Below are 138,232 nucleotides of genomic sequence, written 5' to 3' on the forward strand. Positions count from 1 at the left end.
GATGTGGGGAAGGGCTGGAGCAGAGGCAGGGGTGATGATCTGCCCTGACCTGGGCAAGAGGCAGCTCCGTGAATCCTCCATCATGGATGGACAGGACAAGGCAGAGCTGGAAGTTTTCCAGTGAGCATTTGGAGTTTTGGAGGCCGTGGCTGCTCCCGGTCACAGCCTTGGTGCTGCTTTTGGGCTGGATCAGGACGTTCCCAGCTGGAGCAGGTCCCCAAATCCTGGTGGCAGCGCAGGTGTTTGGCTGGGGGGGAGCAGAGGAACCATCTGTGTGCACAGGGATCATCCTCACGCTTCCATGGAGCTGTGAATCCAGAGGCAAAGCTGCTTCCCCTGCCTTTGCCACAGGATTTTGGCTCTTCCCTCAGCTCTGGCTGATAAACGAGCTGTGAGCTGCCCCTCACCCTCCCTGGGGCAGGGTTGCACTCCAGAGAGGAAAAGCTGGAGAACAGTGAGGCAAATCCACATTTCTTCCAATGTGGAATGAGGAAACTCAGGAAAACCTTCCAAAATCCCCGTTTTTGCCCCATTTTGCCATCCTCCCTTGGCAGCTCCTGGCAGAGGGATTGGCTCTGCCCTCCTGAGGGTGAGGGCAGGGCGGTGGTGGGAAGGAGGAAATGCCACATCACTGAGTGGTGGCCCCCAGGCAGGAGTGACACAATCCCACAAAACAGGAGGAGATCCCAGGGGTTCCTGGGGGGGATCCATCCCCTCCAACCTTTCCTCCCTGGATCTGGAGCTCCCCAGTATCTGCTCCTGGCCGGAGAGCTCCCAGCACAACGATTCCCCAGCCTGGCCAAAGGCAGGAGATTATGGAGCTTTGGAGCAGACACGTGGAATGGCTGTGTCCTACTTTTGGAGAGCAGAATCCAGTATTAAAAAAAAAAAAGAAAGAAAGAAAAAGCCACGGTTGTGGTGAGAGCAAATATAGCAACGGGCTCCTCTGGAGTGACAAAGCCCTGCCAGGGTGACATCCCCACAGCCTGGCATGTCCCCTGGGAATGTGGAAAAAGGTTTGTTTGTCCCCCAGAGGGTGTGTCCTTTTTTTGGGGAGGCGAATCCAGTTTTTAAAAAAAAAAAAAAAAAAAGAAAGAAAAAGCCACGGTTGTGGTGAGAGCAAATATAGCAACGGGCTCCTCTGGAGTGACAAAGCCCTGCCAGGGTGACACCCCCACAGCCTGGCATGTCCCCTGAGAATGTGGAAAAAGGTTTGTTTGTTCCCCAGTCTCCTCTCCCCACTGGGGAAGCATCTCCAGACACATTTCAGGCTGACACGAGCAGGGACTTCCCTGGGGATGAGCAGCCAAGGGGCTCCTTGGCAGTGTCCTCCTCTTTGTCCTTGTGATCCCATCCCTGTTCCTGCCCCTATTCCTATTTCTGGCCCTATTCCCATCCACGGCTCCTTGGCAGTGTCCTCCTCTTTGTCCTTGTGATCCCATCCCAGTTCCTGCCCCTATTCCTATTTATGGCCCCATCCCCACCCTATTCCCATCCTTCATTCCCCATTTAATTCCATCCCAGCCCCATTTCTCACCCTCATTCTCATCCTCTTTTATCCCATTCCTCATTCCCCATCCCATCCTAATCCCCATCCGATCCCCTCCAGGGAATTGGTGATTCCCCTCCCTGACTGGGAGCCCTCCCTCACCAATCAATGCCCAAACTGGAACCAATTAACCCCTTAATCACCGAGTGGAGGCAAAGGGAGCAGCAGGTGCTGCTGGGGGACATTCCCAACCTTCCCCCGGGAATTCTGAGGCTCGGCCATGGATTTACTGCCTGTGCTCCATTATCCCTGATCAATAGAACAGTTATTACTTAATGGGCTAAAATTGTCATTCTGAGGGCCCAGATCTGCCTGTTCTGGCACTGCTAATTGGGGAGGGGCTTAACGAAAATGTAAATCCAGGCCCATTAATCAAATAATTATTTGGGAACCACGAGACAGCCGGCGCTGAACCTAATTAAGAAATAAACAAAGTTAATCAGTGAGCAGAAAACATTTACTAATCAGACAGGTACGTTGTGAGCAAGAAATATCAGGCAATCATTTATTAAACATTCCCAAACCTCCTCCTCTCCTCAATAGCCCCACATTCCAGCTTCCAGGAAGGCTCATCCTGGGTTTATTAAAGCATTTGTTCTGCTTTAGGGTCCGCTGGGTACTGCAGAACAGAAACTTATTACTCTGCCAGAAGAATAATTGCATCAATTTCAAATAAGAGGGCCAGGGCCCCATTGGGGACAGGGGGTGGCACCTGATCCTGGGGCTGTTTGGGTTTAATTATTGGCATTTAGAGCTCACTCTGCTCCACAGTTAATTCTGATAAAAATAGAAGGATTGCAACGACACCTAAAGATGGAGCTGGTGACATTTCCTTTCCTGGAAAACCTGCTTGTCTGGGATAAATGGGAATATTCACTCTGAACTTGCCATCATCTCCAATATTTCCAAAAATAGGAACAGCTTCATGTCCCTGAGCTGTTTGCAGTCCCCCCTTTGACCGTGCAGCAGGGCTGGGATGTGCTCCTGGGGTTTTATCCATAAATCCATGGCTAGGCAGGATTCTGGTGCTCCCATCCTGTTCCTGCTCCTTTCCATCTCCGGGATTCAGAGGGGTGGGGCTGAAAGTTCCTGGAATTGGGGGGGGTGGGAGGAGGCCCAGCCTTGATACCTCCAAACCCCCAGCACTCATCCCAATCCCCTTTCCCTGTCTTTTTCCAGAGCCACAATTAAGCCCATTTTCCCCCCAGCCAGGCTCAGCGTCTGTTTATCCAAACCCTCCATCATTAGGTTAATGATTCTCAGCAAATTATTTTATCCACAGCCAGGCTCATCTCGAAAATGGAGCGGGAATGTCAGCAGCTCCATCGGGAGAGGTGGACACCAGAACCACGGGACAGTCAGTCCATTGTCCCCCCGGATATCCCACAATGGTTTTATCCTACCACCTTCCAGGTGCTGCTCAGGACTCCAATCCCAGCTCCACTGGTGCAGGAACAGATCCACCATGGAGCAGAGATGGTTTTGGTATCCATCCATCCATCTATCCATCCATCCATCATCCATCCATCCATCCATCCATCCATCCATCCCATCCATCCATCCATCCATCCATCCATCCATCCATCCATCCATCCATCCATCCCACCCATCCATGGGACAGACACACGGAGGGCACAAAGCTGCAGCCCCCAGTCCTGCCCCCCAGTTTAGTGACAAACCCTCCTGCTCTCCGTAGGGATGCGTGGGATGCTGACCAGGGTTTCAAGTAAATTAGGGGGAAAACAGACATGGAAAACAGCCCGGGATGGATGAACACTGTGCTGCCACCACCAGCAGCTGCCCCATGGATGGGTGGCCCTGCTGCCACCTCCTGCTGTCACACCCTGCCCTGGGGACATCAACCAGTGGCTTTCATGAGCGCAGGAGACTTCCCCGCACCTTCAGCCACGGCTGCGGGACAGCGAGATTCCAGGGACTGGGAAAGGGTGGGTGACCCACGCGGGTCCCTGCGTCACACCAGCAGGTTCCCAACCTGTGCACCAGGATGATTTCCAGGGCACCGACGCCATGCCCGTGTCGTTTTTCAAACAATTAAAGATAAAGAGCCCGAGCTCGGCTCGTGTTTCAGCCCTAACGCCGCTGCCAAAGATCATCGCGTCAGCGGCGCTTGTAAAACAAAGGAGATCGATAAGATTCCCACTCCGGGAAAGCAGCCCCGGCTCGGGGTTATCCCGGTGCACCGGGGCCTGCCAGCTCCTGTGGGCCCTTCCCAGGGACCTGCTGGGCTTTGTTTTTCCTTTTCCTGGGTTTTTGATTCAGCAGCTGCTTAATGGGCTTTGCTTCGTTCTTCTGCTTCCCCCGCGAATCCCAGAAAAATTGGGGGTGGAAAGGAATTTAAGATTCACCCCATTGCACCCCCTGTTGTTTTCCACTGTCCCAGGTTGCTCCAAGCCCCATCCAGCCTCACCCCGAGCCCTTCCAGGGATGGAAGGAGTGCGTTTTTCAGGGATATAACCAACCTTGATCCCACCTGGCAGAGCAGCTTTCCCTCAGGCAGGTTTCCATTCCCACTTTTCCTGCCGCTCTCCAAAGCCTTGTTTCCCTGAAAACTTTCCAGCTGCTCGATCACAGCCAATTTGCAAGGCCAAGACATTTAAAACACCCTGAGAGCAGCTGGGGATGAAAGGTGTGAGCTCCAGCAAGGTGAGAGCTCCTGGAAACTCATCCTCTGGGAGAGTTTTGGAGATAAGGCAGAGCCCGAATTCCCCCTCTGGAAGTGCCACCTGCCTTTACAAAGGAGCTGGAGTCGCACGGAGCTGAATAACTCGGGTTTTAAAAGGAAAATACTCTTTGTCAGAGGCTGAATAAAGCCCTGATTTGCCGAGGCTCTGGAGATCTTGGCTGCGGCACTCAGGGTTTCCATGACAGGGCTCTTATCAGGGCGATACCGATCAGCTCCTGGGCTCTGCCCAGCTGGCCCTTAATTAACGATGCTGACCCTCATCGGGGGACAAAGCGGAGTGACAGCGACACCCGCGAATTTCTCAGGCTCCTTCCCTCTCAAATTCGGCCCATCCCGTTACCAACACCCCCAAGGCTTCTCAGTGGCAATTCCCTTTGACCCGAACTAAATTAATTTTTTTCCTTCCTTTTTGTCTGCCACAGCTTTTATTCCCCGCTTTGCCCGGATCAAGGCGAGCCTTTTTGTTCAGACAGCTTCTGAAAGGAGTTTGTGGGGGTTTTTCCCAGCAAACCTGAGAAATCCGTTATCTCTGCGGCCCTAATGGATTCAGGGAGTTGCTCAGATCTCTGAAGGCAGAAAACTGCAGTTTTCCAGCCTCATTCCAGCTGCTCCATCCCGCTTGGAAGGCAGGTGCTGGCATCCCACTGCCTGATCTTCCCAATCCGCCCGTGACCTTTGGTGTAGGGCTCGCATTCATGGCCCAGCATTCCCAAAATGTCCCCAAAGGAGCCGTGGCCGTGTCCCCCACAGCGAGGGTGCAGCTGCTCCCCAGCTCCATCCCGCTCCTGCCAGGCTCACGTTCCACTCCCAGCTGATCAGAGCCCTCCTGGATCCCAGGAAAATGCAGTTTTCCAGCTCTTGGTGCTGCAGCAGGATGGAAACGGCTGGATCCACACGGCAGGGCCTGGGGGACTGAGTGATCCCCTTCCCACCCCCGTGGGATGTGGGAATAACATCCCAGCCAAACCCAGCCTCTCCCAGTTTAAACCCATTCCCACGTCCTGGACACTGCTGCTCTTTGGAATGCAGCCCCCAGGAACAGCTGAGGGGAGCTCAGCGCCACAGCCAGGCTGCTGCCATCCCCGTTGCTGCCATCCCCATTTCCCAGCCCCCTGGATCAAGAACAGTGCAGCCCCCAGGAACAGCTGAGGGGAGCTCAGCGCCACAGCCAGGCTGGGCTGGAGTGGTGGTGCCCGGAAAAGAGAAAAGCCATGGAAGCAGAGCCAGGGGATGATGGGAGCAGGGTGGGAGAGGTTGGAATTTTGTGCTCGTTTCTAATGAAATTCCACTTTCCACACTGGGCAGTGCGGGCAGGTGCACAAATTATCCCTGGCAGGGACCTGGCATTGAGATCTCCCATGTGCTGGAGAGCCCATCCCATCCCATCCCATCCCATCCCATCCCATCCCCACACAGGGTGAATTTCTCATTCCAGTTCCATCTCCTGGGCTCTCTCCCAGTACAAACCCGTCACCATTATGCTCAGTTAATATTTAAGCTGGGCTTAATCAAACTCCTTTTCTAATTCCCTTCCCATTTTCCCATCTACTTTTCTCGGAGTGTGGATTCTGTTGGAATCTGGGATTTATGGCAGCTGCTGACCACTCCTCTCCCCAGCTGCCATAACTCCCATTCTGCTGCCTGCAATAAAAAAATAAACAACAAACTGATATTTATTGTCTGGATTTTTCTTCCCCAAAAAAGTCAGGAAATTCTCTAAATCACAGCTCCATATTTACTGGCACAGGAGGAGCTCAGCATCCCCTGGGGCTCTCCACTGGCTTCTCCCACTCAAGATCCAACATTCCCCAGTGGAAAAAAAGCATCCCAAAACTCAGCTTCCCCCAGGAAAATCTTCATGGCCTCTCCAGGTGCCAGCAGGACCCTCACCACTGCGGTGGCCACACTGGGGTGGGAGAGAACCATTTATTTGGGGCTGAGGACTGATGAGATGAAAGCCATTGATCCCAGCTCGTAATTACATTGTTATCTCTGCCCTGGGAGATAAAGAGATCTCTCCCTGCTGGCTTTTGGGAAAGCTGGGCTCCAAAGCGGATAGAGGAGGGATTTATTTATTTGAGCTCCTCTGTTTTTTAAGTGAAATGTTAAAGAGGAAAAGCTTGGTTTATTTATTTTGGTTTTTTCCCCCAGGAGATGGGAAGCAGGGAAGGTTTCTCTCCTGCTCCTGATACCCCAGGATCAGGCAGGAGATGAGGAAATCTTCATAAAAAGGAATTTTTAATGAATTATCCCGCAGGAGGTAATCAGAAAACAGCACTGCAGGGCATGAGCTGGGTCACTGGGTGCTGCTGTGGGCTCCTGGAGCCTTGGAGAGGAGCACACTGCATTTCACAGCAGTGCAACAAGAGCCCAAGACTTTGCCAATGCCTCCATCCCGTGGCTTTTCTCCAGGGATGGTCCTGGCCCCTCTCCCAGATCAGGACCTGCCTCAGGTCCTGGCAGCTGCTAAAGGAGCTGCTGCCATCCTCATTTCCCAGCCCCCTGGATCAAGAACAAACTGGGATTGATTTCCCAACCCTGCTCCTGGCTGGCCTGGCCAGCACCAGGAGGAGAATCCAAATTTTGGTTGCTCCAAAGGTGCAAATCCCATTAGCAGACGAGGAAAGGGGCTGGGGGAACAGAGGGGTTCGGATGTGCTGAGGTGGAATTAAAGTGGGAAGGCACCTACAGAAGCAGGAGATTCAAAGGATGGTCCTGAACGAGCCCAGTTTGCAATCCAAGCACTTTCCTTCTGGAGAGACTGAGAAGAAAATGGGAGAAGAAATAGGAATTAGAGGGAATAAATATTCCTGTCTTATTCCTATGGATTTGAGCAGAATCCCTCTTTGGAATCATTTTCCATGCAGGAATTCACAACCAACCACGGCTGGCTCTGCTTCATCCACAAGCACCACAGCACCTTCATGCCAGAGAATCCTCATCCCAGCCTTCATCTGGAGCTGGGTGGTCTCTGCTGGGACCCCTTGGGTTGGATTTCTTGGCTGGGAGGTCTTGGATGGGACTGGAATTCCTCCACTGGGGTTTCTCTGCCGGGCAGGAAATGGAGAAGAGGAGGGAAGATCAATGAGAAGAACCCAACGCTGGAAAACAAAAACATCAAAAAAGAAGTTAAAGCTCAATTTTAAGCCTGCTGGGAAGGTTTTTCCAAGAGGAAGGACAAAGCCTCGACTCTTCCCTGCCGCTGAAGGTTTGAGCGGCAGGAGCGGCAGCAGCGGGGTGCGATTGCCCCAAAAATCCCCAAATTCATGGAAATACCGGGACCATCCTTCCGGCAGCTCCTCCCCGCTCCATGCCTGGAGCTCCAGTGACATCTGCTGCTGTCTCTGGGCATCGCCACCGGTCCGGCCACCGCCGCCCCCGGGCACACGAGGGGAGATGTCCCCAGGCAGGGCTGCCACCAGCCCTGCCTGGGAATCGAGCCCAGGAAAAGAAGGAAATAAAAGGAAATAAAGGGAAATAAAAGGAAATAAATGGATATAAAAGGAAATAAAAGGAAATCCTTTCTTGGTTGGAGCTGCCACCCCACGAGGGAGCGGCTCCTCCTCCCCAGACTGGGGGTGATGGAGGGAACTGGGAGGAAAAATATTCTCTCACCCCCACTCCTGCTTTTCCTCAGGGGTTCACCCCCAGGCACCAAGTGAGACGAGCCTGTGGATGGGAGGAAAAATATTCTCTCACCCCCACTCCTGCTTTTCCTCAGGGGTTTCACCCCCAGGCACCAAGTGAGGTGAGCCTGTGGACGATTTAAATCTGCATGATTTTACCCAGGATATTCCCAAACCCAGGAATCCCTGTTACCCACCCTGGGGGAACCAGGATCTCCCTTCCAGGATCTCTCTCCCAACCACCCCAAACTTCTCAACATCTCCAGCCCAACTCAATGCCAGCAGCCCAAACCCACCAGGAATTCCCAGAACCAGGCCCTTTGTCCACCCCATGAGGTTCCTGTTCCCACGGGGAATGAAAGAAGCAAAAAAATTGTAATTTTTTTTGTTCTTTTCCAATAGTCTCACTTTATTAGATACCACATCAAGAGAGGATGTTGTGCTGCATGCAGCGGAAGACTGGAGGATTTCTAATTCCTGTGTAAGGTTTTCTTTTTCTCTTTAACAGTTGTAAACTGATATTTGGCTGTAAAATCACTGCATGCGAGTCTGAATGCAAACAGCAGTAGAAGAGGCTTTTCATTTTCTTTTTTTTTTGCCTTTTTGTTTGTTTGTTTTTCACCATTCCCAATCCATAGTTGCATGCTTTATTTACAACAAAAAGAAGTCATTCAGGGCAGGAATTATAATCAGAAAAACTGAGAAGAGGGGGGGCAGAGACCAGGGCTGTGGTTTTGCACGATACTGAGGAGATTGGCAAGTTGCACTTGATTTTTGGAGGTGCAAAGAGATGATCTGAGTATCCTTTTCCCAAAGAGAGCAGGCTGAACAGAGATGGGAGTACAGGATGGGAGAAGGGTAACCTTAAGTGAGTTGTTCTGCACACAAAGGAGGCTGGGCTGCTGCAGGACTGGGAGAAATTAAGGAATTGCTTAAATAATTATTTTAAAGGTTTTTTTTACCCTCAGCCACACATTTCCACAGCACAGCTCCGTGCCCAGGTGCTGCCCTGGGTATGACCAGGAATGTTTGGGCCAGGTCCATCCCTCTGGAAGGGGTGGTGGCAGCTTGGAGTCATTAAGGTTGAGAAAGGGAGAGTCCAACCATTGCTCCTGGATCCCACAGCTCAGCACGGGATGGAGAGGGGAACAGTCCAAAAAACCAGGATTGTTTCAGTCTGCTCCTGGCCAGAGCGGCTCAGGGATGCCACACTGACCAGCACAGAGGCAAGAATTCCATGAAAAATGGGAAAATTTCCAGGTGTCCTCTTCCTTTCCACCCCAAGCCAAGCCACAAGCACCATCACATCACTTGGGGTGATGGAGGAGGATTCCCAGCCCTGGCTGGACCCTCTGGGGTGGCTTGGGTTGGCTTTTCCCACCTGGAGATCCAGGGAGGGGGGAGCCTGTGCCAGGCTGGGCCAGCCCAGCTCAGAGGGGTTTGTGTCACCCGGGGCTGGGGACACTCAGGGCACATCAGCAAGCTCTGCTGGGGGTGCGGGGAGATCAAGAAAATATCAGGAGAATGGAACTCAGCCAACTCCAAGAGGGCAGCAGCAGCAGGGGGGGCAGGGGGCCAGGGGGAGGTTTCACACCCCATGCTCAGTGTGACAAAAAAATTCCATACATTCCATAGTGCTTAGTGTGCTCCTATCCACAGGGCCTGGGGGGTTCCAGAGCCAGGGAATGGCTCCAGAGCCAGGGAATGGCTCCAGAGCCAGGGAATGGTTCCAGAGCCAGGAAATTGTTCCAGAGCCAGGGAATGGCTCCAGAGCCAGGGAATGGCTCCAGAGCCCAGCAGCAGCACCTGCAGAGTCTGTGCTCTCCTGCTGTCCAGACCAGATCCAACAGCTCCAGGCCACCCTTAAAGTGCAGGCTGAGAGTTCTTGTGCAGAAAACTGGGGAAAACGAAAGAAAACCAAACCAAAACAACCCAAGTTTGGAAGATCTCGGACTGTTCCAGCTAATTCCAGGAGCTGTGGTGGTTTGAAGCAATAATCCTTGCACACATCAGGGGGCTGGGGGGAAGCAGCAGCTCCCTCAGCTTCCCTCCCAAGGAACAGTAAATCCTCGGAAGCAGGAGGGGTCTGAGGGGACCTAGGACCCCTCCAGGGCTCGGCCAGTCACTACTACACAGCTCAGAGGTGAAGAGGAGGTAGTCACAACCCTAAAACACAGCTGGGCTCCTACAGCAGCGGAGCCCCCAAATTCCTTGGGCGGAGGAACCGCCTGCGGCGGCCGGGAACAGCACAAACCAACCCAAACCTGCTCCCCTGCGAGCACAGAGCTCCCCAAACCCTCCTTGTCGCTGTCGTGCTGTTGGTGGTGGATCTTCTCAGCAAAGGATGTGCCACAACATTGCTCAGCTGGGCCGAACCAGAGGTGAAGCTCAAGCAGGACTCGCAGGATGACGCCGGTGACACCGGATTCGGCCTGACCACGACGACACGGACACCAGGCGACGGTGACACCCACACCAAAGCCAAGGAGCTTTTTCGTTATTGCAACTGAGGTATTGAGATCACACAAGCAAGGACAGGCTGATGCTCCCAGGCCCAGCACTCCCATCTCCCTGGGGGAGACGCCGGAGCGGAGGCTGGAGGGACACGGAGCGTCAGAAACGCGACGGGAACGCTGCCACGGGGACGGGGAGAGAGAGAGGGGGAACAGTCAGGAGGGAACAGTCAGGAGGGAACTATTGCTTGCCAAAATTACACACCAGGGGAACCCGACAGCCTTCCTCCCCCAGCTGAAAATAAATAAAGGAGAATAGAAAAGATCTGGGGGAGTTTCCAGTGGAGGATGGAGGGGCTCGGAGGAGGACCCTGGGATCAGAGGCTGTAGCAAGGCATGGCTGTGCTGGAAGACGGGACACCAGGGACATCAGGGACCTACAGGGGCGTGGCAGAGGGCGGGGAGGGCCGGCCAGAGGCTCTCTTTAATCACTGGCTACGTGGTTCTCGTTCTGCAGGGTGTGCCAGCGCTCGATCTTCTTGTCCTTGTTCTTCAAACACTCGTACCAGTGTTTCAAGCGCTCGCCCTTGGCCGTGATTCCCAGCTGGCAGCCGCCTGGGAAAAGGGGAAAAGAGCAGACTTTGTATCCAGAGGTGGTGCTGATGTGCCAGGAAATCCCGCCACGGGCACACACCTCACACCCTGCAACGCTTTTTCCACCTCCTGGATCAAAAATCTAATGGAAGATTAGAAGCCTGGAGATGCTTTTCCTGCCCAAAAGACCTCCCAGGATGCTGAAATTTGGGCAGTGTGGGGGGTGCACCCTCCAGATTCCATCATCCCGCCTGGGCAGGTGACCCAGGCCCCCCTCCCATTGAGCAAACCCCAAACCAGGCAGCAAACCCCTGCCCTGAGGGCAGAATCCCCCAGCCCATCTCTCACCGATGTAGTCGTTGGATTTTCCGATGTCGTAATCCCAGACGGAAATGTCCAGGGATTTCTTGGCCAGGTCGCTGTGTTTGATGTCATAGAAGAACTCCTGCAGAAATGGGAGCGCCCACGTCACACCCCAAAGGAAAACACACCCTAAAAGCGGCAGTTAAAGGGTTGGACCTGATCTCTGCTCAGCCTGGGTTCAAAATCCAAGGAGAGGATGGTTAAATTATAATTAATGAAGGAAAAATGCTCCTCCTCTTTTCCAGGAGTCAAGCACCTACGTGAGCCCTTTCCAGCTGTCCCATCCAAGCAGCACCAGTGGAGAATTTCCAGTTTCCACCCCCAGGAATGCTCATCCCACCCACACCCCCAGCTGGGATGCAGGGAGCTTTCAGGGTGTGTGGTGCTGCCATGGCAAAGTCATTCCCAAAATATTCCCGGGCGCAGGAGTGGGAAAGGAGCTTGAGCAAAGAGCCAAACCTTGGGGAGTTTGTCTTCCACCTCCTCCACTCAACACAGTGCTCAGTGAATTGATTTAATAATATAAAAAATAGCCATCCATACCTCGTTAAACTCAGGATTCAATGTTTTCTTCTTAATCTGTGTCTTGTGCTTGGCCTTTTTGCCCATGTCAGGTTTCAGCCAACTGGGGGCAACAGAAAACAGCTCAAAATTCAAGTGCAAGAACAGTGGGAGTTTCTAAGCTTAAAAAAGTGAGCTTCTGGGCTGGAAGAGATTTATTTAAGGCCAGTCTCTCTTCCCACCTTCCAGAGGATGTGGGAAAAGTGTGGGGCTGGGGCTGTGCAGATCCAGAACTCAAATTAGAGCTGGGATTAATTAGATCTGTTAGAAGTTGATTTAAAAATATAAAGCCACCATCTTCTGTTTGTGGAAATGGAGAATACAACAAATAAAGAGAGACTGGGAAGGGAAAGTGCTCAGTTCCACTGAGCTACAAAAAGATGAACAGAATATGTTCGACATGAGAGTCACTGAATGAGCTTTAGGGAGAACAGAGGTTTTCTTCTGAAGGCAAAGGAAAAAACCAGGAGCAAAACCCCCACCAGGAGCGGCTGCAGGGATTTCTCTGTGGTGCAGCTCATGAAGTTGGAATAAAAACCTCATTCCCCCACGTTCCCAGGAGCCATGGGGGTTCATGGGGCAGCAAGCAGGGCATGGAGGGACATGGAGCCTCCTCTGTCCTGCAGCCAGGGCGGGTCAGGGGTGGAGAGAAGGACCCCCTGTCCTCCAGCTTCCACTGTCCCTGGACTCCCTTGACGAGTCACGGGTGGGAATCCCACTCCTGTGGATCCTGGGGGAGTCGGGCACCAGCCCCAAACCTGTCCCTGTGATGTTCTATGAAAATCCTTTGCTAGGATTTTTCTCCCATTCTAGCTGAGAAGCCTCAGAATAGAAATGTAAACAATAACTGATGGTGTGGAAGGTGGCCTGGAGGTTGTTTACCCACAGGTGCATCTGTCATTGGTCCATGTGAGTTGTTTCTACTTAATGACCAACCATGGTCCAGCTGTGTGGACTCTCTGAGGGTCACAGGTTTTTGTTATTCATTCCATTCCATTCCATTCCATTCCATTCCATTCCATTCCATTCCATTCCATTCCATTCCAGCTTTCTGATGGATCCTTTTTCTCTATTCTTTTAAGTATGGTTTTAGTATAGCATTTCAATATAATATCTTAATATGATAAATCAGCCTTCTGAAACATGGAGTCAAGCCTCTCATCTCTTCCCCCATCCTGGGGCCCTCGAACACAACCAACCCACCCCACACCCCCTCTTCTCTGCTTGCAGACATGAGGTGATCAGCCAAAGCTTGGACTCCTGGAGTCTTTTCCAGCCTTTAACAGCCCTGGGATTCACCACGAGGGATCTGGGCACTTGGGGAGCTCTGGGGAGCCACAGACCCAAGGGCTGGGTCAACACCACCCACAAGGAGCACACCACCACTGCTGGAGAGCTCCTGCCGTGCCAGGGCTCCAGAGGAAGGCCAGCAGGGAGCCATTCCAGCCCGGAGCCATTCCCGGAGCACTCACAGCTTGACGAAGGGATCCGAGTATCCGTTGGCGTCCATGGCCGCCAGGTGCACGCAGCGCACGATGCCCACGATGAGCCCGCCCTGCTGGGTGCTGTACATGAGGGACACCAGGATCTTCCCGCGCTCCTCCACGTCCCCGCCGCGATCCACCTGCGGGAGGAGCCGCCAGAGGTGGGCGGGGAGGAAAAACGGGAAAACTCCGCGTGTGGAGGAAAAACGGGAAAACTCCGCGTGGAGGAGGAGGGATGGGATGGATGGCAGGGAATGTTGGGGGGGATGATGGGGTTGTACACGAGGGAGGGATGGTGGAGAGGATGTGGGTGGAGCTTGTGCTGCTCTGAGGACTCACCTCCTCCTCGTACAGAGCCATCCCGCGGGATGCGCCCGTTGTTCCGGCGCGCTTCGTCTGGGATGGGAAAGGGACAAGGAGGCTGCCATGAATGACTGGGAGAGGCACCATCCCACAGCAAAACCAGCTGGGAATGCAGGCAGCCCAGCTCCGCACTCCAAAGTGGAGGGACCTCAGGAGTCTCCATCTGCTCCATCAACCCCGTCCCAGTGGATTCAACGAGGGACAGAGCAAGCTGTCCCCTCCTCCATGGTGACATCCATCCCCAGGGGCTGGCAAAGCCAACAGGAGCAGGCCCTGGAGTATCTTCCCATGGATTCCCACCATGCTCTTATCTCCTGGCCTTGGGATGTCACATCAGCCCAGGTGGGAATGTAACTCCTAAAGGTGCCAGGGAAGTCGGGCACCTCCAGCCCCTCCCTGCATCCCTCAGGTGCCATTTCCAAGGGGAACAGAAGGAATTTTCACAGACACTCACTGGTATTACTCTCTCCAGGCAGATGTTGAAGTTCTTTTTCTGGTTGGCTTTGAGTTTTTTCAAGGCAACTCTGGTTTCTCCAATAAATTCATTGTGGCCGAATTTGTCCTCGTCACACACGGAGATCCTGAAGGGGAGAGGGAAAAGGGAACATCAGCCAGGCTGGAGCAGTGCCCGACTCCAGAGCCAAACCCATCCCTGCAGGGGCACTGCTGAGGGGAGGGAAAAGCAAAACAAAACCCCCCAAACCCACTCTTGGTCTGGATTTCCTCTGAACAAAAGCCATCAAATGCCAAAGTGAAAAGGGAACATCAGTCAGGCTGGAGCAGTGCCCGACTCCAGAGCCAAACCCATCCCTGCAGGGAGGGAAAAGCAAAACAAAACCCCCACAAACCCACCCTTGATCTGGATTTCCTCTGAATAAAAGCCATCAACCCCCAAATTTCTATCTTAAAAAAAAAAAAAATTCAACATTTTTAATATTTGCTTTGTGATGGGGCAAGAAATGAAGAGGTGGAAGTTTTCTGAGGGGGGGAAGAGCCATAAACTTTAAGAGATATTTATATGGACTTTTTTTTGCTGGTTTATTGTCAAATCAGCAGAGATGCACATCTCTATGATGATAAAAATCACAGTATAATCAATAATCTACTATTAAATGACAAGGTCAAAATGCTGGTTCTCCTCTCTTCAAAGAACCATCCAAATGACCAAATTCGTGTTGATTTTAACCCAAAAGTGCATTTCTCACAGCCCTAACCCCCCTGCTGTCCTGGGGGAGGTGCTGTGAGTGAGGACCCCCACGGCCCCACCCCGTGGCACCCCTGGGCTGCTGCTGGCCTTGCCTGAGGGTTTTCCTCTGCATGTCCTCGTCGGTGATGCCGTGGTACACCAGGGTCTCGTTCCACACCGGGTTCCGTGTGTTGCGCAGCGTCTTCGTCCTCAGCTTGTTCGACTGTGGGGTCAGACAAACACGGGGGAATCGCACCCCAGGACTCCTCCCTGCCCAAATCCCAAATCCCAAATCCCTGCCCCATCACAGCTGGCACAGCTGGGTGATGGTGAGCTCCCAGGGAGCATCAAGGTGGAATTTTGCACAAGCGCCGAGTATTTGGTGGCCGGGAGAGCCTGGATTTTGTCACTCCCTGGGGTTTATTCCTTCAAGGAGAGGGGAAAAGGTGCCCAGGGCAGAATGTGGGATGTGGACGTGCTCAGGTCACACCTCTCGTGGTCAAAAAGAGGTGACAGTGGGGAATTGAGGAGCTGTCACTTGCTTGTGTGTCTTTCACAACCACACATTCAAAATTAAAAAAAAATTTAAAAAATTAGCAAATGAGAGCAGCAGAAATCTAAGCAATTCCCAACATCACACCTGGATTTCCTCCAAACAAGACCAGGTGTCCCTGTGCATAAAGCACAGCTGTAAAATCAATCCAATTACTTTATTGTCAGTTTTCCCCTGGTTTTACTCCTGGTTCCTCTGAGCAGAACTCTGCTGCACCCTCTGAGCAAAGAGCCAGCACTGCTGGTGCTCATTCCTTCCTCAAGGTTTGCCCACCCAGATCAGCTCAGCTGGGCTGGGGAGGGAGATTTCCAGCAATTTCCATGATGGAGCCAGAGTTTCCCCCACAGCTGCTCCAACAAGAACGTGCTGCAGCTCCCAAGCAAACGGATAATTCCAGCCCTGGGCATAATTAGATTTTTTGGGCAGATGTTTTGTGATGCATTAACAGCAATGCCTCCTCTGGAGCTTCCCTCCATCCCTGAGCAGATTCCTGCCTGCAGGATGAGCTGTTCCTGGGGTCTGGGAGAGCATCTGGGAGCATCAGAGACATCCCCAGGGAAAACAGAGCAAGCAGGGAAATCAACAGGGAAAATCTGATCTGAGGGAGGGACCTGAGGGGGATTTGAGAAACCTCTGCTCCATCCCCAGCACCAAACCTGGCAAAGCCTCACCTTGCTGGCTCCAGGCAGGAGGTGCAGCTTCACATAGGGATCAGCCAGCCCATTGGAATCCATTGGTTTTAAGCCCTAAAAAAGGATAAAGGAAGCACAGGATATGAATTCTCCTTCAGCAAAGACAAGGGAGAGAAAAATGTGCCCATGAAAAACGCAAAGAGAAAATGTGTTCAGTGACCCAAGAGCCTCTGCCCTGAGCAGCTGTGGGCGCCAGGATGTGCTGAACCAACCCATCCCAGGAAAAATCAGCATTGTGGAATCACAGGATGGTTTGGGTTGGAGGAAACCTCAAATATCACCAAGTTCCACTCCCTGCCACAAGCAGGGACATCTTCCACCATCCCAGGGTGCTCCAACCTGGCCTTGGGCACTTCCAGGGATGGAGCAGCCACAGTTTCTCTGGGAGGACTGTTCCAGGGCATCACCACTCCCACAGATCTCTTGGAGTCACACAAGGAAAAGCCCCACAACCCTCCCCAGCCAGGAGCAGCTGTGCCTGGAGTCTCCCAAGGGAGCAGCCTCTGCCAGCAGCCACATGGCTTCCTTCCCATTGTACCAGAGAAACTGGGAGCCAGATGGATTTAAATCAGGAAAAAGGGGGGGAAAAGAGGAGCCCTTGCCTTGGCCTTGATGAGGGTGCAGTGCAGGGAGCTGTTGTCCTGGTCGTAGAGCAGGCTGAACTCCAGAGCTCCCAGCGTGGCTGACAGAGAGGGAGGAGGAAACAACCTCGTTAAAACCCCAGCCAATAACTGCATTTAATCATCCCCGATTAGTAATAATTAGAAAGATTTGCGGGTCAAATGTAAAAGCTGTTTAATGCAGTGACACTGCGCTGGCAGCGGCCAAACCGCCGCAAATCCAGGCGGATTCGGGAGCTCTGCAGAGCTTTGCAGGGCAGGGACTGCCCAGGGAGAGCAGCCTGGGGCTCTGGAGCTGACTCCGGTATTCTCCAGGCAAAGGAGGAATAACCCTACCAACCCTTCCCATAGCAGTTCCACCCTGGACCCTGAGGAGATGCTCCAGCTCGGGGCAGCAGCTCCTGCCAAGGCTGGGATCAGCCCCTGGCTCCCGTCTTGGCTTTTTGGAAACAAGTCAGGCTCGTGCTCCTTCATCCCAGGGATGAAGAGCAGGCACAGAGGGCATCAGCTGCTCCAATCCAAGCACCGATCCCGACCCGGAGCAGCTCTTCCCACCCAGGGTGTTCTACCACAGATCCTCCCCCTCCAATCCCCGCAGGGAAGCACCATTCCCCAAGGACTTTCCCCGCTGGACACCCACCGCCTTCCAACGCGAGTCACGCCCACCCAGCAACCTCCTCCAAACCCCACATTTCCCAAAGAAACTCCCTCCCTTCCGAGGCTACATACTGCCTTCATCCGAGTCGTAGCTGTTGGCATCCTCCTCCTCCTCCTCGCGGGGCTGCTGCCGCTGCGGGGCCGCGGCTGCGGGCGGGGGCTGGGTGGCGGCGGGGGGCTGCCAGGCCGGCCTCTCCTCCCTGCCGGGGGGCACGGCAGAGCCCCCTGCCCGCTCCTCCCTGGCGGCGCCGCGGGCCGGCTCCGGGGGGCTCGCTGCGGGAGGGACCCCGTTATCCCCCGGCCCGCGCTGCCCCCGGCCCCCCGCAGCCCGCCCGGGGTTACCTTGTCTCTCCGGGAAGCGGGCGGGACCCCCGGCACCCGGCCTCGCCGCTGCGGCCGCCGGCGCTGGGGAGACAGAGGTGGGTGGCATCACCGCCTGCGACATGCCCCGGTGCCCGCTCCCACCCTGCTGAGCCGCAGCCGCTGCCCGCGGGGTGTGCCCGGGGCTCCCATCGCATCCTACCTGCGGATCCCGGGGCGCTGGCCGGCGGGGGCGGCCGCTGGCCCTGCACGGAGCTGGTTCTCTTCACACCTGCAAGGAGCGGGGGACAGTCACAGAGAGCACCCGGCTTTGTGTCCCCCCATCTGTCCGTGCCGGGATGCGGGAGCAGCGCCGCGCTCACCGGGGCTCCGGCTGGCCCCGCTCTCCGCAGCGTGGTCGCGGCTGTCGCTGTCCCCAGCGCTGTCCTCGCTGCCGCACGGACCCGGCCGGCCCTCGGCCGCTTTGCGGCTCCCCCGGGCGGCCGCTGTGCCGTCGGTGCCTGCAGGGAGAGGGAGAAAGGAGCAGTGAGGCTGGAGAGGCGAGCTGCCGTCCCCGGCCTGGGTGCCAGCAGCGGGGGGACAATGGCGCGGCCACTGCAGCAGCACCTGCGAGCTCCGGGCACTGCGGCAGGAGGGCTCTGCACCGTCAAACCTGCTCAGGAAATCCCCAAGGACACACGAGTCCTATGGGAAAACGAGGCCTGAGGTATCCATCTCCTGGTCCTCAGCACCCTTCAGACCCCTGATGGCACCACAGCTCCACATTCCTGGGGTTGGGAGGGGGGATCCTATTTTCCTTCTGCTGATCATCTCCCATTTATTAGGGAGACAGCCGTGGCAGCTGCCTCTGCCTCTCCTTCCATCACCCAGCGGATAAATCCCAGCCCAGCGCTCCGGGGTGATGAATTGCGACCCCACGGACGTGACGGGAAAGGTCTCGGCGCTCACCTGGCTGCTGCTGGAGACGCCAGGGATAAATCTTTGCCGTGACATAAATGGGCTGTTTCTCCTTGGCTGGGCTCTCAGGGTCACCGGGCGCGAGGACAAAGCGGAACTCAACAGATTGGGGGGGGGAAAGGAGGAGGGAGAGAGGGAAAAACACCGGGAATGCTGAAGAGCAGGGAGCAGGGAAATGAGCATCCAGGAGCAGGAGCCCCGTGGTGCAGAGAGAGCCGTGCAATAAATAATTTTCCAAGGGAGCTGTAGGAAAATCGTGGGCACGGCAGGAGCATGCTGAGCACCGGCAGGGACGTGCGGAGCTGGCAAAGCCTTCCCGACTCCAGGAGCCCTGGATTAATAAAAGCTGCCCGTGGGGCTGGGAGGTTTAACGGCACGGTGATTAAATTGCCTTAATTAAGTGCTTTCCCCGACTGCTGCTGCACGGGAAGAGGGAGATCATCAGCTGGGGGCATCAGAACCTGGGCTAAAGGAAGGGTGGGATGGAGGGGACCATTCCAGGCGGGATCTGTCTCCCCAGTCCCTCTTTGCCTCTTCCACGGAGCCAAGGAAGAGGAGGGTTTGCAGCCACTGCGCTGCTCCCAACTTAATGATCACCCAAATGAGGAGCAGACAGTGTTGGAGGAGGATCAGGGATCCTCATCCCCTTGGCATCCCATGTGGAAGTGTGAAACTGGGGGCTGTTACCCAAAATGAACTCCCAGGGAGACCCCCTCACTCTCCACATCTCCCTGGCAGGAGCCACGCGGGGGTCGGGCTCTTCTCCCAGGCAAGAAGCAACAGGACAAGAGGAAATGGCCTGAAGTAATGCCTGGGGAGGTTTAGGTTGGATATTAGGGAAAATTTCTTCACTGGAAGGATTGTCCAGCTCTGACACAGCAGCCCAGGAGTCCCCATCCCTGCGGGTGGATTTAACAGCAAGCGTGGATGTGACCCTTGGGGACCTGGGTCAGTGTGGCCTTGGCAGTGCTGGAGGAATGGTTGAACTCCATGGGCTTTGAGGGCTCTTCCAAACTGAATGATTCCACCACGGGAAGTGCCGGAGGGTGCAAGGAATAACCAGAACAAGCCACTGCTGCATCCTCACCCTGCTCTGCCTCCCGCGCACCGCGCAAGGCTGGGCTGCTCCATCCCCCACAGACCTGCACAAGCCCCCACAAGCCTCCTAAACTTTCCCCGGGAGGTTTTCCAAGGATTTCTGGTTAAATAACCAGGGAAAAAAAACCCCAAAAACACTTGCCCCTCCCAGCAGAGCCAGCACCCACGGAGGCGGCTCGGGAACGGCGTGTGCGGGAGGTGGGGAAGCCCTGGAATAACCCGGGCCCCCCGCAGGGTGGGCGGCAGCAGCAAGGAGAGATCCTGCCGCAGCATCCCGGGGGGGAACTGGGTGGGAAAACGCCTTGGGAAGAGGAGGAGGCAGCAGGGACAGGGCTCGGCACAGGGAGGGGACAGAGGCCGGTGCTTACCCTCGGTGTCCTCAGCATCCGCCTGGCCTTGGGGGCACAAACAGAGCGAGAGGGGGTGAAGCTGTGGCCCACGCACCCCCAACCCCATCCCGGGACGTGCTGCCACTGTTTCCCACAATTTCCCTATTTTATCCTTATTTTTTCAAGCCTTCCCCATCCCCACGTCCCAAACCCTCAGCCGGGCCCTGATCCCCTTTGTTCGAGGGTGTCCTGCAAGCCCACCCAGCCCCACCTGGAAATCCTGGATAAAACCTCCATTGCTACCCCCTCTAGCACACGGGCAGCAGCCCACGACTGCTCCGGATGCTTTTTCCCCAGAATTTTCCCTTGCTGAGGATGGGAAGGAGCCCAGAACCTCGATGGCAGTGCTGGGGGACAGCCCTCGCTGTCACCTACCTCGGGTGGGTGCCCTGGAGGGGATTTTGGGGTCCGGGGCGGGTGGCTCGGCCGGGCGGGGCTCGCTCGGGGTTTGGGGTCCCTTCTTGCTGACGGGCATCTGCTGTGGCAGCATCTGCTTGGGCAAACCCTTGAAGAACCAGGCACCGGAGCGTTTCCACACCTGTGGGAGCAGGGTGGGGCCTCTCAGGGCTTCACGCCACCCTGGGCTTCCTCCAGAGACCCCACATCCCCACCCTGCAGCCCATCCCGCTAATTAATTAATCAATTAACTCCCCAGCTCATGCCGCAGCAGCCAATCTCTGCCCACAGCAGCCCCTTGGAGCCCCAAACCTCTGTTTTCATGAAATAAAAGCTCATTTTGTGTAGAAAACAAAACCATCCTGTAAGAACCACGCTCAAACAACCGCTGGGCGAGGCTGGGTGGTGCTGGAGGCTCCTGGGAGGTTGAGTTGGTCAGTCTCAGAGGTCTGGGGTGGGGACAGAGGGGACAGAGGGGACAGGGGCCACACGCACCTCCCGCTGCTCGCTGCAGATCTTGCAGAGCCAGATGGCCTGGGGCCGGTTGTTGGTGGTCTGCACCCCACACTTGGTGCACACGTTCTGAGGGCAAAACAAAGATCTGAGTGACACCGGTGCCACCAAAATGTCCCCAACACCTCAACGAGAGCTTTTCCTGCACGACCACCAGTGACCCCGGGGGTGCCGGGCTATGGAAACAGGCAACCAAAATCCACAGTGCCCCCGGGCTGGGGGGTTTTTGGGGCTCGGGGGTGTTGTCTCACCTTCGGGGGGGTCTCACCTTCTTGCAGTCCTCGCAGACGACGCAGGCGGAGCCCCTGGTCCCCAGCTGCTCCCCGCAGAGGATGCAGCGGTTGACGCCGTCCCCCAGCACGCTGCGGCGCATGTCCTCCAGCCGGGTCATCAGGCGCCTGCCACAGGGCACAGGGACGTCAGCAAGGGCACAGGGAATGCCAGGAAAAGGGCAGGACACGGGGCAGGCCCCGCTCCCGGGGCAGCCAATGCCTTGGGTCTGGCTGTTCCTTTTCCAGGTGTCGCTCCCCACGGAGCCTCTCCCCTTCCAGCTACAGGACAAAAGCACATCCCAGCAGGAAATAAGATTCCAACAGGTTCATATGGCACAATATCGACTTCCAGGGATGCTGCCAGAGAGGTGGCACCAGCCCCAGCTCCGTGGACGTGGAAAATCCATCCAAGGCAGCAGCTTTGCATGGTGCAACTTGTCCCTAAATAGAAACATTTCCACCCAGTCCCGGCAGCTGATCATGAAGAGCTGAAGGAGGAGAGCCTGGAAGGCCTCTAATGAGGATTGGGTTAATTCATTAATTAATTTTGTTATTATTTGAGGAAAAATAATATACAAATGTGTATATTTGATGGAAATTCTTGCATTGGCATGAAAGCCCACTGGAGGTCAGGCTGTGAAAACACACCTGGTTCCTGCAAAGGTAAATAAAAAGTCAAAAACCAAAACCAGCTGAGGAAGTTTTGGAAAGGCAGCATGGGCTGAAGGAGTTTGGAAGGGAGGAAGGAGCTGCGAGCAGCCGGGAGCTGGCGTCGGCGTCGTGCGCTCAGCTAACCCAGAATCCTGGCCCTAAAAATAGCACAGCAAGGGAAAAAAACTGCATTATTTATGTCATTCAGTGAGGAAGGAATGAAGAAAGGGAGGAGGAGACCCGAGCCCACCGGAGGGAGCAGCCCCCTGTGGCAGCCTGACCCAAATCTGACGGAGCCGCGGCGGAAAAAAACGCCGGGTGTTGGAAAGGCTTTTCCCACGAGGGGTGACAGCTTCACATTCGTGGTGACTCGGCTGCCAGGGCCTCTGAAATGCTCATAAACCATCCACAGGTTCCCTGCACACACCCTGTGTGTTGGACAGCCAGAATTCCATGGGCTCCGTGGGGAAAAGTTGAATAAAAGAACGAACAGCAGCACGAGGAGGGGAAATTTTACGAGCATGGCATGGTTTTGGTTTGGAGGAACCTTAAAATCATCCAGTTCCACCCCTGCCATGGGCAGGGACACCTCCCACTAGACCAGGCTGGCCTTGGACTCTTCCAGGGATGGGCAACCTGTGCCAGGGCCTCGCCACCCTCCCAGGGAGGAATTTCTTCCCAAAATGAAGCATTTTAGGACATGACAGCCCAAAAAGGTTTCACTGCAGTCCACAGGGACATCTCAAAGCCACCAACCCCAGCCACGCTCAGGCATGTGGATCCATAACTCCAAAAATGATCCAAGCAAAGCCACGTTAACAGCTCAGCTGTGCCAAAACCCAGCCAGGAATCTCCCACTGCTCCCCACGCGGGGCCGATCCCGCTGGAGCCGCCTCCTGCCACTTCCAGATGAACCCGCAGCCTGCTCCCAGCTGGAAGCTGGGCTGGGTGGGCAGCAGCGGAGCCAGACAGAGCCAGCAGTGGGCACAAGGCTCTGTTTTCACAGCTCTGGTGTCACCAGACAGCAGATGGGAGAGATCACGAGTTCCCGCCAGCCCCGGGGGCTCGAAATGCAGCAATCCTGGTTCTCATCCTGGTGCTGACAAACAGCACCCTCAGAACACAGCCAGGGGATTTGTGCTTTCCCACCGCAGGGAGAAGCTCCCTGCTCCAGTGTGGGATGGGGCTTGGAGCAGCCTGGGCGGGTGGAAAGTGTCCCTGCCCGTGGAATGAGAGGAGATTTGAGATCCTTCCAACCCAAACCATGCTGGGGTTCACTTGAGAGGTGCCGTGGTCCATCCCTGCCCTTCCCATCCACAGGTGGTTCCTCCCTGGAGAATCACCCAGCTCTGGAGCCACCACCCACCCCCGGTGCCTTCCCAAGCTCCAGAGCCTGTGGCAAACACAGAAATCCCAGAGACCCCAGCAGAGCTGCACCACCCCACAAACACCCAGCCAGCAATTCCAATCAAAACCTGGATCCTGGCTGCTCCCCAAGCGCTGTTTAAAAGCAATTAACCCCAGCCCACATCCCATGGAATGCATGATCCCCACAACAGCCAGATTTTATCAACACCCACCTCACCAAGGGGGAACATTTTGGGGGAAAAAACCTCTCTTTTGTTCATGGACAAACCCCATATCCCCTGCAGTTCCTCCCTCTGAGCTGCAGGAGCTCCGAGCAAAGCAGCTTCCAGTTGGAAATCTGCAAGCCCAAACAAACTTATTATAGAAACTGGAACAAATGGCACAATCAAAGGGAGGGAGAAAAAAAAAAAAAGGCAAAAAAGAGGAAAAAGCCTTTGCATTTCAAGAGATTCATTATTTAGCTGCAAAAATCTCTGCCAGGCTCTCATTTACCACGAGCTGCTCCTTAAGTGGGATTTTTGAGCTGCTGGAGGAGCTCAGCAGCCAGGACACACCTGTGGCACCACTTGCAAGCCAAGTACATTTCCCTAATTAAAACATCCATTCAAGAGGGAGAAATTGGGCTCTTTTTTTATTTTTTTTTTTCTCCCCATGACTCAAACGCTGCTGGGAGAGAACTGTAGAAAAAAATTCAATTTAAAGTCCTGGTGTGAACCTGGCAGGAAGAAAGGGGGGGTTGTGCCCAGACCCCTGGGCTGAGAAGCTCCTGATAAAGGCAACAACTGGGAGGAAAAAAAAGCACCCAGGTTTGTTTCCAGCTCCATCCAGCATCTCCAGAGATCCAAATCCATCCCATTCTCCCATTAATAACCAAGGGAAGCCCTGCCCTCACCAGGAATGAGATTTCTGCCTTCCCAAAAGCTTTTCTCTCCACTGGAGATCATTTCCTCCTCACTTTCATTGCACACAACCTGCCTCCAGCTCATCCCTCTGCCTTCCACGGCTCCAGCAGCACCTTCCTCCCCATGATCTGCACTTCAACTCCCCAGGAAATATCCTCCCAATTGTTAAAAAAATCAGCCCAGCCCCAGGAATGGGGTTTGGGAGGGGGAAGTGGGCAGTGGGGACATCCCTGGAGCACATCCAAACATTCCCCGTGGTCCATGGCAGGAAAAGGATCCCACAGGGATGGGGGATCCCTCAGTCCTGGGTGGGACAGAGCCTGTGGTGGCTCTGGCAGAGCTGGGTTTAGGCTTGGATTCCGTGGCTTTGAAGCCTTTCCCAACCTAAATGAGGATTCCATGGAATTCTCAGCATTGCAGCAGGAGAAGAGGGGTGGGAAGAGGGACAGAGCGACCAGAATGAAGCGCTGATGATCCCAGGAAATGAGGCTTAACAACAGAGCAGGGGTTTGCTGTGTTTAAATATTCATCAGCACTGCAGAAATGAATGGCCAAGGTGTCCTTAATGAGCTTTAAATTGTGGCAGGGAGGATTTTTAATGCAGCAAAAAGGGTGGGAAAAGGACCTGATCCATGGGGAAGGACCTGATCCATGGGGAAGGATCTGATCCAGGCCACCATGATCCACGTGCTCCTCAGGGCCTTGCAGGAAGCAGCAGGGCTCAGCCACCACATCCATGGCGAAAAAATTCCAGTGCAACACAAAGGAGGTCACCAAGAGCCTCCAGAATGAAGCCCAGCCTCATCTCCATGGGGAAATCGTTTGCCTTAAAGGGATGAATATTAAATTAAAGCTCATTTTCCTGGTGGAAAAGGGACAAGAAAAGCAGCCAAGCTCCAGATTAAGGGAAACATAATAAAAATTGGGATGAGAAATGAGAAGCAATTTTCCTCCCCTCCAAGTGGGCAGGGAGCTAAAGGTAAAGCACCACTGGGGCTTTTCCAGGCTGAGCCCTCACCCACAGAAGGGAGACCCACAGAGTTTTTCCAAAAATCCCATCCCATGCTCATCCAGGGGCTTGCTGAATGTGCTACAGCAGGCTGGGAATTTTTGCAGTCTTGGAAATAAGAGAGGATGGGTTTTTTGGAGGGGAAAGCTCAACCAAACCCCCCCAAAATCTCCAGCAGCACAAGCTGTCCCCTGGTCACCACTGAACCTCATCTCCTCCAGAAATTGGCACCCCAGGAGAGGCTCCCAGTGTCTCCAGTAACCTCCCTGCCCTGCCCTGAGCCTGAGTTTTACCTCTGTGCTGTCTGCACACAGGGATGAAGATGGCAGGCTGTGGTCCCCAGACAGCTCCCCTGCCACTGAGGTTAATGATTTAATCCCCAGGGACTTCCATCTGCCCCTGCGTTATCCCTGTGCCATGAGCAGCCCGGTTAAATGAAAATCCAATCCTGCTGCTCCTCTTGGAGCCAAGGTGGGAGCCAGGGGGACACAGCCAGGCCACTGCACGTCCAGAGGGGACCACAGGGCCACGGCCAGAGCCAGCAGCCAGCTGTCACCTTCCCTCTGGGAGAGCCAGCTCCGTGCTCTCCAGAAATACCCACTGCCACCTCGGGATGGTTTCAGAGCTTCCCTCAGTGCCAGGAGCTGCTGGAGCTCATTAGGCAGTGAGCAGCCCGGCTGGGTTATTGATGGCCCCCAATTAGAGAGGCAGAATTAGTCAATTAGTGCCTGCAGGTGCTCCTGTGGCAGCTGGAGAACTGGATCCTCGTGGATTGCAGCTGGAGAGTGCCACCAAAGTGCCACCAGAGCCACCGCAGAGCCCCCCAAGCACAGACAAGAACGGATCCACCCCTGCCCACGTGGATGATCCCTTTTCCCCAAAACTTCCAGCCCCGTGTCCCTCACCCCACAGGAAGACCCCGATCACCCAGCAGCTCCTGCTGTGTCATGCTCAGGACGGTTCCAGCTCCTCCCGTCCTTCTCCGAGCCACGAGACACAAAAATCCCCCCCACGCCAAGCGTCCCTGTCCTCCAGGCCTCATCAGCACCCAGCTCACGCATCCCACGGGATCCATCCACCCTCAGAGCTAAAAATACTCCCTCACAGGATTAGTCTGAGCTGGGTTTGACACCAAGTCCAACTCCACAAACAACAGCTCGACAGGAGGCATCGATTTGTTCCCGAGACAAGGGGCTGGTGGGGTGGAGGGTACAGGAGATGGAGGGCAAAAAATTGGGGAGGGTTTGAGGCACGAGGAGGTTCATCCACAGCCCTGGTTGTGGGATTCAGGATTCCTCAAGGATTGGGTGTAAAGCTCAAATGAATCCCTCAAACACCTCCACTTATTGAGGCAAATCCAAGTATTCACCACATATTCCCCCTCTGGAATCTCACTCCGTGTGAGCTATTCCTTATATTAACCAAAACCAGTGTTTTCATGGAAAAATGGAATGGTTTGGGTTGGAAAGGACCCCTGCCACGTGCAGGGACACCTTCCACTATCCCAGGTTGCTGGACACTTCCAGGAATGGGGCTTCTCTGGGTGAGTTTTAATGGATTCATTTTTCCCTTTACAGGAATAGAAAAACCCCAGGAAATCCCAGAAAATCGGGCTTTCCATGAGCAGCTCCCTAAAGATCCCGGCCAGCCGAGGGCCAGCCACACCATCACAGCCTCCCTGCCAGAGCCAGCCTGGCAAACCCGGATTATTTCTGATAATATATTTATTATAACGGAGCGAGCTATCCCGGATAACACCCGAGCCTCTCCCGAACGGATGATTCCCGACTCCCTGCGAGGCTGATCCAGCCGCTGTCCCACATTCCCGGGGCTGAAAATCCTACAGCTCTTGTTGTGCAAGCCAACAAACACAAAGGGGCTGGCACGGCTCCCGCTACGCCTCCTCCTCCTCCTCCTCCTCGCAGGAGGGGAATCAGCTGCGGCTGCACATCCGCCAGAATTCCCGGCTCCCAGCCCCTCCGCCCGGCTTTTCATGAATGAGGATGAGCAAACCTCCCCCGGCTCGCCAAAGGGAAGGGCTGGAAAACAGCTGTACAAAAAAAACCTCTCCCCAGGATGATTTAGCGCTCATCCAAGGAATTCTTACCGGGCTGGGGAAGGGGAGCGCCGGGGAAAGCTGTTTGTGAGCTCTTCCTGGGCGTGAATCACCCGCTCAGAGAGAGCAGCTCCCACCTGGCTTCTGCCAAAGAGCCGAGAAGGGGTGCAAAGTGATGCCCAGCCCCAGGGGACAGCACATCCACGGGGAAGGAGCGAGCCCAGCCAGGGAGAACAGCCCCTGGAGAGGCAAAACCTTCCCAGGATGTTCAAATCCTAAGCAAGGATTGCTGGAAAATGAGGAAATAAATTTTCTCCACAGCCAGAGCAGCCTAATTTTTAAGGGACAGCAAATTGTCCATGAGCTGTGAGAGGGAATGTGGCACTTCCCAAAGCAGTGGAGAGTGTGGCTCCTGCCGGGGTCTGAGTGTTTTCCCTGCTGGGAAAAGAAAAAAGGAGCAGTGGATGCTTAAACTCAGTGAGAAGAAAGTGCTCCTCTGTCAGAAAAACAGGATTATGGAGATTCCAACGGGATCATGGAGATTCCCTCTGGAAAACCATTCCCAGCAGAGGAAGGGGATGGATACCTCGCCCTTAGCTCGTTTCACCTGGCAGGAAAGGAAACACGGGCACTGGGAATGCCCCTGGTGAAAAATGAGGCACCAGTGGTGCTGGGGACCCCAGGACCCAGAACAGAAAAATCCCAGAAAATCAGGATTTCCACGAGCAGCTCCCTGAAGCAGCCTGGCCAGCTGAGGGCCAGCCACACCATCACTGCCTCCCTGGCAGAGCCAGCCTGGCAAACCCGAGCATCACAGCCCTGGGGCAGCATCACTCAGCCCTCCTGAGCCTCACCCAGAGCAGGATTCACCCATCCCACAACAGCACCAAACCATGCCCTGGCTCAGCGCTGCCGATGTGACAAGTGCTGCCAATGATCCCTTTTCCACTGAAAAAAAAACCCCGGGATGAGAGCAGAAGGCTGCAGCCCCCCGAGGCTCCCGGAGCCGCTCCCTCCCAGGTTCCTCCTGGCCGGGGCCCAAAGATCCCCGCAGGCTCCTTCCAGGAGCAGCACCGCAGTGCAGAGGCTGCTGCCCAGGAAAGCAGCCAAGCAGAGCCTCCTGCGCGGCCCCGGGGTCCCTCTGTCCCCGCTGTGTCCCCGCTGTGTCCCTCGGTGTCACAGCCCGCCTTACCCGATGCGCTCCTGCTCCATCTCCTCCATCTTCTCGGCGCGGGCGATCACCCGGTTGATGATTTCCTTCTCCTCATCCGTCAGCTCCTCGCCCTTGCGCTGCCGCTCGGGCTGTGCCGCCCACCCCGCCACTGACCTGCGGGGACAGCGGGGACAGCAGGGACAGGGAGGTGGCCACGGGTCCATCCCCAGCCCGGCTGTGCCCAGGCACCGACCCAAACCCCAACCCAGCCCTCCTTCCCATTCTCCAGACCCCAAACCCAGCCCGCCTCCCCAGACCCCAAACCCAGCCCATCTCTCCATCCTCCAAACCCCAAACACAGCCCACTTCCCCATCTTCCAGACCCCAAACCCAGCCCATGTCCCCAGACCCCAAACTCAGCCCACCTTCCCAGACCCCAAACCCATCCCACTTCCCCATCCTCCAGACCCCAAATCCAGTCCACCTCCCCATCCTCCAAACCCAGCCTATCTCCTCATCCTCCAGACCCCATCCAGCCTGCAATGAGCCCCCACCCTTGGCTGGGAGCTCTGATCTCCCTTTTTAGGGGGTTTCATGTGGGAATATTGGTTTCATTCAGAGGGAGAACTCCTTTTCAGAACCATTCCCATTATTCACACGTTTCCTTTGGCACCCTGGAGCTCCAGGTCTGCCTGGCAGCCACGGGACCGGGGTGGTGGCGCAGGAGTGGGTGGCTTTTTTTTGGGAACATTTCTCCAGACATGGGAGTGTTTGTCCCTCTAACATCGTTCCCAAAGATCCTCTCTCCCAGCCTGGGTGTCAGGCAGTGCTAACCTGGTGACAGGGTAACGTCTGCCACTCAGGGGTGCAAAAGGCAAACATTCCTCACCTTCCTGCTCATCCAAAGACCTTTCCTGGCTCTTTTCCCCTCTGGATTAACAGACCCACATGGCTTTGAGCCTTAAGTTCGTTAAAACCCTGTGTGACACTTCCCAAACTTAATTTTTTTTGCATCAAAACCCAGTTTTTTTTCCTGTTCCCAGACCATCAAAGCAGCAGGAAAAGAGGACTAAGTGAAAAATAAAAGATACTCACTGCTCCTTCTCACTGCTGGGAAGCACAGGGAAAGAGGGAATGAGGATCAGGAGAGAGCAGGGATGAGGAGAGCCCAGCCAGTGACACCTCCCCCCTCAGGGTGACAGTCCCCAACTCCTGGTCCCTCCCCATGGAAAGAGCAACTCCAAACCTCCAGGCACCAAACCCAGCCCCAATCCAGGCTGGAGACGTGCTCCAGAGTGGCATCACAGTGACAGGACACAGGGACAGCCCCAGGTCCCTGCACACTCTGTCCCCACCACGTGGCTCAGGGCGTTGAGGAGCAAACCCAGCAAAACGTCCCCGTGCAACAGCACCGAAGCAACTCCCGGTGTCCCCGCGGGGAACAGCGGTGTCCCCAGCCACGCCGGGGCCGTGCCTGTGCCCTGCTGTCACCTGGCTCGGAGGGACATGGTCCTGTCACTGGGGCACATCCACGGGTCCGAGGAGCCGCCCAGCACCGCGTCGGTCATCGCCCGCCGAGGGGCACCAGGCTGGGGACACCAGAGCCCCTCGGGGTGTCACCAGCCTGGCACGGCAGGGACTTCAGCCGCTCTGCTCCCAGGTGCCCGTGAAGAAGTGGAGATTCCAGCCAGGCTGTAGGGGAAAAAAAAAAAAAAATCCCTAAAAGTCACGCTGGGAAAGGATTTGTTCGGGGGATTAAGAGGGTTTGGAGCAGGAATGTCACTTTGGTCTGGATCTTGAGACACAGGAGCCTCCAGTCACCTCCTTCCCAGGAGGGCAGCACAGCCTGGATGTAATTAATGAAGCCCCAACCTCACATTAATTATGAGGCTTCAGAGGCAGGAGGGAAGAGGGGGGTCCATTCCAGAGAAACAGCTGCGAACAAGGAAACTTTCTCCCCAAATTCCAGCACGCCTCACTGTCCTTTCCCACACCACATTCCCTCTGGGAAAAAAAACAAAACAAAACCAAAGACCTCCTCCTTTCCCATTTTGGTTTACTGAATTTTTACCAAGTGGATCCAGGAGGGAAAACAGAGCACCAGGACTAAACAGGGGGATCTGTCCCCTCCTCTCCAAAGGTTCATCCACAGAGGGTTCTTCAAACCCTTCTCCTTAAAATACCAATGGATGCCAAATCCACAGCCTGATTGTTGCTTTATTCCCATTTCTTGAGGGGTTTTGCCCCTCCACCCACTGCTCCTACTCAGTGCAGGGGGATGGGGATGATCCATCACCTCATCTGAGGGAAAAGCAGGGATTTGATAGATTTGCCTGCAGCAGAGCTAAAAAATTCACAAAAAATGCCTCTGCAGAGTCCAGCCATGGACAAGCAGGCTGCTCCCAGCCCATGGGTCATTCACCTCCCCATCCTGCTGCCCTGGGATGACGCTGCCTTGGATTTCCTCCCTGCCTGGAAGGGACCTCTCAGTTCCCCTCATCCCAGCAGGTCCCAAAATCAGCATCCCAGCAGGTCCAGAGCTCTTCCCACGCTGGTAAATGCACCTTTGTAGGGCACAAAGCAGCTCCAGCAAAACTCCAGCAGAGAAACTGGGGAGATTATAGCGAGGAAATGATGGAAAATGGGAGCTTGCACAACTGCCCCAGCTCCAAGCCAGGAAAAACACCCAACTTTCCCAAAAAAAAAAAAAAAAAAAAAAGGAAAAAACGTTCTGCAGGAGTTTCTCATCACTCCCTGAGGATTTGTGGGGGCTTGAGGCTCACCTTGGCTTCATGGAAAAGTTGGGGATGTAAAAAAGTATTTTTGGAAAAGCGGGAGAAGCGGAGCACGTGTGTAATTAGTGCTCTGCTGGTTCACACAGCGCTGTTCCCGTGCCAGAGCAGAAGGCTCTGATTAACAAGGTCACTTAACGAAGGAAATTGTTCATTTCAGTCCCCCCCACCACCTCCACAATCCGCAGTGCAGCACGGAATTCCCGCTGGGAATGAAACATCCCGGGGGTCCCGGGGTGGGCACAGACTGAGCAGGGAGCAAGGGCAGCACCACGATGCCACCACCCAGTTTTGGGGAGATGCAGGAGGGGAAGGGACTGTCCCAAGGTCACACGGGCAGGAATGTCCACCCCAACCCTTCAGCTGGGGAAAAGAGGGGAAAATCCCTGTTTTTTCCTAGCCAAGAGGGATTAGGAAGGAAAACTCTTGTCCAAATGGAACTTTGTGCTAATAAGAGCGAGGCCACGAGTGTTCTATTCTGCTTTTGCTGCTCCTGGAGGAATACACAATCCCTTTCTCCACCTATAAATAATAGATTTGGAAAATCTACTTTGCATTACTTCCAGCAACTACCCCCGCTTGCCCTAATGCTTCTTCCAGCATTTTTAGCACATGGGAGAGAACAAAATAACAGCTCAGGGTGGCTCTTCCCCTCCCCTCTGCCAGACCCTGGCTCCTGGGCACCAGGATGTGGCCATCCAAGTGGGGATCGATGGGATGCAGCAGCATTTCCTTAATGAAACGGAAATATCCCAACCTAGGAGGGTGCCAAGACCTTCCAGGGTTTGGCTGCCCCCGAAGGGTCCCGGATCTGCTGCCCTGGTGCCGGTGGGGATGGGAGGAGCTGCCTCATCCCGAGGTTTTCCCAGGGATGCTGGCAGCTCCCGCCGGCACCGAGGCGGCACGTCCCGGGCAGAGCCAGGAATAGCAGTGAGGTCTTAATTCCTGGCCTTGAGGAAGGGCCACATGACTCCAGTCACGCTGCTCCATTGCTGCTGTGACAGAGCCCGGGGACCTGGCCAGGCTTTAATGAAACGGGATTGGACACCTCCCGTGGGTCCCTCTCACTCCTGGGCCCACAGGATCATTCCCAGACAAAGTAAAAGATTGAGAAGTGCTCCTCTCCACGTGGGAAATGTTCTCCTTTATTCCAAGAGACACACCAGGTGGACAAACCCATGGGAGAAGGAGGGGATTCCCTGGTGGCAGGGAATTTTGTATTTGGGACAGAGGAACAGGCCCACAGCCAATGGGATACTGTGAGGAGAGGCGAGGGGAGGGGAGGGTCTCTTCACCCAGGCAGGGACCACCAGGGGGGACTGGGGTGGGTGAGGGAACCCCATGTGATGGGGAAAGGGATAACAACCCATGTTCTGGAACATAACCCATTCAGTACACCATAAAAACCACTCTGTGCAATTCCCAATCACCCAGCGCAAAAGAACAACCAAATAAACCAGTGCACCACGGCAAGGAGCAGCAGTGAGGTCTCAATTCCTGGCCCTGAGGAAGGGCCACATGACTCCAGCCACGCTGCTCCATTGCTGCTGTGACAGAGCCCGGGGACCTGGCCAGGCTTTAATGAAACGGGATTGGACACCTCCCGTGGGTCCCTCTCACTCCTGGGCTCACCTCCAGCACCCAAACCTGGCAGGGGCAGTGCCAGCAGCCAGCAGGGGCAGTGCCAGGAGCTGGCAGGTCCCTTCACCCTCCAGCAGCCGTGGGAGGGCTGGGAAGGCAGCGGGATGCCCATGGAATGAGCCCATCCCACCCCAGGGCGCTGCAGGGACCGGAGCCACCCCCGGCTGGACACCTGCAGGGAGCCGGGCACAAAGGGCACCCCTCGAGCCACCTGGGAATGCCAAACCCGGGGAGAAGAGAGAAAATCCCATCTTTCCCGAGCTCCCAGGGAAAGGGTGAGGTTTTTGCAGCGAGCTCCACGCTTGCCAGCCGATGCCTGCAGAGATTGTCTCCAGCAGCAGACACTGACACAGGCAACCTATTTCTCCCTCCAGCCTCCTGAGCTCTGCAATGCAGCTTTCTTAAATATTGAATAAGTCTGCTGCTCTCACCACCTGCCAGTGCCAATGATGAGGTAATTTTTCCATTGACAAAGCCCGATGTGATTAATCCGGGTGGAAAAATGCAGATTTTGGGCACCATTCACTCACCTGGGACACGGAGCAGCAGCCAGACCCCACCAAGCAGCCCAAGCTGCTGCCCTGGTGCCAAGTGGAGATTATTGGGTGTCATCAGCAAGCAGGAGGTTGGGAAGTGGAGTGGATCCAACCTGATTCTCTGCTGGGATGGTGGGGTTTGCATGTTGGCACCAGAGTGGGTTTGTTCTCCACAGCTGGCGCCAGGGATGGGAAATAGGGGATGAGGATGGAATTGCCTGATGGGGCTCATTTTGGGGTGGCAAGGACCCACAGAGACCCCCCAGATGAGCAGTGTGAGGAGCAAATGCCAAAGCTGGGATGAGCCAGGGTGGAATTGTCTCCTCACCACTCAGGGCACACATCCCAAACCACCAAATTTGGTTGGAAACCCCTCCTGGGGACGTTTCCAGCCATCTCCCAAGTCCACCAGCAGCAGATCCTGCCCTGCTCCTTGCCTGGCACCCAGGAAGGGCTGAAAAGCACAGGGAGTTCCAAATCCTGCCCAGACACCTGGCAGAGACACCACACCCCACATCCAGGCTGGTCCCTTCCCAGGAAAAGGACTCTGCCCACTGCACACCCCACACCACTCCCTGTGGAGCACTCTCATGGCTGCAGGGAGAGGCAGCAGGTCCTCAGTGTCCTCTGGCTCCAGGCAGGATTTGGTACTGCTGGATTTACCTGCAGAAGGGGGAAAAGGGAAAATATCCCCCAAAACACCGGCAGGAGCAGCGGCAGGAGCAGCGATGGAACACTGCAAGGTGATCAGCAGGCGACAGGGAGGGGCAGGAGGACAGCCCAGCCCCGGAGGGTCCCACACACCCAAACTCCCTCCAGGCCCAAAATTCCAGCATTTGTCTCATCCCACGTGGAATTCCTTTAGAAAGTTCGGGCAAAATTGGGCAAGCTGCCCGAGGGATGGTGCTGGGGGAGCAGCCCCAGGCTCTCCTGTCAAAGCAGGAGGGAGGGAGGCAGAGCTCAGCTGGGGCTGGAGCTCCTCCAGGACACCTGGGCAAGGGACAGGACAGCCCCAGAGGTGTCACCCCAGGTGACACAGCCACGGCTGTGTGCTCCCACATCCTCCAACAGCCACGGTGTGGGATCAGACCCTCGACTGCCCCACGGGAGCTGAGGGTCCCTGGGGATGCAGCTTTTGGGAAGGACCCAGAGTCACATCCCTGGGGTCACCTCCTCCTTCAGCTCCACACCAAACCCTCGCAGGGAGCAGCAGCCCCACAACTTCCCTGCTCAGTGTGGTGCTAATTAGTTAATTAAAGCTCAGTGTGACGGCCACAGCCCACAGATGACAGCGACAGGAAAAGCAAAGCGATGCCTCCAGTGCCCTCCAGTTGAATCCACACCACAGCCACTGGGAGTCTTTGGGAACACCAACTCCTTTTGGCTTGGTAATGGCACTTCTGCCTTTAAATTCCCACAAGGTGCTGAGAGCTGCCTTCATTCCACTCCCCCTGAATTCCCAGCCCCCCGTCATCCTCCAGACGAAGCTGCGTCCCAAGGCAGCTGAGCAGCACTCAGTCAATTTTATTTAAGCAGCACGTTGACATTTCCTCCAGCAGCTCCCTCTCAAGCCAAACACCGTTAGGGTGCTGTCACAAGGATTTACTCCCCTTGATTAATTACAGGAAAGACAACGGCCAAAAAAATTAAATAAACAACCACTCCTGGGTGTATCCAGCTGTGCCCCGGGGGCAGATCCAGGTGAGGTCTGAGCCCACCCCGGCGCTGCCATCGCTCCTCAGGAGCTGCTTAGCAACGGGAAGATCCCTGCACGGCTCGGGCACATGGCACCCTCGATGCCAGGGACAGAGAGCGTGGCCGGAGCCACCAGAATTCCAGCAGGGACCCTCGAACAGGGACAGCGGGAGGGGCGGCCCCGGGAAAGGCTGGGAAGCGCCGGCCGGGGGAGCTCGGTGGTGGCAGGTCCTGCTGGCTGCCAGGGGAGGGTGACAGTCCCCACGAGGTGCCCCAGGGGTGGCGGAGGGCTGTGGTGTCACCCACAGGACAGCGGGGGTGGCGTCCCCAGGCTGGGGCAGAGGAGCCAAGAGGGGCTGTGGGGACTGTCAGCATCCCCGAGGGCAGGAGGAGCAGGCAGCCACCAGCCCAGGGTCTGCACCAGCCTGGCACGCCCTGGGCTCCCGGTTTTCCCCGTTCTCTCCTCCCCGCATCCCCTCCGTACCTGGTTTCGCGGAGCCAGACCCGGAGCGCTGCATCCAAACCTGCCAGGGCTGGAGAAGGGAATCGCTGCCCCCACCGGGGAACCTTTTATCAACCAGCGCGGCCTCACCCGCAGCCACTCCCCGGCCTGAGGAAGGCGGGGGAATTCATCAGCCCGGCCTGGGGAAGCGGAGCCCCCTCCCTCCATCCCTCTATCCTTCTCTCCATCCCTCCCTCCATCCCTCTCTCCATCCCTCCATCCCTCCCCTCCCAGCCCTTGCGGGCTCGGCTGGGACCACCTGGAGCGGTTCATTACTCTCAGCGCTAATTAGCAGCGACTGCAGTGACAGCGTCACCGGGCTGCGGGCGGCAGCGGGGCACCGAGCCGGGGCCACCAGCGAGCTGGCCCAGGGGTCACCGCTGCTGCCACCACCGTTGGCACCCCCGCCACAAGTCCCTCCGAACTCGCAGCAGTTTTCCAGCAGCTGGGAATGCTCCACCCCGCGCAGAGCCCCGCAGTGGGCTCCGGGCTGTCACCCTCGCTGACAAAGGGGGATCCACACCAAAAAACGCCTTTGGCAGAGGCGGGCAGGGCGACGGGAATGAGAAGGAGCAGGGAGAGGAGCTGGAGCCGGCTCCGGGCAGGGGACGGGGTTTGTAGGCGAGCAGGAATAGCGGGGCTGGCATTCCTGGGTTCCCACCCTGCAGGTGACGGCCGGCAGCGCCCAGCGCATCGCCCGGCGGTGCCACAGCGCTGCCCGAGGCTGCTGAGGAGCTGCCCTGCCGCGGGATGCGACAGCGACACCGGGGCCGCCAGTGGGGCTGAGCCCGGGGCTCCGGGATGGGCTCCGGGGCTCTGGGATGGGCTCCAGGGCTCCGGGATGAGCCCGGGGCTCTGGGATGGGCACCGGGATGAATCCCGGGGCTCCGGGATGAGCCCCAGATCTCCAGGATGAGCCCCACGGCTACGGAATGAGCCCCACAGCTCTGGGATCAGCCCCACAGCTCTGGGATCAGCCCCAGGGCTCCGGGCTGAGCCCTCCCCACGGAACCCCCGAGGCAGGTCTGAGTCAGCCCTCCAGCAGCAGCAGCAGCTCGCAGCTCGCTCAATCGCTCCCGGATGAATGATGCATCATCAAATAGAGCCCAGTGTCACAACATTAACAATATTTATTTTCAGGCTAAGCTGCAGCCTGGGCTTTTGATACCAGTAATTAAAGCAAATGGTTCATCTGTTCTCATCTCTGCATCCCCGGAGCCAACTGGCCGTGTTTGGAGCCCTTATCTCGTTTTTTTTTGTTTTGGTTTTTTTTTTTTTTTTTTTTTGGTTTTTTTTCTTGCAGCCTCATGGGGAGGGGGGATCAGGCTGACCCACACACACCCCCAGGATCCCGGGAGCAGCGTGGCATGGCCCGAGCCCAGAGCAGAGGCACGGCCGGGGCAGCTGCCTGTGCTCAGAGCAGGGAAATGAAGGAGCGCTCATCACCACACAAAGACAAATCGCTGCTCCAGCTTATAACCAGAGTTATTAGAAAGACACCAGCAAGAACAGATTCAGGTGCCTTTTCTGGAAGAACCCAGCCCTGGGAGCGACAGCTTCCAGCAGCCTCATTGCCGAGGTGGTTTTGCCTCCTGGAGGCTCCAGGCTACTCCAGAAAGGTTTTGGAGCCGTTTCCATCGCTTTGGTCCCTGCTGGGAAAGGAGCAGCGCTGCCAGAGCCCGCGGGCCGCCCCGGCCGGGCAGCGATGCCCTTGCAGAGCCCCAGCAGGGAGCAGAGCACCCCAAAATGTCCCAGCAGCAGGGTCAGGGCTCTCCCCACATCCCCCCGCTGCCAGGATTCTGGGAAGAGGCTCAGCCTTGGTGCCACCGCAGCTCCCACCGGGGACGGGGTAAAAAGCCAATTTTGGGGGGTTCAACCCCCGCAAATGCCCAACACGCTTCAAAGTTGTCCCACACGGCCGGGACGAGCGGCAGCACCCAGAGCCCCGCAGCCACGGGCGCTGCCAGCCCCACGCCCCGCCGGGGACCCGCTGCCACCCACGGGCGACACCGCGGCGTGCGGGTGTCACCCTCCGGGTGCCGCAACTTTCCCCGGGGTGCGGGGGCGAGGAGCAGCCCCGGAGAGCATCCCGACCCCCAGAGCCGCATCCCCATCCCCATCCCGGTCCCTGCGGAGCCCGCGGCGCTCCTGATCCATCCCCGCTGCCGCGCCGGGGGACCCCTGGTCCCCCCTTACCTGGGCCGGGGTCCCGGGTTCGGGGGTCCCGGGCTCCGGGGCCGCTCCCCGCGCACGGCCGCGCTGCGCGGCTCCGGCGGCGGCACTGCGGACGGCGAGGGGAGGGGACACGGGAGGGGACACGGGAGGGGACACGGGAGGGGACACGGGAGGGGACACGCCCCGAGGAGCCGCCCCCCTCTGGCGCTGCCCCGGCCGGGGGGACAGCGGGACCCGGGCGCTCGTCCTCTCCTGCAGCCCGTCCCCTCTCCGTGTTTCTTCTGCTCCCCAGCCCTCTGCCACCCTCATCTTCCATCCCCCTTTCATCCCATCCCATCCCAGGTGAGACCCCCCCTGCAGAGCCGCCCCCAGCTCAGGGAGCCCCTGGAGCTGCTGGGGCGGATCCAGAGGGACACAAGGAGGCTCCCAAGGATGGAGCCAGGCTGGGAATGTTCACCTGGAGAAGGGAAGGCTCCAGGGACAGCTCAGAGCCTCTCCCAGGGCCTAAAGGGGATCCAGGAGAGCTGGAGAGGGACTGGGGACAAGGGATGGGGGGACAGGACACAGGGAATGGCTCCCACTGGCACAGGGTGGGGATGGATGGGGTATTGGGAAGGAATTCCTCCTGATGAGGGTGGTGGTGCCCAGAGCAGCTGTGGCTGCCCCTGGATCCCTGGCAGTGTCCAGGCCAGGTTGGATGGGGCTTGGAGCAGCCTGGGATGGTGAACAGTGTCCCTGCCCATGGAAAGGGTGGATTGGGATGGGCTTTAAGATCCCACACCCTCCTCACCTGCAGCATCCCCCAAAAGCCGTGGGAGCTGCTGCCCCCCCCAGATTCCTGCAGATCCCAGAGCCTGGCAGCCCTTCCCAAGCCAGGACCTCGCTGCCTCAGCCCTGGAGGAGCAAAGTTCCTCACTCCTCCAGCTGGATTTCACCACTTCCCCACAACATTTTCTTCCCCAGCTGCAGGTAAACCCCTCCATGAAAACCCTGCCCGGGGGGATGGAAACAGAAATCCCTGAAGGATGGAGCTCTTCCCTGCCTTCAGCCAGGCAAGAATTGCAGCACCGAGGGCTGGGTGTTGATTGGCACCAGCTGCAGCCTTGATGGACATTTTCTCCTCTTCCAGGCCCAACTCTGTGTTTTTATTTAGCAAAAGAATTGCCTCACTTATGCAAAATACTTGGGGAGAGCAGCGCAGGCACTTTCAAGCTGATCTGTCTTGACACCTTCCTTGGAGATTCACAAAAAGCAGCAGCAATTTGAAAATCAGATCTAAAAGTGGCTTTCCAGAAAGGAAACAAAGCAACACCTGCTTTTCTTGTCTGTTCTAAATCCCTGGCACTTCCACTCTCCTTTTTTTAGCCTCTCTTCAGAAATAAAAAGAGCCAGTTGGAATTTTTTTTGTGGAATTGGAAGTACAGTTTGGCAGTCTGGCAGATCCTCCAGTGGATCAAAGCAGGGAGGGCTATATATTTATTTATGTATTCATTTTTATACTCATTCATACATTCATTTATTTATTTATTCATACATTCATTTTTACATTTATGTATATACACATCTATATCTATTTATATATTTACATATATTTTATATATTTATTTTATATTCATTTTTATATTTTTTTAATTTATACATTAATTTATATTGTTCTTTTTATAGTAATTTATATATTTAATTGTATATTCATTGAAGGATGAAAAGAGTTCCAGTGGCAATGGATAAATTCTCAGAGTTTTGGCACACAAAAACTCTGGATAACTCTGCTGTCACCAATTGCAATACAGGAAAAATAAATCAGGAGCAGGTCAGGCCCTCCCTGAGCAGCTCCAGCGAGTTAAATTCAAAGGACTGGTGGCAGCTCAGGCACCCAGGGCAGCGTTTTTCACTGAGCTGCTTCCCCCCGAGCTGGCCTGGCCACAGATCCCCATGGATCTGCCTCCAGGACCTCCCTGGAATGTGACAGGGACTTCAACTCATCCTTGGCACGTGCTGCCCATCACTCCCACCGAGGGCTTAGGAGGCATTTCCTTCTTGGAAACACAAGAAAGGTGGGAAAGGATCCATAATCCAGCACCCCAAATCCACCCCCAGGCTCCCAGGGCAGCTCCTCGCTGGGAAAAGATGGGGAGGAGAAAAGAGCAGGAGGAGAATGGAGGAGGAGGGACGGGAGCTGAATCCAGAGAGGTTGTCCCAGAACTTTGGGAACCACAGAGTTTCCATCTCCTTTTTCCAGGAGAGAAAACCCCAAGCCAAGGTTTAGGCTGGAGCAGGAGAAAAACACCCCTGGGATTCTCCCTCGGGACCTCTGAGGGACACAGCTGGATCCCACTCCTTCCTCAGCACCTCCAACCCCTCCAGCCCAGCCTCAGAAAACACCAAACCCAAGCCAGAGGAGCCATCCTTGATTCATCCCCCCGGTGAAAGTGCTGGGATAAAAAAAACAAACCATGAAAAAAGAAGAAGAAAGGAATTTCCCCCCTTGTCCCTCGGTCCCAGCTGCTCCCAGGGCTGGGGAAGGGATTTTCCCCCCTGGAGAAGCCGAGGAGGAGCAGCCCCTGGGAGGGTTCCGGGATGGTTCTCAGCACCCCCCGTGCCTCCCCCCAGTCCTGGATTACAATCCAGAATAACGAGTGTTTGCATTTTTGATGTTTCTGAAATGTTCTGATGTTTCTGTTTGCATTTTTGATGTTTCTGAAATGTTCTGATGTTTCTGTTTGCATTTCTGATGTTTCTGAAATGAAATATTTAAGAACATGTAGTGTTTGGGAAGGAGGGATCCGAGATATATTTTTTGTTCCAGTTGAATTTCTTGTTGTGATATATATACTCTCTGTGTTATTTTCCAATAGAAAGATCTCTTCAATTTTTTTTAAAGTCTGTGCTTTGAACTATTCCAAATAAATTGGCACCCCAGGGGTGCCAGGGATCTCCACCATCCCACCCTGGTGCAAATTCCCCTTCCCAGGCACTTCCCACCTCACCCCAAAGCTGAGAAACCCCCAGGGACCCCAAACCCCTCGGCAGCACCCCCGTGTCCCCTCCCCGTGGGGGCACAGGCAGGATGTGGCAGAGCCCCGAGCTCGGCGGGCCCAGCTCGTTGTGTCTGCAGCTCATTACAGCCTTTTAATGAGATCTGGGCTGGTTTTACATCCATTTCCCACTCCTGATAAGGCCCTGTCCTACAAAACCGCGCTGCTCTCCCTGCCGAGGTGAGGGGAGGAATACATTCCCTGACAGCCTGCCTGCATTAATTTTGCAGTGAGCGCCATCAAAGATTGAATCTCCAGCTCCTCTTTTGTTAATGGGATTAGGAGAACTTATTTACTGATTTAATTAATTGGCCTGTCTTGCACTCAGCTGAAGGCAGCAGCCCAGAACCTTCCCGGGCTGGGGCTGAGGAGAGCTGGGCGTTGTTTCATTTCAGAGGCTGCCAGGAGCACGTACCTGTGAGCTTTAAATAATTGAAATTCCTCCTGACAGCGCACTAAAAGGAGGGGAGGAAGGAGCTTTCTCTTCAGCTCCATCTCCCCTCCCACCCCTCAACGAGGAGCATCAGCTTTGCCAAACCTCTGCTGAAATATCCCACGGATATATTCCATATATTCCAGAAGGAGGGACCCCCCGAGCTGCTCCTGCTGCATCCTTTCCAAACACGGGGATTTATCCATTTAAACGCCTCTTATCCCCCTGAAACCCGCAGGGATGGGGCTGGGAGGGTCCTGAGCTGCAAGCCTGGGGCTGGGGGAGCAGCACCCCAACACCTCTCCATGGTTTAATTTGGGGGAGCAGCACCCCTGACGCCTCTCCACAGTTTTATTTGGGGGAGCAGCACCCCAAACCCCTCTCCATGGTTTAATTTGGAGGAGCAGCACCCCAACACCTCTCTCGTGGCTTTATTTAGGGGAGCAGCACCCCTGACGCCTCTCCATGGTTTTACTTGGAGGAGCAGCACTCCAAACACCTCTCCACGATTTAATTTGGGGGAGCAGCAACCCGACACCTCTGCATGATTTAATTTGTGGGAACAGCACCCCCGATACCTCTGCATGATTTTATTTATGGGAGCAGCACCCCCGACATCTCTCCATGGTTTTACTTGGAGGAGCAGCACCCCAACACCTCTCCATGGTTTAATTTGGGGGAACAGCACCCCGACACCTCTCCATGATTTTATTTATGGGAGCAGCACCCCCGACATCTCTCCATGGTTTTACTTGGAGGAGCAGCACCCCAAACCCCTCTCCATGGTTTAATTTGGGGGAACAGCACCCCGACACCTCTCCATGATTTTATTTATGGGAGCAGCACCCCCGACATCTCTCCATGGTTTTACTTGGAGGAGCAGCACCCCAAACCCCTCTCCATGGTTTAATTTGGGGGAACAGCACCCCGACACCTCTCCATGATTTTATTTATGGGAGCAGCACCCCCGACATCTCTCCATGGTTTTACTTGGAGGAGCAGCACCCCAAACCCCTCTCCATGGTTTAATTTGGGGGAACAGCACCCCGACACCTCTCCATGATTTTATTTATGGGAGCAGCACCCCCGACATCTCTCCATGGTTTTACTTGGAGGAGCAGCACCCCAAACCCCTCTCCATGGTTTAATTTGGGGGAACAGCACCCCGACACCTCTCCATGATTTTATTTATGGGAGCAGCACCCCCGACATCTCTCCATGGTTTTACTTGGAGGAGCAGCACCCCAAACCCCTCTCCATGGTTTAATTTGGGGGAACAGCACCCCGACACCTCTCCATGATTTTATTTATGGGAGCAGCACCCCCGACATCTCTCCATGGTTTTACTTGGAGGAGCAGCACCCCAAACCCCTCTCCATGGTTTAATTTGGGGGAACAGCACCCCGACACCTCTCCATGATTTTATTTATGGGAGCAGCACCCCCGACATCTCTCCATGGTTTTACTTGGAGGAGCAGCACCCCAAACCCCTCTCCATGGTTTAATTTGGGGGAACAGCACCCCGACACCTCTCCATGATTTTATTTATGGGAGCAGCACCCCCGACATCTCTCCATGGTTTTACTTGGAGGAGCAGCACCCCAAACCCCTCTCCATGGTTTAATTTGGGGGAACAGCACCCCGACACCTCTCCATGATTTTATTTATGGGAGCAGCACCCCCGACATCTCTCCATGGTTTTACTTGGAGGAGCAGCACCCCAAACCCCTCTCCATGGTTTAATTTGGGGGAACAGCACCCCGACACCTCTCCATGATTTTATTTATGGGAGCAGCACCCCCGACATCTCTCCATGGTTTTACTTGGAGGAGCAGCACCCCAAACCCCTCTCCATGGTTTAATTTGGGGGAACAGCACCCCGACACCTCTCCATGATTTTATTTATGGGAGCAGCACCCCCGACATCTCTCCATGGTTTTACTTGGAGGAGCAGCACCCCAAACCCCTCTCCATGGTTTAATTTGGGGGAACAGCACCCCGACACCTCTCCATGATTTTATTTATGGGAGCAGCACCCCCGACATCTCTCCATGGTTTTACTTGGAGGAGCAGCACCCCAAACCCCTCTCCATGGTTTTATTTGGGGGAGCAGCACCCCGACACCTCTCCCGTGGCTTTATTTAGGTCACCCTGTGCTCGGCGGCCCCGCTGGCAGCGGGGGAGGTTGGACTTCACACTCCTGCTCCCGGAGCTGCTTTTCTAGGTCACCAACCCACAGCGGTGGTTTAAAATAGAGCCTCGCCACTTCCCATTCCCACGGCCGGGGCTGTGCCAGCCGCCGGGAAGGGACGGGCACAGGGCAATCCCGGGGTTGGGATGCCGGGGGGCCCCCAAAATCGCCAGCTCCAGGGTGGGCACAGCAGGGCTGGAGGTGCTGCTGTCCCCAAGCCCTCCCCTGTGGCACCTCGGTGCCACACTTGATGGAAGGAGATCCCAGATGCCAGCTCAGCCCGATTTTGGGTCCATCTGCATCGATTCCCGGCTCCAGCCGTGTCCTGCCGCATTCCCGGCCGGCGCAGGAAGCCGGGAGCGCTGTGCCCCGGGGAGGGGGAGCCTCGCCCCGCTCTTATCTCGCTCCCAAATGGAAATTTTGCACTGGGAAGGAAGAGCCCGGCACTGCAGGTGTCTGCCGGCTCCCCCAGGCCGGCTGCAGGAATCTCCTCCTGCTCTGGCAGCGCACGGGAGGGATTTCAGCTGCTGCTCCCCTGCCCTGCCCAGCCGGAGCATCGCGCGTGGAGAGGCACAGAGGTGCCAGCGCTGGGGGTGGCACTGCCAGCTCACCCTGCCACTGCCCACCAAGAGCTGCATCCATGGGGTTCGCCACCTCCTGGTTCTCCCGAGCCACCATCCCGTTGTTATCCCACCCAGACGCTCCCCAGCAGCACACGGTGGGATTTGGGGTCCCGAATTTGTTGTTGTTTCTCTTCTCTGTGATTTTTAGAGGGTTCCTTTCCCCACACCCCAGGCATTCTGCTCTGCCCCTGCTTTCCCAGAGAAGCTGGGGCTGCTCCATCCCTGGAAGTGTCCAAATCCAGGCTGGAGCACGCTGGGATTTTAAAAAAACAGAGGGTTCCTTTCCCCACACCCCGGGCATTCTGCTCTGCCCCTGCTTTCCCAGAGAAGCTGCTCCATTCCTGGAAGTGTCCAAATCCAGGCTAGAGCACACTGGGATTTAAAAAAAAACATGAAAAAAGAAGTGTATCCTGGGATAGTGGGAGGTGTCCCTGCCCATGGCGGGATGGGATGAGCTTTACAGTCCTTCCAACCCAAACTTTTCTGGAATTCCATGAAAATGTCCCTTCCCCATGGAGGGGGGGAAAAATCCCCATTGGATCAGGAGCTGGCAGCAGCACACGCTGTTCCCACAGGGAATGAGCCAGGAGAGCCCTGCCCAGCTCAGGAGGTGCTGGACAGGCTCAGGGTCGGTGCTGCCACCGGCTCCTGTCCAGCCCTGCCCCACTCGGGTTTGGCTCCGGAGGGTTCCCAGCACGGGATGATCCATCCCAGCCTGGCCAGGAAGGGCCAGGGCAGGGATAAGCTCCAGGAGCTGGATTTGGGACCCCCTCAGCGCCCCAGCAGCAACCATCTCACTGCAAGGGCTGTGCTCCAGCTTGTTTTGTCTCCCAGCAAATCCCGCAGGATATTGATCCCTGCTCAGGCCGCTGCTCCCAGGAATTAAAGCAGCAGCAGCTGAAATTCCCGCAGGAGAATGGAAAGGTTGCTGGGCCTGCAGCACAAGGATTTAATTTGGGAGCTGGGGAAGGGCTGGTCAGGATATTTACAGCTGCCAGAGCGCCCCGTTTTGGGAATAAACTCAGATATTGCTCATCCCAGGCAGCACATCCTGCTGGGATGCTCCAGCAAGGACAAGTGGCTCCTCACAGAGCAAACTGGAGCCTCTGCAATGCCCCAGCCCCAGAAGGGTTAATCCTGGAGGATCCCTCCGTGAATATTCTCCCCAACACCTGCATCTCCTCGGAGGGGAGGGAGAGGAGTTTGAGAGATGCCAGAGCTGGCTTTGATCTTCACTGGAGTCATCTCACTGCTGCTTAAAGGGAAAAACATAACCTGGGCTTTGATATTGCTGAACACAACACCGGGAGGAAATGGAAATATTCCTGAATGCACAAACACTGGGAGAAAACAGGAAAAAGGAAATATTCCTGAATGCACAAACACTGGGAGAAAACAGGAAAAAGGAAATATTCCTGAATGCACAAACAGTAGGAGAAAACAAGGGAAGGAAAAGGGAAGGAAAAGGGAAGGATGGAAGGAAGGAAGGAAGGAAGGAAGGAAGGAAGGAAGGAAGGAAGGAAGGAAGGAAGGAAGGAAGGAAGGAAGGAAGGAAGGAAGGAAGGAAGGAAGGAAGGAAGGAAGGAAGGAAGGAAGGAAGGAAGGAAGGAAGGAAGGAAGGAAGGAAGGAAGGAAGGAAGGAAGGAAGGAAGGAAGGAAGGAAGGAAGGAAGGAAGGAAGGAAGGAAGGAAGGAAGGAAGGAAGGAAGGAAGGAAGGAAGGAAGGAAGGAAGGAAGGAAGGAAGGAAGGAAGGAAGGAAGGAAGGAAGGAAGGAAGGAAGGAAGGAAGGAAGGAAGGAAGGAAGGAAGGAAGGAAGGAAGGAAGGAAGGAAGGAAGGAAGGAAGGAAGGAAGGAAGGAAGGAAGGAAGGAAGGAAGGCTCCAGACAGGTGATTCCAGGACAGGAATCACCAATCCTGCACCACAGCTGGAATTTTACACTCTTTTTACCCCTCCACTTTCCCAAATGTGCCTCTCCCTGAGCCTGCAGCATCCCAGAGACCCCAAATCCCTTCCCAGGAGCCTCTCCAGAGCTCCAGGCAGCCTGAAAACAGCTTTCCTCTCTCTTTTTCCCAAATCTCTGCCCCAGGAGGGAAGTCAGGAGTGGTGCCAGCCCCTTCCCAGCCACCCAAGCTGAGCCTGTTCTTTTCCAGGGCTGTAAATCCTGACACAGAGCATTTTTTTTCCCTGCTTTTTCCCATTTGGCAGCTGTTCAGGTTGTATTTGTGTTTTGGCTGCCAGCAATGCAGCATTCACAAACCTGCCCTGGATTTCTCCGCTGCAGAGCCGGGCACTGTGAATTAACTGGCACAAAAGTTTGGGGTGGCTTGGGAAATGCAATTTATAACAGCCAGGATGTGCTGCTGGGCCTCTCCCACCCACGCCATGCTTCTCCTGCCTCAGCTCATCCCCCAGGGTGCATTTTACACACATTTCCCTTTGCTTCCCACCCTCCCAGCTCAGTTTTCCCCCTGTGGCATCTCCAGCAGAGATTCCCTACAGGTCCTTTCCTAATTTTGGGGTTTTCCTGGGAGAATTTGTGACTTTGCTTCCCGTGGGGCCACTTCAGTGGGGTGCTGATGGATCCTCGGTGATTCCATGCTGGGAAGGGCCGGGAGGCGCTGCCCCATCCATCCCTGGTGCTCCCCACGCCTGGAATTCCCCTGGGGATACAGGGGGCCCTGGGTGACATCTGCCAGCAGCCAGGGTGTGATGACAGCCAGGGCAGGCGTGCTGGGAGCTGCCAGAGCTCTTCCCAAGGGATTCTCCCGTGACAGGAGCGCTCTGATCCACTCCTCAGAGTGGCAGAAATCCAGATTTGGATTGGTTTGGAGACATCCCACCTGCCCCAGAGAGCCTGGGCTGGGGTGGGCATCACTCCTGCAGCCATGGGAATATTCCAGAGGGATCCAGCACCCATGGAAGGATCCCAGAGGGATCCAGCACCCATGGGAATATCCCAGAGGGATCCAGCACCCATGGGAATATCCCAGAGGGATCCAGCACCCATGGGAATATCCCAGAGGGATCCAGCACCCATGGGAATATCCCAGAGGGATCCAGCACCCATGGGAATATCCCAGAGGGATCCAGCACCCATGGGAATATCCCAGAGGGATCCAGCACCCATGGGAATATCCCAGAGGGATCCAGCACCCATGGGAATATCCCAGAGGGATCCAGCACCCATGGGAATATCCCAGAGGGATCCAGCACCCATGGAAGGATCCCAGAGGGATCCAGCACCAGGAAGGACCAAGGAGCACAGCAGGACCAGGGATCCCCTGCTGCAGTAAGGCAGAAAAATCATGAAGGAAAATGCTAAAATCAGGCCTGCTCTGGCTGGCCTGGCATTTCTTCCAAGCCGGGCTGGCACTTTGCAAGTTCCCATGAAAAGCAGTCCTGGTGTGAGCAGCTCATTAACATAACAATCTATTCCTGGGTGAAAAAACAACTTGCACCTGTGTAAAGTGCTTAGATAGAAATGTTAGATAGAAAAATGAAAACTGTCTCTCACAAACAGCTTTTCCTGCATGCACACACGGAGGGTTTGAGTGACCAATCAATGCAGAATAACAACTTGTTATTAATAATTGTTATTAACAACAACTTGTTAATAATAACTAATAATTGGCAAGAAAGCTCCTGACCAATTGAGTCCCACACGAGGCGTGTAAAACCTTGTATAAGGTTTTATTTATATTGCATAAAAATTTGTTTATATTGTATAAAAATTAGTTCTGTGGATAAAAAAGGGGATTTTTCCACCATGGAGTCTGTGGGATTTATCCCCATAATGTCCCTGCACCACCCTGGCTGTCCCAGATCCTGATCCCACATCCTCCCTGCTGAGCTGAGCCTGGGGTTAAACTCACTCACTCTTGCAGTGATCCAGCCCCGTGCTGCCCAAAGTGGCTGAAAAAGAGATTTCCTACCCAGAGCTGTGGGCAATTCACCCTCACAGAGCCTGGTGACCCCAGGGCAGAGGATTTCCCAGAGCCAGGGCTGGATCCAACCGTGCCACGTGGAGTTTGTGGCCAAGTCCTGCCTGGCATTTTGATTAAAGATTAAACCCCTGCTTTGGCATTTTGGGGTTTAATTGCTCCAGGAGAGAAATTAGCAGCATAATTAAACTTAACAGATAGAAAATGTTGCTCAGATCAAAGAAAAACAACTGAAATTTTGGGGGTGAAGTGTTCCTGAGCTCCCAGACTCCCAGGACAAAGAGAACATCAATAACCCCAGAGGAGCTGGCACCGGGCAGGAGCCTCAGAAGGAAAATTGGCACCTCTTGCTCCCTAATCAGAGCTGATGGGGACTCTAGAGCAGGATTTTGGTGCATTCACCTGCAGGACAGAGACCCAGCCAGATCCTCTCTGAGTCACAGGCACGGGCTGAGGCGGCCAAAATGAGGCAGAGAGGGAATTTTGGGGGCAGGGTGATGCTCAGTGACATCCTTGGCTTCCCAAGGGACCCGAGGCCTCAGCATCTCCAGCAAATCCAGTTTTTAAATCCTCTCTGAACCTCCAGCTCCCTCTCTCCCCTCTAGGGTTTGACTGTTCCAGCTCCCCCTGCACATCCGTGACCCTGCTGGTGGGAAAATGAAGATTTGGATTTAATTCTGCCCCCGTCACTCAGCAGCAGCCCCAGCCCAACGCCACCGTTTCCTTCCCCTCATTTCCCTCGGCATAATTGACATTCTGGCTCGTTAGGTTTTAGTGCACATCTTCCAGAGCTTGTTTAAAATTCACCGACACTTCCCCGCTCCAAAGGATTTAAGAGCCGGAGGAAGAAAAAAAAATTAAAAATCCAAAGGGTTTGTGGAATTCTGCACAGCCCCGGAGGCAAAGGACGGAGCGGCTCCGCAGTGCAGGGATGGAGTAAATCAGGGGCTGACGCAGCGATCCCAGCGATCCCTCCCTTCCCAAGGCGGCTCCGCGGCTCCTCTGCTGCCGGGCACGTGGAGAAACCCCCTCCGGCAGCGGGGAAATTCCTGCCTCCATTCCCCAAAGTGGGAGAGTGGCAGCAGATCCCTGTCCTGGCTGGAGTGAGCATCCCTTCCCTTCCCTTCCCTTCCCTTCCCGATCCATCAAGGAAATCAATTCCCTTCCCAGGGGATTCTCTCCAGGATTTGGGATCAGCAGGGTTTGTCCCTGGCTCGCTGTGAATTTTCCTTTCTTTTTTCCCCAATTCCCACTGAACCCAAACCCACGTTCCAGGACAAGCTGTGAATACTCCAGAACCACGGAAGGGAAGACAAGGAGCAAGAGGGGAAAGCAAATCGAGTTTTTCTGCTGCCTGATACTTATTTTTCATCCTTTCTTCTTTTCTCCTTCCCTTTTTTATTTTACCTTCCCTTTCTTCTTCTACTTTCCCTTCTCTTTCCCTTTACACCCCCGCCTTTTTCTTCCCTTTGTTCTTTTCCATGGAACCGTTAAGGTTGGAAAAAGCCTCTGTAAGATCATAGGATTCAAATTTGCTTCTCCTTCTTCTTATTATTCCCTTTCTTCTCCCCCCCCCTTCTTCTTTTTTTCCCCTTCTTCCTTTTCCCCTTTTTTTTTTTTCTTTTTTTCTTTGCTGTCTTCTTTTTTTCCCATTTATTATCTCCTTTCCAGCCTGTCTTTCCCTTTTTTACTCCAGCTGCCTCCCAACAACCCAGGAACCTCTCACCCCACAGAGCCAAGCACCGGAGGCTTCAAGAGAGAGGGTGGAAAGGGAAATTTAAAGGATGCTGAAAGCCCCAAGGACAATCACGGATTGTGCATCCTCTCCCTCAAGGCTGAGGCATTTCTCCCTCCTCTTCCCGCTTTTTTCCACTCCAAAAGAAAAGAAAAATAAGCAGGGAACGAACGGAATGGAGAGCGGCCTCTCAAAGGGTTTGGGTTTTTTACTCCCGAAAAGGATCCGCTAATGGCATTGCGGAGGCACCGGGAGAATCTAAAGGCACAAAAACTCTGGCCAGAGGCAGGTTCGATGGGATGCGTTTGTCAGCAGCTCCCCCGCCGTGCCCACAGCCCACCCTGCGCTGGCATTGCTCCGGGAATCAGGGATCGGGATGCAGCTGCTCCCCCCGGAATCCTCTGCACACGAGGTTGGGTTTCTGTGCTGTTGCCCATCCCAAAATCCACACAGCCCTCGTGGGATTTCCAGAAAGTCCAAAAGGATGCCAAGGTCCAGCCCCTGGCCCAGCCTTTCCCAAACGCAGCCCCGGGGAACCAAACCAGCTCCAAAAACCAGACTGAATCCCAGGAAACCAAGAGGGGAAAAGGAATCCAAGAACCCCAGAACGATTTGGGTTGGAAAGGACCTCAAAGCTCATCCCACCCCACGGGCAGGAGCAGCTCTGGCTGTCCCAGGCTGCTCCAAGCCCTGAGCTCTATTTTAAGCTCAGCTCAGGATCCCTCCTCTCCCCCAAGAGAGAAGCAGACTGGGACCCAAAGCCTCCCCAGAGGGATCCCAAAGGATTCTGCCTCTGGAATTTCTTTGTTGGCTGTCGGACACAACAAAGGCAGATCTGCCCAAGCCTCTCCTCTCTGCTGTGGAAGAGCTGAGACACAAAACAGGGAGGAAGGATTGAATGGAAAACAGGGGGAGCTGGGCACTGCTCAGGGACAATTAATTATTGTAAAAGCTGCAGAGACAAGTTCATCAAAGCCCCGCTGAGGAGACAGCTGTAATCAGGCTTAAAAAGATTGATTTTAAAAAATAGAACACACAGGACAAAATAGTTGCTAATTCAAAAGGAGCAAAAGGAATGACAGCAAGATGTGCTCGGAAGAAATCTGTGGTTCCTGCCCAGCTCTGGAGCCAACGGGTGCTGGAAATGCTGCTGATAATGCAGAGAAATTTGGGTTATTTAATACAGGAGATAAAGACTGAGATGATGCCTTTGTGCCAAAAGCCTGATGAGATGTTTTGTATTGCAAAACAAACCAAAGCAAACCAATAAATGGAGATTATTAATGCTAAACTTGTCAAAAACCAGCAGGATCTGGAGCAATTGAATTGAAGAGGTTTGAAAGCGCTGGCCAAGGAGTTATTTCTAGATATTATTTACAAATTTTTTTTTCCTGCTTTTTAAGGTCTTTTTAAAAGCCCACTTTGAATTCCAGTGGGGTTATTTATTTCCTTGTGGATTCAAACAATCCAAGCTGTTGGGCTGACATGAAGCCAGGCAAAACCAAGGCAAGATCTGAAACAGGACTCCCTTAATGAATCTGTAGGATTTAATTAGTGCCAATCAGGACACATTTTGGAAAAGCCGATTTCATTATCCCAGCTTTCCCTGAGATTCCCAAATGGATTTGGTGTGACTGTGAGTGATATTTGGATGGAGAAGCTGGAACAGCCTAAAAACCAGCAGGAAAAGCTGGGAAAGCTCCAGGCAGCTGCTTCCCAAAGGCCAGGGAAGGGAACAGCACCCTGGAATTACAGCTCCTAGAATAATGAGAGCAGATTTTGGGTAGCACCAAAGCTCAGGGTGAAAAATTCCTGAACACAGAGGGCTTGGGAAGGGGGAAACACCTGGGGAATCAGAGCTGCAGGTTCCTTCTCCTTGCACCCCATCTGCATGGACACACACACCCAGGTTGGGATATTGATCACCCCCGTGGCTCCAGTCCCGGCTCCATCCCTGGCTCTGCCTGCTCGTGGTGATTTTCCAGGCTGGGTTTGTGCTCTGGCTCTTATTCCTCTCCTGGGAAATCAGCAGCGAGCTCTGCAACAGGCAGCCAGGAAAGACTCCTGCCCATCATCTCCATCGTCCATGGAACGTGGATTCCAGCACCCCAGGGACACATCTCCCTCCCAGCACGTTCCCAAAGCACAGCCAGCCTCTGGCAGAGCCCCCTGCTCCCATCCCACCTCCCTGGGGTGCTGCACTCAGGCCCTGCTGGCTCCTCTCCAGGCTGTGGCCTCCCGTGTCCTCCCCCAGGAAGAAGCAGGAGCACAAAGGATGGATCACAGCAGGTCTGGTGCTCAGGGACACGGAGCCAGGCTGTGACAAGGTTGGATGGAGCCTCCAGAGGTGACTCAGCCCTCGGGAGGACACCCAAGGATGCACATCCAGCTGCAGTGACCCGTGGGTCCCAGCTCTTCCCAAAAGCACGGATCAGTGGCAGCGGCTTTGCTGCTTCCAGAGCAGCACAGCCTGAGCTCTCCTGAGCTCCCCAAGCTGGATAAACGCGTGGAGGGGACACACAGCAGGGAATTCCCAGCCAGCAGCGGCCATGCAGAGGGCTCCCAGCAGGATTTCTCCTGGAGAATGCAGGGATGAGCTCTGATCCCCTCGGAGGAGGTTAATTCCTGTGATCAGAGCTGGCCAGGGGGGAGAACATTACACCAGATACCAGCAATTATCCCATACATCCAAACATCAGAATGGCTGCAATTAATAGGATCCCACACTGGCACTAATTATCAGTCTGTGGGAGGGGAGGAGGCAGCCTGGGACCCGCTGGAGCAGCAGATCCCAGCACCAGCTGGGAATATTACTGGAAACCCCAACATGCCAAAACAGAAGCATCAGGAGTGACTGGGAGTTCCAGGGGTTCTCCTGCCTCCCAGAGCCCCCAGCGTGTCCAGAGCCTTCCACAAAGCTCCTTAAAGCTCCAGGAACCCAAACCTTCTCCTGGCAGCCCTGTGGCACATTCCCAGCCCTTGGATGTGCTGCTCCATGGCCCTGCTGTCACCAAGGATTTCATCCAGGGGAGGAGCTGATCCCATCCCCATCCTCACCCTCCCTGCCTCAGGGGCTGCACATCCCCCAGGAGCACCCCAAGGGTGCCAGGAGGATCCCAGGGAATGCAGAGAGCACCGTGCCTGCTCCAGGCCTTGTTTTGGGAATGTGAAAGCACAGGGACACCAAGCACAGCCCAATAAACCCACCCAACGCCTTTGCCTTCGTGTCCCATCCCATCCCATGATCCCAGGGCCACCTCCCCTCATGCCAGCAGGTCTGAGCTGCTCCCTCCCAACTTTCAGCTCCTCCAAGAGGGATTTTTCCCTCTGCAGAGAGCTGACAGCCACTTCACTCCTCGAGTAACCTGTTGGTCCCTTCTCCCAGCACGCAGATCGGGCTGCAGAGGGGATGTCAGCAGGAATTAAATCAAGTGTCAGGAGAAAATTCCAGGGGGGAAGCCACTTTCCTGATTCATATTGCCAAGCAATTATCCCCGTGACAGCCTGGACAGCATTGCTTCATCACAGCTGGGAGCTGGGAGAGGGAATTGTGGGGATCAGCTCATCCCGAGCTCCTTTCCCAAAGCCACTGGGGTGATCAGCAGCACACCCTGCATCTGTCAGCCCCCAGGGACACCGGCTGTGTGCCAGAGCTGAAGGATTCCCAAGGAAAAGCAGCTCTGCCAGGGAAAAGATGGAGATTCCTGTTTTCTGCCTCCAGCAGGAGCCGGGCTCAGCCATCCCTCCTGGGATCCTGTCACTGGGAACAGCTGAGGTGCTCCGGGCAGGAGATGGACAGGCAAGGTCAGGATTCCATGGGAACACAAAGGGATTCCATGGGGAGCACAAAGGGACTCGGTGCCTCCGCGAGGTGCTGGGGACAGCCCCGGGTGACAGCTGCCCCCGCAGTGACACCGGCGGTGCCACCGAGCAGCACTAACGGGGCCAGCGAGGCTCAGTGGGTTTTGTTCAGGCACAGAATTCATCCCTGGTGTCTCATCAGCGATCCCGGGAGCCCAGGCAGCCTCCAGGGTGAGGTCACAGAATCCCAGAATCCCAGAGAATTCACAGAATCGCTGGGTTGGAAGAGACCTTCCAGATCATCGAGTCCAGCCCAGCCCCAGCAGCTCAGCTGAACCCTGGCCCCCAGTGCCACATCCAGGCTCTGTTAAACACCCCCAGGGATGGGGACTGCACCACCTCCCCGGGCAGCCATTCCAGAACGTTATCACTCTTTCTGTAAAAAACTTTTTCCTAATATCCAGCCTGTATTTCCAGCTTGAGACCTGGAGACAGAGCCCAGCCCCAGCTGGGCACAGCCACCTTTCAGGAGCTGTAGAGTGATAAGGTCACCCCTGATTTTGCCACCATTCCCCAAACTTTTGGCCATCCAGAGGAGCTCCCATCACCACCAACTGTTGCAGTAAGGTAGAAAAATCATAAAGGCTTCATAAAATCAAGCCTGCTCTCCTAAAATCAGTGGTTGGCCTTGTCAAGCTGGCACTTTGCAAGTTCCCATGTAAAGCAGTCCTGGTGTGAGAAGTTCATTAACATAACAATCTATTCCTGGGTAAAAAAAACCAACTTGCACCTGTATAAAGCGTTTAGATAGAAATGTTAGATAGAAAAATGAAAACTGTCTCTCACAAACAGCTTTTCCTGCATGCACACACTGAGGGTTTGAGGGACGAATCACTACAGGGTAACAACTTGTTATTAACCAATAAAGTAATTAGCAAGAAAGCTGCTAATTGGAGGTGTGTAAAACTGCATGAAAAGGAGTTCTGTGGATAAAGAAGGGGCTTTTCCACCGTGGGGAAAATGGAGCCCGTGTCAGTCATCCCCACAGAGGCAGCCCCGGGTGTGCTCCCCACACCCCAAACACTCCCACCCCTTCCAGGGGGTCGGATCCTCAGCAGGGCAGGATCCCCCGGGCAGGGCTGGTGATGCCACACGACACAGCATCCAAAGGGATGCAAATCAGCTCCCCTCCCTGCCCATGCCCGCCCAACTCCCCACGGGATACAGGGAGGCAGGGATACTGGGATGCAGGGAGGCAGGGATGCAGGGATGCAGAGTTGCAGGGATGCAGGGATTCAGGGATGCAGGGAAGCAGGAATGCACAGTTGCAGGGATGCAGGAGGGGCTTTTCCACCGTGGGGAAAATGGAGCCCGTGTCAGTCATCCCCACAGAGGCAGCCCCGGGTGTGCTCCCCACACCCCAAACACTCCCACCCCTTCCAGGGGGTCGGATCCTCAGCAGGGCAGGATCCCCCGGGCAGGGCTGGTGATGCCACACGACACAGCATCCAAAGGGATGAAAACCGATGAATTCCCCACGGGATGCAGGGAAAGAGGGAAGCAGGGATGCAGAAATGCAGGGTTGCAGGGATTCAGGGATGCAGGGAAGCAAGGATGCAGGGATGCAGATGCCACACGACACAGCATCCAAAGGGATGCAAATCAGCTCCCCTCCCTGCCCATGCCCGCCCAACTCCCCACGGGATACAGGGAGGCAGGGATACTGGGATGCAGGGAGGCAGGGATGCAGGGATGCAGAGTTGCAGGGTTGCAGGGATTCAGGGATGCAGGGAAGCAAGGATGCAGGGATGCAGGGATTCAGGGATGCAGGGATGCAGGGATTCAGGGAAGCAGGGATGCATGGAAGCAGAGTTGCAGGGATGCAGGGCTGGCACGTGTGCAGCCACACCCCCGCGTGTGCTCCCGGCAGCAGCGCACCCCTTCTGTTCCAAAAAAAAACCAAAAACCCAACCAAAAAAGCGTTTTTAAAACCTCTCAGAATTTAGCAACCATCGCCATGGAGACCAATCACCGAAATCCCTGCGTTGCCATGGCAACGCCTTTCCCCATCCTGCCTGTTTATCCTGGAGCTGCCACACCATTTATCAGCAGCGAGGGCGAGAGGATCTGAGAGCAACCTTCCCTAAGTGCACGGAAGCAGAAAAATCCTCCGCGAGGAAATCACTATTAATAGAGATAAAACAGCTCCAGCAGGGATCAGCCCCGGCCTGAAGAGCTCTGGGAGTGTGCAGAGCTGCTAAATCCCAGGAAAAGGCCGGGAGAACACAACCTCCAGCCACGGGAAGGCAGGCAGGGCACACAGAGATGGAGAGCACGAGCTCACTGCAGTTTTTGCACATTTAAAGCACAACTGTTTAACACCAAGGCCTGTAAGAGCGAGGTTTGGTTGCAAAGGAATGGGATCCTGGCTTTGGGATGGTTTGGGAAAGGCTGCCAGGAGCTCCCCTGGAGTCTGTGGGTGGTGCTTGGGGTTGGTAACACCAGAGCTCAAAATAATCTCCTTTGTTCCAAAATTGGAGCTTCCAGGGGGTGCATTTGTCAATCCAGCATCTGGATGTCTCACTCAGGTTCTTATGGTGCCCACTGGGGTAAAGAGAGAGGGTTGAGATGGATATTGGGAACATCCCACCCTGTGAGGATGGTGAGAAACCCCTGGGCTCAGGATCCCCAGGGAAGCTGTGGCTGCCCCTGGATCCCTGGAAGTGTCCAAGGCCAGGCTGGACAGGGCTTGGAGCCACCTGGGATGGTGGAAGTGGCAGGGTTGGAACAGGAGGAGCTGTAAGGTCCCTTCCCAAGCCAAACCAGCCTGGAATTCTCTCTGAAGTATCATCCCTGCCATGGAAGCCACCACTCAAGGCCCTTTGATGGACTCAGCTGAATTCCAGGAGTTCTCCAGCCTGACATTCCTGGGTGGATCCTGGCCTGGGAAATGGACCAAAGACAGCAGGGATTCCTGCAGCCACTGCTGATTTGGACAGTTATGAGCTGCTGGGGATCAATAAGGTTAACTTCCAGCAGATCCTCGTGGGAGAATCCTTAGGGATTGATTCCAGGCAGTGTGCAGTCCAAGCTCTTTACCAGGGGCAGCAGCAGAGCAGGGAAGGCTGAGGGCAGGACACTGGAATGGCAGAGATCCAGCAGGGATGCTCCAAGTGCTGCCTTCCCTCAGCTCAGCAGCCCTGAGGGATGGGAATCAAGGTGCAATATCCCAAATTTGTGATGGGCAGGAGCTTGAAGGATGGGAGCACATCCCACACCCAACCCCACCAGCCACTCCAGCAATACAAAATATCAAATGCACAAAAATCACTGGGATCAAGGAGTTTGGGAAAGCCACCACTCTTCTGTATTTCTCTCTCCTGGATTTTATGCAGCACTTTCTATCCCTCAGCAGTCATCCACAGCAGGAAATATCCATGGGACTGCCATCAAATTAAGAATTCCAGCCAGGAAAACAATTCTAAACTCCAGCTCAGACATAACACTGTCAATAAGGAGAGCAGAAGGAATCACAGCACAAGAGAGACGAGGGAGTTCCTCCCCCTCCCATTCCCAATGACACAGATAAGGAGACTCAGAAAAGCACCAAAAATCCAAAGATTGTTCCTCCATCAGGAGCAAACCTGCACAGAGGCAGGAAAAGCAGGGAGCTGTCAAGATGAGATGTGCTAAAAATGTCACAGCCCTGCCAACACTTGAGGCATTCCTTGGGAGAGCTGGGATGTTTCAAATCAAACGTTTTGATCTCGGAATTGTTCTGCTGCCTGGCTCCGTGGGGAAAACAGGAAGGGAGCAGCATATTAAGGATCCTTTGAAGGTATCCTTCCCAAGATTTACCAAAGAGAAAAAACAGAGACACAGCCGAGCCTCAGGGCCCTGTTCAAGGCAAAGGAAGACTTCCAGGAGTTGAGGCACAAGAGCCACGTGCTGGGTGAGCTCCAGGGTGATCCTGAGAAAAAGTGAGCATGGGAAGGCTCCAAAGGCACCATGAAACAGGAATTACCACTCTGCAAACAGAACTTGGTTTGCACCAGCTCTGCCAAGAGAGTTGGGCTGGAAAAAGAACTCCTTAGGTCACAGCAAAGATGTGGATTGAAGGACACCTTCCCTTTCCTGCCCCAACTGGGAGAGAAGCTGCATGACTCAGAACTCCCCCACCCCAAAGCGAGCAAGAATTCATCCTGGAGAAAAGTCAGCCGAAGTTTCAAGGGTTTAGGGAGATAAGAAACTCGTCCTTGAGCAGTATCTGATCACCTCAGTTTGTACAAACACCGAGAACGCCGGGAGAATAAATGGATTTATACTCACCTACATGGGAGACACAGAGAGCTGGGAGCAGCAGGAGGGGCTGGAAGTGTCACCACAAAGCAGGAAGGGCTGGAAGTGTCACCACAAAGCAGGAAGGGCTGGAAGTGTCACCACAAGCAGGAGTCAAAGCCAGGAGACACCAAGTGTCACCCCAGCACCATCACTTTCAATCTTCGTCAAAGTTCTCAGATTGGAACAGACCCTCCCTCCTCTCCTTCCCTTTTTCCCCTCCCCAGCCCTGGCAGGGATTATAAAAACTCCCAGAGATGGATGCAAACTGCTGGATGTGTTCATGAAAACAAATCAATCAATCTTCCCCTGTGGGATAATCTCCTTAGAGCCAAGCTGCTGCTCCCAGAGCTCCTGCCTCCTTTGGATCCCAGGGCTCTGCCTCCTTCCTGCCTTTCCACTGGATTATCCCTGGGATGTGCCTTTGCCACGAGATTAAAGCTTGTTTTACTCCAGATTCTGCTGCTGTTCAACCAGCACTGCTCAGGCTGAGCTGATTTATTCCCTGGAAAGTTTCAGCTCTGTTTTTAATGCGGGATCAGGGGAGAGGCAACACTCGGTGGGATCTCCCTGGAATTCAAACCCCTTCCTGCAGGCTGATTTCTGGGATCAACAACAGCAAGGACATCCCTAGTGGGAACATTCCCAATGGATTTGAGAAGTAAAAACCAGAAAAACCAGTCCTGATGGAGGTAAGATTTGGAAAACCTCAGGGCAGGCATTTGCTCCTCTGCTCTGGCCCTGGGGAAGGGACACTTGGGGAAGTGTCTGGCTCCAGGTGTGAGGGACCAGGAATGCTGAGAGCTCTGAAGTGTGGCAGGAGCAGGTGGCAGAGGAGCCTGGGACAGAATCCAGCTCCTGCTGCAAGCACTGACCCTCCTTGGGGTCCCTGCCTGGCACAAGAAGAGCTCAGAAACAGCAGAGCCCCAAAACAAACGGAGCAAGAGGTGGAAGGAAGGAGCAGCAGGAGAGGGAGCAACAGCTCCTCTCCCTCAGCCCAGGAGAGCTGGCTGTGCTGAGTGGGATGTGGAGAGAGAAAGAACAGGATCTCTCTCCTTCCTTCCTTCCTTCCTTCCTTCCTTCCTTCCTTCCTTCCTTCCTCCAACTGAGCCTGCACAAAGGGAAGAGGAGAGGCCAAGCCCCATCCAGCTCTGAGCACGGAACCCTGGAATGCTTAGGGTTGGAAGGGAGCCTAAGGATCACCCAGCTCCAGCCCCTGCCACCACCCCAGGGTGCTCCAGCCCTGCCCGCCTGGCCTTCCTTCCTTCCTTCCTTCCTTCCTTCCTTCCTTCCTTCCTTCCTTCCTTCCTTCCTCCAACTGAGCCTGCACAAAGGGAAGAGGAGAGGCCAAGCCCCATCCAGCTCTGAGCACGGAACCCTGGCATGCTTAGGGTTGGAAGGGAGCCTAAGCATCACCCAGCTCCAGCCCCTGCCACCATCCCAGGGTGCTCCAGCCCTGCCCAACCTGGCCTTGCACTCTTCCAGGGATGAGGCAGCCACGGCTTCTCTGGGAATTCTATCCCAGCCCCTCCCCACCTTCCCAGGAAAGAATTTCTTCCCAATGTCCCATCCTTGGTGCCTGCAGCTGGAGAACACAGGGACTGACAAATCATGGTAAGAAAATGATTTTTATTTATTTTCTTTTTTTTTTTTCTATTTTGAATTAATTTTTTTCCCTTTTTTTTAAATGGAATTTCTGCTGTTTACAGATACGGTTTATTCCTGATAACACAGCTTGGCAGCAATTAAAAAAAACCAAACCAAACCCACTGCAACTGAATTAAACCCCATAAATACCAGCCCAGAAAACAATGGACAACCACCACTATTTCTATACAGGAACTATTATTTAATGTCACATTTTGACAACTGCAAATGGGCTACAGACTGTGGGCAAAAGGCAAGAGGTGAAATCTTTTTGAAACACCAGATGTAGAATAAACAGCTCATTTCTCAACATTTACATGATTCACATCAAATTGATGACATCCTAAATGTATTCCTTCTAAAGGATAGAAATTTTGCAATAAAATATTACATTTCATTTAATACTCTGGTACAATACTTCATACATTGCAGGAAAAAAAATAAATGCAAGGCCTATTCCACCTAATAAGATCCTTTTTCATTAGTCTTTAGTACTGCAATAAAAAAAAATCACAGTAATGTCATAAATAAACAGGCTTGAAATTATTCATTACCTTTCGCTATTGAAAAGGGAGAAATGAACAATTAATTTGAAATAATGGAGTTATGGCTAGAAAATCTAACCCTGACAACACATCTTAGTCCCAGCTGCAAATTTCCTCAGCCCTACAACAAAAAAAAGGGAACAGGTTGGATACCTTTGTTAGCTGTGTCCTGGTTAATCGTGTCTCAAACACATCTTTTAGGAGGAAAGAAGGAAAGTTTGGTCAGGATTAATAGAACCAATCAGGCCTAACAGGAGTTAGCTGTAATTAAAGTGTTTCTCTAAAACATTCAGTAAATGAAGTCTGCAGCAAATTCACACTGGCATCAATCATTGTGCCTTGGGAGTTGGGGGGAATTTCCCTCGTGGGACAAAGGCTTCTCCAAGAGAAGCCTGGGATCCCTCTTCCATCCCTGCTCCAGAACAAGCTCAGCCAGCACTGCTTCCACCTGAATTCCCCAAAGCTGGGAATCCCTGAACCCCATTCACTGATCTCCCCTGAACCAAAGGATTTTCTCTTTGGTGCTTCATCTGCCAGAACCCCAAAGGTATTTGCTGGAATTAATGCAGGAGATGCTTTAATTTCAGAACCCTCCCTGTCTCTGGTGACAGATTTCAGGGTGCAGGGGCACCACCAGAGGTTCAGAAAGGAGAATTTATTCCTTTAGTCACAATCTTCCAGCTCCTGCTCCCCCCTCACTGCCATTCCCCCACCATGTGCTCCCCAGGATTCCCACACATTCTGCAGCAGGAGCTCCCTGCTCCCGAGGAGAACAATTCCAAATCAAACCCTGCAGAGGCTCTGAGCCAGGTCAGGAGGCCACGTTGTGCTGGTTGCTGCTTGCACCGGTCCAGCTTTTAAGACACTTCACATGAACTGAGTGCAGAGAGTTGAGATTCCCTCAGGATCCTTCCCCTTTCTCCTGACTTTTCCCCCCTGAACTTCCCAGTTTGGGGCAGAGCAGCTCCAAACCCCACCGGGGTGTGTCCCCACCTTGCTCCAACCTCTGAAGTGCAGAATTTGACTCTGCACTGAGTTTGAGGCAAAGATTTAATTACTCCATGCAAATGTCAACACTTCCAAGTGCTCCCTGCTCGGCAGGAGGGAGCTGGGAACAGGGACAGGCTGGCAGGGGATGCAGAACAGGAATCTCACTACCAAATCACCCCAATTCTCTCTCCCCATCATCTATTCCAATCCATGAAGGGCACAAGGATCCAGGGCCAGAGCATAAGGCTGTGACAGTCAAACACATTTATGGTGTGCTGGTGACAGGAGTTCCAAAAAATCAAGTCCCAAAAGACAAAAAGGACAAGAGGCCAAGGAACAAAATTCTGCTTAATATTAATGAAGCACCTTCATTCAGTCCAAACAAACTGATCAAATATTGGAATTTGCAAAGCACTGAGGAACAGGTGATGGCATCTCCCACTTCACCTCTCACAAAGCTGCAGGAATTACATTCCAGGCTCCAGCAGAATTCCACCAGGAAGGCAAACAACCCCATTCCAGAGACACAGGGAGCTCAGGCATCCTGTGTGAGGATGGGAATCACTCCTCAACACCCCTGAAGTCCCAGAATGTCCCCAAAAGCAGGGCCAAGGTGCTGGGGAGACCCCAGGCCCCACTCCTTGGGCCTGGTCCTGCCATCCACAGCTCCAAGGGGAGCTGCTGGTGCAGCACAGAGCAGGGGAAGGAGTTACATGGAAGCTCACCAGATCTTCCTCGGGGAGTCTCTGGAAGAGGCTTTGCCTCCCTGACAAAGGTTCCAGCTGGTTTTCCATGCATTGGGACAGGAAGGTCCAGGCAGCTCCCAAAGGCACTTGGGTGGGACAGTGCCCCCAGTGTGGCCTCGCTGCTCCTGTCCCACCAGGAATCCTGGGATCCCTCCTTCCCTAAAAATCCTGGGGTTCTCCACAGCTTCCACTCCCCCAGCACAAGGGCAGGAGGGTTCCCTGACAGCAGCACTGGGTTACTGGTTCTACTGGGTTTAACATCCTGCAATTTCTTAATTAACACCTGAATTCTAATGGTTCAGTCTCATTTAATTGAGCAAAAAATCACCACAGAGTGTCCTCACAAACCACCCCCAGGTCACTTGAGTCTCCTGAAGGACACAAGGAATTTCTATTCTGGGCACAGATCACGGAAAAGAAACTTGGTTTGATGTAAAAGCAACTTTGCATAAATTCCTCCAAAATAGCCCATCCAGCCACACAGCACAATTGGAATCAAAGCCACCAATTATCACAAAAAAAGCACCTTCATCTCAAGAACTGCTCACCCCAGGAAGCTCAGTCTGAGTTTGAAATGTATCAGGACTAATTTGATCATGCACTTGGTTCTATCCACGCTGGTGATCCACTGTTTTCCAACAATCCACATTGTTCCCATCAGTATTTTACATTTCATGTCACGGATTTATCCATGGCATTGCTCTCCCACCACCCACCCCCCACCCAGTGCCCAACTGCTCAAATAAGGAAAAAAAAAACCCCACTAACAGCCATACTGTGAAACCAAAATACTATTTAAAAAAACAAATGGATGACAGTCCAACAGTTTGCAGGATTCAAAACTGACTCTACAAAGTAATTGTCTACCTTGTAGAAAGGATTTCCTTTTATTTGGAAAACGAGCAATTGGAAATTGGAGAGAAGAGATAAAAACAATCTTTAGATGCTCTGAAGTTTTGCCTACTGAAGGATTAAAACCGTAAATAAAAAGGTACCAAGCCCTCAGAGTTCACTGCTCACGTGAAGCTTCTTCCATCTCTTTCTTGACCTTTTTAAAAACCATTTTCATGTCTGGGAAAGGAAAAAAAATGAAGAATTATTGAGGAAAAAACCCAGCAGCTGTTTCTTATTCAGGCATTATACAGAAGTGCTCAGTTTTGACTTAATAAAGCTTAAACTCAACCCGAAGTCTCAACCCTGGCTTAGAAACTGTGTGGGTGCTTTGGCAGTAAAAGGTGAGATTGTGTATAAAGGTCATTAAAATTAAATTAGCTTTTGGAACTCAGGCACCCTAAGGAGATAAATTCCAAGCATTTTGGGCATTCCTGGGTGCATTTTCTCCCAAGCCAGGCTGGACACAGCCCCTCCTCTGGCCATACACACCTGCCTTGGCCTGGAAGGCTCTGAACATCTTCTCATCTGAAACTCTTCTGCTGCTGCATCAGCCCCACATTTTCATATACTCTAGCACTATCTTCTCTCATTCTGAAATGAAATCAGGATTTAGAGTCCCACCAATCTTATTTGAGACAAAAAAAAAAAAATCCTATAATACACACCACGCACATAATTCAGGGACAATTAATTTTACTTGATTTATTTTCAGAGGAAAGCCCAGCACAGCAGGGCAGGTTCCGGGGTAACTCAGCCTCGTCTGAGGTCTCTGAAGATGAGACAGAACAGCTCAAAAACTGAGGGCAGGACTGGACTTACTCTGGACACGTTGGGGTTGGGGTGCAGGGGGGGAGAGGGCTCTGATCCCCGCTCGTCTGGTCCGATAACGAATATTTAATGTTTGTGTACTCGTGACCTTTCCTCTTGCTCTTCTGTGAAGCAAAACACACAACAAAAAGCCACGTTTGGGGTTAATCCCAGCAACCAATCATTGAGACAGTGCAGCAATTCCACCCGTGGGTGTTTTTTTGGGTTTGTCTGTGAGCAGAGAGCTCAGTCCTGCAGGGAGCACATCCCTGAGCACACCTGGCTCCAGCTCTTGGTGAGGCCAAACCTGAAAATCCCCATTTTCCCCCATGCCACCATCTCCAGCAGAACACACCAACCCTCTGAATGCACTCAATCCTCATCTCCTTGGCAGAAAACTCCCAATTCCATTCTTGAGCAGCCAGTGGGCTTCCCACTGACCTTATTTCCAGCTCGGAGCTGGGGCCAACGGAGCAACACCGTTGTTTGCAGGAGCTCTAATAAAATAATATCTGAGCCCATTAGGTTTGATATAAAAAGCAGCCAAGCTGTTATTTGGATTCTGCACATATGCTCCAGGCTGCAGCCAATTGTGCTGGCACCCAGCTCCAGATCCTGCCAGGGAACTACACCAGGAAAGAAACGGGAGATGGATTTTTCCTTTTCCCAGGCGCTCACAATGCCTGCAAACACTGAAACCTACAAGGTAGGAAATGAAGTTTTGCAGAGAATTTGGGGTTTGGGGAAGGGCTTGTGGGTTTATTTGGGGTTTTTTAATGCTGCAACAAGTCCTGAGGGATGACCCAATCTCACAGCAGAGGCTGGCGGAGCCTCCGGGGAGTTCTGGCTCCTGAATTCCCATTAAGAACATTCCTGGGATTGAAGCTTTTCCAGGATGGTCTCCTGAAACTCATTCTGGTGATTCTTAAATCACTCTTAGCCAGGATTTATGACAAAGCTGTCCTGAGCAGTTTGTGGGAACACAGCTTGGGAAAAGTTTTGTTGAGCAAACCTGGATTTGATTCATTGAACAAAGTCTGGGAGACAAAGATGGATTGGTGGGCACATGGAAGGCAGGATTTGTGGGATGGACCACAAGGACATTTTGTAGGAACCACTCAGTAAGGGTTGGAAAAGTCCCCAGCAGGGAAAAAGATATTAAAAAGAGTAAAAATATGGCCTAATTAGCATAGAAAGTAAAAGGTACAAATCCCAGCTGCTCTGAGGTCAGGGCAGGGAGCAGCAGGGACAGGGAGAAAACATCAGCTCTTTATCACAAAACCAGGAAACTGCTGTAAAACCCCCCAGAACTGGAGTGCAGGCAATTCCCTGAACAGGAAGGGGCAGGGGAAGGTCTTTGTGGCTGTCACCACTTATTCCCAAATATTTCTGATCCCACAACACTCCTGGAAGTGCTTTTTGTTGGACCACCAAGCTCACCCTTTCATTTTCCACTCCAATAAACTGATTTCCTACCAATAAACTCCCCAAATTGGAATTGGAGTGATCAGCATTTGATTTTCCCCTTTGAGGAATGCAGGGAACAAGCTCTGAAATCTCTTTCAAACACAAAGAACACGAGGTTCTGCTTTAATTAACAGACCCTTATCTTTTATTCTTCCTCCACAGGAAATTTGATAACAGGAAGGAAATTTGAGATCTGGGGACAGGGAGGGTAGGAGAGAATTCCACTTAAATTAAGGAGAGAATTCCACCTAATATTTTAAAGAGAAAATTCCACTCAGAAATTTAAGGACAGGATTGCACTGTAAGGAGAGGACTCCACCTGATAATTTAAGGAGGAGATTCCACTTAATTTAAGGAGGGGATTCCTTAAATTGACACTTGACACTTTAGGGAAAGGATTCCACATAATGTTTTAAGAATATTTCATCTGATTATTTAAGGAGAGGATTCCACCCGATAATGTAACGAGAGGATTCCACTTAATTTAAGCAGAGGATTCCACCTAATTTAAGCAGAGGATTCCACTTGACAATTTAGGGAGAGGATTCCACACAATGTTTTAAGATTTCACTTGATAATTTAAGGAGAGGATTCCACCTAATAATTTAAGGAGAGGATACCACCAAATTTAAGGAGAAGATTCCACCTGATATTTTAAGGAGAGGATTCCACCTGATATTTTAAGGAGAGGATTCCACCTAACAATTTAATTAATTCTTAAGCACAATGAACTGAAATGCAGGAGACAGTCCACACCTTCAGCCCCAGCCTTCCCACAACACAATCCCCTCACAAACCCCCAGCACTGCTGCTCCCTGCAGGAACCCTGCCACGTTCCTGCTGGATGCTTGGGCTGGACCCACCTGCTCCTCCTCGATCCTGCGCTGGAGGGTCTCGATGTAGTGCTGCACTGCCATGTAAATGAACCTGTACTGGGCCTCTGTCTGCACCATCCCTGAGCGCTGGGACCTCACCATCTGGATGGTCTTGGGGACGTCGATGTCACAGTCCACCCCTGGGGACATCCAGGGCATTGGGAAGAGCAGGGAAAGAGCCACGGTGAGGGTGGAGCTCGCCTGAATCCTCCAGCAGCACTGCTGGGGTGGATCCATGAGCAGGCAGGGAAATCAAAGGGTTAAAGGTACCTTTCTCTCGGATGATGTCGATGAGGATGTCAATGACAATGAAAGTTCCTGTTCGACCAATCCCAGCACTGGAAGAAGGGGGGAAAAAGGGAATTTCATTGTTTTGCTCTTTCGGAATGCACAGCAAAACCCCAGCCAAAGGAATTCTGGCATCAGGAGGCTTCCAAATTACAGCCAGGGGCTTCTAAAATACAGCCAGAGTCAAACCAGACCTCAGGGAAGGCACAGAAATCAGCACTTCTGTCCCTCAGTGTTTATAAACACCCCTGAATCAGAAAAAAAAACTGTAAGGTCAGATCTAACATTTCCTTGCCTAAAAAGAATCTCATTTACAAGGTGAGAACACCCAAAAAGGACAGAGCGCTCACAGGTGGGATTAGATGCCAGAATTTCCATGATCCTGCACTTGGAATGCTCCAGCCAGGTCCCATCTTCTCACCCAACAGCAAAAATTCTCATTTATCCAAAGGTTCCCACTCTGAAATCCCTTCTCTGTGCCACCCACCCAGAATGTGACATTGTACAGACAGAAAACAGGGAATTTGGAGCAACTTCCAGGGAAAGTTGTTCTTTTTAAAGGTCTCAGCCCCCTGGGCCAAAAGGAGGAGTGGCAGGAGCCTCACCTGCAGTGGACCACGACAGGTCCTGCATCAGGGATGCTCTCCTGCTTGTGGTGCACCTCCTCCAGGAAGTCCAGGACGCCGCCGGGGTCGCTGGGGACGCCGTGGTCGGGCCAGGTCCTGAAGTGGTACTGCCACACCGTCCTCTCCGTGTTCCCCTGCAGCACCAGGCACACAGAGCCTGCTGCTCAACACCCAGCTCCTCACGGGGCACAGCTCAGCCCCCAAACCCAACCTGAGCACAGCACCCACAGCTCCACAAATCCCAAAGGAGGGAACAAGTCAGGGCTCTCCCTGGCCTGGCACATCAGTCACTAAAATCCCCCAAAGTAAAACATCCCAGAGGCCAGGGAGCAAGACAAGATTCCTGTACTCCAAAGGTAAGGGGAGATTTTTGGGATACACCATTGAAGGGAAAATTCCTCTCTGAGAGCATTAAATCCTGCCAGGGCACTTCCCAGCTAAGAAGCAACACCTCTGTGTTCAGTTTTGTAATAATCAAATCCCATAATTCTGCTTTTTTAGGGAACTCCATCCAGGATTGATGAAGTAAAATAAATGCCAAGACTTCTGCTGCAGGAGCAGGGAATTTTTGCCTTCAAGCACCCAGAATTCTGCTTGGCCACATCTCCCATCCCAGTGCCTCCTTCCCTGAGTTTGAAATATTCCCATCCAGCAGCTAAAATTTCAGCAGGTAAACCTTAAGGAAAGGAGGCTTGATGTGACAGGAATCTATCCCCAATTCCCTTGGTTTGCTTCTCCTCCCTGACCCAAACTGTTCCTTAACAGGAAGTGCCATTTCCACACAGTTTTCTCACCTTTTTTATCCCTTCCCTTAAGTGAATTTTCCACACCCTAAACCCCCACACAACTTTTCCTTTCAATGCAACCATTTCCATGAGGGAGCAAACGCCTGGCTGGATTGAAGTGTCCTCAGTTAAAAGCATTACCCCTCCTCCTGATTCCCTGCAGGCTCTGCAGCAGCTCCTCTCCTGCCAAAAGCTGCTTAGGCAGGAGAATCTTCAATTATCCCAAGGGCAAAGAGAAAGATGGATGGAACTGAACGTGGAGCTTCAAAGAAAGGCAGGGCTCCATTTCCTCATCTCCGAGTGCTTTTATTGATTCCAGAGAAATGGGCTAATCCTAACATTTTTCCTTTGGTGATCCACGAGCTGAGCTAAAAGGACAGAGTTCCTCTTGTACTCACCTGGCCAACTTTGGAAAGTTTCAGCTCTCTCAGGGTGTAATCGTGTGCTGCACTCTCCTTCACGTTCCGGACACGCATCACCCCGTACTCCTTCAGGGAATATTCATCTGGCCAGTACTTGACACACTTACTCTGCAAGATTTCAAATTATATATTAAAAAAGAAAAAAAAAAAAAACAACAGAAAGAAAAGGAAAAATCAGGCAGGAAAAAAAGGCTGGTTTGCAAACTGGTTAATTAAACCCTGAAGCTTTTATTTCAGAGTCCACAGAGGACAATCAGCTGATGAGGTAAAGATAATTTGAATGGGAAGTTTCTTCTCTCCATAAAAACCACTGGATAATTTCAGACAGGTACAGGCCACCTCTCCTCTTAGCACATTTTGGGATATTTTGTGCCTGGATATTTTCAAAACCTGGAGATTAAAATCATGCTTTTTGTACCCCAGACACAGATCTCAAAATACAGAATTCCATCAGAATTCAGTCCCACAGCCCAAACCCTACAGGCTGCAAAAGAAGTAAAGGTCAAAGGTATAAATCATTGCCAGTGGAAATAAAACTTGGATATTTGCTTTTCCATGGCTTGCAGCAGGAAGGGCTGACACAGCTCTGGTTCCATCTCCTGTAAAGGGAGTAGTTCATGGTCTGCAGCTTCTAAAATGCAGAGTTTTTGGTGTGCTGCTGCTCCATCAGGATTATCTTTGTCCAGGGATAAATTCCATCACTGAGGAATGGATTCACCTATCAGCACTTGGATTTGGAGAGGTCAGGAACGAGCAACTCCTGGGATGCAGCATCAAAGCAGAAATTACTGCAGGAGCAGCTTCCAGCAAGAGCAAACACAGACCAAACACCAAGTCCTACAGAGCAAGAGGGTCTATTTGCAGTTATTCTGAATATCCAGGAAAAAACATGGCACAGGGAAGCTCCTCCTGCCAGCCCAAGGCAGAGGAAGATGGCTGAACACATGCCCACGTAGGCAACAAGATGCTTTTCTGCTATTTTTGCTCTTCTTTCCCTGTCACAAGGGGAGAAACTGAAGCAAATACTCTGAAATTGAAGCAAATACACTGATTTTGGGGGGTGCCAACAGAAATAACTTGCAGTTTTCAATGCAGAGGTCTGAGCAGTTGGTAGAGCAAGTCTGAACAGCAACGTGACATTAAAATAGGCTTTACTCTGCTGGAAGGGTTGCTGAACTGCCTCCAAAACCCCAAAACTCCCTTAATTTCTGAGGATTTGCTGCTTCTGCACTTTAAAGCATATCCAGGACTTGATGCAGGGCTGGGATGTTCCACAGTTCCTCCCTTCCTCAGGCTATGGAGGCAGCTCTGCTGCAAAGGGCTCTCTCTTCCTGCAAACAGCTTGGCCCGAGATAAAAAAGCTTTGATTTGCTATCAGGACTGGTATTTGCAATTCTGTAAGAAGTGAAATAGGCATCACAAAACAATCAAGGGTACAGAAAGAAGAAGCAATGCAGCACTGATGAATTAAAGTGTTTTTTGCAGCAAAAAGGCTGAGCAAACTTTGGGAAGAAAAATGGAGCAACTGCAGAGCAGCAGAGGCCGTTCAGGAGGTTCTTAAAAAAATCATAAATAACCTGAAGGAAGAAAGGTGTATTCAAGTCAACTCTGCCAAAACAATTCCATAATTTATTTCTCCTCTTCCAAAACAAAGATTATAACTGGGAAGGGGGAGCTTCTGCCTCCTTCAGTGAAGTCTTGGGAAGGAAACACAAATCCTGTCCCTTTATCAGGGTGATGAAGTGGCAGAACTTTGCAAAGACTAAAAAAAGATCCACAAGGCAAAGTCAAAGACTAAAAAAAATACACAAGACAAAGTCTAATGGCTCCAACAAACAGCACCACTGGCAGCTTTGTCACCTTAATTAGGGAGAGAATCCTGTAAAACTTTCTGTTATTTGTCTTCAGTCCACACACACAAAGTTTCTGGGGGTGAGGAACCCCTGCAGTCATCAGTCACCCACAGAAAAACCTCAGATCTTAATTTGATTTTTTTCCACAAGTGATGCTCCCCTAAAAAGGCAACAGCTTTCTATTCAGAAACAGACAATGAGGATATGGAAAAAAGGTAAAAACGTGGATAATAGTGTGTGGAAGAAACAGAGAAACTTTAAAAGAAAAGGAGAGGGAAGAGGCAGTGTGTATGAAACAGAAAAAAGATCAGAAACAACAAATCCCAAAGATAAATCCTTACAATCCCCAGGTGGCTGTGTGTGGCTGCTGCCAGGATATCAATGTTCAACTATTCCCATTCTTTCCTGCCTTGTATCATTAGAAACCAGAAACAAACTAAAATATCCCCAGGTTTGCCAGAGGCCAGGGAGCAAGACAAGATTCCTGTACTCCAAAGGTAAGGGGAGATTTTTGGGATACACCATTGAAGGGAAAATTCCTCTCTGAGAGCATTAAATCCTGCCAGGGCACTTCCCAGCTAAGAAGCAACACCTCTGTGTTCAGTTTTGTAATAATCAAATCCCATAATTCTGCTTTTTTAGGGAGGTCCATACAGGCTTGATGAGATAAAATAAATGCCAAGACTTCTGCTGCAGGAGCAGGGAATTTTTGCCTTCAAGCACCCAGAATTCTGCTTGGCCACATCTCCCATCCCAGTGCCTACTTCCCTAAGTTTGAAATACAGAGATTCACATTCAGCAGTTAAATTTCATCAGGTAAACCTTAAGAAAGGAAGGTTTGATGTGTCAGGAATCTATCCCCAATTCCCACAGGCACCAACAAGAAAGGACACTCAGCACCTTCCAGAGCTCCAGGGAATCCTGCCCCACACCAGATTCCAGCCATAAATCAATTTATCCCTGTCAGTTCAGCTCCTGCTTGTACTCAAATGTCAGGGCCTTTCCCAAAGCCAGCTGGAGCCTGGTTTTACCTTTCCTCTTTCCACTTCTTTCGTGGTCATGACAATAACTCGGGAATTCTCCTGGAACACCATCCTCCAGAAATCATTCACCGTGTTCTGCAGGCAGCCTTGGGTAGCAATGTAACTTTTTTTTGGCTTTGAGTTGTTGCACTTGGTTTCAAACTCAGGCTAGAGGCGGAAAAAATCAGCAATTCAACACATTGTGTGTGACAAGGGAATCCAAGGTTTCCTTGGATTTAGGGAAGAGGAGGTGGCAATACACTCACCATAATAATATTAGCATTGATATAGTCTGAAACAGGTTCATTGGGATCACCATCGTGGAGAACAACTCTGGTGTGATCAACTGCAAAAATACACATGGATGTCAAGCACTTGCATTCCACAGCTGTGACCACATAGCAGCTATTAATTAACTATCAAACTTAGTAAATGAGTGATCAGAATATTCCAAATTGTTTGTTTTGCTTCCTTTAAACAAGTGGCTGTGACCAGCTGGACCAAAACGTGTCCATGTCCTGGGAATTCAGGAACACAGGGACACTCAAACACCAAGTCAAGGCAAAGCCTTGGGATTTGCATGTTGCAGTTCTGTCCCCCAAATTAATCCTCTTAAATTTAGTATTCCAGACTGTAGAGTTGAGGGCTATGAGGCTTTTAAATGAAGATAAAAGCCAATATTACAAATATCTACAAAGTACAAATGTGTGAACCCAAATTGGAAATCATGGGATAATCCTGATAAGAGGGGAAATTATCATTAAAGAGAAGCCAAAGGCCAGTGGTATTTAATTAACCCTGTATTAATGAGGCAAATAAACCAGAGTAACATTAAATGGCAACGAAGGGTCGATACTTACAGGGTAAAATGTTTTTGTATCTATTTTTGTTCTTGTTTTCCTGGCGCTGCCCTTCCTTACGGCTGTAGAGGAGTTTGCATTCCTGCTGCTGCAAGGTCTGAGGGGAAAGCACAAACAGGGGGGCTCAAAAAAGCCAGGATGGACTGGCCCATGCTCACAGCAATCCCTTCTCCCAGAGAAATGGAGGAGAGGGGCTTTAGGTGACTACAAATGGGTTACCCATAAATTATCCCAGTGAAGGAGCAAGCTGGAGTGGGGATTTCTGGAACACAATGTCCCAGGGACAGCAGCAATTCAATACTTGCACAGCCAGGCTGTTCATGGCAAATCTCCCCACTCCCAAAGCTCCCTGGAGCTGGAGGCACCAGGATCCCCATGCTTTGCTCCAAGTTTTCACCTCCAAAGCACTTCTGGCCCCACTAAAAGGAACACTCAAGTTTTGGAAGCTGTTCCCCTCATCATTCCCACCCTCCACACCCTTGCTGTTATTTAACTGGCACATTTGCTCACTCCTATCTCAGTCTGATACTCCCTCACTTAATGACCTTGGATAATTAGGCTGATCCTAAAGCCAGGGAAAGAAAAGAAATGGAAGAGATGCAAAGTTTCAAGCTTGTGACAAAGGGCAGGAAACAGCCCCCAAAGCATTGCCTGTGGAATTCCAGGCAAAAGGACTGAGAGCTAAACTTTCCCAGCAAGTCAAAGAACTGGAGCAATTAAATGTGTGTGGAAACCACATCTTCCTTCCTAGAGTTAATTATCATTGCTGGAGCATCCCTGAGGAGAGATCCACGAGCAGCAGCGACTCCCAACAAGCCCATTCAGAGCTGGAACAACACAACCATAAATCTGAATATTCTCCACTTCACTGCAACATCCCAGCACTAAGCTCAGAAATAACCATTTTTCAGAAGGAAAAACACTACAAGGGCTGTCAGCATTCCTGTCTGGTGGTTCCTGGGACAAGAGGCTCATTCCTGCCTGGAGACAAGTAATTTAAATTCACCATCTGGGCTGGCAGCTCCTGAACAGCACAGACAGGGATCCATGGACAACCTGGAGTGTGCTCCCCCCTCCTGCCACCTTGGGGGACAGCTGGAGCTTCCCTGAGGGGAATGGAAAAGAGGGCACTAAAACTGCTAGGAGAGGGCTTCATTCCCAAAAAAATGAGGGTTAGTGCTGACCTCACTGACAGCAGCAAAGGGAAAAGAAGTGCAATGTCCCACAGGTAAAATCCTTCATTGATTTGTTTTTCCTTCTAGACTTTTCCTTCTGTAAGGAAAACACTTTGCTTCTAAGGCCACACTGAGAAATCCACTCCAAGAAAAATTTCTTCAACGTGCAGCAGAGGTCAGGAAAGAACTGTGAATTAATGGCTCAGTTGTATTTTGCCAAACCAACAATCCCTTCCCACACACACGACCTCTGCTGACGTCCTTCCCTCTCATTCCAGATGGGATTCTGGCCATTGTGACCATTCAGCAGCCCTGGATCAAGGACTGCCCCTCTCTCTGGAAAGAGAAAGGAGAAAGCTTAATCCTCATTTTTTCGTTTCCCAATGCCATCATCTCACCATCTGATATTCCCCTCACACCCCTCTGTGCTAATTCCTTCGCTTTTCATGGATTAATTTTCCTTCTCCTGGCAATAATCAGAGCACACTGGACAGTACAATTAGTTAATGGATATTTCTCATCAAAGAGGGTTTCTCCAAGGATGGTCACTTTGCAAATCCATCACTATTCAGGAAGTTTCTCAAACCAGCCAGTCTGGAGCTCCCTGAGCACTTCCCAGTTTCCTGTTGCCATCTGCTGGTGGAATTCCAGACTCCACTGGTGGTTATGTGTGTGTGAGGTATAAACCAGTCCATTATATCCAGCATGGAGTGCTCCAGACCAGGCTGGAGGGGGCTTGGAGCAGCCTGGAATAGTGGAAGGTGTCCCTGGCCATGGCAGGGGGCAGGGTAGGATGGGATTTAAGGTCCCTCACAACCCAAATCATCCCACTATCCCACCTCCTCCAAGCCCCAGCCAATCTGGTTTTTAACACTTCCAGGGATGGGGCACCCACAGCTTCTCTGGGAAGAGTTTTTTCTAAATTCTGGAAGGATTTCTTCCCAATATCCCATCTAAACTCCTCCTAGTTTGAAGTCATTCCCCCTGTCATGTCCCTACACACTCTTTCTGGAAGAAAGATTTTGCCTGCAGAGAGAAATGAAACACCAAAAGAAACCAAAAATAAACCTCCAGAAGTCCAAGGAAAATGCATATAATCCATGCTGTTTCATCCCAGAGCTTTCTACCACTTCCCAATGACTTTAAGATCCTCAGAAACAAGCATCAAAAAGCCCCAAGGACAAGTGCAATGGATGGACTGAGAAATGGAAATGTCCCTAAAGAAATGGTTCCCAACCTCCCAGACAGCAGAAGGAATTGGGAGGATTGTCCTGGTGAGACAAACAGAGGAGGCTCCCTCATGGTGGGAAGGATATCCAGGAGGATATCCTGGATAAAAAGCACTCTGAGAATCAAGGGAAAAAGGCAAACATTTCAAGCCACAAGAGTGGAGCTGGCAAAGCCCTGGAGATGGGAGCAAAACCAGGGATCTGAGGTGACGGAGAGGAGGAAACACCAGGAAGGCAGAACCCAGCGTGACTTTGGCAGTGTGACAGTCAGCTTCTGGAGAAACACTGGAGGAAACACTGGAGGAAACATTCCTAGGAATGTAAGGAATTACCTCAAACTCTTCCCAGAAGCCCTGCTTGACTTTATCCGTGGTCTCTGCCAGTTTGCTGAGCTCCCTGACTCGGCTCTCGATCTCGGCGGCGTTGATGCGGGTGGTGTTCAGGGGCTGGGGGACAGACCCCAGACAGCACAGGGTCAGCAAAAACAACCATGGAGAGACAACTCAAACACAAATCCACTGAGATAGGGATGTTCTAATGGGAATTTTAGGATCCAAGCATCTTTTTGGATGTCAGTTTTGGAATTCAAGCAAAGGGCAGTGAGGAAGGGGATGGTGAACAGTTGCTTTTAAAGCCTCACAGTTTTTATTTAATTACTCATTTAGTTATTTAATGCATTAAATTGTCTGATTTATGGACATGCCCTGCAACTCCTACAGACCAGGATGACACCAGGAAATTCTTCACATCAGAGACAACACTTTATCTTCTCACAAGCCGAACAATAATTGCTCCCATTGAAATGACTTTTTCATCCATTTCATGAAGTTTAACACCTCATTTTTTGCCTCAGAAAAAAAAAATACCCTGGAGGTGGCAAAGCTCAGGGGTGGCCTGTCCTTCTCACCTGTTTGAGTTGCAACACAGTGCCCAAAGTCTCCACCATGGGATTCTTCTTGTAATGCTCCACCAGATCTGTCAGAGAGTCAAACTTCTCCCCTCCACCAACGTCGTATTTGAGATCCTGAAAAGACAAATGCTCCTCCAAATAAATGCACTCCCCACCACCACAGGCACAGCACTTCCAGGCTGAGCCTTGCATCAGAAATAACCTCCAAAATTGTGTGTAGAAGGCTCTACTGAAATCCTTCTGCTAAAGGATAGAACTTTAATAAATAGCACAGACAGGCTGCAGGACATCCCTTTTTTTACCATCTCCTTGAAAATCGGGTTATCTGCATTTTTAGAAAGCTGATTCCCTCTGAACCAGGCTTCAGGCAGCTCTGGAGCTACAGGATGAGAATCCAGGAATTAGGGATTTGAATTGATTTCCAAAATTAAGTGTGTGACTGGGTCCTGAAAGGCTGGTACTGCCTGGCACCATCCCTATTTTAAGGAAGCAAATGCCAAATTATCCTTAAAGGCATAAATGCTAACTGCAAATCAGAGAGGTTTTCTTGAAAAAATAAATATGTTCTGGTAATTCAGCATTTACAGTCCTAGTGGGCCATTTCTACCTCCAAACGACTTCTGTTACTGTATTTTAGGGGTTTTTATATAATTTAGTTATTACACTGCCTTTGGGCACAATAGAAATAAAAGAAAATAAGAAAATCCATGTTTTTTTTAAAAAATCCATGATTATTTTTTAAATAGCAACCCATACAGATAGATTAAATATCAAAACTGTAATTCAATAATATTTCAATGAAGAACTACCTTATGCTAAATACAAGATTTAGATTTCAGGGCATTCCTTGGAGTGAACACTCGTTTTCACAGACTGTTGATCATCCATCAGGTGTAACTGCCTGAACTGACAGGAGAGAGACATCTGTGCATAGATCTCCATTTATCCAATCACTCCTATTTTGATAGAATCCATCCAGGAGACTCCCTGAGCACAGCAAAGTGTGATTTGAGCCAGAAGGCCCTGACAGGAGCCAGTCAGCCAAAAAAGATTGGAATTTTGATGCCATCAAAGGAGTCATTTTGATCAAAGGGATGGCCTGCAGCAAGCCCAGGGAAAAGGGAATGCATCCAGAGCTCCTGGGCCCGTGGATTCCCTGCTTTTCCTACCTGGCAGTGGATCATGACGTGTGTCACTTTGGATTTGCCATCGTTGCTCTCTCCCTTGTCATCCCCTGTCCTCACAGAAAGGACAAAGTCCCCAGGGTGGCTCTGGCTCTCCCTCACCAGGAAGCTGCCATGTTTTCCTTTCTCTGTCAAGAGTTTCTCAGCTTCTCTCCCAGAGAGATGCCCGTGAAACCACCTGGAAATGAAGTGACATAGAGAGAAAAACCCTGCTTAGCATTCCAGCTGAATCCACTTGCTCCGGGTGTTTATGATGAAATTTAATTCTTCTGTTCACTCAGCAACAGCCAGGTCTAGGGCTGTTTTACTCAGTTGGTAAAAATAATAAATAAAATAAGCTTTTTAAGTGTCCAGGTGCACACCAGTGAGGACAGAAACACTTCAAAGCACTTCCATGGAGTTTCCTACAAGCTTCCAGTGAAGCTTTGATTTGGATCCTTCATGATAATCCAAATAAACACCAGGTTATACTCCAACCTTCCCCTCAGTCAAGGCCTTCATTCTTCTTTTATTTACTTCATGAAACTTTCCTGATAAACTTGTCCTCACCCTTCTATCCCATTAGGAACTGGAGAGGATAATCCCAGCAATCCCAATTCTTCAGGAAATAGGGCCAAAAAGCCATCAATCCTCCCCAGCTCTGTTAAGGCATTCTGAGGAGTGAGAGAACTTGTTTGAATATTTTTCCTCATCATTTCACTTCTAGGAATAAACAGGTATCTGCTGGTTTAGTTCTGACCCCTGACATTTCCTCAAATCCAGAGTCTCAAATTCTCCTTATTAACCATGCTCCTCAAAAGAGGAGTTTGAGGAATCTGAGGATTTGTATGGCCTTCACCTTCTACCCACTGCTAGGAAAAGCACAATAATTTATGCCCAGAAATATCCCTGGGAATTCCTTGCAGCAGCACCAACATCAGGAGAACTTCTCCAATTAAACATTCTCTCAGTAAAATTAAAGGGAATTATGCCCTCTTTTTCAGTCCTGTCCCATCCAAGGAAAAATGCTGAAGGGAACAGGTTCTGAGGAGTTCAAGTTCTGAGTTAAAGGCTTGGACTGCTTCACCTTTAACCACATTTATTCATCTACTTTGCAAGGAACCCTGAAACAAAGCCAAGTTTGTGGCCACCCTTTTCCCAGCTGGAAGCTGAGTGTGAAGAGGGATAAACACAGAATTTATTAAGAAGCACAAGGACATCGAGGTCCCACCACTTCTCTGACCTTTCTGAGGTGGGATCAGCACAGTTGAGGGGATATTTCAGCTCTATGACATCTCCATTCTTTTCCTTGAGCTGCCCATGGTGTTCCATGTAGTACTGCACCAGCTCAGCCAGCGTGGCAAACTTCTCTCCCCCGTAGAGGTCATAGTAGTCACCTGTGTTCTGGATCTTGATGTGGGTGACTGCTCCAGTTCGTCTAAGATTTGAAAGACAGGACACAAAACCCCTTCCCAAGTCAGCTGATCAATCAATCAATCAATTAATCAATCAATCACTTTTATATGTGGTGGTGCTGAGGTGGAGAGATCCATATTCACAATTCCAGCATGGAGCTACTGCTCCTCTGCTTCAGCTTCTCTGCCCACCAGAAACCCCACAGAGCCACACAAAACTCCACACACGAGCACACGGGTGGAGGGTGAGAGGAGCTGAATATTCTGGAGACTCAGCAGAGCTGCTTTGCTCCTTTCTCCAGAATTCCCACCAGCTCCTGAGGTCTCTCCCTCAGGAAACATTTGCCTTTGCCTGCTGCCACAGGCTCTAATACTGAGGAAGAGCAGCTCCCAGCAGGAATCCACTCCTGTGCCACAAGGCCTGTTATCTCACAAGTATCCAAGCAGCACAACCCTTATCACCAATCCCACTTTTCCCTTTTCCTTTATCTACTTCCTCTTGCTGTCTTTTCCCCATCCCTACCACGCAGTGTCAGGGGACAACTGTCACAGAAGGCCTATTTTGGAAGCTGAAAAAGCCACAGTTGCCCTTAAAAACTTGCTGACTTTTCCTGTGCAAGGAGAGTCTGGATTTCCTGCTGGATCCCTAATTCCCAGCACCCCTGCTCCTTCCAGTTGGTTATCAAATGGATTTGTAAGGGGCTAAAAGCAATGTTATTATCAACCTATTTCTGTTTCCCCTGAGCATTTTTGTCCTGCTGTAAAATCAGAATTCACTCCCCTCCAATCTAGAGCTGGGTAAAAGTATCTGAGAAGCTCTCCAGGGAAAATGGGAGAAAAAGAAGAGGGAAAAGTGAACAACACTAAAAAGTGACCAGAGCATTCTTTCAAGGAGTTCATCCACTATTTCCCCACAGGACAGCAGCAAATTAAGATCATTACCAACCTGGGGCAAGACTGGGAAGAGCCAAACTCACCTAACAGAGAGTGTGAAGTCTCCTGGGTTACTTTTGCTGGGCCGTGCCAAGAAGCTGCCATCGACTCCTCTTGTTAACAGCAGGTTTTCTGCCTCCACCCCAGTGATATTTGGATGAAACCATCTACAAGAGGTTAAAAATAAAGAATGTTAATAAATAAACAGCAGGTTTTCAGAGTTAACTCACACAGAGCAATCCGACAGCTTCCAAACTGAGTTGTGCACCTAAAATAATAGTTCATTATTAGTTTCATATTGCAACTTTTTGTAAACATAAGAATTACACTTATCCCCACTCTGACTGCCTGGATTAAAATGATATCAAAGGTACACAACATAAACACAGACCAGAAGTGGTATTTCCTTACTCCAGCAAAACACAGCACACAAAGAAACCGAAAGACAAACAGGAAAAATACCTAAAAATAAAACAAAACATCCAAAGTGACACTTGACAACATTTTGAAGGTTAAAAAACTGAACAAAACCTCATGGCTTAGGGCACAGCTGAGGGGGTCAGGAAGGAACTCCCTGCGTGGACACCCCACTGCTCTTCCTCCCAGGGATATGGAGCCGGGGTCGGATCTGTCCTGTTTAAATACAACCCCAGAGGAATCTCCTATTGATCCTCACCACCCACAAACTGCCCTCAATGACTATCCCAGAGCCCAGGCAGAGCTGGGGCTGGGCTGTGGCCAGCAGCTCCGTGTCCCCACGTCTGGCATTGACTTTGGAGACTTATTTGGAGCCACTCGGTGTCACCACTGCCTCTGCTCTTATCTGGAATTTACCCATTTTTATTGCAGCCCTGAAGGAGTTCTGCAAGAAAGGGCTTGGTGAGGATTTTTCTCTGTCACCTTTGCACTTGGCAATTAAAAATCAGCTTTAATTTTCAGAGTTAAATCCTCATTCTTGTGCGCTGAAAGAACCCAGCCTGCTCCTCTTTGTTCACCTCTGGGTTTTTCCAAAGTACAACAAAATATATCCAAAAACTCCACAGTCAGGCTCACCACAGAGAGGGGAGTGTTATATCCAGAAAAATGGAACAGCATTCCTGATCCTTCCTGATCCAGTCAGCATTTCAGGCTAAATTGCTAAATCAGCAAAATATGAGAGCACAGGTCTAAATTTAGGGTTATTATTTCAATTGTTGCAGCAATTCCTTCTCCACTCAAAAGTTGCCAATATTCCCACCAAAGCCTTCTCCAGAGCATTCTCTTCAGAAAAGTTTTTTAGAATTCTAGAAAATCCAAATCTCTAGCAAGTCATTCAAATGGGAATTAGGATCCATTTCAGAAGTAAATTGTGTGAATCTTCTTGTGAATCTTTTTTTCCCATAGTTAATAATATTCTACTTGCACCATGAAAATCTAGTGAATAGTCCCCATCATTCACTGAAGAACAACACAGAAAATAACAAATTTATGCACAGGACATGGAAAAAATTATTAAAAATACTTCCAAATTATCACAGCAAATGGGAATGAACTAATGAATAATGTTTATCTAATGATTATTCAGAGATCAAGGAAAGTTCTCAAAAAAGAAACTGCACAAGCATCAGCACCTGGGATGAACTGAACATTAAATAACTTATTTCAGCCCACAACAGGTTGCCTGGAGAAGGTGAACATATATTTGCCACATTTCCACTCCCAAAATTTTACTTCCATTAGGAGAAAAAAAAAACAAAAGTAAAAAACCAAACCAAACAAAAAATGTGCAGTAGTAATTTGAACAGTTTGCAAGCTTTTTAAATATGCACAGGATTCAAGAGAAATCTTGGTAAATTTTGGAGTTTATAGCAAAAAATGTCTAAACAGGCAGAGGAGAAATTATTGGAATTGCTTCTCCAGATTTATTATATTGACATTCCATAAACTTCAACCAATGGAATATCTTCTGTATCCCACTGTGAACTTTAAGGAAGTAGCTATACATGAGCTGTTACAGCAAAGGAAAAATAATAATTTATGTACAGAGGTAACTACAAATAACCTGTATTTAACCAGCATTTAAAGGAGAGGTTAAACACACAGTAGATGGTTCAAACCCCCAAAATCTCTCTCCCACATCCACACAGAGATGCCAAGAGCCAAGTGCACCAAAGCCAAGCTACACCTGGGAGGGTTTCTGGTACTTTATGTAACTCTGGCTCTGCTGGCACCTCGCCCTCCTGCTCCCTCAGCTCCGTATTTTTGGCTTTGAGTAGGAAGCTGCATTTGTCAGGCACCCCAAATAGCAGAATGGGGGTGTCAGTGATCCCTGCCAGCGGTTCCGGGAGGATCCTCCTTGAAGTGCTGCCATCCCCTGTGCTCCCAACCTTTGCTGCAGCCCTCCCAGGCTGGGAGGGGACAGCCAAGGGCCAGCGCTCACCAGTGACACCCCCCCCAGCCAGGACCTGCTCTCACGCTTCCTTTTATAGGGATGGAATGCATTTTGGGCTTTTTGTCCTCTTTTCCCTGCCCATGTCCCTGGCAGCAGGTGCAGAGCTGGCCCGGCCAAGGGCAGTGAATGCAATCCCAGAAGTCACCCAAGCCCACGCCCTCGTCCCAGCGGCTCCTCGCCATCCCTCCCGCAGCAATTCCCACTCAGGGGCTTGGAATACACCACGGCCAGCCCATAATTAGCTCACAGCAAGGTGGAAATGTGGGTAAGAAAGGAAGCAGTGAAGCAGCAGGGGTTCGTTTATAAAGGGCTCAGAACCAAGGGGGTATCAGCAAAGCAAGGAACCTTCTGATGAAAAAAAAAAACAAAACCCATGGTGGAAAATTCATCCTTCCCACAATTATCCCTTTTTTGCTATCATGGTCCAGCAGGATTTGTGCTCCCCAAGTCACACACTGCCAGCACATTTCTCTCTTACCAAACCCAAAGAAATAAATCAATATAATTTTCCATGCAGTGATTGGGTTTTTCAATCACCTTTGCAAGAGCAAAGGAGAGATGAAATCAGTTCTGTCTCAGCTGTCACAGCCACAGCACCGGGGATGTGCTGACGGGTACTTTAATTACTCCTATTTATAGGCTCATCAGTTGATATTTCCCAGCTTTTTTCAGTCTCCCTCACAAGTAACAGGATTGTTCTGGCAAGGAGGAAGCTCACGGTGTTGCCAAAAGGTAACTTGTAGCCTTGTTCCCAGTGTGAGCAGGGACACCCGAGAACACAACATAAAGAACCTCCACACAGGTCAAAAAACCCCAAATCCTACTAGAAATGGCCATGGATTGAAACCAATTCACCATCTTGAGGAGAAAAGAGAGGACAACCTTGGAGAAATTATAATTTAACAGGTATTCTAGAGGTGAATAAACTGAAATTGTGACTGCCCCATCCCTGGAAGAGTCCAAGGTCAGGCTGGGGCTTGGAGCAAGCTGGGATAGTGGAAGGTGTGGAAGGGGGTGGAATTCCCAAACCACTCTGGGAATCTCAGAATAGGTCTGCTTAAAAGGATAAATACATTTATAGCATTTTCTATGGCAATAATTCCCCTAAAGCCTAACGCTCACCCAAATCTCTGGGCCCAAAAGGACACTGGGTATCTGACAAACATCAAGGACGGTGAGAAGCTACAACAAAGAAATGGGTTCGGCTGCTTGTCGTCGTGCTTTGGCAGCGCCACAAGGGTTTGAAACGAGAGTGAAGGCTGGTAACTGATTAAGAACGCAGGTGGGAGCTCAGGAAGGCTTCTTTTGGAGCCGGGCCGTGTTGTAGGCTCGGTAAACCAGCGCTGCTGGCCCTCGGCAACAATTCCTCCCTCGGCTCCATGGGGACACGCACTGAGCCCCCCCAAACCGGGGGCACCGGGGCAGCTCCCGGTGGATGCGAGAGACTCGAATCCACCCGAGCCAGCCAGCCCCGGAGGCTCCGCGGGGAACGGGCGGGGAGCGGGCTGCGGGAGCGGGGAGCGGGCTGCGGGAGCGGGGACAGGGATCCGGGAGCGGGGACAGGGAGCCGGGAGCGGGGACAGGGAGCCGGGAGCGGGGACATCCCCCAGGAACGGGCGGGGTGGGGGCTCCGGGAGGGGACAATCCCCCGGGAACAGAGGGAGCGGGCTCCGGGAGCGGGGACATCCCCCGGGAGCGGGCGCGGTGGGCGCTGCCGGGGCTCCAGCCCGCCCTCAGGGAGCAGCCCCGGCCCCGCACCGCCGGCAGCGGAAGCCGGGGTCCCCCTCGCTGGTGACCCGGGGCTGCCCCGGGCGGCGCGGACCGTCCCGGACTACGAGTCCCATGGTGCCCCGCGCGGCGCGCTGACGTCACACGCCGCGCTGTCCTTAGCCCGCGCACCCGGATGTGAGTCCCTTTTGCTCCCCCGGAAGGTGAGGATGGCGGAGCTGCTGCCATCGGTGCCGGGCCCGCCGCGCTCCATCCGCCGCCATCCGCCCGCTGGTGGCCCCGCCGCAGTCACAGGCGCGGCCCGGCAGCCTCGGGGAGCGGCGGAGGGGCCCGGATGGGCGCGGGGGTGGGGAGGAGCGGGAGTGCCGCCCGTCCGAGCGGGCAGGCCGCGGCGGGATGCGGAGGCCGCAGGAGCCTCCCGGGAGCTGGGCTGGGGCTGGACGGGAGAGGCCGCGGGGCAGGGCCCGGCAGCGCTGCGGTGCCGGGGCAGAGGCGGCTGCAGGCTCGGGATGTGTTCGCGTGTGCTCGGGTTTCCCACCGAGCAGCGCTCGGATGTGCGCTGGGGCTGCTGTAACCAGCACGGAGGAGCAGCTTAAGCGGTGTGGAGGCGCACAGGGAGCGGGGCTTGGTCAGCTGCGGCTGGAGGAGGTGGCTGACAGCTACCAGAAAGGTGTGACGGGTGGTTTGGATTGTTTTATTTTTATTTTCTGTGCTGTGTAACGAGCCCTAAACCCTGCTGCCTGTGACCGCAGATGGCGGGCGAGAAGGCGCCGGAGAAGAAGCCAGCTGAGAAGAAGCCGGCCAAGAAGAAGGCAGGGGACAAGAAGCCAGCGGAGCAGAAGCCAAGCCAGAAAGCTGCAGGGGACAAGAAGAAGAGGGTGAAGAAGTACCATGCCAGCCGTAACCCCGTGCTGGCCCGGGGCATCGGGAGGTATTCCCGCTCTGCCATGTACGCCAGGAAAGCCCTGTACAAGCGCAAGTACACGGCCCCAGAGACAAAGGTAGGGTGGGCAGCACTGGGGGAGTGATGGGGTTTATCTGGTGCCTTTGGTTCGAAACGTGCTGAGTTTTCCTTACTGTTTGCATGCAGATAGAGAAGAAGAAGAAGGAGATGCCCCGTGCCACCATCACTAAGCCAGTGGGTGGAGACAAGAATGGAGGCAGCCGGGTGGTTAAGATCCGGAAGATGGTATGGAAGAGCACCGGGATGCTCGTGGTTTGGGGCTTTAGGCTTGGGGTGGTGTAGGGCCTCAGCCTGTGCTGGGCTTTCTGTGAGCACAAACCCAGCGTTTGTGGGAGGGGGTGGGAATTCGGGTGGGAATTCTCTGAGGTGGGAGCACACATAAATACAGAGCTGGATGTAAAATGTTCCCAAGCAGTGTCCGAGCAGAACTCAGACAAGCTGAACTTCAGGCAGATAGGGACGCCCTTTGTGAGGAGCTGCTGTGCTGTGGGACACAGGGGTGGTACAAGGTGCTTGTCCTGTGTTCCCAGCCCAGGTACTACCCCACGGAGGACGTTCCCCGGAAGCTGCTGAGCCATGGCAAGAAGCCCTTCTGCGAGCACAAGCGGCGCCTGCGCGCCTCCATCACCCCCGGCACGGTGCTGATCCTGCTCACCGGCCGGCACCGCGGCAAGGTGGGCACAGCTCCTGCTCCTTCCAGACACCCCGAATCTCCCAGCTGGGCAGCTGGGTGTAAATCTGTGCCTTCTGTCTGGGTGTTTTCCTTGTCCAGCTTCAGGGGAGGCAGGGGTGAAGTGTTTGTAAATTAAGGTTGTTCTGAGCAGAGCTGGAAATAAAACGGGCTCAGCCAGTTGGTTGGACACAATGCAAAGAGTTTTGCTGCAGAGCCAGTGCCTGTTTCTGTTGCTGCTCCTACAAGGACAAAACTTTGTCCTACAGCAGTTACTGCAAAAGAAAAATCGGAGTTTCATTCTTAATCTAATTATTAGGGTATAATAGATTGTTATATTCTCCATCCTCAGGATGGTCACCAGCACAACTGGTATCCTTTATTTTCTTAAATTCTCTGTCTTTGATGTTCATGATTCCATAAAGAATGCTGTCCTTGACCAGAAGGAACAAAACACAACGGGGGAATGGCTCTGACTGTGTGGAGTTACAGAGTCCTTGTGGTATTTATCCAATTCTTGCCTGTAACTCACACAAAGGATTTGGGTGCTGAGATGGTTCTTGCCATCCTGTGGGATGGGGGAAGAGTAAAACTGGAGTAATTGGCTTTGCTCAGCCTTGAGAGATAAAGCTCATGGAGAGCACACTTGGTTGGAGAGGAGGCACCTGGAAGTGCTGGAGCTTGGATCACGAGGTGGCAGCTCCACAGGTGGCACAGCTGACCCACACCTGGACTGTCACTGCTTGTACCAGTAACAGAGGCACAGTCCCAGTTTGGCTGTGGTGTGGGAGCACTGGGACTGAGGATTGATGTCCCATCTCATTTCTTTACAGCGTGTTGTGTTCCTGAAGCAGCTTGATACTGGCCTTCTGCTTGTTACAGGTAAAAATGTTATTTAAACATGGTGGTTTTGTTCTGGGCAGTTCTTTGGGTCTTTTAAGTTCAAGTTTGTCTCTGGGGTCAGTAGCACAACAGATCTGCATGTTTGGTTTGGCACATCAGTGGGGAATCACATTTTGTGGTGGAGTCACCACCCCTGGAGGTGTCCAAGGAACAGCTGAATGTGGCACTCAGTGCTCTGCTGTAGTTGACAAGGTGGTGATCTGTGAAAAGTTGGACTTGATCTTGGAGATCTTTTCCAACCTTAATGATTCTGTCATTTGCGACTTTGCAGGGAGGTGAAGGGGAGATTAAGCTTCAGTATGTGACTACCTGGAAGAGCTCAGGAGGGAGATTTTTGTATTTCTAGAGAGCTTTGAGTTGAGATTGTTTTCTGCAGACAACTGAAGGAACTGGTCATCACATAGACTAAAAAATTCAGCTTCAAGGCAGTGGTTTTCATCAGAAAAGCTGACCTTGTTCTCTTGTCTTCTCTCCCTTCAGGCCCCCTGGCTGTGAACCGTGTCCCTCTGCGCAGGGCCCACCAGAAATTTGTTATTGCCACATCCACAAAGGTGGATCTCACTGGGGTGAAAATTCCCAAGCATCTCACGGATTCCTACTTCAAGAAGAAGAGGCTGAGGAAGCCCAAGCACCAGGAAGGAGAGATCTTTGACACTGAGAAAGAAGTAAGGGACAGGGTTGTGCCTTCTTTCTCAGTGCTCCAGGCTAGGCTGGAAAGGAGGAATGGGCAGGAAAAAAAAAAAAAGGTGGATTTTAAGTGGTCATAAATTGAGGTGGTGGTATTAAAATGATGTAACCCCCCTTTTAAATGTGGGGATTTTCTCAAAGGAGAAAGAGTTATTCTTCCAGTTAAATGTCTTTTTTCACCAAGAAGTGCTGTCACTGTGTTGGCTCCAAGCAGTGCTTCAGTGCTTCACCACCTTCCCGTTATCAAGAACAAATGGGGGAAAGATTTCTTTAAAATCCCAAAATTCAGGGTTTACCCTGAAATTCCTCCTCTCTCTAAAGGATCCTGCAGTTGCTCCCAGGATTTTAATGTTGTTCTCTGTGCTTTGCAGAAATATGAGCTGACGGAGCAGCGCAAGACAGACCAGAAGGCCGTGGATTCCCAGATCCTGGCACGCATCAAGAAGGTGCCTCAGCTCCGGGGCTACCTGCGCTCCACCTTCTCTCTCTCAAATGGAGTTTATCCTCACAAATTGGTGTTCTGAGCCTTCTGCAAGCACCACATTAAACTCCAAGGGAAAAAAGCAAGGATTTGTGGTGTGTTCATTGCAGTCTGTAGCAGCAGGTGTTGCACGGCTCTGGCAGGGCTTGTTGCTGTGGGGTGAAACTGAGGGGCTGTAGGAAGTGACCAGAATTTGGAGAAGTTTGGGGTGTAGGAGTTTTGGCTGTTGTAGTTTCGTTGTGGTTCTTGGATTTCTTTCACTATTTAACATAAATAGGAATTCAGCTTTCTTAACTCTGAACAAGCTGGGAGGGGATCCTGAACACATTTTGCTTTGGGAATAGCAGCTAATGCTGGACACAGTGCAGGATAAAATCAGAGAGAAAATATGTCTGTGCTGAACTTCAGCTAGTAAATAACTTCTTAGAGGTATTCCAGGAGCTGTGCTTTGATTTTGAAGTGGAAATGCTGGGAGTTCTCCACAGTTTTGCAGAATAGAAGTGTCTGAGAGTGGAGAAGGTTAGTGCTGTGTTGAACTCAGCAGAAATCAATGCTCTTACACAAAGCAGGGATGTACAGTTCACCACGTCTGGCACTCTGGAACTCTTCCTTAGCCAGACCTCTGCAGGAATCCAGGTTTATGTAACTGCACCATCTGTCTGCCCAGCACTTCTGAGCCGAGGTAGCCAACAGGGTTAGACTTGATGAGAAATAGAGATTTCAACAAATTCATCCAGGCTCCATGAAAGCAGGATGGGGAAGAGAGCAGTACAGCCCTCCCTGAGGTGGAAGCCATGTTTAGTGGGAAAGAGGAATTGGGCTTGGAGGGCTCCAGAGGCAGTGGCAGAACTTGGACACTTGTGGAGTGCCTGGTTTGCATCAGGGGGCTGCAGTCTGGTGCTGGTGGGTGTTAAATGTGTCAAGTGACAGCACTGGGCACTCCCACCATCTTCCTGTAGCTAACCAGGCTGGGAGAGCTGAGGGATGTCAGCCTGGAGAAGGGAATGCTCCAGGGAGACCTTAAAGCCCTTTGCAGTGTCCAGAGAGGCTCCAGGAGATCTGGAAAGGCGCTTGGGACAAGGCCTGGAGTGACAGGACACAGGGAATGGCTTCCCTCTGCCAGAGGCAGGGTTAGATGGGATACTGGGAAGGAATTGTACCCTGGGAGGGTGCTGAGGCCCTGGCACAGGTGCCCAGAGGATCCCTGTGGCTGCCCCTGGATCCCTGGAGGTGTTCAGGGTCAGTTTGGATGGGGCTTGGAGCATCCTGGGGTGGTGGAAGTGGCAGTGTTGGGACAGGATGAGCTGTAAGGTCCCTTCCAAGCCAAAGCAGCCTGGAATTCTCTGAAGTATCACCGAGGCTCAGCAGAGGGAGGCAGTGAGCTGGCTGTGTCCCCTGCACAGCTCCTGGCCTGGCTGGGAGGAGTCTCTTGCTCTGTGCTGTGTTCTACCCTGAGTTCTTTATTTTCCCTGACACTGGAATTTTGTCTGTTATTGGTTACATCTCTTGTGTGTGCTTTGCTGGATAATGGGATTACTCACAGGTTTTTAAGTTAAAGGGAGTTTCTCCTGCAATTGTGGAAATGGCCTGTTGATATAAATCAGCTCTAAAAAGATACAGAAGGGTTTTACACATTTCTCTGCTACTCCTAAGGTGGGTCTAAGAAAATCCTTAACCAAATATGCTTAGAAAGTTCACTTAAATTAAAAAAATGTGTGTGGGAACAACAAAATGGGGAAAGCCCCCATCTAGCAAGGAGAATGAGAAGAGTTTGTATGAGCAGGTGATACTGTAAATTCAGTCACACCCTTGTGCTCTTGAGGGAAAACTGCAGGACATGTTAATGCTCCAGTCATTCCCTTCCCTCTGGGAGAGAAGTTGCAGTAACAAAATCCCTTCCCTCTGAGAATGGGGAAGTTGCAGTAACAAAATAGCCCCAAAACCAGCGGGTGTGGAGATCAATGGTGTCCTCTGGAATTCCTGGTTGCTCTGACACATTCCTGCTTTGTGGATCAGAAGACACCTGGAGCCATTAACCTTGTTTGCTGGGAGGGGAGGCTTTGGCTGCCAGTGTGCTGTCAGGAAGTGACTTGGAAATGGGAGTTGTTATCAGGAGATGCTGGTCTGGAGCAGTGCTGCCATTCCCTGTTCCTGTCACCTGTGTGATGAGGTGGTGACAGTAACACACCCCGCCAGGTGGGGAGGAAGGGAGGGAGGAATCTGCTCCTGTCAATGGCTGAGCTGAGTCACTGGCCCAGCTGGATGCCAGTGTCACACCAAGGGATGTGGGAGCAGGAGAAACTGGAACACCAAATCCTGCCTTCCTGAGGCCAAGCAGCTCCTCAGGCTTTGCTGCAGGAAATGGAGATGACAAACCCTTCATATTCCAAAAGGAGAGGCAGCCAGTGATCAGCTGTGATGTGTCTGTCTCCAACCTCCCAAATATTTTCCCCGAGTTCTGTGCAATCTGCCTTCTTTGAAAAGCTGCAGGGTGAGGGATGGAAAACAGGAAAAACGAGGCCTGTGCAGGTGACCAGCACAGAGGGATGTTTTTTAAATCCAGATAATGCTGGCCCCTACCTGAGCACAACTTGCAGCACATAAAGAGCCTTTGTGTGTGTTCTGGCTGTCCCCAGCATTTCCCATGCCATGTGAACAGTTCTGCAGCTGGGCTCGCTGAGTCACTGCTTTTTCCTGGGCAGCCCCCACAGAAGAAGCCAGAGACATCCAAAGCTCCATCACCCAATGAAAAGTGCTGGAGATGTTCAGCTCCAAAAATAGTGACAGCCTCAACCACAGCAGCACTTCATTAGCATCAAATGTGCTCTTTGCTTCAGCTGCCTAATAAAGTGATATGTAATTATAATAAAGCATCCTTTGGAGAGGAAAGAGAGAGGGATGTTGGCTTTCCCAGGGAATTGATAATAAGATGTGGTGCCTTGTTATCTCCAGGCACCTATTTTTACCTGTCAGCTGTGCAGTGACCTGGTGGCTGCAGTTCCAGCCCAGAGAGGCTCTGTCCAGCTGCCAGAGCAGGCAGTGGGGTCAGGGAGCAGCCACTGCCTTTGCCTCTGGAATGAGAATCCTTCTGGGACCAGGATCCTCAGGAGAAACTGAGGCTGATCTACAAAGTCCTTTCCAGTGCCAGGTTTGTAGAGTTATGCCACAGTTATCTGTGGCATTTCAGCTGTGACACTCTTGGGTTTAACCTTAATTAAGAGAGGATGCTCTGGCTGGAGTGTGAAGGTGCTTTTGTGGGACTCCCACACCTTTTGGGCCAAGTGGTGAGGAAAATTTGCCAAATTTCCAGATGTCCAGGGAGTGCCTGCTCAGTTCATCTGTGCTGTAGGATGTGCCTTGTCATAAAAGAGCCTGAACCTTTTCCTCCCAGCCTATTTCCACCTGATCCCTGCCCTCCCTCTCCTCAGAGTTCAGAACTGTTGCAAGGAAATTCACTGTGGATGTCCCCACAAGCTCAATAAATAATCAAATCAATTCCAATCCTATGGATGCACCATAAAGAGCTCCTGTCCTGGTTTGGGAAGAGGAACTGAGGTTCCCAGCCACTATTCACCTGTTAATTGGATTTCTCCAGTTCTCCTGCATTGCAGTCTGCACTGAGCACTTGACAACTCATTGCTTAAGCAATTACAGCAATTAAATCCTTATTTTTATAAGGATTCTTATGCATAATAGTCCTTGTTATGTTTTGTTCTGGAAGCCACTGGTTGAGCAAAGTTAGGCAGAGCCTGAGTCACTGCAGAGGGTGGGTCTGGGACATGTGGAATTTGACACAGAGCAACCAGGACATTTATCTTTGTTTAGTTACTTTTTAATTATTTGTTTGTTGTTTGGAGTGTTTAGGTCAGAGCAGTCTCACCCTCTCCCAGCTATCAGTCAAAACCCCCATTTTTGTCAGCTGGCTGGCTTTTTTTGCTCACTTTATCTATTTTCCCCCCATTATTTCAGTGTTTATCTCAGGGGAAATGACTTTGCATGATGGATTGCACACAGAGGCAGCAGCTTCTCTGACCTAAGCATGGTTCACACTGCATCAGACATAAACACTTATTAGTTGTAATAGTGATGAGGAGAGAGGAAGCACAGTAGTCAAAATAGGACTTGAGATGAAAGAAATTCAATGGTTTTTCCTCAGCAATATTGATTTTCTGTGTGATCCCAAGCAAGTCACTTATTTTCAGAGAGGTCTGTGCTCACATACTGCAGAAAGCAGAAATACTTTCTCATGTCTGGTCTCAAGAAGTGTTTTCAACTTCAGAAAATGGAAAATTTATGTCCATTTTCTGAAGTACATAAAAGAATAAGCAGTCTCTGCTTGGCTAACACTGAGAGGGAAGCTGATCCATTAATCTGATCTTGTTCTATGAGATCATATCAACATTTCAGACTAAAAAATACAAAAGTTGTGCTGTGTTGAAGACTGGCACAGGTGGCACAAAGAATAAATGTTCTCATAATCCTATTTATCAGTTTTAATGACATTTTTTGCAGAATTTAGGCTGTTTTATTTGCACAGGGCAGCAGAGCTCAAAGATTCAGAAACTCTGGAGCCATTGGGTGTTTCTTCAGTTGTCCAATTAGCAGTTCCTGGTGCTTTGCCTGCAGATTGGTTTTAATGATGATCATAACCAGATCCTCATATTTGACATCTGCTGAGCACTTTGGCCTTGTGACATCCAGCACAGGTCAAAAACTGCCATGAGAACAACAAGACACCACACAAAGGGAAAATGATTTCTCCAGTCCATTGGAAAAAGTCTGTGGGATGCAGAGCACCACCCCAAGGAGCACAAGGAAAGGCTCTAAATCTCATGGAGAAAATAAAGTTTAAACCAGAAGCAATTTCATCTTCATCTATTTTGTCAGTCCTAGTGGATGTAGAGGTTTTCCACTGGTCTGACAGATGCCTGAGAATGTAATTGGTTTTCAAATTAAGGCTTTCAAGTGTCACCATGTGCTCTACATGGGATCCTGTTGTTCAAAATGGCCACTTGGAGAAGAGGAAATAAAACCCAAGATAAAATGTACAAAAGCAGCCCTTGGTTCACAAAGAAGGAAGGGCATTTTTCAGAATAAGACCCTAAAAAGAGTGATGCACCCTCAAAATGATGGAAACATTCAAATTTCTGGTGAGAGTGTCCTGCTGAGCTGAAAGGAAAATATCTTTTGTGGAATTTCATAGAAATCGGTGGGGAACCAGAATTCTTCCTTCAAGAAAACAAAAAAACCCAAACCTGAACAAATGTCCCTGTGGAATCAGGGAACTGAAAGCCCAGCAAATCCTCCTCAAAGGAGAGGCACATGGCAGAGCTCCTGTGCATTGAACATCACCCACATGGCTTCCCTGGGGCCTGACAAGGTGCAAAAAGGCCACTGGAAACCTGGAGCTTGGTGTTTGTGGAAGAGAAAAAAGCCAAACACGTGCTCAGAGCAGGGGCACAGAGGGAGAAAAAGGAAAACTGCCTTTTGAAGCTGCTGATGCAAGAGAAACTATGAGAGGGTTGGGGTTTTTTTGTTCAAATCCTGGCTTTGGTCAAAGCACTGAGCATAAAAATGTGTGGTTTATTTAATCCAGCACTCCAGGAAAGACTTGCCTGCTTTGTAATTAAACAGAACTTCATCAAGGCAATGTCTCACATCATTCTGTAACTGCCTTCTAACACAGACAACCCATTTATCCCCAAACTGCCTGACAGCTTGAATAAAAAATAGAATTAAAATAATCCAAATAACAGCACAAATTGTGTGGTTTGGGCTCCCTTGAAATAACTGCTGATTTCACAAGTGCCTGAGAAGGGTGTCCCAGTGTGAGCCAGGCAGTGCAGCTGCTCCTGGGGATTTATCATTCTCATTAGAATTTCTATCACTCTTCCCATCCTGTCACCCTGAGCTTCAACTTCTCATGTCATTCAATTGCCACCACCCCAAGCCTGGGCAGACTGGGTAATCAAGCCTAAAAAATGGCTTTTTGATGTGTTTGTCAGGCCCAGTCAAGAGCCACATGATAACAGAATGGAGCCCAGCACACAAAATGTGGTCCCTGTGCTGCAGGGGGAGGGCTGGGCTGATGTCACCTGTCTGGGAAATGATAATCTCATGAAGGGGGTGATGCTGGTGCCTTTGGGTGGCTGACAGCACTGCTCGGGTTCTCCTGTTGATTAACTGATTGTTTGTGGGGTTATTTTAGTTGAAGTTTAGTTCTTCCTGGTTCTCTGTAGGCTCTTTGTGATGTTCCTTTTAAAGAAACACTGTGGTGTTGTTAAACATAAAGTGAAGGTTTATAAAACAACTCCCATTCCCTGTCAGGACCAGGATTTTATAAGCACAGGACATTTCACTGCAGCACCATAAACTCACCTCTACCACACCACAAAGAAAGAAACTCTCCTGCCTGCAGCAGCATGAAAAGATTTCCCACCACCCTGGCTTCACCCAGGGGCCAGTCCAGCCTGAATGTGGCATGATGAATTATTTGGCTTTCCTGGTTTGTGCCATCTGGCTGGAAGGAAAATAGGGAAAAATAGGTGAGTGATAGAGAGCATAAGAGGACTGCACCTCTCACATAAATCAGCAGCATTCCACACCACAGCACACATCTCCAGCCTCTTCTGTTTGTTTCCCTCATATTTATATCCTGTCAACATGTTCACTCGCTGGCACTTTATTGTATAATAGTTATTACTCTTCTTTTAAAAGCAGATTCTTGGCTGGACATAGAGGAAAGAGACACTGGAAAGAGCAAGAGAAATGCTACAAGAAGGAAAGGAAAGGGAGGAAGGCTCCATGGGAAGAGCACCTTTGGAGATGGGGGCACTTAGAGCTGCAAGGCAGCACCACACAGAGAGCAAAATTGTTCTTCCCAGAGGAAAACCATTCCACTTATTCCACTTTGCACAGCTTGCCTTCAGCTCTCAATTAGTGGCTTTCAGTTTCAGCTTTGTTTTGAATGCCTGTCACCACTGAAGAGAAAATCAGCACACACTAACATTTGCTCAGGCCAGGGATTCACTGCCCTGCCTTCCCTTGCCAGGAAAAAGGGTTGGTGGTGCTGCAATGCCAGTGCAAACCTGCTAATTAGGAACTCACACTCCTGGATCTGATTTAGGAATTGCAAGTAAAAGACAATGATGGAAGTTCAAACACCACCTCTTTTAAAATCCTCATTTAAAATCCTGTTTTCCCTCTTTGCTTTGGTGTCCTGTTGGTTCAGACTCTCCACTATCCCAGGTTTCTCCAAGCCCTCTCCAACCTGGCCCTGGAAAAGGAAATTGTCCCAAAATGTGCTTTTCCCCCTGGGATGTGACATTTCAAATGTCAACATTTCAGATTTTTATTCTGATTAGGATTGAACTTTTTTAATAAATATTGTGTGAAGCCCTGCCCAGATCTCAGCTTTGAGCAATATGTGCATGGAGCTGTCTGGGTGGGGAGAAAGAACTTTTCCGGGGATATCAGCTCTGGAATTTGGCCATTACAGCTCTTGTTCAGGGAGAAGTAACAGGAATTTCCCCTGTGTTTGAACCAATCCCTGTTTGAGGGAATCCCTCAAACACAGGGATTGCAGGATCAGTATTTCAACCAACTCACTTGAGAAATCAGAGAAAATTCTTGAAATACAAAGGTAGACACTCAAATTATATCTTGATAGGCTTAGAGAAAAACAGCTTATGATACTTTCTCTTTCCAAGGGTTTTAACTAAAACTTTAAAGTAAAATGTGGGGTAAATATGAAGCCAGAGATGCCACCTTGTCACGTTTATATGTTTACAATATTGAGCAGAAAATTGTACCAGATTCTTCTTTTTCTATTTATTTATCCCTCGTGTTACTGCACCAGTTTTCAGAAAGGTTGAATTTTAAATCAGCACAGAATAGCTGTATTTAAACCTACCTATTTTTGGATAGTAATAATGAGTCTTCTGAGACATTCGAGATTCAAAAATTCAGGACAACCACTCAGGGATCTGCTCAGCTCCCAGCCACTCTTTCTCACTGATGGGCAGCATTTAGGTATTTCCAGAAAAGGCTACTTGAGTAAGAAAATGAGACCTGAAATTTGGGAGAGCACTGTTAAATGCCAGCACCTCAGGGGAGCAGGAAATCCCAAAGAAAAAATCAGGCTTCCAACTTTCCAAGTTTGAAAGGACGGGGATGATTTAGTGCAGAGATGGTGGGGAAGAACTCTGCTCACAGCCCTCATGGGTGAAGACAACAGGAGAGGGAGGAATTAAATGTTCTCTGTGTGTGCAACAGCTGGAAAGGGAAATGGAAAGGGTTAAGTTGCAATAGTAATGGATTAGAAAACTCCCTAAAGGTGAAGACAATTCAACAGGAAGAGACTGAACAGAGAAGCTGTGGCTGCCCCATCCCTGGAAGTGCCCAAGGCCAGGCTGGATGAGCTTGGAGCCACCTGGGATGTGGAAGTTGTCCCTGCCCATGGCAGGGGCTGGGATGGGATGGGCTTTGAGGTCCCTTCTATCCCAAATCATTCCAGGATTCCCAGATTCTGTGATTCCATAATTTACATTTGTTTCCTGACCAATTTAAGTAAGGCCAGGTTTGCAAGGTAGTGATTCATCCTCTTGTTTCCTATAACCCTTATTCATTTTAACAAAAACATCTATTTGCTCTTCCTCCCTCAAGCCCACCTTGCAATCTTCAGCAATTATTCCTCTCCTAAATGAGAAAAATGTGACTATTTCCATTTGCAATTAAAATATATTTCTGAGGTTTAGAATTATTTTATTTCACTGTCTGGTTTCTTCCTTCTCCTCTGTCAAACACTGATTTTTTTTTCCACTTCAGTCCTTTCTATGTTTTACTTGGAGAAGCTGTATTTTTTAATCCCAGATAATGTGCCAAGAAATGCCAGTATTCCTTGGGTAATGGCCTTATTAATGATGGCATTTGGGCTCCCTAAATAACAAGTATCAGGCAGAGGAGCCAGGATTCAGGGTCTGCAAATCTGGTTAGTGCAGACCACATAAAAATAGCAACTTGTTTTTCTTTTTCACACATTTCTTAGTGCCACAATGGTCACTGAAACTGAAAGTGTCATTTCTAAATGAACAGAAAGATACGCAGCAAAGCCTTGGGATGAAAAGAGTTCTCTCCACACATAATAGCTGTTAATGTAAAATTAAACTGAAGGGTGAGACAATGCTGCTTTTAATCCCATTACATAATAGGCAAATTCCAAGCAGGAATAGGGAATTTCCATTTGCAGGAGTGAATTTTTGCCCACAGCCCATGAGCATTTTCTGCTAAATGTCAGTATCTGTGATGTCCAGAGAAGCACAGGGACACAGGAGACCTGCACAGGAAGGAGCTGATCCCAAAATCCTGCCACCAGAGGCTGAGGCAACCACAGCAGATCGAAGAACACTCAACATCTGCTCCAAAACAATGGGAAAAAAGCAAAATAATGGAAGCAAAAGAGTGGTTTTCTGTAGGAGCCTATTTACAAGTCGAGGGTTGTATTCCTTCAGCTTGATGATCTGTGTCACAAAGTTATTCTGGTCTGTTTTTTAAGTCATCCCATAAAGTAGTCCAGGAGCTCTTTGTAGTTGCTGCTGTACCCCTGTGACTGCACATTGAAGCTGCAGTGGCTGACATTTGCTGGTGACAGGCAGAACACAAATATTATATTTTTTTTCATTCCATTACACAACACCTTCTGCAGCAGATGCCAGGCAAACTGCATGGAGTTTGCTGCATCCCGTACAGCTGAAAATCCCATGTAGGAAGCCACGTCAGCATTCCATGTCAGTTTATAGATTGTACAATACACTCTTAATTCCTGAATGGCAGGCACTTCAAATAATTTAGGACATTACATTTAGCAGTAATTATTTTATTTACCTGCAGTGAGGCAGGACAGGGCACATTTCTCAGTTTTATTCCATTGTTTTCATTCAATAACTGCTTTTTAACTTTGAATTGTCAAGTCAATAGAACTCAGAAGAACTCCAAACAAGCAAATCAATAACTATAAAATGGTGAATATCCCTTCTGTTCAGCTTGGGAAGTCTTCACACAGATTTGACTGAAAGGAAGATGTTCCAAAACATCTGCACAATGTGCAGGTCAGAGCCAAGGGAGCTGTTTTCACGGGAAGCAGCTCAGGTTTCCTCCCACAGGAACCCACCTGGATCAGGATCCTTGCTGGGTGAAACTGTCCCCAGCCCCAAGACCAAGGACAAAGCAGAGCCCCTGCCAGGGAACAACGTGGCCACACACCTCGTTCAGTGCCTCACCTGCTGTGGAAGCTTCCAGAGCCTCTCCTGGCTCGGAGTCAGCTCCTCATTCCTGCAAAAGGCCTTGGCTTGCATCCCAAGGCAGCGGATTGAATCCACAGCCACATCAAACGTGGATTCTCCATCTGGGAGCTGCTGTGGCAGCCACATCCCTCCAGGACAAAGCAGCCCAGGAGGCCTCGGAAAGAGCTGCAGACAAAGCATTTGCAGCCTGGGTTACCCAGCCTCTAAACATCCCTTTGGAGAACAGGTACATCCAAACCTCTGGAAAACACTGCAGACCCCTTCTGCTGATGTCCTTCTTTCTTGTGAAGGGAACATCCCACTTGACTCCCAGCTCTGCTGTTTGTGTTGGTTTTGTGGAAGATACTCAACTAGCACCACGGTAGTACCACAAGATCTAAAGATGGAATGCTGTTCTGGTGCAATGCTACTCCCACTAAAATCCACACAACACTTTGTGTTTCTCTCCCTCTGTTCCTCTCAGGTGTGGATGAATGGAAACAATGTCAAACTCCCACGCTGGGAAGAAAACAACAACAATAACACCCGTGCCTGTCTGCCCATGAAATGTTGTGACTAATCCAACCCCAGGAGTGAAGTTTTTCCCTGGCTCCAAGGAACCTTCAGGAGCCTGGCTTATCTCCCCTGCCAGAAGTCAGCTGCCTCGTCCCACCTGCCATAAAATCTTCCAATCTCAGCATTCCCTCTCTTCTGACTCCTCCCAGGGCTCCCACGGGAGGATCAGGGTCCATTTGCAGCCGTTTTTCTCTCTGTCACATCTTGACCAAAAATAACAGATGCCCATGGAGCTTTTCCCTCATAAAAACTTTTGATAGCAGCTCTGCACACTCTCCCTGATCAAAAATTACTGCTGCACAGAGGAAAATAATATCTATTTCTAGAATAAACCAAGCCTGGAGACTCTTCTTCTCTCCAGCACATGAATAGCAGGGATGTCCTACCAAAGAGTGCACAGAGCTATCACACAGATCTCTAAATTACTGCTTGTTTGAACTTACCTGAACCCTGTGTCAACTGAACTAGCCTCAGAAACAAGCTTCACAATGGTGTGAGTGCTCACACTGCTGAATCAGGGCTACGAAAGGGCTTTGCATGGGTCCTGTGTTGAGTGGTCATCCATTACATGGAAAAAAAAGCTTCTCCCAGATTTAAATAGGATATAAAGCAGTGGTGGTAGATCTTGTTTTACTCCAGCTCTGAATAGGCTTTTCCTGCAATAGCACAGCACATTTGTTATAATGCACTAATATGTTAAATAATTTAATCTGATCAAACAGGTAAATAAATGCATAGAGCTCTATCTCTGCTCAGTTGTGCACAGTCACTGTTCCATGAAAAGCAGACACTTGCAATGGGAATCCCCACAGCAATTATCCACTAAAACTATTTAACATTTATCACCACGTCTCTCTCATTAACATGACTTGTCTCGGCAGCACGTCCTTTGCTAACATCCAGGTACAGCTGCCTCTGACACTTTGTGCCTCTGAACAGGCTCAGGGCAAGGTCTGAGGGAACTGAGGATGAAATTAGGCTGAGAAAGAAGGATCAATTTTCCTCTGGATCTCCTTTATTTCCACACATACCGAGGTGTTGCAACCCTTTTGCTTTACACCCTCTGGAATCCATAAATCCAGCGGTACAGATTTGAAGGGACGTACCTGCTTGCTCACGAGTTCTTTGGGAAAAGCTCCTTGAGAGGTGACAGGATTCCTGCGAGATGGTGACAGAGGGGGCAAGGAGAAGAGAAAAAGGGAAATCATTCTGTGAGGGGACAGCCAAAACAGGGGTGAGCAGGGCTGCGGGAGAGCAGAAACAACCATGAGGGAGAACCAAGAGGGACCAGCCCTGGGGGGAAATGGGGAGTTTCAGAGGGGCCCAGTAAGCGAATCCAAGAGTGTTGAGAAAGCAACTGAGGAGAATAGCGCTGAGGAGAACAGCACTGAGGGAGCAGCTCTCGGTGCGGGCGGAGGCTGGAGGGAGGTGAAGGGCTGAGGGAGCGGCCATTGCATGAGGGTGAGACCCCGGGTCAGTGCCAGGGGAATGAGGTGAGACCCTGAGGGGACCGTCCCGTGAGGGGCTGAGGGGAGCAACCCCTGAGGGATGAGGCGAGGCGCTGAGGGGAGAATACTCGGTGTGGGTGAGGCACTGAGGGGAGAACACCCCGTGCGGGTGATCCGCTCCCGGGGCGAGGCGCTGAGGGGAGCGCACCCGGTGTGGTTTATGCGCTCCCCGCTGTGCGGGCAATCCGCTCTCCCTGGCGCGGGTGAGGCGCGATATGAGCGGGCTGAAGCTCTGAGGGGAGCGCTCCCGGTGCGGCTGCGGCGCCGCGCCCGGTGGAGGTGACCTGCTCTTCCCGGCGCTGTTGCTACCCTCCCCGCGGTGCGGGCGAGGCGCCGTGCCCGGTGCGGGCGGAGCACTGAGCGGAGCCCTGAGCGGAGCACACGCGGCGCGGGTGAGGCGCTGCCAGCAGCGCCGCCGGTGCGGGCGGAGCGGCGGGAGCGGCCGGGGGGCGGAGCTCCGCCGCTGGGGGCGTGCCCCGGCGCTCGGGGCGGAGCCCCGCGGGCTGGGAGGGGGCCGGGTGTATTGTTCCCCGCGCGGTGCATGCCGGGCGCGCCTCAGCCCCCAACATGGCGTCGCGCTGTCAGCGGTGTGTGTGAGGCGGGCGCGGGACGCGGGGCTGCGGGCGGGCACGGCGGCTCCCGGAGCTCCCCGGAGCGCCGCCGCCGCGGTGGCAACGCGCCGCTCCTCGCTGCTGCCCGCCGCGCCCCGGCTGTCCGGCGCCCAGGCCGCTGGGGACGCGCCTGCCCCCGCCCTGCCCCCGCCATGGGCGGGTAGCGGGACCCGCCTCGCCTCAGCCCTGCGGAGCCCCCCCGCCCTCCGCGCCATGGGGTCCCCGGCGGCCGCTTCGGCGGCCGCGGCCACCGACTCGGCGCAGTGGCTGTCGGTGAAGGAGGAGACCATCTTCCTGCACGACGGGCTGATCCGGGTCACCGACCTGGCCGAGCTGCCCAGCGAGATCATTGGGGTGGCCGAGCCCGGCGACACCGAGCTGGAGGTGAGGCGGCCCCCCGAGCTGAGGGAGGGACGGGGCAGGGCCAGGGGGTGAGGGGGAGGATGCCCTCGGCAGAGGGGCACGGTGGCAGCGGAGGCCCGAGGCGGGGAGGACGGGGGGATGGGAGATGGGGATGCAGGGAGGATGACGAGGGGAGGATGAGGATGGGGGGCCGGATGGAGGATGCTGCGTGCGGATGCCGGGTCAGGGATCTGGAGTCCGGAGCCAGCCGGTGTCGAGGCGTTCTGCTTGTCTTGAGTCAATCTGATTTATTTGCGATAATAATGAAAGTGGAGCTGGGCAGGAGGATGGTGAGGTGCTGATGTAAATGGAGGGTGAAGTATTGGTGCGTCCGCCTTGTTTTGAATCCGGAAGGTCTGGAAATCAGAGCCGCACTCGCGGATTTCAGCGTGGCCTTTGGCCCGTTTATTTATTAGTGAAGGTTTTGTGTTTTCTTGCTGTTACTTTAGATGGTTTATAATTCATCAGCCTTGCAACGACATGCTCGGGGGTGCCCGGGTGTTTTATTCAGCTGTTGACAGTGATCGTTATTAAGGATCCAGGAGGGCAGCCCAGATTTCCATCCCAGCTTTTTACCTTCCCAGAACTGCCCCTGCTGTTGGCTGCGGGCGGGCGGTGCAGCTGTTTTATCTTAGGAGGAGCCGCTGAAGGACTGAATGTCACGGATTATAGGTTGCATCTATTTGCTAGACCGCATTTTTTTTTTCCCCCCTGTGTGCCTCCCTTCTCCTGTTTCACCCCACCCTCCTCCCCGGCAGTGTGGCTCGCAATGACACAGGGGCTTTGTCACCGGAGCCGCTCCAGACGGAGCTTTATCTCCGGGCTCTCTTTGCTCCCAGGCATTTTAGGCCGAAAAACCCCGTTTTATGAGGTTTTAGCTGCTGTCTGGGCTGTTGTTGAGAAGAACCCACAAGCAGTCCTGACAGCATTATTGTTCACTGGGTGACGTGGAACCTCTACGGGCTTTGGGGAAACTTCCCCAGCCTTATCTGAGGCAAGATATTTTCTGCAGAGCGTGCGTTTTCTGTCCTGTGTGCTGGGACACTGAGGAATGGCGTGCAGAAATCAGCTGCTCCCATGAAATGGATGTTGGCAAATATCACATGGACAGGAAAAGGGAGATTTTTAAGGTGGCTGACTTATCTCTGTGTGTATAAACGTGGAAGGATTCTCCCTTGTGATCAGAGTTGCTCTGGCATTCGGTGCAGCTTGGATGCAAGAAAATATTTTGATTCCATGGCATAGTTCTAGAAGCAGCATTGAGTTTAAAAACTGTGCTAGAAAAATAACGTGCTCCCACAGCATTTTTCATGTTATAGCATAAGAAAGGAGGATATCCTTTAAAAAACAACCAACACCTTATTTTAAGATCTTGCCAGCCAGGCCAGAAGTGTGTTCCAGCCTGAAACTTGACACACAGCTTCACTCGACAAACACTTCAGCTCTGGAGAATTTTTTGTTAGTGTTAGGAATGTTCTAAAACTCCAGTTGTTTGGGAGAGATAGGAATGGAATTGGTGCTACTGTGTCTTGTGCTTTGACATTTATTATAACAAGTGTTGCAGCAATCCAGTGCCACTGATTCACCTCATTTTTTCTGCTCTAGAGATTCTTTTCCTGTTCGTGTTTGCAGTGCAAAACTTTGAAATAAATAATTAAATATGACTTTTTGCTGTGGTGCTTATTTTTGATAAGTACTGATTTTGACTTATATTGATCTTTATTCTTAAGTCACAGCTTATTAAAGCCTTTTATTTCCATCCACTGATAGAATTGATGATCACAAGCAATCAATTTCATTTTTAGATATCTGCAAATTGGTTTAGAGTTTGGTATTGAGGGCGAGGGGTTTTAAAAAAAGAAAATTCACCTGATGCAAATGTAAAATATTTAACTCATAACTTTTCTCTGCCTTTTTTAATGCTGTTTTTTAATTTAAATAAGGGTTACTTTGGTGATGTGGAATGGCTTTGAGGAGCCATTTTGTGGAAATAGGTGCACACATCTGATTGAAGCGTGGCCATGCAATCGACTGCTACACAAGAGCTCATTTACACTCTTGCTACTCCTACTTGCAGTGTAATAAATATCTTTGAAAATGGTCCAAACAGAAATCTCTTGGGATGTGCTATTGGCCAAGGGTGGGAGATGCTGCAGCTGCTGCTTTGATTAGGAAACTTCTTTAATTCACTTCTTGTGCTTCATCAGTGGTGGTCAGAAGCCTGGCTGAATTTCGGAGCTGAAGTGCTTAATTAAAAATGTATAATGTTTAATACTTTAATGGATTTTTTTTTGGGTGGAGAAGTATCATTCTGCTCTGTTTTGCCTAAATATCCGTTTAAAGAGTGTATTGGTGACTAATGTCAGGGTGTTTGGATGTGTTTCCTTTGTCCTTCTGTTCAAAGGTTCTGTCTATTTATAAAGAGAAAAGCAGAGGAAAAAATGTTACAGTGCTGGTGTTAGGCCAAGGAAGGCTTATGGAAACTTATTATTTTGTTGTTTTGACTCCCATGCAGCTTTGATTTTATCTTTTTGTGTATTTGTATACACTTGTATTTATACACATATACTTTAATGTATGTTTCAAGAGCCTAAATCTTCTCTTTCAGCTTGTTCTAGGAATATGTTGAGTTTTAAAGGGTGTGGAGGAATTTGCTCTGTTTTTATTTTTTCTGTGATGTCTGCCAACTTCTTAGATTGTTTCAGCATATTTACAGAAAATCAGGGCTTTTAAAGAAAAATTTGATAGAATTTTGTAACATTGTGCATGAACCAGCTGCGCCAGGTGCAGGTTTCCCACTAAAATCCTCCAGTCAGCAGAGGCCTGGATTAGTCAGTGATTACAGAAGCCTTTGGACCTTTATTTTAAAACCTTTCACACAGACAAATCTTTGAAAGAGCAAAGTCTCCTTCTTGGAGACAGCCCTCAGTGACAAAGCTGGAGGTGTTACCATGACATTGTGGTTGGTCAGTGCCCATCCAGAGGGACACTGAGTGCAGGAAGGGCTGTTCCTTAGGATCCCACAGAATCCCAGGATGGTTTGGGGTGAAGATCATCCAGAATCCCCTCCTGCCATGGGCAGGGAGCCTTGCTCTGGTTTTCCCTTGGGGCTGGGAGTGCAGCTCCTCCCTCAGTGGCTGCTGGGATCTGTCTGTCCTCAGCTGGTGCTTGGACTCTTGTTGGGCTCTGTTCTGTAGGACACAGTGAGGTGCCACTGGGCAGGTGTGGCTCTGCACTGAAAATGGTGACCTTTATCAAGTGGAAGGTAAAAAAATAACAAAAATCAAACAAATAAAGAAAAAGTGGTGGTTTTTCCTGTTCCCCCCGTGTGGCCTGGGCTGGCTCTCCACAGAGAGGTTGGAGAGTTGGAGTCCAGTGCTCTTTTCTCAGCATGGGCCAATCCTGTGACTGACTTGTGTTTGCCATAAAATGATTTAGACTGGAAGGTTTCTGCTAAACTTGGAAGTTTTCACCCATTTTCCTCCCGACCCAGAGAAAACATTTTGTCACTTTTGCCTGATTGCTGAAGGAGAGAGCAGCTCCCTGTAATTATCTGGGTCAGTGCTTCCCAAACCTTTCTGCTTGTGACCTTTCTGCCATCTACAAGCGTCACCTCTGTCGTGCTGAAAGTCCCTAATGCCACCATCAACAATTGACTCCTTCCTAAGTGGGTGACCCTTCCTGGGGTTGTGACCTCTGCCTTGAAAACTGCTGATCCAGGCGTGTGGCAGGCTTGGAACAGCCTCATCCTGCCTGTGCCCCCCTCGCAGTGCCCCAGGGCTCCTCTGCCAGGACTGGGAATTTCAGAAACTTCTCTCATATGGAACCACTGTCCCCCTGACTTTGGAGTTTTGAAGTTGTGTTTTAGGTAACCTTGTAGAGAAATTTTAGGAAACTTCTCAAGGATGATGTTGCAAATCTGTTTCCCAAATATAGATCTTGTTACCAATTGCAGCTTATTAATTCAGTGATCTGTACTCTCAGATGTTTAAATTACAAGGATTTTTCTTTACCTTTTGCAGCTGTTTTCACCTACTACTTGAGTAAGAGCCAAAGAAATATTTTAATGAAAAAAGAAACAACACTTTATAGCATTTTACTTGTTTACAGCTTGCTTGTTCTCTGTAATTCATCTCAGATATGAAGGTTGTTTCATAAATTTGTATGGTTACAAAAATGATTTGGAATAAAATTGTAAAAGATAGTTGTATCTTAGTGCTTATTTGTGAGCAGTGAGATTTCCAGTGCTTTCACAACAGAAAATAGGTTCTGCTTTTAGCTGAGTAGTTAAAAACTGCACTGCTCCACACAGGACTCAAAGCAGAGGCTTTGAACAAGAGGATAAGGTTAAAATTTCTTGGAGCAGAAAAAATTGGAACAACCTTGAGACTTGTAGTTTTTTAACTGCAACACTAAAGCACGGTGTAAAGTGCAGCAGCTGCTAAACATCAGGGAGAAAATGTTCACACATATTTGTATATTTGGCACGTGGTGTAGCAAGGAAAAGGCCTTAGAGAGGGGCTAGGAAATGTTTTAGAAGAAATTCAGGTGGGTTTTGCACCGAGGCAGCTTTGTGCTGCGTGTCCCAGAAAATGCCAGGAGCAGGAGGCCGTTCCCCAGCACAGTGGGAGACAAGGACACAGGGTTGTTTATGGAGCAGGTTCACTTGGGATGTGTATTTCAATCTTCAGGGTACCTTTAAAGCTGTCACTTGTGCTCTTTCTCTTACAGAATAATCCATACTTTTTGTAATTCAGGCTTTTTACATTGTTTTATTGGTGTTTCTAGAGACAAAAGAGCCCAGTAAACAAGTGGTGCTGCCTCTCTGGTAATTCTGTACAAGAGGAATGACCTCATACCTGTAATGGGGTGGTCAAAGGAATAGAATTAAATTTTTTTCATGCTGCTTTTAAAGATATTTTTCAATTTTGAGGCTGTTTCTGGTTTTTTGTCTGGTTTGTACCTCCTGTGAGATGGGAATAATCCATGTTTAATACTCAGGGGGTATAGGGATGTAATTGATCCTGATAAATGTTCCACCATCTTCATCTTCACATGTGAACTTCAGCCAGCTGAACTGTGGAAAGAAATTAAATGTCGTTGGGGAGATTTAGTGGCTTCCCCTTCCAATTTGCAAGTTCAGGATAAAAACCCCTTTTTGTGCAGAACCTCACTGCTCCTCAGTTCCCTGTGGAGCAGAATTAAAATACACACCCCCACAGGCACCAGGGAGAGGACAAGGGGCAGGAGCTGTAGCCAGGGGAGAAAGCTGCCTTTTAGTGACAGCTCACATTTAAATTTCCTTAATAGGGTCATAAAACCTCAGGCTAAATCTCTTTGTGTGTATTAGTGTGTGTTAATTGTACTTGGTCTGGTATTTACTATCAGCAGAGAAACGTGTTGCCCTGAAAATGGGGACTGTCAGCCACTTCCTTCTGGAGGAGATTTGGCAAAAATTCTGTGTGATGGGAAGAATCACCTGGGTGAGGTCATGTAGTGGGATATAAAAGGACAAATATTGGATACAGTGGGAAAGATGACACCTCCCCATAGCTGATCTAAAATCAGATTCCTTTTGTGCTTCTCGATGTTGAGGAAGATGTCAAAGACCAATTAGAGTGACTGAACTTTGGCTCTATCATTTTCTAATTAAAATATTGACTAAAATTGATTTAAAAGATCAAACAAGGAAATAATGTGTAAGGATAAGATACTGTAAAATTAAAATAGTGACAATTAAACTACTTAATAACAGTTTTTAGTGATATGTAAGTAGCTACTTGGATAACTTGTTCTATGGCAAAGTGATGTTTGTTACATCCTCTTCATCCTCTTTGACTCTGTTCAAGCCTTGTTATTCGGGAATGTTTGGAGTTGGGAACTGATGGACCAGGGACTGCTTCAGTGGGGTTTGTGTGGGGCTGGGTTTGCTGCCTGCCCCTGACACCTCCCCAGGGGTTGCACAGGGGAATATCGAGGCACCCCAAAAGGCTGCTGGGAATCAGTCCCAAATCAGAGCTGAGGCTCGGCTGTAAATCCTGAGGCAGCCCAGAGGCAGCAGGAAAGGGAATTTCACCTTTTATAAACCCTGGTAGTTGTGTTGTTTGTATCAGAATTTGTGAAAGAACATGATGGGGGTTTTCTTGCATTTTTTTTCAACTTGTTTTGACTTCAGATAGTTGGAAGATGACAAGCTTTGCCTGGAGATATCCTGGCAAGGGCTGGGATTCCTGTGTGGAGGCTTTAATGTATCCAGAGGGAAGCACTGATGGATCTGGCAGGGGCCAAGTGAAGCTCTGGCACTGTTGGGCTGGGAAGGGCTGGATTTGGCTCCCAGGGAGAGCCAGAGCAGTTCCCTGGGCTGTGTCTGAACCCTGGGAGCTCCAGGGCTGGTTTGTCCCAGTCTCACTGGGAACATTTGGTCTTCGAGCTCCTTTCTAGAGGTAGCTCTGAGTACTGACCTCTAGTGAAAAGGCTTTTGAGGAAAACAGCCTTTAATTTAATTTGCTGAAGTGTCCTGTACAGCAGATGACCTCACATCTTCTAACATCCTCTTGTTTTCTGGAAATGGAGATGCCTGCTTAGACCCTCAGATGATGTTGAATAATTAAGGTTTTTTCCACTGGTTCCATAAGTCTTGTATGAAAATCAGATGATGTAAAACTGCATTATCAAAAGTCTTGAAGTCCCATTTTGGAATGATCTTGTAAATCTGTTGAAGCTGATGTATTTCCTGTATCATTTACCCAAATGAGTGCTCATTTCCCTTATGAAAGACTGAGGCAAAATCCCAGACAGACCGTGCATGCTTTTAAAGCAAATTGGGAACTGTGGGATCAGGGAGAAACTAAAACTTCAGCAAGAAAAGGCTTTTCATCAGCAAAACTGATGACACTGACTCGTCCTGATTGCTACAAGACAGACTCAGAGCTGTAGAGCCATATCAAAGGCCAAAAAAACATTCATTTTCCTGTTAAACTGTGGGATTTGAGGAGCAACACATGCAACACCAAGTACATCACAGCTTGTCTTTTGTGGTGGTGTCATTGTTATTAACAAAACCACAGACCTGTTTTCTTCAGCATTTATCTCTGAAAATGCAAACATTAATTCTCTTTTTCCTCCATTTCTGCAGCTGGTTGTCACTTAGTAGAAAATCCACCCAGTTTAGTTCAAGAAAATGAAAAGCCAGCTGTTGTAGAAAGAGATTCCATCTAGAACAGGAAAGAAACTTATTTTTGATGCAGCAGAACACACAACAGGAGGTGGTTATTTTAAATGTGTAATATGTGGTTTAGGAATTAATATTCATAATCTTTTGGAGAAGTTAATTAAAGGAGGTTTATTAGGTATGAGGAGCTCAATACAACATCCATTCAAGTGTAATTAGGGTGTGAATTCCTTTCAGGTGAACTTTTCCTGGCTCTAGTGGTCAAAGTCCAACTGCAAAGCTGTTTCCTTGCCTTCAGTCAGGGCTGTGTGGCACTGGCAGATGTGATTTGTCCTGCAGCATTTTAACAAGCTGTGCAGGAGGCTGCAATTAGCCAGAAACATTTATTTCATGATCTCTATGACTGCTGCCTGCAATTAAAAATCCCCACAAAACAATCAGCCCTGGCTGCCATTCCCCATGGCAGCTTTGTCTCTCACATTCCCCTTCCCACGTTTATATTTATTTATTAAATTAGAGAAGGACAGCTTTACAGCATAAAGATGGGCCAAAATTGTGTTTGAGGGTGGATGAAATGAGGCACTTTGGAACATGGCCAGAAGCCCTTTGGATACCAAATCCCTTTGGACACTGGATCCAGAGTATCAGAAAATGCTTGGCTCATGGCTTTCCTTGAGCTTGCCACAGCTTCAGTGACTTTGCTGATCTCCACTTTTGTTTGCTGGAAGGAGAAAAGTTGTCTATAAATTACTTAAAACTGAGTTTTCCAGTCCCAGGCTGGGTATTAAACCATAAATATATTTTTGTGTCACGCTTTGTTTGTTTTCTGTTGTTCCAACTTGGTTTCCAGTTTTATTTAGAAGTGCCAAAAAAGCCTCTTTCTTCTGTCTGAAATGATGAGGAGGAGACTTTTAGGGCTTTTAACTACAGCAGCAGCTTGAAGTATTTTGAGAAAGGTGTAGCTAAGTGCAAGATGATAAAATTTTAGAGAGAAAAAAGCAGGGGAGGGAGAGAGTGTAACAGAACTCTTGGTGAATTGGAATAAACTGGTTGGTTGGTTGGTTGGTTTGTTTATTTGAAGAGCTCCAAAACTAGAACAAGCATGTTCTTGTTACACAATATTAGTGACCTATCAGTTTTCATAGAAGGGCTCTAAACCCCTGGGACCCTCCAACCTCGCAGTTCTTTTGAAGTTTTTAGCAAAATTGCCTCGATTACAGAAAAAGGCTCCAGAGGAGAGGGTAGTGTTTGTTTTCCAAGCTACTCTTTCATGTGTGTATTTTTCTTTACAATCTGTGTTGTTGTTGTTTATTGAAAGCTTAAAAATCCCTGTCAGCAACCCCCAAACCTGGCTTTGGTGACGATGCTGACTCAGCAATAACAGGCTGACAGAATCCCACAGCAGTGGGGTGGGATCTTGGGAGATCCCCCAGTCCAAACCCCTGCCAAGGCAGGGTCACCTAGAGCAGGTGACACAGGGACATGTCCTGAGAGAGAGACACTCCACACCCTCCCTGGGCAGCTCTCCCAGTCCTTTGCCATGGATCTATCTATAGAGGCCTTTGCCTCTATCCTCCATGGATAGAGGTTCATGGGGTCCCATGTGTTTCAGTTTATTGCATGTGTTTCAGTTTATTCCATGTGTTTTAGTTTATGGCCATCACTCCTCATCCCAATATGGACTCAACACCGCTCACCTGTTCTTTGACCCCAAAAATTAAAAATAACATCCCTCCATCTGCTGCAGAGCACAGCTGATCTAAAAATCCCACCACCACCATACAAGATTTTTTTTCCCCCTTTAAAACCCTTTATAAACACCCACTTTCCCCTTTCCCAGATCCTGACCTTCGAGACCAAGAACCCGACGGAGCTGGCGGAGCGCTTGCGCTCGGTGTGCGGCAACCAGAGCAACGCGTACGCGCGGCTGCTGGAGTACCGGCTGAACGCGCTGCGCGGGCTCTGGAACGCCCAGCGCCAGCTGGCCCTGGAGGAGCAGCACGAGCGCGAGGGCTCCGGTGACGAGGAGGCGCTGGCCCTGCTCAAGCGCCAGGGCTTGTTACAGCAGCCGGAGCAGGCGCCCTTCACGTCCCGCATGGGGCTGCTGCTGGTGTTCCCGCTGATCCAGTCGCAGAGCAGGACGGACCCCTCGCTGTGTAACATCACTGCTGAGGTGCTGCTGAATTGCCTTCGGGACTGCCAGCCCCTGAGCCTGACCAAGGAGCCGGCCGACTGCCTCAACGGGATCGAGTCCCTGCTCTGCTCCTGGCTGGAGGACACGGCGCCCTCCGGCCAGCACATCCCCTACAAGCAGAAGGAGAATGCTGCTGCTGCCCTGGTTGCCTTGGCTTGTGCAAGGTAAGGGAGCTGAAATGACAGTCATGGGATTGGTAAGATTGGACGTAACACCCTGGAATTCTTAAATTCAAGGGTTCAGCTGAGGTTCTTGAGGTTTGGCGTAAGGCGAAATCCCAGCCAGATGTTCTCTGAGGGGTCACAAGCACACAGAAGTTTACTGGCAAAGTAGAGAGAATGAAGTAACTTTGGCAAAGTCCAGCCATGATTCACCATTAACCATATCCCCAGATTCCACATCCACAGTTCTTGAACCCTTCCAGGATGGTGACTCCAGCACCCTGGGCAATGCTGTGCTTGGTGTTCATTCTTCTTTCCATTGAAACGAATCAAAAATGATGTGACTGCACTGGTGATAGTTATTTTTAGCTTGCACCAGTCTTTCTCTTTCTGATATTTAAATATTGGGTTGGAAGGGGTGAAACTGCAAAGCATTTCTTTTTTGCATGTGTTTAGCATATGCAGAAGCAGAAGGATCTGGGTTAGCAATGCCTCGTGTGCACATTGCTGCTTCTACTGCAGTGAGCTGCTCTAGGAATGGTTCCAAATGTGTTTATCAGGGAGAAAAGTTGTCTCCTTTTCCCTTTGTCCTGCACCTTTCTTTGGCTGCAGAAGTGGAACTGCCAGGTTTTAGGGCAGTTCCTTTCAGACTTGATCTCAGTGTTGTCTCTCAAATGTCTGGAGGTATTTTTTAAATTTTGTTGCCAGTGAAGAGTTCAGCCACTGTGGATTAAAATACCCCTTGCTCTGCATGGGTTTGGCATCAAGTGATTGAGGACAAATTGGACATATTTGCTTTTAATCAAAACCTACTTTTTTTAGAGGGTAGAGCTTGGGAAGAGGGGGAGGAAATACAAAACCTCTGCAAAGCCCCATGAATGTGGCTTTAAAGCCACAAAGAGCCTTTTGGAAATGTTGGCTTGAATGTTTCTCCAGGTCGTATCCTTGTCTGTGAAGTTTAACTCTGATTTAAGATGCTGGAGTTCCCAGGATATGGCATGATTTGCTTTAGGAAAAGGTTTATTCAAATGAAACCTACTTAATTTCTAGTGCACTTGTTTTAATGAAGTCAATGAGAAATTTATGGTATGTGGCAAATTATTCTGTCCTGACAACTGCCTTATCTGAAAGGCAATGTGCTTGAATGGAGCTCAGAGAAATTGGATTTGATAAACACAATCTCATTTCTTTTTTTTCCCAGATGTCAATTTGCAGGAAATATGGGATGTTCTGTTGCAGCTGAGCTAAATTTCAAGTAGAGCTTTTGAACTTCAGGTTGATCTTTTATTTTCTTTGCAAGTCTGCCTTGCATTGCTTAGAGAGTTGAAATATCCCATTGTGCTTTGTTCACCTCTGAAAGCCTCACACTTTTCCTTTAAATACCTAAGTCATGTGTTAAAGAAAAAACCTTGAAAATGAGACTGTTATTGACGTTCCTAGTTGCAATCTTGGGTGCTTCTTATTGCTAAAAATAAAACAACAGGGTAAATATTGCTTTAAATAATTAATTGAGGTGCTTTAATGTGTTTGGTGTCAATTTTCTCCAGGCTGAGGTTTATCAGTGGAAGCAAAGAGCTGAAGATGTCACTGGGGAAAACAGGGATTGGGGTGTGGAGGAGGGAACTTTGGGAGCTGAGTGACCACATGTGACAGCAAAAGGTTGGATTCAGCAGAGTGCAGGGCAAGGATCTCTGCAGCTGATTGTGAAGAAAGCAGCTCATAACTGACCTAAGACACAGCCAAGTCCTCCTACTTAGGTGGGCTGCAACACCTGGAAATAAAGCTACCACATCTTCCAGAAAATGGCTCTGACTTTTAAAACAGAAATTGTAAAATACAGATTTTTAAAGATGTCTGGATTTGGGGTTGTGAGGGGAGACCTCATCCCAATGCACAACTTCTCAGGAGGGGCAGTGCAGGGGCAGCCCTGATCTCTGGGGCAGGGACAGGACCCAGGGAACAGCTGGAGCTGTGTCAGGGGGTTTAGGGTGGAGATCAGGGAAAGGTGCTGGGCACTGCCCAGGGAATGGGCACAGCCCTGAGGCTGCCAGAGCTCCAGGAGCACTTGGACACTGCTCTCAGGGACAGCCTGGGATTGTTGGGCTATCTGTGCAGGGCCTGGAGCTGGGTGATGATCTTTGTGGTTCCTGCCAACTCAGGATATTCCATGATTCTGTGAAAGGAAATCAGAATCTTGGTAAGAAATGGATGGGTCTGGTCTTCCCTATTTGAGTTAGGGAAGGCATCTCCAGGGGGGAGTGCAACAGCCCCTGCTCACACTTGGGCTCAGCCAGGGAGATCCATGGGCTGCACTGGAGATCTGAATGTGATTAATCAGCTACAAGAAGTCCTGAAAGAGCTGCCTCAGGAGCAAGGATGATGTGTTTTATCAGGTGCCTGGATTGCCTTTTTGAACCTGTTGTTGGTGACCCAGCCTGTGGCTGCTGCTCTCCTCCCAACTGGGGCTTCAGCCTCTTCCAAAAAAAGGTGGAATTTAGGCCAGGGGTTCCCCAGCATTGTGCCTGTCCCCCTCTCTTCCTCCTTCCCCTCCTCCCCAAAGAATGAACATCCTCCAGGAAAGAAATGCCAGTTAGAAAGGAAACTGCTGCCATATCATGGCTGTGGTTCTGGGTGTTCTCCATGGCTGCTGTTGTGTGTGTTCAGTCTGCCTTCAGTAGACATCTTTAATTCATGTTTTTCTTGTCCTTTTAGAGGGTCGCTGAAAACCTTTGTTCATACAGTGCATCTATTACAGAAACAGACTGAGCTGGGGTCCCTGCCTGTGGCTGATGTTCTCTACAGGTTTGTAGAACTTTTCTCCTTGTGAACTTTTCCAGAAGCTCTGAAAATGTGTTGAGTGCATGTAGGGAGGAATGTCTTTAAAAGTGATTAAAAGGCTTTAGAGTTATTGAAAGCTTTAGGGAAGATTTAGTCATGTGTAGAAGACGTTAGAAAATCAAACCTAAAAGCATTGATTGGATTTGGGGTGTTTTGTTTTTATTTTTTCATTAAATATTGATGATTCCTTTAAATGACTTATGAACTCTGACAGAATAATTACTTTAAATACATCATTGTCTTAACTTTTAATTTCGCTCATTTTTCCTACCACTATTCTTTATAAAATTTTATTTAATTTTCTGCCTAAAGGTTGTTGCTTTTGGAGGGAGGCCCTGGATCCCCCTCCTGCCTGCTTGGAGGGAAGCACATCGTGTCCTGGGGCTTTGAGGACATGTTACCTGCCCCTGATGCCAACACTGGTGCCAGCAGTGAGAATAAAGGTGAATTATTTCATCCTTGTCACCATCAGCAGAGGAGGAAAGGATGCTTGAAGTGCTGATAATTATTTAAAGATTAATTTAAAACTTTAGAGTTGAGGCTCAAAAAATGTTGCTGAAGAGCAGCTGCTGGTTTAAACTGGCAGTTTGTGGGAAGCAGTCCAAAGCAGCTGATCCAGTGACCCTTCCTGACTCCAGTGGGGATTTTTCAGAGGGGTCAGACAGAGTTTGGACATTATCCCCTCGTTAGAGCATAATCACTGCCCTGTGCAGTATTCCTGTGTTCAATAGCCAGCTATCAGTGGCACAGCAAGTTTATTTTTAGATGTACAAGTTCATTGTTTTGTTTTTCCCCTCTTTCCTACTCTGCTTTTGTTTCTACCCAGTTGAGTTTGAAGTTCTTTTATTAATGCTTTCTTTTGTATTTCTTTTCCTGAATTCATTCTCAGTTTTTACTGCTTTGTTTGCTTACTATTTTTGTAATAAATAAGAGTTCACATGGTTTTAGAAGTACTAGTTCAAGCTTTGATGACATTTAATGCAATCCATAGTAGTTTAAGAATCTGAGCTGTTATTTTACCTGCAGATTTATTGGAGACATCTCTTTTTAGGTGTTTAGGCAAGAGAGTGAGTGGACTTTCCCTTCCTGAGCTGAGTGTCCAGATCCTGTGAACGTCAATAGATTGACTGGACTTGTGTCCCATCCTGATTATTAATTATTACTGCTCTGTGTTTCAAATACATTTTGTCTTAATTGAAGTGTTCAGAAATGAAAGGATCTGAGCAGCTTTAGGAGAATCATAGAGTTTGGCAGAAATGAGATTAAGGCTCAATATTAGATTCTTCTTCCCTCTCACACTGAGTGAGACCCTGTGGGCACCTCTGAGGCTTGAAGGAGATGTGAAAAAACCACTGGGTCTGCTGGGCTGTGCCTGTGTCACAGCAGCTCTTAGAGCACCAAATATTAAATTAGTATTAAAAAGGGGGTTGGTAGTGACCTGCCATGAGCACATGCTGGTTTCCATGGGCTGTAACCCCCAGGGAGAATTCCCAGCTGGAATTACAGAGCTGCTCTGCTGTCCTTGCTCCTGCAGATGCAGACCTGGGCCGGTGCCTTGCAGCCGACGGGCTCTACCTGTACACCACCAATTCCGTGGGCAGGGGAATCAGCAAACTGGGCTCAGGCCTGCACGGGACCCTGAGGTAAGGGACACTTCAGTGCTGCCTCTTCTGCAGAGCTGCTGAAACCCAAAGGTTCCTGTTTTGGGACACCTCTCCCAGATGTTGGGAGTAGCAAGACTGGAGGATATGGAGTTGGAAGGTCCCTCCCAACCCAAACCGGTCTCTGATTCCATGATATTGTGAATTTTCATTAAATGCTGTTTTAGTATGTTTGGTTTCTTATCTGAAATTCTTTTTCAGTGTGTTTTGTCTAAAATAAAAGAACAAGTTGAGGTTGGAAGGGACCTGTAGTAGAGACCATTAGTTCAACCTCCACAGCAGCAGAATTTTAAATTCAATTTAATTTTTAATGTCTAGTATGTTGATTCTCTGCTGAGAGGAATATACTACAGACCAGTTCTGTGACTTCTTATTTATAGCTGAGTTTGTGAGTGTTTGTTTGCTAATTATGTCATTCATTAAGTAATTAGTGCAGCTGTGACTCACTGTACCTCCTTGCTTCTTCATTGCTTGAAAACCACGAGGCTTTTTACACTTAAAGCCTTTCACAACAAAAATTGCTGACTTATGAATAGAAGTTCAGTCAAAGTTCAACACTGTGGTTGCATTGTGGTTGTTATTTGAAGTAAAACCCAAAGAAGCAGGGCAGGGTTGAAGGAGTTGAACATCCTGGTGGGTTTTTTCCAGGGGGTTTGTGTACTGCCGGAACGAGGAGCTGGAGACGGGCTGGGTGGCTTTTGGCAACGGCAAACTCCTGCATCGGCCCGTGTCCTTTGATAGCAAACCTCACTACCTGTTCCAGCTCGTGGATCAACATACCCTGCAGGTAAAAGGGACAGGGTTATGGGGCAGGAACAAAGCAGGCTGAATGAATCACACACATTTTAACTTTAATTGGTTTTAGCTTTGAAGTTTCTCGTTTTGTGAAGCTGCGTTTTTCTAACCTCGCCTTGAATGTGTGGTGAATGTGGAAGTTATGGTAGAGATGTTACTGTTTCAATGTGTCTTATGTGTAAATATATGTATTTATCTATAATTACACTGTTCTATATTATGGGGTGCTGGTAGATCTTGTTCAGCTTGTGTAAATATATGTATTTATCTATAATTACACTGTTCTATATTATGGGGTACTGGTAGATCTTGTTCAGCCTGGAGGAGACTGAGGAGAGACCTCAGCCCAATCCACAGCTTCCTCAGGAGGGGCAGCTCCAGTCCAGGGACAGGACCCAGGGAACAGCTGGAGCTGTGATAGGACAGGCTTAGGTTGGGTATCAGGGGAAGGTTCTTCCTTCAGAAGGTGCTGGGCACTGCCCAGGCTCCCCAGGGCATGGTCAAGGCTGCCAGAACTCCAGGAGCATTTGGACAAAGTTCCCAGGGATGGACAGCGTGGCATTGTTGGCATGTCTGTGCAGTGCCAGAGTTTGATAGTGATCCCTGTGGAGCCCTTCCCACTCAGGATATTCCATGATTCCAGTGTGGTCACTGGAAAAGCAGTCAAACAACAGCAAAATGGAATTTGCTTCAAATCAAGAATGTGTTCTTCCTGAGCAGCTCTTTGTTCTTCCCCTGTCCCAAAATTCAGGTGTAGTTTCAGATCTGTAGATAAACAGCTGTTGCCCTTTGTAAAACTGGGTTTGTTTGTTTACTTTGGGGTTTTTCCTGCTGTGGTTTTAAGGATGGATACATTTATGTCCAGTGTGTTTCCTGACACTGAGAATGTTTAGATTCTCCTTTTCTTCTCAAGTTTAAAGCAATGTTCAAGAGGAGTTGCAGAAAGTAGGTGACTCAATAGGATGTGTATTTTCCTTGTGGTACTGTGGGTTTGTTCTCCATCATTAGAGAGGAGATGATCCTTTTATTTTTAGATAGGTTAAATTTGAGATCTATGAGCTGGTTTGGATATTTGGCAAATATCACAGAATAGCTGTTGGTAATAAATCAATGTAATGCTACTACTAAGTCCAATATTAAGCCTCTTCTGCACTAACTGCATTTGATCTCTATTTATTTTTCATTCTGTTCATACTTGTAAGGCCAAACTGCAAAATCTGACCTGTTAAGATGCTTTCTGTCTCATAGGTATGTCAGATAATCCCAATGCCAGTAAATCACTTCCCAGTTGGCAGCACTATGACCACCGTGCATCTTTCTTCAGATGGCACCTTTTTCTACTGGATTTGGTCTCCTGCAAGCCTCAACGAAAAAACCCCCAAAGGCCACTCTGTCTTTATGGATATTTTTGAAATTATAGTAAGCAAATCGTGTGTTTTCTATGCCTGATGTTGGTAGCATAACCCAGTTTAATTAAATAGCAGCATTTTTTAATTAACTTATTAGGTTTGGATATTTATGGGCGTGATCTGAATAGATTTTTGTGAAATAACTGAATAGAACAGAAGGTGAACTGTCCAATTCCCTCTCCAGAGGGTTATTATATTTAGCAATATGAGTTCTCTTGTAGCATAAAATGTGTTTTTTATGTCTGTATTTCTGCTCAGCAGAGGAGGATGGAGTGGGATGGTGGAGCTGGAATTGGGAGGCTGTAGTAGTACAACTCATGGAAAATCCCTAACGCTCTAAATCACATCTTCATTAAGAGATGCATTCTGCAGTAAAACATCCCCTGCACATCATGGTCTGAAGAAATCATTGCTCACACTTTTTGCCTGGAAAAATGATTGAGCTAAATGATTTGCAAGTGAAACACCACTATGAAAATACAAGAGGATTATATATTTTTAAGCAGTTTCCCAAATAAACTCAAGTTTACAACAAGCAGTTCTGTCTTTAAGAAGAGGGATAAATAGAAGATATCTTATTAAATATCTCAAAGATGTTAGATATCTTCTATTCTTTTTATTGACCCATGAAACCACAAACAAAAAAATACTTCTGTCTTGCTTTCAGAACTTTGTTTTTACAAGAAATTCTGTCAGCACAGTTTTACTTCATATTCCTGCCTGATACAATTTGTGTGATCTCTCACCTATAGATTCCAACACCTAAAGTATTTTTCCCCCCCATTTTACCAGGTAGAAAATGGCATTTGTATAGCAAATCCTCTGCAGGAAAGAATTATCCTGATGAGGAAAGAGGGGGAATCTGCCAAGAGCATCAATGAGATGCTGCTGAGCCGCCTGTCCCGGTACCGCGCCTCCCCCTCGGCCACCCTCGCTGCTCTCACAGGCTCCACCATCTCCAACACCCTCAAGGAGGACCAGGCAGGTCAGAAACTCTTCACTTTTCATTTCTTAACACACACAGCATCCATCCTGCTTATTACTGACCTTTTGGCACAGCTTTAAAAAAAAAAAACCTGTGTGATTTTTGTGATTTTCCCCCCACATGTGTTGTTGGAAGGTCTGCACAGTATTTGCTTAATGCTGGAATTATTGGTTCCTTTGCTAAATTAGGATTGTGAGGGAAGTTTAGGGATGGAAAATGGGAAGCACACTTTTCCAATTCAATTATTGAACTAGTTTGGGGAATCTGATAGTTGCATTTCTCTGCTGGCAGCTCAGCTGGGCTTTTAATTGGTGTGTAAAAATGGCCTGCAGGTTAGAAAATGGAATTATTGCTTCTCCAGTCACTGGAATATTACAAATCTTAGGTGATTTTGCACTTTTTTGAAGTCATCTGCACAATTTGGCCTGCAGGTTAGAAAATGGAATTATTGCTTCTCCAGTCACTGGAATATTACAAATCTTAGGTGATTTGTGTCATCTGCACAATGTTTGGGTATTCTTTTATGAAAACAACCCAATTTAATGAGGGAGTCTTGAATGAGATGCACTGATGGCTTTCAGGATGATCTGGAGCTTTGTTAGGTTTTTCTGAAGATTTTATTCAGTTTATCTTGAATTATTTCTCTTCTTCCTTCGCAAGTACATGAGTTTTCTTTCTTCAACTTGAAACAATTGAAAGTATTTCCATAAAAATAAATTATACATGAAATGGCTCTGCTTCCAGGGAATTTGGCAAGGAGTTAGCTTGGAGAGCTATTTTAAAGGTTGTGTTTTGCCATTTAACAACTCAAGTGGTACAGAAAAAGGAGAGTAAGTGGCTATTCTTGGCTAATTCTTGAGTCAGCACTCAAAAAGTGTTGATCAGCTGTTGCAGGAAGGAGATCATTTGGGCTGTCTACATCTCATGGGGAGCAGGAGAACTTAAAATAGTAAATGCATAGTGAATCTCAAGTGATCTCTATATGTGAGGAGACCATTTGGCTCCGAGTGCTTTCAATGTAATTATCACCACACAATTCTTAATAGTTTTGGTTATACCTGATTTTTTATTTATTTTATTTTGAAGTTGTTTTCTTCAGTTGAATAACCTGTGAAACTCTCTGTAGCCTTGTGGGGATTCAGTGTGTGAGGCTGGGAGGCCACAGAGAAGTCATGGATGCCCCATCCCTGGAAATGCTCAATGTTCATGGAGCTCTGAGCAACCTGGTCTCATGGAAGGGGTATCCCTGTCCACGAGGTTGGAATGGGATGATCTTGATCCAAACCATTCTGGAATTCTGTAGAAACTTCCCAAGATAGCTTCTAAACATGGATTCCTCTGAAGCCCCGAGCAGAGCTCTGCCTTGCTCTGCAGAGGTGCAGTTTGTGACCTTTCTCTGGTGCACGTTGCAGCTGCCAACACGAGCTGTGGGCTGCCCCTGAAGATGCTGAGGAAGACCCCAATCTACACGTGTGGCACCTACCTGGTGATGCTGGTGCCACCCCCGGGGGGCTCGGGCAGCTCGGCCACGCGCTCGCTCTTCGGGGGCACCAGCGCTTTGTCCTCCTTAAAAAGTAAGTCAGGGCCATTTGTGGCAGCTTGGGAGTCCTTGGCTGCCTGGAATGCAATAAACTTCTCAGGAATTGATTGGAGCTGTGTTTCTGTGTAGTTCTTGCCTCCAGCCTGGTGTTCAACATCTCGGATGGGCAGTTCACCAGCAGGGCAGATCTCATCGACGCTGCAGGCAGCTCGCTCGGACGGGGGGCTCTGGTGCCAGGCCTTGGTAAGGAATACAGCAATCCCTCAGATCCTAAATGATCCAGCTGGGGTTGAATTTACAGTCAGCAACTCTGCAGTGGGGTGGGGTTGCATGCCTGTGGTTTAGATAAACCTTTAAAGTAAATAGTTTGGATTTACAATGTCTATGAAGATGCTTCAGTCTGGTTTTCTGCTAAATTGATGTATGAAATGTTTTCTTTTTTCAGGTGCCTGTTATGATACAATGAATAACATGATCTGGACATGCTCCAATGATTATATTGATCAGTGGTGCAATCCTGGGAACCAGGCATTCCACTGTGTGTGCCAGAGGCTGGGAGTGAGTCACGTCATCACAGAGCCCAAAGGTGAGGGGAACCCAGGAGTCAGCACTTTGTACAGAGGGGAAGTGAAACAGAGGAGTGGCAGAGAATAAACAGACAGAAACTGCCTTGCTGTTAACAGCTGAGTTAATTGCTGAAAAGGGTTGTAAATGTTGGTCATGGTTTAGCCTTCATTTAAGAGAGGGAAAAGTACAAAGGGAGATGTGGGGAAGATTCAAGATTCTTGCTGCCTTCAGCACAATAGGAAGGTGGTTTGGGTAATCCTTTTATGCCCTGAAGTTGATTTATTGCACTTTAGAAGCAAAGGCTGATAACCCAGTCTGTGTCTATAGACAGCATTTGAGCTCTCCTCTCCTTGCAGGGGATGCAACAACCACAAACGAGGTCATTAACCAGTTACTGCACCATGTTGGTGCCATGTGCATCCACCAACTCAACCTCCTGGCAGCCAGCAACAACCTCCCCATCAGCAATTTCTTGGGCAAGCAGCATCCCATTGAAGCCCATCACCTGAGCAGCATCTGTGACATTATGGAAAAGGCCATGGTCAATGGAGACACCTGCATCATCCGCTGCATCCTCGTTGTCTTCCAGGTGCAGAACCTTAAATGGGCTTCAGAATTCCCATGGAAAAATGAGAAACTTGGTTTGGAGTACAGGCAACCATGAGTTTAATTTTTTTTTTCTCTCCATTGGAATCCATGTAATGGAAGTTGATCTAGCAGTGGCTTTGCAATATTTTATATATTTATTTAAAAGCTCTAATTTAAAAACGATCTCTATAGATAAAAATAAAACACAGAGAGGTTATGTCCTTCTTTCTTTGTGTTTCTACCCGTCCATTTTTTGATTCAAAATCAGGTTCTGGCTCTCAGATTTCTAGACCCACACAAATAGTTTGAGAAAGTGACTGCAGAAAATAAGTTAATGTAAGTAATACTTATGTTTTTAATATTAATGTTTTTAATTTTTCCTAGGTGGTTTTTAAATTTTTCTTCAGCCCCCAAACTGAAAGGAACAGAGACATTGTCAGGAGGTCTGGGCTGTTACTGTGGCAGTTACTGATGGCCCCAAGGGATCAGATCTGCTCTGAAATCCAGAAAGAAGTTTGTCTGGCTATTAGGTAAATATCTTTTATTAAGTTCAACTTAACTTAGAATTTAGTTTCCTTGAAATGTGGTGACAGGCGAATGTTCACATTGTATTTAGTTTAATTTTACATTAATATGAGGAAATGTAGTGTAATGGATTTTAAGACACAATATGATAAAATTATTATACTTTGTGGGAGAAGAGATACAATGTGTTGATCTTGATGAAATAATGAGTAGTAATTACTTTCTTTTAATTTGTTTCTTTTTTACTTGCTTTCTTAAGGATTTTTTTAATATTTATTATAAAATAGTTGCTAAATTCAAGCAGAGTTTCTTTGAATGAGTTCCTTATTTGGCTGCTGTGGTGTTCAGGGAAAGGCACAGCTGGTGTTGGCAGTGGTAACCCTGGAGTTCTCCTGAGCAAAAGGAACATCAGGAGAAGCAGAATGAACAATACTGGAGGGGTTAATGACACTTGAGCCATGCTCTGAGACTCAAGGCCCAGGGGAAAAAAAAGTGTGGTTGTATCTCCTGAAAAGGAGATAATGGAAACCTCAGGGCCAAGGAATGCTGGCTCCAGTGTGCCAAGGACAAACAGAACCTGCCTTTTCCAGTGGGAAGTGCTCCAGAGGTTGAGAACAAAATCTTTTGAAGATCAGCCTGCATTTCCTTGTTGTGAATCACAACACTCCAAATTTCTGTGGCTCTGTGCAACTCTTGAGGGAAGAATAGTTTGGCTCAGGAGGATTACATGGCATTTTCAGGGTTGTGCTTTCTGACAGGAAAAGTGTCCCCTGTCACCTGCATGGATACCTTGTGATACCTGTGTGTTCCAGTGCCTTGTTAAAGCTCCAAGGTGGGCACTGGGTGATGTTTCCTTCCTCCTGTTTCCTCCCTGGGGCATTCTGGTGCCAGTGGAGCCCTCAAAGGGAGCTGGCAATGTGTGATAACTTTTCCTGAGGTTTCTATCAGAGTGGATCAGCATGAGCCAGAGAGAAGGAAGCTGCAGTAATCTCTGCTCACAGTGTGAAGCTGAAAAACATCCCAGTTTTCTTTTCTGTTACTGAAAAAGAAAAGGGAAAGGAAATGGCAAAGTTGCATAATGATTTCAGCACTTCAGACAGGCATGAAGTGCTGCTTTGAAGTGATTGTGATCTCAATGGGGGAATTCACATAGAAAGGACAGAGTTCATCACAAGTTAGAGGGAAAAAGTCTCCACCTGGAATGTTTCTGCAGAGCTGGGGTGTTCCTGAAATGCTCCTTCCAGAATCTTCTGTGTAGCTTAAATGAAGATTTCTATAGAGCCAGTCTCCAAAAAGCACAAAACTGTAGCAGCAGTGATTCCTTGATTATTGTGTTTGTATTTTCCAGTGTTCTTAGCACAGAGAAGCCTCAGCTCTTACCCCATCACCAGAGTTTTGGGGGTTTTTCTCTGAGCCATCATCATTTTTCCTGACATCTGTTTCTTAACAAACTGATTGTGCTGCCCTGTGTGCAAGTGATGAATGGGGAGTTTTCCAGGGGGAAGCAAATAGCTCTTGGTGAAGCTTTGGGACCTAAACAATAAAATATAATTGATTACAAGAGATTCTTGGAGAAAACAGCTGCTTATGTCCTAAATATTTGTGATAAAATCTGCAGGATGCTCTTCTAAGGCTTTGCACAGACATTGTAAATGTTCCATCAGATGCTGAGTGCGTGGTGCCATTTGTCACATGTCCACTGAAATGGTTTTGCTCACTTCTAAATCCATCAAGTAATGCATGGTTTTATTTTTTCCTTAGCTCTGGTTTAAATATCCTGTATCCTGGAGAAGCAGAAATCAATAATTTATTGAAATTGGTCTTAACTGAAGGTGAGAATGTCTTATTGCCTGGTGAGAGTGGGGTTTTCTGAGAACAAAAAATCAAAGTACATCTCAAGCTTAGAGGGAGAGCAGTGTGGGATATTGAGCATTACTCTGCTTTAAATCCATGCTTTTCTAGGAAATTATGGGATGCTTCAGCTTCCAAAAGGCTGCATGGTCTAGGGTAGGTCAGGTGGAGAAAAGGAATATTTGCAAGTACCCAGTAACAGAGGTGATGTTAGACCTCAGTGGAGGGGGAATAATGTCCTTGAGTTTACCAGGAAATGGGAATCTGGCCTGGAAGCAGCTGATGCTCAGTAATTTGTTACTTCACAGGAATGTAGTGCTGGGAATTTCAGCAGTGCCATGGGCAGGGAAAGTGCTCCCAGTCTGGGGCAGCAGCTCTGCTCACCCTGGGAATGCAGCCATTCCTGAGCTCTAGTCCGTGTTCAGTGAGGTTTTGGGGAAATAAAATCTGTTCTGTAAAATGCTGCTTTGCAAAAGTTTATTTCCCTTTCAGGAGAGAGGAACAGTGGCCTCTCCCAGCTCCGGGATGTCATCCTGACCAATTTAGCTGAGCAGCTGCAGAACAACAGATTTGGAAGTGAAGATGATGATCATTATAGGTAAAAAGCCTCTATTTATAGGGTATTTTTCTGTTACTTGCTTGAGGTGAACTTGCAGGAACTTCTGGTTGTGTTCCTTGCAGCATGACCTGAGTGTTGTTTGTGTCTCTGGGGGAAGATTTCATTGGGGTGAGGAGAGATTTGATGTTTTAGGGCAAACTTTGGGTGCTTCTGTACCCAGTCTGGATTTGGAATTTCTTGTTCTTTGCCCTGTTCATGGTAAATTTGAATGATAATTTCATAAATATGATTTTATAGCGTTTCTCTGTATATCATGGGTGACTTTCCAGCAGTAAAACTGCCAGTCTCAAGTACCTGTTCAAGCTGGGAGGAGTCTTTTACAGGAGCCATAAGAAATCACAGATTTACATCAGCACAGTGCAGCAAACCCCTGGAAATCTGTTGGAATTGTTAAACAGTTCAGCCTTGGGTTTTTTTTGTCTGAATTTGGAGTTTGATCCTTGTTTAGGTAAAACTGCCAGTCTCAAGTACCTGTTCAAGCTGGGAGGAGTCTTTTACAGGAGCCATAAGAAATCACAGATTTACATCAGCACAGTGCAGCAAACCCCTGGAAATCTGTTGGAATTGTTAAACAGTTCAGCCTTGGGGGTTTTTTTGTCTGAATTTGAAGTTTGATCCTTGTTTAGGCTTCCCATAATGTGGGATCCAGCTTGCAGAGTGAGCTGAGCTGTACATAATGCACAGTAATTAATGATTTACATTTTCCACCCTTCTTGCCTCTCTGGAAGACTCAATGATGAGCTCTTGCACTACATCCTCAAGATTGTTGTCCGAGAATCTTGTGTCTTAATCACCAAGTGCCAAACTGTATCTAAAGATGACTTTCAAAGGCTTCTTTCAACTGTGCCTGTAAGTAAAATGTGTGTTGGTAGAAGTATCTCTGCTTTTGGCTTCTTTTTCTCCTTGAATCCTCTTCACTGAGTACAAGGAGGTGAAACTTTTATAGTTGTGTCTTAACAAATCCAGGAGAAGAATTGTCTTTGTTTGTGCTGTACAGGGAAGAAAAGAATAATTTCCCACAGCAAAGGAAATTAATCAGTAATGCTGGAATAAGTTTATGCATGGATTTATTTTCTGATTGCTGTTCAGTTTAAGCAAAGTTTGTGGATCTCAGTATTCAACACAGCTTAAAGAATCAAATATGCAGTTGTGTGTTGTGGTTCATACAGGCTGAAAGAGTTACCAGAGACAGACAGGAATGAGTTAAAGCTGTATTTAATGGTAACACTGTGGGCAGGTGTTTTCAGCAGGATCTCCCTGAGAAAAGCAGGCTGAGCTTCCATAAAAACTGGGAGGGGACAGGATGTCCTGGTCTGTGGGGAAGGAGTGGCATGTGGAACCATCACCTTCAGGAATGTGAATTACATTTATCTCTCTGGTGGCACAATCTTTTCAGAATTAATTAATTCTTAGAGTTCCTGAATATTGCTATAATGTTCCAAACCTGAACAAAGTTACACTGCTGCTTTATATCTTTGTGAGTTAGTCATAAAATTCAGCATTTTGTGACCAGTTTCTTTCCTTAAATATATAAAATTATTTCTTTGTTCTTTCTTTTCTTCTTCCTCAACCTTTTTTTTCCTCTCTCCAACTTCCAAGTCTGAGGCTTGCCTGACTCAGGGTTGATGAAGGGTTTGGATAATGCAAAGTTTTACTTATTTGTGTTCAAGGCTGCGTCCTCGTGCTTGCGGTACCTGATGGCTGTGCAGAACCACCTCCTCAGTAACACTATTTTGATTAAACCTGATGACAATGATGACAGTGACAGCTCCTTGCAGGGAGAGACATTGAAGGTACAGGTAAACACCAAGTTTTATTCTAGTATGGCTCTCTCCAGTCAGTGTGCCTGTGACACCTTGTTCCTGCAGTGCGTTTGCTGTTTGTGGTGGTTCTTTTCCTTTTGGTGGAGTTCATTAGCTGAGATCAGGGAAGAACAGTCCAGAGTAAAATCTGCAGTTATTCTGAGTTCAGGATTCCAGCTTGCATTCCCTATTACCAGTGAGAGCAGACACTTCCCTTCCTAGATACATGTATAATGAGTTTTTGGTAGATTTTAATTAGTATGTGCTAGTAGGATTGGTGGTGCAGGAGTTTCCTTTCCTGGACGTGTTACCCCAGACACTTTTTCCTCTCCAAATCCCTCGGGTGGCCCTTGAAAAAAATGTTGTTAAATAAATAGAATGGGGGTTTCTTATTTGCCTTACCTGGCTGTTGCATTTTTGCAGTTTAAACAATCAAATGTTGTGCAGAACCACCTCCATCCTTTGTCTGAAATAGAGAGACTGAAGTTTGTGGCAAGGAAGCTGTTAGAGGACAAGGTTTGAGGACAGGCTTTAGTTGGTAGAAGTTTATTAAAATGCTGCATTTCACACTGCTTCATCCAACTCCCAGGTTTGCCCTGGAGTGCAGGTTGTCTGCTCAGAGTAGTTGTGGTAATAATCCTTCCCTAATGGAATTGATTTCTGAATTTTTGCTGTTTTGCTAAGCTGGTTTTCTCTGCTGCTCTTTGAGGCTGTGTGTGTTTGTGAGCTGCTGCAGTTGGAAGTGATTTGTTCAGGCTCATTGAGTAAATGCTAAATATTGGAGTATTTTTCTTGTCTCACTATTCACGCCGTGTTCATTGTTCAGTTTCTCTCTCTGCAGTGCTCCTCATCCCTGCTAGGACATTGTGTCACCAGTCCTGTGCCTTGGCTGGCTCTCAGCTCTCTCCTGTGCTGGACTTGGGGCTTCCTTCCCTCTAGAAACTGGATGTGCATCCTGTAAAACATGCACCTAGTTTCTCCCAGCACTTTGGGGCTTAACATTAATCAAATTTAAGTCTTGGATGAATCTCCTGCTGCAGGCCTGCCAGGTCACATTATCATTCTTTTCATTTGGAAATCCATCTTTTTGTTCTGTTGTCCTTTTCTGGGGGGATTCTCTAAGAATTTAAGTATCCTGTAACTCTTTTTTTTTTTTTTTAACTTAGGAACTCAAGACCAGCATTTTGTCTCTTGCCACACAAATTCTGACAGGATGTGATGAAGTCTTAGAAATGCTGCAACAAGTCACTACAGCACTAATTAACAGTGACATTTCTGACAGGGAGCAAAGGTAAGACAAGTGGGAGGATCCTAATTTGGAACCAGGCAGCTGCTGCTCTTTGTAGCTTATTGTACAAGCACAGTTAGCATTAATTATTCTTTATCACTCCATATTTGAGCTTTGAATGCACAGGAACTGTTTCTTCCTGTAGCAATTGTTTAGCACTCAGCTGGTGGAGAATTTAGAATCATTCTCTGTGTCAGTCCTGATCATCTGTAGGTTGTTATTTCTGTAGGAACCTCAAATTGAGAAGGTTTTAGTCACTTATAATGGTATTTATGAGTAGGATACCTGGAAATAAAGTGTAATTAGCTGGGAATACTCCTGTAAGCTAGAACAATCTGTTTATTTTAAAATTTCTGATTATTACATCCCTAGCAGCTGGATTAGATATTTATGCATGACAGTCCCTGGGTGTTGTTTTATACCTCACATATTCCATCACCTGCCTTTCCCTGTCTCCCCTCCTCTTAAAAATACACTTTGGGAATGGGGTGGAAACAAAAGCTGTGAACTTTTCTCTCCCCAAACAAACAGCTCCCTGTCCCAGCTGTGTCCCAGGTTTCACTTTCTGCTTCTCTGTGCCTGCAAGATTAGTTGTGTTTGTTGACAGCACACAATTCCTGGGTGATATTTTCATATGAGTTCGTGTTCAAATATATTTTTGTAGCTGCAGATCCTTTTCAAGTCCTTTGAGCTCCATGTGCTGGGAGCTGATATCCACACTGGTGCATTTGTGTTTGATGGGGACTTTCATCCTGTGCCCAGGGGAGCTTATCCTTCTCTGAGTAATTATTAAACTGTTGATTTACTGTCTCTGCTCTCAGATTGTTCAGTAAAAATTGTCAGCAATTCAAGGTCACTGGCACTTGGGAGAAATTGTAGTGGTTTCAAGATTGTTTTGGGGATTTTGTTAATATAATGCAAACATTCTCTGCTGAATTTTGAGTTGCTGTTACAAGAAGAAACAGAAGTGACTAAAGCAGAAGTGCTGCTCTATGAAAAGAGTTGTTCCTCTGTAACTTTGGCTCTCCTTCCAGGTTAAAAGGCCTGGAGCAGATCACAAAGGCCACCATGCTTGGCCACCTGCTGCCTGTGCTGCTGACGTCCCTGATGCACCCAAACCTGCAGACCCTGACCATGGCTGATGCCCTGATGCCTCAGCTGGTGCAGCTGGTCCTTTACACCAGCCAGGTACGGGCTCTGTGCCACCCTGGGCTGCCCAGGGCCAAACCTGGGGCTGCAGCTTCCTCCAGACCTCATCCACACACCAGAGTTCTGAGTTTCTCAACAGCTCTGCCAAAGCTGCTGATGCTGAATGTTAAATTTCACTGCTCTGGGAGCTACTCAGTCGTGATTTATTGTCAATAACAATAATTGTTAATTATTTCAATAATGAGCTCTTCAAATGCTTTACAGTTTGCATGTCCCTAACACTGTGTATTTTGGGCCACAGACTGCACTGCTGCTTAAAACCCAGTCTCCAGTTTTCTCAGAACTGAACAGTTCCCCCAGTTGTGCTCCAGAGCAGAAAGGGAAGCACTTACCTGATGAAAGGTGATTTTCTTTACATTTGGGTCTTTTCATGGGATAAACTGAACTATAATGTCTGTTTGACCATTGCTGTGGGATAAAGCAGCAGCTTTTATTTGAATTCATTTTTAAAGGTATGCTGGAATGATGTCTAAGGCAGGCTGTCTCAGTTTTATATAAGCCAGTTAGTTCCAAATTTTGTTCTGTATATAGAATTAAACTATTAATAACTTCAGGTTGTTTACACAGAGTATGGTTCATTTTGGTTTTTTTCCTCATCTCAAGCATTAGAAATTAAATCTAAATGTTTCTCTCACAATAAATTAGGCTAGGAAGGACCATCAGGAGAAAATGTAAATTGCTCTGGCAGCATGAGATACAGAATTAAAACCATTGCAAAGCTATTAAATGGTTTAATTTACAGAGAAATAACATTTTTAACTCCTGCATTTAAATGCTGTGTCTCAGCTCAAAGTTTTCCAGCTCCTGCTTAGGAACAGAAACAAACAGCTAAAATCAAATAAAAATGCTTATTTGCAGTATTGGAGAATTTGCAATACTAAAGAATTCATGATAATGGGATTTTTTGTGAATAACAATGTAATCTATGAATAATGATGATAATATATATAATACATGAATTCCCTCAATACAGTCATGCCTAAAACCAGCAGTCAGTTCCTTGTCTCTCTGTGTCAATACTGAGAGGTGATTTTTAAGTACTTTATTGAATGACAGAAATCTCTGTGCTGTATTTTAGGCCAAATTTCTCCCTCTAATTTCAGGATGCTGGAAGAGAAGGAAGAGCCAGGATTCCTGACTGGTTTGAAGATCCCTGCTCCCTGGGCTGCTGGGAAGACTGTGGAGACAGTGCATCCTGTCAGGGATAACTATAAATTTAAGGAGACTGTCCACATTCCAGGAGCCCGCTGTTTGTATCTTAGATTTGACAACAGATGCTCCTCCCAGTATGATTATGACAAGGTAAGCAAGGGCCAGCTCAGCACCTCTGCAATGAGGCAATTCCCTCCAAAAAAGTGGCAGTTCTGCCATGGGACAGCTGTGGGAGGCTCCAGGGATTGGGGGGTGGTTTGGGTTGGTTTTTCCCCTCAGAAATTCTGACAGTTTTGTTTTTTAAAAACATTATTTCAGGCTGTCCAAGTTTGACTTTCCTCATTTTTACTCATGTTCAGTTTTCCTTACTTCCTAAATTTTAATCCAGCTGCCTCCTTTGATCAGCACAGTTGGTTTAAACTGGGCAGAGCTGGAGAGGTTCCTTTTCCCCTGATGATAAAGAGCTTGTTTACCTGGGTTAATAGGAACAAATATTTCAATTTTAAGAAAACAACCAATAGCACTTATCCACTTTGTATTATCAGAGAGCTGCTTGTGCTGCTTGCTGAGTGCTGCTGTTTATTCTTTGGCATAGAGCAAGTCCTGATGCTCATAAATAACTAATGGGATTATCTTTAATCAGTAATGGGTGACATTAATATTGAACTCCCCAAAAAACCCTGATCCCACCAAAGCCATGACAAAACTCTGGCTTTGCTGGGAACAGGATCAGCCCCTCACTGCTAGGGAAGGAGTTTGTTCTCTGCCTCAGGGCTGGCAGTCAGGATTGCTCCTGCTCTGCTCCCAGCCCTGCTGTGTGAGCAGGGACCAAGCCCCTCCAGTCCCTGTGTGCCTCAGTTTCCCCATCTGTAAAATGGGGATAATAATACTTAACCCTGCTGCCCTCACCGAGCCTGTGAGGATCGGTTCACGTGCATGGAGCGCGGTGGAAGTGCTAAGTATTATTATTATTATTAGGTTTTCTTGTTTTTCTCTTACAGTCTAACAGTGTATTTTATGTTTTGAAGTTGGTGATCTATGCTGGTCCTAGCACAAACAGTAGGAAGGTTGCTGAGTATGGAGGCAATACACTGGGATATGGCAGCCGTAGTGTCTTAGGAACGGGGTGGCCCAAGGACCTGGTGAAGGTACAGTATTCCCATCCACCTCTTTCCCATAGAAAATTCCCTTTGGAAACCATGCCCAGCCCATTTTACCCTCCTAGCTATGCATTCCAAGCTTTTAAGTGTACAGTTATCCATGATGAGATCCCTGCTCAGTGAACTGTTGTGTCCTTGGGGGAGAACTTGAAACTTGGCTCTGTGTTCCGTGTGATGCTTCCCTTGGAGTTTGTTTTGTCTTCCTGGAATTCCTGATGGAGATGTTTGAGTCCTGCAGTCTCTAATGGCACTGCTCTTCTCCTAAGTACACCCTCCTAGGAGAAGTTCTAGGCAGATTCTCTTAAAGTCAATTTTTTGCGTAATAACCCCCAAATATATCAAGTGGTAAATGTAACAAAATCCAACCATTTCTGTTGGATTTTAAAATTTCATTGGTGCTTTTGGTAATAAAACTAAGAAGAATCTCTCAAACTTCTTGAAACCTCAGCATTTCAAGGCTTTGGCAGTGTGTCCCCTCACACTCTCTGCAGTGTGATTTTATTTTTGTTTAATATATATTTGTGCTGCTACATTGTCCCATGTTAAAACTGGGCTTATTTACATAACAAAAACACATTGTAGAAAGAAATTAAGAGGTAATAAACTGGAAAGCAATTTCAGCCAAGAACTCCATTGTTCACAATTAAGGGAATTTGGTTTATTTTTCGCACATAGATTTTGATGCTGTTCTTTTAGCAAGCTCCTTGATTAATTTGTTGTCACTTTTCTAATTGAAGAGCTTGTCTGTCTTCCTTCAGGAAGAGAATTGTTAATTATTGCCTGGTTTCTTGCAGACAAACAGTGAAAATCGAGGCTAAATAACACACTGATAATTTCTGCTTTTGATTTTACAGCTATTATGGTTCTTTGTTTTACTGTAGTCAGCCAGCAGCAAAATGAGTTTTACACTAAGAAACACCTTTACAAAAAGGAAAAAAAATTAAATCAGAATATTTCCTTTGAGATAAAAACACCCCCCAGATATGTGGTGATGACTTTTAATGACAGTTGTGTGAAAACCTGTTTGTTTGCCTCAATCATGAAACATATTTTCCTTTTCCCCTTTCTGTGCCGTGGCTGTGTGAAGGTGGAAGGAGACACGGTCACGTTCTCCTTCGAGATGCGGAGCGGGCGCGAGCACAACACTCCTGACAAAGCCATGTGGGGCTTTGCCTGCACGGTCCGAGCACAGGTACTGCAGGGGGGATCCCAGGGACAGCTTCAGCTCCCACTGCCTGCCACAACACATTCCAGACCCATGGGAGTGTGCTGCCAGCTTGGCAGTTGGAGATGGAAACCAGCAGTGACTGGTTTGGGCAGTGAGACAAATCGGGTGTTGGCAATGAAAGGAAGCTGAGTTTGGGATGCAGAGATCCCTGTGGATGGGCTGGCACTTGGGCATTCATGGAGATAGATAAGTCCTATTTGATAGCAACTATGTCCTGAAGCCACTCCAGGATTTCTTTGTAAAACCTGAAAATCAGTGAAGTCCTGAGGAAATAATGATTCCAGCCCATGAGGAAGAGAGGGGAGGGATTCTGGGATCAAACACAGGGAACCTTGGATCCCATTACAAGTTGGGGTGACTGAACCAAAATTAACTTGACCTGTTCCTTCTTGATTCAGGAAAACAATGTTTAAGTCCCTTACTTCTTGTCTTGAGTTGTTCTTACAAGTTGCTGTTAATTGTTAAGCATTTACAATTGTTAATTGTTTACAATTGTTAATTGTTAAGCACTTACATTTTATATGTAAGAGTTAAGATTGATAGTGAGCTATATCTTACATTTAGAAGATTATATATAAAATCTCCTATCTTGAATCTGTTGGAAGGGATTTGCTGGTGGATTGCTTGAACTTCTCCCTGTTCCTGCTGCAGGAATCCTCAGAGGATGTGTCAGGAGGTTTGCCATTCCTGGTTGACCTGGCCCTGGGCCTCTCTGTGCTGGCCTGTTCCATGCTAAGGATCTTGTACAATGGGCCAGAAATTACCAAAGATGAAGAAACCTGTCAAGAGCTCTTAAGATCTAAACTTTTACAAAGGTAAAAAAAAAATCAATTTTAATCTTACTGGGTTTTTTTCTGAGGGGAAGTGATTTCTTGTGTTCAAGTCGTGTGCTTTAAGGTGATGTTTGGATCATTTTTCCTATAGTTTGTTCAGCAGTTTGCCTAAAACTGAGGGAATATCCTCCAAAACAGAGGGGTTTTTAGAGTAAAAGGAGGGTTGGGTTATTTGGTACAAGCCACACTTCAAATATTAATATTTAATCATTGTAATTTGTCAGCTGAAGTGTCTTTCTCAGTAAAGGGGGAATTAGAGAGGTGAAAAAAAGTCCTTTTCATTAATTTTTACCCCTTTTTGCAGGTGCCAGTGGCAGGGGGAAGCCAACGGGGTCATATCTCCAGCCCTTACTCCAAGCCCTTCTCCATTGCCTCTCACCATAGAGGAGGACAGGGAGTTCACATATCCCTCTGATGTGCTCGTGCCTCCTGTTGGACACTACTTTGACCTGCCCAGGATTAGGCTGCCCCCAGGAATCATGATCAAGCTCAGGGAAATTTCTGGACGTGCTCGGCCTCAATTTAGACCCAGTATCAAGTAAGGAGTCCTTGTTTCCCTCTGGGTTTTTTACCTTGTTTGTGAATGCAGCATCTGATGATTTATGAATATGAATTGTCCAAGTTGGTCTCTTACTCCTGATTAATGAGTTTGGCTTTCCCTGGAACCCTAGGGAAGTGATCCAGCCAGAAGTCATGGAGGAGATGGTGGTTTCATGTGTGATTAAACATCTCAATTTGGTTGATGCTCTCCAGTCCCTGATAAATTTCCAATATCAGGAGGAACATGCTGAAGAATATGATTTACTTTGTAAAATTATGGGAGAGACCTTTAAGAAGCTGAATGCCATGGAGAGACAACTGCAGGTAAAAAGAAAATTACTGGAAACAGCAGAAGGCTTGTTTTGAAAGTAAAGATGTATTTTAGTACTACAGAAATACAAAATGTACTCAGATTTCTTCTTCTAAAATCCCTTCTACACCTTAAGTGCAACAAGTGTGATTTTTGTCTCTTTATCAGAGTGTGGCTGAGCTGGAGCAGAAGTGGCAGAACGAGGTGGATGATGCCATGCATGGGAAGCTGGAGAACAATGTCCCCTTTTTTTATGATTATCACTTCAATGAGGTGAGCCCTGGGGCTGCTCTGGGTGCTTGTGCCTCACTCTGCTTCCTCAAAACCTGCTCATCCTTCTCCTTCCCTTTGTTCAGAGCAAGATGAAGGAGCTGGAGCTTCTGTGTTCAATGAAGGAAGTTTCTTTTGATGGGAGTGATCTTGAGAACGTGGTCCTGGCATTAAGGTCAGTATTAGTGAACATTTAGGCCTCAAAGGAGGGGCAGCTTCAGGGCAATTCCAGGGAATTCCAAAAGAATCTGATGAAATTATTAGAAACTTCTGTGCTAAATGTATTAATATTAATACCTGCAACTCCTTGTGTTTGCTAAGGAATCACTTGTTTATTTCTTCCATTTTTTACTGCTTTGCTGGCGCAGAACAGACTGAGGCCATAAGTTCTCTTCAGATGACCTTTCCCTCAGTAACACTTCCTTTCTGAAAGCATTCAAACATTGACTTGGCTTCTTTTACTTCCCTTTCGTAATCCTAGGGAGAAATTTTTCCAAGAGGTGAATTCACTGATCCAGAAGACCTCTCATCCCTTAGCAAAGACAAAAACCTTGGTGAAGAGCTTGATGAACAGAGCAGAGCTGTTGTTGCATGTGACCATTGCAGCACAGTCTGGGATCACAAGGAGCATATCTGGGACCCCTGCAGAGACTCCAGGTACAGCTCTCATTACCAGCATTTTCTAAAGATAATTATTTCTTATTTTTACCTCTTTTGCTTGAAATTAAACTATTTCCCCCCTAAATTAAATCAATTCTATTACAAGAAATAAAGTCACGTCTTTGTTTTCTGATTGCCATGAGGATGGTAAATAAAAAGCTGAGTAATAATAGGTGGAATTTAAACTTAAGTCTCCTGATTTTTTGAGGAAAAATACTTAACTAAATCAAAGAAATCTGATTTGAAACAATACCTCAAAACAGGAAAATCCTCAGAGCTGGATTTGTATTTTGTTTGTAGTGAGATTTAATCATGTCTGAACTTTAACTTCAGTGCTCTTTACATATTTCATACAGTAATAACTTGCAGTTCTCCTTCTAAATCTCCAATAAGTAATTATTAATATGTGCTGATTATTATTTTTAAGGCTACATTTGGAAGTTTGAGTTGAAGCCTTCACTTCCAAATCTCTAACTCTCAACAGGGTTGAAAACAGGAAAATTCTCAGATCTGAGTTGCACATTTTTGCTTAGACTGGATTTTCCCCACCCTGTGTTTCAGCTTTCACTGGGATATCCACCAGTGATTTTAAACCCAGTTTGTAAATAATTTCCTGCTCCAGGAATGACCTTTTTTATTACTATTTTATAATACTTCAGCCTGTAAGTCAGCCTCTGAGACCAAGGTGATCTCGCACGCCGTGCGCCAGCCGGTGTTCCTGCGCAGCATGTCCGCCCCGTCCGACCTGGAGATGATCGGCAACGAGGACATCGAGTTTGCCCGGGCCAGCCAGAGGTACAGCAGGGTTTATTCCTTCCCTTCACACCTCTGTGCTGTCCCAGTCATCAGCTTGATCAAATTTACCACTGCCAGCACAGCAGCATTTGTGGTGGTTGGATCAGCTTCCTGCTGCCTGGTGTAACATTGCTGTTCCCTCGCAGGCGCCGGCACGTCACCAGCCACAGGAGCAGCTCCTTCACCCTGCTGCAGTCCCTGGCCATTGAGGACAGCAGGGACAAACCCACCTACAGTGTCCTGCTGGGACAGCTCTTTGCCTTCATCGGGACAAACCCCGACCAAGCTGTACGTTGTTATTTTATTTCAAATTCCAACTTGCTCAGAAACAGAAGGTGTCTTGTCTGTGTCTAACAAAAATCCCCTCCCAAACCTCACAGGTGTCCAGCAGCAGCTTCCTGCTGGCTGCCCAGACCCGCTGGAGACGTGGCAACACCAGGAAACAGGCCCTGGTGCACATGAGGGAGCTGCTGACGGCCGCCGTGCGCGTCGGGGGCGTCACCCACCTGGTGGGCCCGGTGACCATGGTGCTCCAGGGAGGGCCAAGGTGGGTGCATTTCTGCACAATTCAGTGGTTTGGTCTCTGTGGAAGGGAATAAATTGCTTTGCACAAGGGAAAGCCAGAAGTGAGTAGCTGTGAGGGCACAAGTTGGCAGAGCTAAGGTTGCAACCCTTTGACTCTTGTGGGGTGAAAAGGCAGAAGCTTTTAAGAAACGCTTATTTTAGCAGTGGGTGAACTTTCCTTTCATACTGGGCTGACATGTACCCAGGTGTGTATAGAGGATGTCCTTCACTAGCTGTTAGTGGTAGATTCAGCTGATACTGTCATCCTCATGTAGTAAATGTTTTGTATTTTGTTTGTAGTTAGAATTAATCGTGTCTGAACTCTCTTGTTCACATGTTTCATATGAAAAATTAGTGACTTGCAGTTTTCCTTCCAAGTCTCTCTTCAGTAATTCTTAACATGCACTGATTATTATTTTCTCAAAGCTACATTCGGAAGTCTGTGAACTGAAGCCTTCCATTCCCAATCTCTAACCCCCAACAGGATTGAAGAGCTGACGTGTGGTGGGATGGTGGAGCAGGTCCAGGAGGCTTTTGGGGAGACGATGACATCGGTGGTGTCCCTGTGTGCCCGGTACCCCATCGCCTGTGCCAACAGCATTGGCCTCTTGTGCACCATTCCCTACACAAGGTGAGGAAGGGCTTGGGGAAGGCAAGGGGGGCATCCACACCTGGCCTTAGTAGGCTTTGCTTTAAGAAGTGTTAAGTAGTATAAACATATCCCCTTTACTCATCATGACAAACATCCAGTTAAATTCCCTCACAATTCCACCTGGGGAGGACAAGGGAGAGGCAGAACCATCTTTTTGCCAAGTGAACTAATTAATTACTGAGCTAACAGCAAGTTCTAGATTCCCATTGTGATGGAGAAGTTAATTCCACCCTGAATTTCTCCTGCAGGAGTGAGGAGAAGTGTCTGGTGCGTAGCGGGCTGGTCCAGCTCATGGACCGGCTGTGCAGCCTGAGCAGCCAGACAGAGTCCAGCTCAAATGAAAAACAGACCAAGAAACAGAAGGTGGCCACCATGGCTTGGGCTGCCTTCCAGGTGCTGGCCAACCGCTGCGTGGAGTGGGAAAAGGAAGAAGGTAGGAACACTGGAAGTATCTTCTGCTGTGTGTATTAGAACTGCCTGAGGAAAGGTGTACATGTATTGAAAATAGGACAGTCATTCAGCACAACTTGGGATTCTGTGGATTCTTAAGAAGTGAATACAAAATTCAGTGGATTTTCTTCTTGTTTTTTAATTCTGGCTCTTTTCCTTCTCATGGAAATAATTTCAAGTTTTGCCACTTGATTGTGTCTAAACATAATCAGAGAACCTGGAGTGATCATTTGGCATTTCTCCTGTGGTAGAATTCACCCATAACATACTTAAACCTACATGTGGCTGTTGGCTAACGCTGGATGTATCAGAGGATGTTTTTTGGTGGGTACATTGATTTGTGTTGGTTACAGCTGTGCATTCTTCCATCCCTTTCCAAAGGGGGTTCCACAGATGCTGTTCACTCCGGGTTGGCCAGGCAGGTCTCCAGCCTCCTCACCAACCACCTGGCCAGAGCCACTGAGTGCTGTGGCAACCAGGCTGCAGGGAATGATGCACTGCAGGATGTCCTCAGCCTTCTGAATGACCTCTCAAGGTACCAGGCCTTTCCTCTGGAGTATTTTCTTCCTGTGTATCAAAGCCCATGCAGGATCTTTTGTGGATCTTTTTAAACCATTCCAAAACTGACCCTTAATCTTAGTGTTTAATCAGTGCTGTCAAGTTATGGAAGAATTGCTAAAGATGTTTTGTCAGACACTGAAATTGCTTTTAATACATCTTGTAAATAATAGATGAATTTGTTTTTAATTTCAAGATTCTTTTCCCTTTCAGGAGTCACATAGGTAAAGCCATCCTGAGCCAGCCAGCCTGTGTGTCCAAGCTTCTGTCCCTTCTCTTGGATCAGCGTCCTTCTCCAAAGCTGGTCCTTATAATCCTGCAGTTGTGTCGTGCTGCACTGCCTCTCATGAGTGTTGAGGACTGTGGAAACGTGGAATTGCCTCCCTGGAGTTACTCAGTGCCCTCCCTGAACAGCGAGCAGGATGATCCCAGTGACCCAGCCTCCAAGATTGCCTCCCTGCTGCTGGCAAAGCTGGCAGACTACGTCGTGCCAGGTACCAGCAGCTGTTTGTGTTGTGCCTGAGGGACTCCTGTTTCATGGAATCTTGGAATGAAAGGGACCTTAAAGCCCATCCAGTCCCACCCCTTTCCACTCCTGCCACGATGCCAGGTTGCTCCAAACCCCATCCAACCTGGCCTTGGGCACTTGCAGGGATCCAGGGGCAGCCACTGCTTCTCTGGGCACCCTGTGACAGAGAGCTCAAGTATTGGAAGGTATCTGATTTTCACTGAGAGCAGGATATTCCTGTGAATTTCTGTCTGCCTCCTAATAATCCCTGGCCTCAGACCAAAGTGGGTGTCTCAGTGATGTTTCAGGCACATCCCAGATGTGTCAGCATTAGTTCCAAGGGTAAGAAAATTCATGGTTGTGTTTCTTTGTTTTCTTTTTCCCTTCTCCTTCAAGGTTGCCAGACAGTCCTTTCTCCAACTGCCTCTGAGCCAGATACTACCTTGGCAAAAGCCAGCCCTAAAAATTCCATAAAAGGTGATAAAGATCCTGGAGAAGAAAGCGAGGCAGTGGATGGTAAACTCTCTATTTTTATCCATAAAAGAGAAGATCAGTCCTCCCATGAAGTACTTCAGCCTTTACTAAGGTAATCTCAGCTCACTGGATTGGAATTAGAAACAATTTTGCCAATTCCCTTTATCTTCTTCTTTTTTTTTCCAGTGCAGCAGCTGCAGAAAAATACATCCTTGATATACGAGTAAATGGGAAAGCAAAGTGTCTGCCCAATGTTTTGTGTTTACTGGCAAAGCAATAAGATAATGCAAAGGAACATGGGAACATCTTCATCTGTCTGAAAACAATCTCATGAAAAATTAGCTACTTAGACTCAGTGTTTCTGATGGAATATCATTTATCTTGTTCATGGTGTGACGTGCTGGGTAGGACTAACAAATAGAACTGTCAAGGCAAAATGGCTTTAAAAGCACTGCTTTAATAATGCATAAGCTGGACAATAATTTGCTATTAAAGATTCTTTAGTATTCTCAGCACCCACCTGGATGCTGGGATCACTGAATGCCAGTGCTGTCACCTCCTGCATTTTGTGTTATTTGTTCCATCTTCCCCCACTCCCTGGGTTGGTTTTGAACCCATACTCTAAAAATTACACTAAAAGGTACAAGTGAAAGGTGAACTCAGAGCACTGGGCATTTGTGATCAATAAAAACCATTTCATGAGGCTTCTTCCTGAGGGGGGAAGGGTTAAATTGCTTTGAATAACTGCATTCAATGGATTAAATTCCCTCTGTTAATGGGGTATGTCGTTAACTGCCTAATATTTCTGTTTCTTTTGAGCATTCAGCTGCTAAGGTGGCTTCAAATAATTTCAAACCACCCATAATGTATGGAATTGGACTGTGTAGCTCAGCTGTGTTTTCCACAGTCAGAACAAAGCTCCTGTGTTTTGTTTCCCCTCCAACAGTAGCTCAGAAGGTCGCCCATTCCGGCTGGGAACTGGAGCCAACATGGAGAAGGTGGTGAAGATGGATCGGGACATGACAAAAGTAAGAGCAGGAATAACTAGAGAAT

General features: G+C 49.4%; 4 protein-coding genes and 2 long non-coding RNA genes across 11 annotated transcripts in view; 3 read left to right on the forward strand and 3 right to left on the reverse strand.

The window, feature by feature from the left end:
• Positions 1–8,267: 8,267 nt before the first annotated feature.
• RPH3A (rabphilin 3A) lies at positions 8,268–28,710 on the reverse strand. Of its 2 annotated transcripts, XM_039724818.1 has the most exons (18): positions 28,530–28,710; positions 21,348–21,477; positions 21,062–21,148; positions 20,546–20,708; positions 20,150–20,176; positions 18,089–18,226; positions 17,929–17,997; positions 17,748–17,810; positions 17,478–17,678; positions 16,731–16,810; positions 16,108–16,182; positions 14,997–15,106; positions 14,152–14,278; positions 13,674–13,730; positions 13,323–13,474; positions 11,833–11,914; positions 11,275–11,371; positions 8,268–10,947 (listed from the first exon to the last, which is right to left on the reverse strand). In XM_039724818.1, the coding sequence occupies exons 1-18, from the start codon at positions 28,556–28,558 to the stop codon at positions 10,817–10,819; spliced, it is 1,818 nt and encodes a 605-aa protein (XP_039580752.1). In that variant the 5' UTR covers positions 28,559–28,710; the 3' UTR covers positions 8,268–10,816. The 2 variants fall into 2 exon arrangements, with proteins under 2 accessions (XP_039580752.1, XP_039580754.1); XM_039724820.1 differs by lacking the exon at positions 20,150–20,176 and having other exon boundaries at positions 28,530–28,709.
• A 254-nt stretch (positions 28,711–28,964) lies between these two features.
• Positions 28,965–37,934, reverse strand: LOC120509744. The gene is made up of 3 exons (XR_005629328.1): positions 37,853–37,934; positions 29,982–30,182; positions 28,965–29,600 (listed from the first exon to the last, which is right to left on the reverse strand). It is a non-coding gene; the product is annotated as an uncharacterized LOC120509744 (long non-coding RNA).
• Positions 37,935–62,683: 24,749 nt separating this feature from the next.
• Positions 62,684–78,775, reverse strand: PTPN11 (protein tyrosine phosphatase non-receptor type 11). Its single transcript, XM_039724376.1, has 15 exons — positions 78,626–78,775; positions 77,477–77,671; positions 76,240–76,432; positions 75,068–75,184; positions 74,493–74,606; positions 71,757–71,853; positions 71,163–71,242; positions 70,906–71,064; positions 67,998–68,129; positions 66,794–66,948; positions 66,171–66,238; positions 65,889–66,040; positions 63,571–63,683; positions 63,241–63,342; positions 62,684–62,928 (listed from the first exon to the last, which is right to left on the reverse strand). Exons 2-14 carry the CDS (start codon positions 77,563–77,565, stop codon positions 63,273–63,275), a joined length of 1,539 nt encoding a protein of 512 aa, XP_039580310.1. The 5' UTR covers positions 77,566–77,671; positions 78,626–78,775; the 3' UTR covers positions 62,684–62,928; positions 63,241–63,272.
• On the forward strand, positions 63,696–78,751 carry LOC120509575. Its single transcript, XR_005629295.1, has 2 exons — positions 63,696–64,264; positions 78,566–78,751. It is a non-coding gene; the product is annotated as an uncharacterized LOC120509575 (long non-coding RNA).
• A 3,601-nt stretch (positions 78,776–82,376) lies between the features above and the next one.
• RPL6 (ribosomal protein L6) lies at positions 82,377–86,532 on the forward strand. The gene is made up of 7 exons (XM_039724377.1): positions 82,377–82,943; positions 83,493–83,741; positions 83,831–83,929; positions 84,235–84,378; positions 85,208–85,256; positions 85,758–85,942; positions 86,336–86,532. Exons 1-7 carry the CDS (start codon positions 82,392–82,394, stop codon positions 86,486–86,488), a joined length of 1,431 nt encoding a protein of 476 aa, XP_039580311.1. The 5' UTR covers positions 82,377–82,391; the 3' UTR covers positions 86,489–86,532.
• Positions 86,533–99,344: 12,812 nt separating this feature from the next.
• Positions 99,345–138,232, forward strand: part of HECTD4 (HECT domain E3 ubiquitin protein ligase 4) — a 65,706-nt gene continuing 26,818 nt past the window's right edge. The window contains exons 1-38 of one of the 5 annotated variants that reach the window (XM_039724347.1): positions 99,345–99,804; positions 108,834–109,351; positions 112,061–112,150; positions 112,499–112,629; positions 113,721–113,829; positions 114,496–114,634; positions 115,891–116,061; positions 116,844–117,036; positions 118,449–118,610; positions 118,706–118,819; positions 119,022–119,162; positions 119,500–119,732; positions 120,116–120,261; positions 122,018–122,088; positions 122,600–122,705; positions 123,455–123,575; positions 124,397–124,525; positions 125,695–125,819; positions 126,851–127,004; positions 127,267–127,367; positions 128,129–128,327; positions 129,179–129,325; positions 130,425–130,529; positions 131,217–131,380; positions 131,703–131,936; positions 132,070–132,262; positions 132,417–132,521; positions 132,605–132,693; positions 133,000–133,175; positions 133,838–133,973; positions 134,120–134,261; positions 134,354–134,520; positions 135,022–135,168; positions 135,438–135,622; positions 136,021–136,174; positions 136,411–136,691; positions 137,102–137,291; positions 138,126–138,207. In XM_039724347.1, the coding sequence (XP_039580281.1) occupies positions 99,634–99,804; positions 108,834–109,351; positions 112,061–112,150; positions 112,499–112,629; positions 113,721–113,829; positions 114,496–114,634; positions 115,891–116,061; positions 116,844–117,036; positions 118,449–118,610; positions 118,706–118,819; positions 119,022–119,162; positions 119,500–119,732; positions 120,116–120,261; positions 122,018–122,088; positions 122,600–122,705; positions 123,455–123,575; positions 124,397–124,525; positions 125,695–125,819; positions 126,851–127,004; positions 127,267–127,367; positions 128,129–128,327; positions 129,179–129,325; positions 130,425–130,529; positions 131,217–131,380; positions 131,703–131,936; positions 132,070–132,262; positions 132,417–132,521; positions 132,605–132,693; positions 133,000–133,175; positions 133,838–133,973; positions 134,120–134,261; positions 134,354–134,520; positions 135,022–135,168; positions 135,438–135,622; positions 136,021–136,174; positions 136,411–136,691; positions 137,102–137,291; positions 138,126–138,207 (6,021 nt within the window). In that variant the 5' untranslated portion in view covers positions 99,345–99,633. Of the gene's footprint in view, positions 99,805–108,833; positions 109,352–112,060; positions 112,151–112,498; positions 112,630–113,720; positions 113,830–114,495; positions 114,635–115,890; positions 116,062–116,843; positions 117,037–118,448; positions 118,611–118,705; positions 118,820–119,021; positions 119,163–119,499; positions 119,733–120,115; positions 120,262–122,017; positions 122,089–122,599; positions 122,706–123,454; positions 123,576–124,396; positions 124,526–125,694; positions 125,820–126,850; positions 127,005–127,266; positions 127,368–128,128; positions 128,328–129,178; positions 129,326–130,424; positions 130,530–131,216; positions 131,381–131,702; positions 131,937–132,069; positions 132,263–132,416; positions 132,522–132,604; positions 132,694–132,999; positions 133,176–133,837; positions 133,974–134,119; positions 134,262–134,353; positions 134,521–135,021; positions 135,169–135,437; positions 135,623–136,020; positions 136,175–136,410; positions 136,692–137,101; positions 137,292–138,125; positions 138,208–138,232 lie in introns of those variants that run through there. The other 4 variants (XM_039724349.1, XM_039724348.1, XM_039724350.1 and 1 more) reach the window with 4 other exon arrangements.

This window comes from Passer montanus, unplaced genomic scaffold (assembly GCF_014805655.1).
Source record: "Passer montanus isolate IOZ18808 unplaced genomic scaffold, ASM1480565v1 scaffold53, whole genome shotgun sequence".
Classification (NCBI taxonomy): Eukaryota; Metazoa; Chordata; class Aves; order Passeriformes; family Passeridae; genus Passer; species Passer montanus.

What these genes read in the sequence shown, in the direction of transcription:
- RPH3A (XM_039724818.1), bottom strand. Translation starts at nt 28,558, where the DNA reads ATGGAGGAGATGGAGCAGGAGCGCATCGG. An exon ending in TCTGCAGCGAGCAGCGGGAG is followed by an intron (nt 20,709 to 21,061) that starts GTGCGTGTGGCC and finishes CTGCTCCCACAG; the next exon opens with GTGTGGAAACGCTCCGGTGC. An exon ending in TCCTGCCTGGAGCCAGCAAG is followed by an intron (nt 15,107 to 16,107) that starts GTGAGGCTTTGC and finishes CTGACCCCACAG; the next exon opens with TCGAACAAGCTGAGGACGAA.
- RPL6 (XM_039724377.1), top strand. Translation starts at nt 82,392, where the DNA reads ATGGGGACACGCACTGAGCCCCCCCAAACCGGGGGCACCGGGGCAGCT. An exon ending in CCCTTTTGCTCCCCCGGAAG is followed by an intron (nt 82,944 to 83,492) that starts GTGAGGATGGCG and finishes CTGTGACCGCAG; the next exon opens with ATGGCGGGCGAGAAGGCGCC. An exon ending in TGGCCTTCTGCTTGTTACAG is followed by an intron (nt 85,257 to 85,757) that starts GTAAAAATGTTA and finishes CTCTCCCTTCAG; the next exon opens with GCCCCCTGGCTGTGAACCGT.
- PTPN11 (XM_039724376.1), bottom strand. Translation starts at nt 77,565, where the DNA reads ATGGAACACCATGGGCAGCTCAAGGAAAAGAATGGAGATGTCATAGAG. An exon ending in ACGTCATGATCCACTGCCAG is followed by an intron (nt 75,185 to 76,239) that starts GTAGGAAAAGCA and finishes TTGTCTTTTCAG; the next exon opens with GATCTCAAATACGACGTTGG. An exon ending in CCAACCCCAACGTGTCCAGA is followed by an intron (nt 63,343 to 63,570) that starts GTAAGTCCAGTC and finishes ATTTCATTTCAG; the next exon opens with AATGAGAGAAGATAGTGCTA.